Genomic DNA, 144,179 nt, shown 5'->3' on the forward strand with positions numbered 1-144,179 from the left:
TGCCTAGGATAGGAGTAATGTAGATCAAGGAAGGCTTTTCAGATGAGTTGACATTTGGGTGGGATTTGGAGGATAAGTTAGGAGTTTACCAGGTAGAAAAGACAGCTAAAGGCATTCTAGACATATGCAAAGGAATGACAGGCTGCAGTAGTAGTCTCTCAACTTTTTAAAAAATCACAACCCACAAAGTATACACATACACATCCAATACACACACACACACACACACACACACACACACACACACAGTTGGAACCTTATGCATAATGTCCTGTTATTTTCTGATCTATTTCTTTTCATAAATGCTAGTGGCAACCCACCAATTTGTTGTGATATGGGCACAAGTGTTTGGGGAAAGTGGAGGCTGTAAAGGTAATTTTGAGCTAGACCATAAAGATCTCTGGATGCTAGGCTGATAAGATGGAACCCTTTTTAGTTCTGCCTCTCCTTCCTTCCCTGTGAAGCCAGACACTACAAATTCCTTTTCCTTCTCTCACTCTCTGATGAACTCCCTGCCTCTCAGGCTTGTCTTTGTTACCTTTTGTCACTCCATTTCCCCAGCTGGTTCTTTAAATCATGCTGAATTCCTGGGCCTCTGCACTGGGCCTTCCCCACTCATCCTTCTTAGTCTCCCAGGGCGTCCTCTCCTTGCCTTGATTTGAATGTCTGCCCACTTCTAGCTGGGGATATCCAACCTAGAAGTAACAGCCCAAAGCCTCTCCCCAAGCACCAGTCACCCTTCAGTGACCTACAGACACTTCAGACTCAGTATGTCCAAAACCAAGGTTCAGTCCCTGAGACCTCCTGCTCTCTGGGTCACCATTCTGTATTTTTCTCACCAGCCACACTCTCACAGGACAGGACACTGTCCTGGAGGCCTTCCCCATCTTGTCTATCCTGCCTTCAAACTCGCTCTCAAATCCACCCCCTTCTCTCCCCGCCGTCTGCCACCGTTTTGTCCAGGGTAAGCCTTCTCTCCCACAGGTAATATTGAGACCTCCTGACTTGCCCTCCTCTCTTGCCTCTTCCTTTGGCTCCCACAACAGCCACCATGAACCTTGTGGAACATAAACCTGATCATGTAACACCCCTGCCCCTCTTAATATGCCCTGTGTCCCTAAACTCCCTATGGGGCCTCTTCCCTGCATATCTCCTTCCACCCTTATTCCCTCTAACACCCCAATATCCAGGCACCTTGAACCTCTGTGGCCCTGTTTCCTCTGGTTTCAAAAACTCTACTTGCTTAATACCAGTTCATTCTTTTAGGATCCCACTTTAGGAACACTTCCTCCAGGAAGCCTTCCCTGATCCCCTGAGACTGGATGAGGAGCTCCTCTGTGTTCCAACAGCCCTCTGCGCACCACACATCTTGGTGCCTAACACCTTGTTTCCTACTGGAGTGTCCCAAGTCTTTCGCCCTCCTCCATTAGATACGCAGCCGAATGGGGCTGGGGAGTAGATTAAGAGCAGATGCTGAAATCAGTATTCTCTAGGTTTGAAGCCCAGCTCGGCCATGGACTGGCTGTGGGAATTTTGTACTTTATTCAATCCCTCCCTGATTCACTTTCCTCATACTATCAAATAATGATGGCTGTGATAATGATATCAACAAGTGGAGCACCTGCCTCTTGGCATTTTCAGGTGATTCAGTGAGTTGATACGCTGAGGCTGTAAATGACAGTGCCTGGCATGTAATAGTGCTACCTATATGTTTGATCATGAAATCGCTCCTCAGATGGGTTGCTCCAGGAGGGGCAGAGACTGGGTTTATTTGATCTACTGATCTGTCTTGGCCATATTCTTCCCTCCTGTATTCCTCCTCTTCTTCCTCCTCCTCCCTCACCTTCCAATGCACCCAGCACCTGTACTGAGCTGTTGGTATGTGCCTAGCACCTGGCCTGACATTGGGTCACAAGTACATCCCAGCATTCACGACATGAGTGAAACTTTGGTCTAGGAATGATGGTGAATGCAGAAAATAAAGGTCATATTTGAGACATTCTTTGGAGGTAGACTGCTCAGGGCTTGTGCTGACTGCATCTGTGGGTGGAAGAGGAGGAAGAGGAGGAGGAAGAATGCCAGAAGGAAGAACATGGCCAGGACAGACCTTGTGATTTACTTTACCAAACCCTTAGCTTCTCCAACCATCTCCAGATCATTACAAGGCACCTCCATTCACCCAAATGCTCCAGCCAACATCGGGGTCACCTATCATTCCTCTTTCTCTTTCTGTACCCCTCCACCCTCTCCCCTGAATCCTTTTAAGTCCTGTCTGTGCAAGACACAGGCCCCGCCCCGTATCCTGGGTCCTTTTCTCCTCTCTGCACCCCACTTCCACCCTTATTGTCCTAGTTACAACTGCTGTGTAATAAGCACCGCCTCCAAACTTAGTGGTGTAAAACAATCATATTCACAAGTTATAGGGCTCAGGAAGTTGGGCAGGGTACACTGGGTGTACTACACAGCCACCGTCCACCATGCCTTAGCTTGGCAGACACAAAGCCAGCATGACACAATGGTGGGGGTACCTTCACCCACATTTCTGGCACCTGAGCAAGGTGACTCCAGTGCTAAACTCACCTGGGACTATGGGCTGGAGCAAGCACAAGTGTCCTCTGCCTATGCCTGGGCTTCCTCTAGGCCTCTACCATGGTGGCTCAGGGCCCCAGCACTGGTGCTCCAGCCAACAAAACAAAGACTGCATTGTCTTTTATCATGAAGACTTGTAATTTTGAGCATCACTTCTACTACATCTTATCGGTGGAAGACGTCACAAGCCCACCCAGATTCACGCAGGGAGAGCACAGAGAACCCACTTCTTCATGGGAGGAGTGTCAAATAATTTTGTGGTCATGTTCTAAGAGCACCACCCTAACCCAAAACCACCAATGTCTCACCTGAATCCCCACTGTCATCTCCTCTCTGGTCTGCTTGACGGTGCACTTTACTCACCTGTTCCCATTCCCGCAGTGTGTTCCCACAGGACAGCTACAGGGAGCTTTTGAACACACAAATCAGATCAGTCACCCTCTTCTTCATCCTTCCAATGTCCCCAACTGAACACACCACTGAAATCCAAGCTCCTTGACGTGTCCACACAGCCTTGTGGATCTGCGTAGCCCATCTCCCTTCAAGCTCAGGCCTTCTCTCTCTCTCTATCATAGCCCACCATCTCCTCTCTGGAGCTTATGCCCACCCCTGAGCTTTTGCACCTGCTGGTACCCTTCTTGCAGTGCTGGACCCCTGATGCTGTGTCCTTCAGGCCTCAGCTCAAATGCCACCTCCTCAGATCTAAAATTAACCCTCCAACACCCAGTATTCCCTCTCCCATCACCCTGCTTAATGGTCTACTATCTGTAACTCCTGTTCTTGTTCACTTATGATCTGCCTCCTTCCTGGCCCCAAGAGGAAAGACTCTAGCCTTTCTTTTTCCTTATGTCCATGGTGCCCACCATCGTGGTTGGCACAGAATATGGAATGTGAATGAATGCCTGAATGGTGGCGCGTGTGTGTGTGTGTGTATGTGTAATTTAGAAAGGCAATCTTGAAGGATAGGCAAGCCTGGGTGCAGGAGATTACTACAGTTGGGCATACTTTGTTTCCCATATGGTTCTGCTACTCACTAGCTGTTGACTCTGGGCAAACACCTTCACCCTCTTGAGCCTCGGTGTCTTCAGCTGAAACCTGAGTTCAGATTTGCCAGACCCGGGCATAGGGACAGCAGGTCCAGCAGGAACACCAAGCCAGGATCACAGCCGCTCCCAGGGAGCTCAGTGCCTGGAGCCCGAGAGGAACTCTCTCAGGAGGCGCAGGCACAGCCGCTCCTAGAGACTGGACATCCCCCAGGTGGCAGGCGGGACCGGTCCGTGCAAACAGGGAACAGGTACCCGGGGGAAGGACATTCGCTGGCAAAAACATAAACTGCCGCTCGGAGTCTTGGCACCACCCAATTTCCAGGGACACTTAGACTCCCCCTGCTCACTGAATGGGGTGTACACCAAAGTAGGGGGTCAGCCCCCTGGGATAGGCCAGGGCACTTAAAGCTTTCTGTTCCTGGGAGCGAGGCCAAGGTGCACCACCCGCCGCGTACGCCTGGTGTCGCCGCGAGCGTGCTCTGAGCGGCCAGCTGCGCCCCTCACACTCCCGCGGCTCAGGCGCCCCACTGCTGTTCCGCGCGGGGCTCCTGGGCCTCAGCCCGACTCCGTCTGTCGGCTAACAGCAGGATCCCAGAGAGGGCTGCCCAAGTATCTTCTGCCACCCCCTGCCACACCCTCGAATAGGTGGGGGTAGGGAAGAAATACGCTGAGCCAGTCCGCCCGTCGCTCCGCGAAAGGGGGCGCCCTCCCCTGAAGCTGGGGTTGGGGAACTGGGGTGTGCTCTGTCAGCCCCATTTCCTTGTTCCGGGCTTGAGCGAGCGGGGCAGCAGACCAAGGCACTAGGGCTCTCGGCCGAGTCTGGTCCACTCCACTCGAGGGCAGCCTCTCAACGCCCACTCGCCCTGCAACCTGCAAGTTAGTGACGGGTGAGAGACTAGCGGGCTCCTCCTGCCTCCAAACAGGCTGTGCTCGCTAGCCTCCCACCTGCACCCCAGAGCAGGGAGGGGGCCCCCGGGAGCGCGCATGGAAAGGCACGAGCGCGCGCCTGGTGCAGGCGGCCCTGTCCCGCGGGCGCAGGGGCGCGGGGCGGGCGCTCCGGGGAGGCGGGCGGGGGAGGGGGTGGGGGAGGGACGGGGGAAAGGAGGGAGGGGCGGGGGCGGGAGGCAGCAGCGCCCCCGCACTCCCCGCGTCTCGCACACTTGCACCGGTCGCTCGCGCGCAGCCCGGCGTCGCCCCACGCCGCGCTCGCTCCTCCCTCCCTCCTCCCGCTCCGTGGCTCCCGCGCTCCTGGCGAGGCTCAGGCGCCGAGCGCGCAGACGGGCGCACGGACAGACGGCCCCGGGGACGCCTCGGCCCGCGCCTCCCGGGCGGGCTATGTTGATTGCCCCGCCGGGGCCGGCCCGCGGGATCAGCACAGCCCGGCCCGCGGCCCCGGCGGCCAACCGGGACTATGAACCGGAAAGCGCGGCGCTGCCTGGGCCACCTCTTTCTCAGCCTGGGCATGGTCTACCTCCGGATCGGGTAAGGGCTGCCTGCGCCCTTTCCGCGCGTGTCTTGGCAAAGTTGGCACGGCCCGGGGAGGGAGGTGTGCCGCCTGAGAGCCTCTGCCGGCCACCAACTTCCACAGCTTCTCTGAGAGGCCGGGTGGGTGCGGTGTGGGAGCGGTGGACGCACAAAGGCCCCCCGCAGGCGGACGCCCCAGGAGATATAGGCAGGGGGACTGGCCATCCTGAGGACTTCTGAGTCTGGAATCTCCCAGGACCAGAGACAGCCGGTAGGGACGCTCCAGCCTGAGGGACTCTGGGGGAGGGCTAGCTGCTGCAAAGGTTCAGCCCATCCCGGGGACCCTTCGGACACCGGCATAGGGACAGCAGGTCTAGCAGGAACATCAAGCCAGGTCCACAGCCGCTCTCGGTGAGCTCAGTCCCCGGAGCCCGAGAGGAACTCTCTCAGGAGGCGCGGCACAGACGCTCCTACAGACTGGGCAGTCCCCAGGTGGCTGGCGGGGCCGGTCCGTGCAAACAGGGAACAGGTACCCAGGGGGAAGGACTTTCGCTGGCAAAAACATAAACCGCCGCTCGGAACCTTGGCACCACTCGATTTCCAGGGACCCTTAGACTCCCAGAGCCCCTTCCCGGGCCAAGGGGACAGCACGTCCCGCCCCCAACAAACACACACAAAGGTGGGACTAGAGGCGGCCCGAGACACCGAGGGAGACAAGCGCTAGAGAGAGGCGGGACACCCCGCCCCCTTGAACTGGGCAGCAGAGGCTGCCGGGCGCGCGAGCAGCCCTCTGGCTTCACCCAACGTTTCTGTGGAGGTGGTGCTCGGGGTCGCTCTGGCTGGAAGGTGGGAGGGGGCAGCTCGGGACGCTTCCTGGAGCTGCTTGTGCAAAGCCGGTCACCCTTTGTACTTAAGACATAACGCGTGTGAAGCTCGGAGCAGTGGGCGGCGGGGGGGCGGGGGGAGTCTAGGCATGGATAGAGGTTCTGGCGCTGAAGGGCCCGCTTGGTAGGTCTCGAACACCCTGCCCCTCCACCCCCCATCAGTGAACCCCCTACCGCCCCTTTTGAGGAGCGGTGGACCGCAGGGGCTGCGGCTAGGGGGTGTGTGTGAGGATCCTTTGTGTTTTGTCACTGCTACCCCCCTACCCCGTCACTTCCCCAGTCCACGTCTCTGGAGCGGGGATTTCGCAAGTTGTCGGGCCGCTGCCGCGAGCAGGTGCGTGCAGAGCAGACCAGGGGCCGCCAGCCCGACCAGCGGCGGAGAGGCGGCTACGGGGCTCGCGCCAGTACCGCCAGCCTGCCGGTGTGTTTTAAGTGTTATTGATTCGCCCGCGTCTGGGTGGCTTTTCTTTTTTCCCCTGCTTTAATCTTCATCTTGGCCCGCGCCCCGCCGCCCCGCGCACATCCAGCATCCAGGAAGCCGGTCAGGCCGATTGGCTGGGACCGCGTGTGGCTTTATCTCCTTTTTAATTAGAAACGGGGAGGAGGGACCCGGGTGGCGGGGGAGAGAGAAAGGGAAAACAGCAGAAAATAACCTCTCCTGGACGCCCCGCCCGCCCGCGGGCCGCCCTCCCGCCAGCGCCGCGGCCTACCCGGATTGGCCCTGCGGGGGCCCAGCTGCCCGGGAGGGAGGGAGGGAGTCCTGCAGGGCGCTGCCCTTCCGCCCCAAGCTGCCCTCTGGGGTGGGGAGAGGTCCAGGTCGGGGAGGTGGGAGTTGCAGGTGACTTCAGGCCAGGCGCTGCTGCTCCCTGTGCCTCGGGCTACTCATCTATATAGTGGGCATGAGGGGTGAAGTCCCAACGTCCCTAGGTTTTTCCATTTCCCCACATGTGACTGGGCTCTACCCGCTTCTGGTTGATGGTGGGGCATCTGTGGTATTCTTATTTCACTCGGATAGTTCTATTACTCGCACTAGCCTATTGCCACAATCAGATCCAATAAGAATGGTGATAATTACAACACCGCCGCCACATTTATGGGCACTCACTATGTGCCTGGCACCTTCTAAGCACTTTCCATGTTCTAGCAAATGCGGTTTTCATAGCAGCCAATTAGGTGGAGACTAGTTATCAATACCCTAATTTAGCCATGGAGAAACTGAAGTGCAGAAGGAAGGAAACTTGCCTAAGATCGCACAACTAATAAGTGAGGAAAGCTGAGATGGGAACCTAGGCCAGACCCTTAGGGGCTAGTCTATTGTACCTATGAGTTTTTGGCCCCAGTATGCCAATCCATCCACTCTCTGCTGGTGTAGAAATTTCCTGGTGGCCAGCTAGGTGCTCAGAGGGTCCTCCTGACAAATGATGCCAAAGCATCTCCACTTAATCTTCTCACGCTGCTGCTTCCTCAGACATTCCCAGCATTCTAGTGTGTGTTAGACTGTGGTTTAGGGCTGAGATGCAGATGCAAAGCCAGGCTGTCCCACCTCCAACACCTGCTAGCTGAGAACCTTCCTCTGGGTCCCAACCTCTGTGAGCCTCAATTTTCAGATATTTGAAATTTATATGATGATTCTTGCCCCACAGGGCTGTGTGGAAAGGTCACATGAGCTGCTGTTTGTGGCAGCACCCACCATACTGCATTGGCACATAGTAGGGACACTGCCCAAGTTTACTGATGCATTTGATGCATATTTGGGGGCACCTGCCATGTAATAGGTACTCACCCGGAGCCACATCTTTGAAGTGCCACAATCCATTTATTTGGTAGACATTTAGTGAACCAGCAGACAGCCTCCCTGCCCGCAGGGAGCTCATCCTCTCAGGAAGAAGACAAGTGATCAAGTGAGCATGCAAATTAAAAACACATACATGAAAACATGTCAGTAGAACATGAGTAATCAAGAATATCCAGTAAACAAAACAGAGATTGTGATGGAAATTTATTAGGGGAAGGGAAGGGAGGGAGGCTCCCTTAGCTGGGCTGGTCAGGGAGGTGACCCTTGAGGTCATGTGAATAATGACAAGAAGCCAAGCTTGTGAAGATCAGGGGTGAGAGCACTTCCAGGGAGAGAGGCCAGCAAGGACAGAGTGCCTGCTGCAGGGAGAAGGCTGGCACATGGCAGGAGCCTAGGGAAGTGGCAGGAGTGATCAGTTGTGCTCTTGGAGGGCATGGGTCCACGTCACCTCCTCGAGTTATTGGTACAGGAGAACCTCGCTCTAACAAATCGCAACTCCAGAACAACTGCCCATAGCTGAGCCCCAGGACGAGGCACTTGCCCAGTGGCTCTACCTGCAGCCCTACCACTGCCACCAGCCAAGCCACCACCAACCCTAACCTGCCCGGTCCCTCTGCTCCTGCTCTGGCACCCCGCAGGTCTTTCCTCCATGGAGCGGGGACCACCAGGTCATGTCAAGGTCCTGCTTACACCCTTCAGTGCTTCCTGGTGCTGCCTGATGCACCTGAGAAAATGCCAGCCCTCAGCCATCTCCTCTCCCCAGAATCTTCCTGCATCTCAAGCCCTGGTTTTGTAGCAGTTTCCATGGGTTCTTTCTATTCCTTGAAGACCTCGAGCTTGTCTCCTAGAACTTTGCATTTTCTGTTCCCTCTGCACAGAATACCCTTCTCCAGATTTTCCCACAGATGCCTCCTGGCAATTCAGATCTCTGTTCTGTTCTGATGTCACCCCCTCAAGGAAGTCCTCCTTGATCACCTCAACTAAAGTGGCCCTCACTTTCCTCACCACCTGCACACCCTGGTTGCCATCCCAGCATCTTCCTTTACTTTCTTCATAGTACATATCATTGTCAGAGATGGCCTGTTTTATTCATTTGTGACACCTGTGTTGTCACCCTCCCTAGTTCCTTGAGGGCAGGGCCTTGCCTGTCAGGTGCACAGCTGTCTCCTAGCATGGTACCTGGCACATGATGGGTATCTGATACATGTCAGTGAATAGTTGAAGAAGATAGGAATTGCCCTCATAATAGTCACACACATCCTCTAAGCCAGTCATGCCCGGAGTGGGATACGTGTACTCCATTGACAGCAAGAAGAAAATGCCAGGACTTCTACTTAAAACTACTTTTTAAGTTTTTTTTCAATAATAAAACATATACATACATGAGAGTATATGTTACATATACATTAAAAAACAGATTTTTTTAAAGTGAATATCTGCACACCCATCACTCCTTCAGAGGCACCTGCTGCATGAGACTTTGAAGTCATCATTTCCTTGCTTGCCTTTACAATTTTACCAAAGAGATGATTCCCTAGCAACATAGGGTTTCTTTTGCATGCTTTTGAACTTCATCTCAATTGCATCCTACCATAAACTCAAAGGCAACTTGCCTTTTTCACTCAATGTAATATTTGTGACATACATCATCTTTTCTTGTTTCTAAAACAAAAATCAAGTGTGTGTGTTTCACTGATATTGAGTATACGCATTGATACAAGAGCCTATGTAGAAATTATAGGGTTTCTATTCGAATGGACATGAGTTAGGGGTGCAGGATCAAAAAAGTTGAGAGACCACTGCTGGGGGCAGTGGGGTGGCCAGTGCTGGACACCTAGGAAGGGTTCCTAGTCCATGCCCCCTTGCTGGCCTAATGCTCCATCTCTCTGTGTCTCTCCCTCCAGTGGCTTCTCCACAGTGGTAGCTCTGGGCGCAAGCATCATCTGTAACAAGATCCCAGGCCTAGCTCCTAGACAGCGGGCGATCTGCCAGAGCCGGCCCGACGCCATCATCGTCATAGGAGAAGGCTCGCAAATGGGCCTGGACGAGTGTCAGTTTCAGTTCCGCAATGGCCGCTGGAACTGCTCTGCACTGGGAGAGCGCACCGTCTTCGGGAAGGAGCTGAAAGTGGGTATGTGCTCACCCAAACACCCCAGCAGAGTCTTACAGGTTATAGAGACATCAGGCTATAGGGACACCAGAATACCCTCAGGTGCCCTGTGGAACTCCGTTGCCTGCCCCTACTAGAATGTCCCTCAGTGTGGGGTCCTGCATGTGCATTGACTTGCATTCAGGACTCCCATTGAGGGTCAGGTCTCTGGTTGAATCCATACCCCCTCAATCGTTTATTGACAGAGGTGCAGACCAGCAACCAGTGACCCAAATGCTAACCTCTGATACAGTGCTGATGCTGTGTTTTGAATTGAAGCCCAGATTTTAAAACTTGTTTCACCTAAAATATAGGAATTTCCGGTTTCTTTTGAAAAGTTGGCAGATCTACTCATAATTTACATGTGTGCCCACATGGTTGCAAAGACCTGAAACTGAGAACACAGCTCCCTTTAGTTGTAGCAGTGAATGGGCAACCCATTCACTGCCACAGTCCCCACCACTCCCTACTGCTGCCCAGCCTGTGCAATCCTGTGATATGATCCGCTTGATCCCTGTGGGCTTTTGACTTTGAAACTGTTTTATGGGAATGGTGCGTGCAGACACATACATATACGTAGAGTTTTGAGCCACACATTTAACTTCTGAAGCAATTATAACAAAAGTCTGGTGGAAAAGGGTCAAAGAGAGCAATGCTGGTCTCCAGGAGGCCCTGGTCAGTGGTAGGAGGCCATGCTGTGTGTCTTCTGGCTTGTGTGCATGTGCATTAGGGGACCAGAAATTGCCACAGGCTGGCTTCTGCACTGTGAACTTCCCTGAAAGCCAGGTCAGCCTCGGATATCTTTGGGCATCCCTGCCACCTCCTGCTTAGGTCACACTGCTGTCACGTCTGGGTTCCCAGGTTGTCCCATGCTCCCCCATCTCATTTCCCTGTTGCTCCTGGCCATCCTGCAGTCCCTTCTGCACCCAGCAGGCAGGATCATCCTTTTACATGGAAATCAGATCATGTCACTGTGCTGCTTAAACCCCTCTGGAGGCTTTCTTGCATCAGAATGAAATCCCCACTGCTTATCTAGCTGCTGCTGACCTCTGCTTCCATCTTCCCTCTTCACCTGCTCACTCAGCCTTGTTCTTTTTCCCAAACACACCATGCTGGACACCAGCTATTTCTTCTGCCTTAGCTCCTTTCCTCAGCCCCGTGCCCCTGACCCTGTCCAGGTCTTCTAGACCTTTGCAACCTTGTCAAAAGTCCCCTCTCACCTCAAAGTTCCATCCCATCAGCCAAGCACTTCACACTGTCTGAAACCATTCTGAACTGGTTTGCAATGTCAGCTTCATGAGGGCAGGGGCTTCACTCCCACGCTTGCCACTGAACACTTTCTTCCCATTGCCTTTTGGAAGGCCTTACCCGTCCCTGCAGCAGGCCTGGTTTTGTCACTATATTCTGTGAGTGCCTTCTTATTTGCACCTTACAGAACTGCAGACAGGATCTCAGTATGGGGTCCTGCAGGTACATCGACTTGCATTCAGGACTCCCAGTGAGGGCCAGGTCTCTGGTTGAATCCATACCACCCCAATAGTTTATTGACAGAGGTGCAAACCAGCAACCAGTTTTTTGGGCCACTGGTGAAGTTGGCAGAGACCTTTCCGCAGGTAAGCCTTTTCCAGGATCTTTGTTGTGTAGACTTTTGCCTTGCACCATCTGCCCTGCTTCTCCCTCTTCCCAATTCCAGGGCTCACTTTTTAGGTGGAAACAGAGGCCCAGAGAGAGAATGGGACTGTCCCAGGTCACATAGTGAGTGGCATCAACACTGAGACTCCAGTTAAGGTTGCCTAATCTGTCTTGTGAGCCTCGCCTTGCTTGTCACTTGTGGTTTTTGGTTTTTGTGCTTTCTTCTACTCAGATATCTCTCACACACACACACACACACACACACACACACACACACCATTCCTGGGACCCAGGCATGGGTTCCAGCATTGTTTTAAATTTGTGACTTCTGATATGTAAGATGTTATAGATGAGGAGACTGAGGCTCAAAAGGGACTTGCTCAAAGTCAACAAAAGTGAGTGGCAGGGCCTCTCAGGACTGGGTTCATTCCAGCATAACTTTCAGTCTCAGAACAGTCAGTATATCGGCTGGCATTGGAATAGTCCCCACAGAGGTCTGGGGCGCAGCAGGAGGGCTACAGTGCAGGGCAGTGCCTGGACAAGGATCCCCTCCTGTTGAGCAGCCCCCAGCTGGCCATGGTTGTAGAAGTGAGGCTGAGGAGGAATACTGCCAGTGCACACCAGGGAGGAGCAGAGGCCAGAGGCAAGAGGCATTCTAGTGGGCTTGGCAGGCAGAGGTGGCTGGTGGAATTCCAGCAAGGAGAGGTGCCCAAGAAAATCCTTGGGATAGCGATGCAGGGCAGTTGGTCCGGGGAGCCTGGAAGGAAGTAGGAGCTGGAGCCAGGAGGTATGTAGGGTCAATTTAACAAGTTTGAATTTCTGAGCGGGAGCCGTTGGAGGATTTTGAGTGTGGGAGTGACTGCCAGAGGATAGGTTAAACTTATGAAATTGCCACTGTGAAATGATTTTTGGCCCACAAAAGTGGCAACATAATATATGTTGATATGCATATATTATGCATTGACTTGCATTCAGGACTCCCAATGAGGGTCATGTCTCTGGTTGAATCCATACCCCCCAATAGGAATAGGAATCCATTCAACCTTATAGGAATTTTAGAAGATTCATGAAAGAGTGGGTATAAGGTCATTCATTCATTTTAATACTTGTTGATTTATTCATGCATTCACCAAGTTATTGGGTGTCCATTGTGGCTGGAGGCTCCTGTTCCAGTGTGTGTGGCCAGGGAAGGGCGCTGGATTTGTGAGGGAGGTGAGCTATGGGCATGTCTGGGGGAAGAGCATGTCAGGCAAAGGGAACAGTAGGTGCAAAGGCCCTGAGGTGGAACGTGCTTGGGGGTGGCTTGAGGAACAGCGAGGGGCCTGGGGTGGCTGGAGTAGAGTGAGGAAGGCTGAAGGGGAAGGCTCAGGGAGCCAGGAGCTGGATGGTGCAGTATCCCTCAGGCCAGGGCAGGGGATCTGGATTTCCCTTCATGGGAATAGAGACCTTCTGAAGGGGAGACAATAAGGGAGGGACAGCATCTGACTTCGGGTTTAGCATCATCACTCTGGCTGCTGGGAAAAGCATGAACTGCAGGGTAGGATGGCAGTGGGAGTCAGGAGTCTGGTTGAGTCTTCCAGGAAGGAGGTGATGGTGGCTCAGCCTCAGTGATAGCCATGGAGACCTGCTTTGAAAGCCACCAGCCAGGAAGGAGGGAAAGTGACAAACTAAGGGCCATCTAGGAGGGAGGGAGGGTGACAACCTAAAGGCCTGCTAAGGAAGGAGGGAGTCACTCTGGTCTGGACTTCTAGGGTAGTCGCAGTGGGAAGAGGAAGATGAATCAAGATGAGAGCCCCGACAGTCTGAAACCGCCCTGAGCTTAGGTTTCCTCATATGTAGAAAGGTGTCCTGCTCCAGGACATCAGGAAGCAAGCATCACATTTAGGGTCACTGGGCTCCTCCTCAGTGCTCTCACCCCCATGGGGTTGCCACTTTCTGGGAATGACCAGCTAACAAGGGCTGTCTTGCAGGGGTGAGGATCTGGCCTTTGGAGCTGTGGCCATCAAGTCCTGACTTTGAACACCAGGACCCATTGTCTGCCTTTAAAGAGAAACTTCTCAAAGCTCCACCCCATACTTCTGCTTACATATCATTGGCCAGAACTTAGTCACATGGTCACATCTAGCTCCAAGAGAAGCTGGGAAGTGTAATCTTGTATTCAGAGTGGACATGAGACCAGCTGGAGCTCTGTGACTGAAGAGGAAGAGTTATTTATCCCATGCTTGGCTCCCTTCTGAGTGTTCAGGTTTCCTGCATAGAGCTGAGGGGCAGCAATGGGCATGTACCAGGTAAAGTCCCGTTGCATGTTAGAAATTGAACCCCAATTCAAGCCACCTCTGGTAAAAAGGGGACTTATGTATGCTTAAGGAACTGGAGAGCCAGGGCATAGTGCTGACTTTCGAAATGGACAGGAGCAGAGGTAGCATTGGCATCCATCAACCCCAGGACCAGCAGGATGGCCTTTGCACCTGCAGTGACACAACTTCCAGGTTCAAGTACCCCCAGAAAGAGCCTTGGCCTTTCTCTAGCAGCACTTGCAGAAGTTCTAAGATTCACTCAGATTGGACCAACTAATGGGGCTTTACTTTTGGTTGTGTGCCCATCCCAAACTAATCACAGTGGCCAAGGGCAACAGTGCTTTTTCTGGCCCAGCCAGGTAGCCCCACCCAGACCATCTCTCAGGGAAGAGGAACTGCTCACGAGTGTACTAGTCTACTAGGGCTGCCAGAACAAATCTCCGCAGACCAGGTAGCTTAAACAGCAGAAATGTACTGTCCAGTTTCAGAAGCCGGACGTCTGCCATCCAGGTGTCAGCAGGGCTGCTTTCTCAGAGGCCTCTCTATTGGGCTTGTCACCTTCTCCCTGGGTTCTCACACGGCCTTTCCCCTTGTATATGTGCCCCAGGAATCTCCTGTGTCCTGGTCTCCTTTTTTTATAAGGACACGAGTCATATAGGACTAGGGCCCACACTAACAGTCTCATTTTAACTTAATTATAATAAATTTCCTGTCTCCAAATGCAGTCACACTCTGAGGTATTGACTCAGTCCACAGCAATGAGTGACCAGAGTGCAGCATGGTTCAGGCTTTAGGGAGAGGCATAGGGGGTGTGGTGGGCTCTCAGAAGTGAGACTTCGGGATGGAGGGTGGGATCTGTACAGTGGAGATGGCCCTTCATCTGGGACTTGGAGGGTGGGGAGAAATTTACCAGTGAGTGGGATCCTAGGCAGAGGAAACAACAGAGCAAAGACATGGTCATGTGAGAGCTATGGAGGGAGTGAACAGGGGCCTGCAGCCTCAGGAGACAATGGCTCAGGGAGTCCCCTGTGAGATGGCAGGCTAGCTGTCAAGACCCTTGAATGCCAGGGATTATTTGAGTGGGGTGTGTGGCCCCACATCGGTTTGACCAACTGCTACCAAGGCACAGTGTGACCCTTGCGGTGGGATATAAGAAGGCCTTCACTTCCCTCTAGACTCCTTTCTTCCTTCCTTTCCTTCTTTCTTTCTTTCTTTCTTTCTTTCTTTCTTTCTTTCTTTCTTTCTTTCTTTCTTTCTTTCTTTCTTTCTTTCTTTCTTTCTTTCTCTTTCTTTCTTTCTTTTCTTTCTTTCTTTCCTTCCTTCCTTCCTTCCTTCCTTTCTTTCTTTCTCTCCTCTTTTTCTCTCTCTCTTCCTCCCTTCCTCCCTCCCTCCCCCTTCCCTCTCTTTTTCTTTCTCTTTCTTTCTTTCTTCTTTTCTTTCTGTCTCTTTCTTTCCTTTCTTTCTCTTTCTTTCTTTCTTTCTCTCTCTTTCTCCCCTCCTTCCTTCCTTTCTCTCCTTTCCTTCCTTCTTTTCTTTTTTTCTTTCTTTCTCTCCTTCTCTCTCTCCCTCCCTCCCCCTCTCCCTCCCTCCCCCTCTCCCTCCCTCCCCCTCTCCTTCCTTTCTTTCTTTGTTTCTTTTCTTTCTTCCTTTCTTTGTTTCTTTCTTTCCTTTCTTTCTCTTTCTTTCTTTCTCTCTCTTTCTCCCTTCCTTCCTTTCTCTCCCTCTTTTCCTTCTTCCTTCCTTCCTTTCTCTCTCCCTCCCTCCCTCTCTCTGTTTCCCTCTTCCTCTCTCTCTTTCTTTCTCTCTCTTTCTTTCTTTTCTTTGTCCCTCTTTCTTTTCTTCCTCTTTCTTTCTCTCTTCCTTCCTTGCTTTATTCCTTCCATTCTCTCTCTGTCTTCCTTCCTTCCTTCCTTCCTCCCCTTCTCTCTCTTTCCCTCTTTCTTTCTCTCTCTCTCTCTCCCTTTCTCTCTCTCTCACGTTCTCTTTCTCACTTTCTCTCTCCCTCTTTGTCTCTATCTTTCTTTCTTTTTCTTTCTTTCTTCCTTCCTTCCTTCTTTCCTCCCCCTCTCTCTCTTTCCCTCTTTCTCTTTCTCTCTTTCTCTCTCACTTTCTCTCTCTCTCCTTTTCTCTCTCTCTCACGTTCTCTCTCTCACTTTCTCTCTCCCTCTTTGTCCCTCCCTCCCTCCCTTCCTTCCTTCTTTCCTTCCTTTCCTTTTCTGTCAGGGTCTCGCTCTGTCACCCAGGCTGTAGTGCAGTGGTGCAAATATAGCTCACTGCAGCCTCCACCTCCTGGGCTCAAGCAATCCTTCCACTGGGATTACAGGCACACGCCACCTCACCTGGCTAATTCTTTTCTGTTGTTTTGTAGAGACAGGGGCCTCACTGTGTTGCCCAGGTTGGTCTCAAATTCCTAGCTTCAAGCAATCCTGCCTTGGCCTCCCAAAGCAATGGGATTACAGGTGTGAGCCACTGCACCCGGCCATTTGCTTTTCTTAAATAATACTGTGACCTCCCTCGAATTCACCCCCAACACAACTTGTCATCCACCTCTGTGAGCCTCCCTCATGTCTCCCCTGCCTCTCCCTCCCTGGCTACGCTTTCCCTATCTTGAATCTTGAGTTTCCCATTCCCTAGTTTATTTATGTTTAATATATCATATGGAGATCTTCCCCCAAAGTAAATGACTTCATTTTGGTTGGATTGAATTGCTATTGTGCCAAGCTCCTCCCCTAGTGGCGGCGCAGCTCCAACCCTGGGACTGGCCAGCTGCATATCTGCCCAGTGAGTGGATGAGAAAGACAATCTCAACAGCATCCTGATCTGCACTTCCCTGAGAAGTGATGAGGTTGAAATCTCCTCCTGTATTTACTGGCTGTGCATGTTCGCTCTTCCATGAGTTACCTCTTCATGCTTTGTCCCCATTTTTCTGTTGGGTTGTGGGTTCTCCCATTGGATTTGGCCAGTATGGTTGTAGTCACAGTGCAGGGAAACCAGGGTTAGACCAGGCAATGCCTCGGGGTGAGTGGGTTCCTCAGGATGAGTGGGTTCCTCAGGATGAGTGGGCTGTGGTGGGCTTCACTCTATCTTGTGTCTTTTCACTGAGGATCAGTGTGGACCAGGAGCCAAGACTGCCCTTTCTCATCCGTCACTTCATTGGGTCCTTGGCACCCCTGAAAGAAAGTGTGTCCACCTCCATCTTGTTCCTGGGGGACAGGCTATGAGCCAGGCAGAGGGTGTCCAAGATCATGTGGCTGTTTCGTGGCAGAGCTGAAATCGGTCGTGAGTCCCCCCTCGCTGGAGGGATTCTTCTGTTTGTGCGATCCTGCCACAGGTGAGATTCTCAAGTCTGCTATGTATTTGAGAACCCCTTGTCTTGTTGCAGGTGTGGGGCTGCCAAGTGAGTACTGAAATCAGAGTCACATGGCCAGGTTTGCATCCCAGCCCCACCCTTACCTTGCAGATGACTTTAAGTGAGTACTTCACCTTTCTGACAGTCTGCAGAATGGGGGAGCCAAGCACCCACCTTACTGGGTGGTAGTGGCATTACATGATACGGGGTGTAAGAGCCTGGCACATTGTTATCCGTTGGTAACATCCCCTCCCCGCTTCCAGGAGGCCTGTGTGCCGTGTCATATGCACACAAGCTTGAGGAACCCGGGACCCACGCTCTAGATTTTCTTGGTGATTACCAGTCTAAGCTGACCGTTTTGACTCTACCTCCAAACTATATACCCCAATCTGTCCAGTTTTCACCACCTTAACCACCACCTCCCAATTCAAACCGCCATCTTCAGATACTTGCTGCCTGAACAATGACATCAACCTCCAAATGCACCCCACCTCCTCCCTTTCATCCTGCAACCTATGCAACCATCCAGCATGACATCTTCTCCGTGTTGCTCTGAGTGTGGCATCCTGCCGTGTAAAACCCTCCCGCGGTTTCCTGTTGTTCTGAGAATAAAATGCACACCCATTCCCTGCTCCTTTATGGACCTATGCCAAAGTCCCTCCCACCTCAGGGCCTTTCCCTCACTGTTCCCTCTGCTTGGATGCTCTTTGCCAGCTTGACTCACTCCCTCTGTCTTTCTATCCTCTGCTCACCTGTCAGGCCTCGGAGAAGCTTCATTACCCCCTCTCCAGTGTACACTGCCTGTCCTTGTCCACTCTCACTGTGTAGCATTTTTCTTTATGTCACTTTGTTACTCCAGAATGTATTCTCTAACTTGCTCATCTGTGCAGCGATGTGTAGTGGTTCAGCCCTGACGCTTCCTGCTTGGTCATTTACCAACAGTGGGCCTTGACCAAACGGGAGTGATAATGTCACCATTCTCACAGGTGGTGGGAGGATGAGGTTGCTTACTGCACTCAGAACAGTGCCTGGCACACAGGAAGTGCCCATACATCGTAGCTGTGTTGTTATTATTGTCTGTCTCTCTGGCCAGAAGGCAGCTCTGTGAGGGATCAGGGGCCTCTGATCCAGTGCCTGGGACATGGAGGATACAGTCCCCGTTGGGGTGCTCAGTGGATCTAGGGACACCACGAGTACCAGAGCAGCCCCTTGCCCCAACTCTTCTCTGCAGCAGAAGATGGCACAGAGGGTACTTGGGAGAAGCCACTGAGTGATGGTGGGCAACCTGTCCTCTCCTGCATATGCAGGTCTCCACTCAAAGGCCACCTCCTCCAGGAGGTCTTCCTGGACCATCCTGCCCAAGACAGCATCCTCCACCCTTCCCCGACAGGGCACCCTGCACGGTTGTCTTTAAAGCACTCACCACTTTTGGAAGTGACTTTGTTTACTTTTGTAAGAACCCATCTGACATTAGTCTTCTCTGCCATCATGAGGCTCCATGGTGCCCAGATCTGCTGATCCTCTTCTCCCCATACCTCCAGCATCTGTCCTGGGGCCTGGCACACAGTAGGTCCTCATGGAACACGTGAAGAAGTGCATAGCCCCCAGGCAGGCCAGCTCCTTTCTACCTTGTGTGGCCCCAGTTGCTCTGAGTCCTTGAAGACAGGCCTTGCTTTGTTTATCTTCTGAATCCCGGGTCTGGGAGTGCCTCATGCACAGTAGGTGCTCCATTTTCTCTGTCGTGTGAGTGACTGCTGTTCATTTCTCACCCCAAATACAAAACTGCATGTTCATTTCTGCACATTTTCTTTGAGATCCATCCTAGCTGGGCAGTCTCACTCATCAAGATCTTTTTAATGTCAATTTGATCAACCATTCTGTTAGCTCTCCTGCCCATCTCTGCATTGGCTTGAAATGGGATAAAAATGTTGACTAGGTCTAGTGCCTAGGAAAGACCGTTATGGCATGATTCAAGAGGAGCTGTGCCCAGGGTCTGCTCAGCAGATCACCAGTTCCCAGGCTCCACCCACTGCCTACTGCCAGCTGCCCTGGGGAGAAAAGGACATTCCCATGGGTGTCCTTTTAAAATGGGGGAACTCAGCATGTTATACTGCCTGCTCCTGGAGAGTCAGGATGCCTGCCAGCATATTAAAGGTGCTGAAACGTCCTGCGGACAAGACAGCAGCTTGAGCTGACTCAATCTGGAGGGTCCACTCATTTCCATCCTTGGACTCACTGACTGTCTAGTGGAGCTGCTCTTCAGGGGCACACACACTGGGGAATATCACCCTGGAGACCCTCACAGATTGACCATACTCAGAATGTGGTTTATACATCAACTTGGAATCTACCAAAAAGTATATCCACCTATCACCAATTTCTATATCTTTCCCCAAGGGTACAGAAGAGGCACATCCTCACTTCTGACATTGCCATGGGCAGTGAAATCCATTCTAATCCACATTACCATTGAAAATCCCTTCAGTCATGCATAAAATTCAGAATACCTGTGTTTCCATACAAGTACAGGAAAGCATGCATATACATGTAAAATGTATATATGGCAATGTGTGTATATATATGTGTGTGTATATATATATGCAGTGTATAGAATGAAGTGTATATATCCACAATATAAGTATATAATATTTTATTTTTTTCTGGTACATTTTGTTCAATTTATGCAAGTTAAACATTCATGGGATAAGACTCCTCCACTTGTATGTCCACTCATTTATTCACGTCTTCATCCTACAGATATTTACTAGAATCTCTGCAGTAAATGCTGGGGTGCAGGCTCTGTCCAGGGCACTTGCTGTCTCGCGGGGACACACTAGGAAGACGAGGCTGAAAAGTGCTCTGAGGATCTAGTGGAAGAGAAATAGGCACTGGGAGATGAGCACAGAAGCTGCCTGTACGGGTCACCTGAAGTAGGGGCCATCCACAACCCAGGAGGGGAAGGGGAGTGGCAGCAGGAAGGGCTTGGCTGGGTGACCCAAACAGGAGCTCTGGGATCCAGAGTGGCTTGGCACGAGGGTCTGCAGGGCGTAGGGTAGGGAGGGTAAAGAAGCTGGGGGAAGAGGTGGGACCAGGCATCCTGCAGGGTTTTGGGATCAGCCTCAGGGGGTTTGCTTGGGAGGGAAGTTGTCAGAGGTATTTAATCAGAGGAGAGACAGGATGTAGGAAGATAATCAAATTCCTTGCACACACAGAAAGTTGCTATGTCTCCGGCATTATCATCGGCAAAGAAATGGTGATTTCCCGCCGTGTGCTGCTGGGGATGGGTGCATTCTTTTCCACATGCTCACGGCCTCCTGTTTGGTACCCCCCTGCCGGAATTTTTCCAGGGATGGGCACAATGACCTAGGAGTCAACCCCTGGAGTCCACCCTCCTCTGTCTACAATCTGGGAAACTCTGATGCATTTCTGGGCTTCTGCCTCTGTAGAATTTGTCGCCACTTCTCTTGGGCAGTCACTTGAGCAGCTCTCTCCTCTCCCCAAGGTGATGGCCTGGGCTGAGGGTCCCATGTCTGGGGATCCCTACGTCTAGGAGTCCCCACATCTTGCAAAAAGGACTCCATCATTTTACTCATCTAGGGCTGTGAGAGTGCAACACATGTCTGGTGAGCTGGTGAATGCTTAGAAGGATGGATTTGAAGACCTTTCCAGTGAGAGAGACAGAAGCAAGGGGCGGGCCAGCTCCATTTTCTCTCTGCCATTTCTTAACAATGCGCCATCTTGCCCAAGCAAAAGACCTATTCTTTCCTTATTCTTGCTTAGAATGCAGCTAACAAAGGACTTTTTGTCTCGTTTGCATTTTTTTTTTTTGCAAGCCTCAGTTCATCCTGGGTTTTAGCTCTCCTGACACTATTCTCTGAGATGAGTCTTTTGTTATAATGTTCTCTTCCCAGCTTTCATATGGTAGACAGGCAGGCAGGCAGGCGTGCGTGCGCATGCAACATGCAGACACACACACACACACACACACTTGCTTTCACATGCACATTCATTCATTCAACTGTTGAGGCTTCACAGATAAATAATCCAGGCCCCCACAGCCTAGCGGCAAGAGACTGATCATTCAATTCAATACAAAATAAAGATGGACAGGGTGCTGGGCCACAAGTGGAGGGAAGGGACATTTGGGAGGCACCTCAGAGTAGGGAACTTTGGAGCCGTGGCTTGATGGATATGGTGCTAACCAATAATGCATCTAGTAAGAGCTATTGTTTATTGGTGCCTTACCAAATGCAGGCTGAGCTTGTCATGTGCATTTGGTTATTTAATCCTCCCAACAACCCTGGGAGGTAGATATTTTGTTATTCCCACTTTACAAATGAGGAAACTGAGGCCTTGAGAGGTGAGTTAACTCACTCAAGGTCCCACTGCCAGGAAAAGGGAGCCAGGACATAAACCCAGATTTATCCACCTCCAGGGCTCTGCTTTAAAACCTCCTGCGCTACATTCCCTGCCCCTTAGCAGGCAGATGGAACAAGGAAGACAATTGCAGGCTGAGGGAACAGCATGTGCAAAGCCATGAAGCCAGGAAGGAGCAGATGCTGACCGTTGGCAAGTGGTCAGCAGCGTGCTCTGGCCTTGCTCAGTAGGGAGAGAGACCCTTGGATGGAGAAAGACAGAGGCTGGGGCTTGCACACACCCCTCCCCAGTTTCCCTAGCTGAGGGCCTGTTACCTTACCAAGCTCAGCCCAGACACAGCTCCCTGCACCCCCAAATCTTCCAGTTATTCATTGTGAGGCTCCCTGGTTCCTCTTGATGAGACAGCCCAATGTGGCATTCTGAGCCCAGAGGGGCTATGAACTGCCATGCCATGGGGCTGGCAAGTGCAACCTTTTTCCATCTGTATATTTTCCAAATCATATATTTCAGCTTGTGTCACTGCAGATTGCTTGCTCTCTGACCCATTGGCTTTAAATAGCAAAAGAAAAAAAAATACAATGCACTTTGTGGTTTCCAGTAAGATACCGTAAATACACCCAGATAATATTCCGGTGCAAACCATTTACAGTGGCTGCACAGGGCGGTGGAATGGAATCTTTTGGGCAGGCTTGGACATCAGTTTATTTCCTCTGTACCCGCCGGGATCATTATGGAGCTGGAACCACAGAGGGCGTCAGCTGGGCTCCCCATTTTCATCTCAGTGATAATACGTATCGTTCTTTATCAAGCACCTTCTGGGAGCTCCACAGAGGCTTCATTCCACAGAGGTCTCATTTAATTTTCAGGACTTGGCGATGTCCTCCTAAGGGTTCCCACTTCACAGATGGGGAAGCTGAGACTCAGAGAGGCAGAGTCCTTGCTTGGGGCTCCCCCAGTGAATGAGAAGTACACAGGAGGGACTGACAGGTTCCATCTTACCTGAGTTCTGAGCTGAAGTCACCTGGGATATCCCAGGAGGGAAGGTCTCTGGGCTTCTGGATGAAAACTTTACCTGGGAGATGTGGGTGGATTGAAAGGTAAGGAGGGCATGGGGGAGGTGAGGGAGCCCGGGGGATCTTCTGGTCTTGCTGAGTCACTGGTGACCTTGAGCAAGTCTCCCATCCTCCTTGAAGCTATCATTCCAGTAGGAGCCCCCTGGCTTTGTTTCTGTGGCTCTAGGAATCTTTTCTCTGATTCTGGGGAGAGGAAGGGCTGGCAGAATCCGTACCTGCCCTCAGCCTCACCTCCTCCGGTGCCAACCTGGCTCACCGGCTCCTGCCACTAGCTGACCACACCACGTCAGTGCCATCACTCAGGCTACCACTTGGCCTGATGCCTTCTCTGCCCCTAGAGAGCCCCCTGACCTCTCCGCTCAAGTCACCACCCCCGATGTCCCCCACTCTCATCACTGCCCTGTGTCACCTCCTTCAAAGTCCTCAACTGCCATGGAGTGGCATTATCCTGCTGCCTGTCCTTCTACGAAGGCAAAGCCATATCTAAACTCCTCATCTGACTTTCCTCATGTCCTAGAACAGTGCCTGGCACATAGTAGATGCTCAAGAAATATCTGATGAATGAAGGAATAGATGGCTTGGTCAAGGAGGTGGAGGGGAGGGCAGGATTTGAGGGAGGTTCTTCCTCTGCTCCTGGGCAGGACGGAGAGGCAGGCCTTTCACAGCAGGCTGTCCCCACTGCCGGGATGGAGGATCTGATCCTGGAGGGCACACAGGCCATGGTGGCCAAGCCCAGGGTTCACTCACAGGCTCCACATGGATGATCTGGGCAAGAATGTAGGCCTGGAGTCAGTAGGACTGGAATGGTTCTCAAGACCTTGAGGCATGGGAGTGGGTCAAACTCTGCGGCCAGCTGTCCAAGTTTGAATCCTTACAGGTTGTATCACATGGGCCTCAGTTTCTGCATCTGTAAAATGCAGATAATAGCAGCCCCCACCTCATGCGTTGTTGCCATATATTGTGGATCTATATTCAGTGCTTAGAATAGAGCCTGGTGAATAAGAAACATTTTGTATGTCTTTGCTCAGCTTTTTATGGACTATATGCCATTGGGCATATGATCTCATCCCCTTTCCACAGCAGTAGAACAGACCACCCTTGCAGGTATCTCCTAAGAGAAATGAGATGGCATTCGGGAAATTACCCACCTGAATGAAGGGGCTTCCCCAGACAGATGAGAAAAGGGCGGTTCTCGGAGCAGTGAGGGTGACCAGGGTCCAAGGGAGTTCCCTGGAGTGGTTAGGCACAGCAGGTGACCTCCAGGTTTGCATCCTAACTCTTCCTGGGCAAGTCACCTCATCTCCCCAAGCCTCAGTTTCCCCACCTTACCTGGGATGAGTAAAGGAGGCAGACATGGATGGAATCTGAGATTTATTTTAAGATTCCAGAAGCTTTTTCTGCTTTCTTTCTACCATCAAACCCTGTTCTCAGCTCAGCAAGCCATCCAATTTGAATGGTTTTGATAAATTATTTATTGATAAGTTTTAATCGATAACAACTGAATGCCATCTCGTTTTAGAAGTGCATTTTGACAAGAGTTGATTATGGTGGTAGGGCTGGTACGGGGAACACAAAATCAGCAGCTAAGTCTAAAATGGCAGGGAGCAATAAAGGCCATGGATAAAACAGAGGCAGGGCAAGTTCTTCTCTGTACCACCCAGTGGCACCTATAATTTCATCAATTATTATAATTATAATGCTCACTACTGTTTGTTTAAGTACCTGCTAGGTGCCAGGTGATGTCTACCTCTTCCTACAGGGTAGTTGCTAATAACAGATGAGGAAATGGAGGCTCAGAGGTTAAGTGACTTGCCCGAGGTCACACAGCTTTTGGCGGAGTTGAAATTGGGACTCAGGTCTGTCTCACCCCTCACACATTTTGGAGGGTGTTGGAGACAGTGGGAGTGACAGACATGGTCCTTGTCATCTTGTAAACCTGAAATTTGGCTGAGCAGACAGACACTGGATGAGCCTCTGTGTTTTTTTGTTTTTTTTTGTTTTGTTTTTTTTTTGCCTCTCCGTTGTGACCTTCAGGACATTGTTTTTTGCCTCTCTGTTGTGACCTTCAGGACATTGTGAAATGGGACTCAGTTAGCAGGGACGCCATGGGTGGGCTGGCATGGCACGCCACGGCAAAGCCAGCCCTGGCATGGGGAAGCCGTCCAGTTCAGCAGGTGGACAGGCTTTCTGCGGGGTGGGAGGGCAGCGATGGGGCAGCGGACAAGTTGTTTGTGTCTGTCTCCCTCCTGGGGAGGGAGGTTCCAAGGCGAATGGGAAGGTGGGTGGGGAAAGGACCTCCCTGAGCGTGGGACAGAGTGACCTGAGGCTAGAAGCAACTTGGAGCAAATCATCCACCTCCTCACTCACTGCTTAAGCCATCTCCATCCTGGCTTTCTGAAACACCTTCTCTGGCCCCCCTTTGCCTGCTCCGGGCTCCGGGGCCTCTTCTTCCAGGTACCTTTCCTGAAACCCACCCAGGCTACATGAGAGCGAACTTGCCCAGTGCTCCTCAGGACTTATCCCACACACAGGGCTTCCCGTAGGTTGCTTTGGTCAGTCTTCACCCTGTAAAGTAGACATAGCCCTTGAACCCATTTTGCAGGTGAGGAGACTGAGGTCCAGAGAGGCTAAGAGGCTAGGTGGCAGCACCATATTCACACCAGCTCTGAGTGACTGCCCGTCCCACGCTGTCTCCTGCACCCCAGCTGCTCAGGACCCTGCCCCTCCCCTGGAGATACTCACAGTCCAGTGAGGGGGACACAGAAGAAGAGAAGGGATGGACATCTGAAATAGCAGGTGACACACAGAAGGAGTAATAGTGGCCACGAAAACAAGAGGTAGGGTGCAGGCAGGTTCCATAAACGAAACATGGGGCCAAGAGCTTTCCATGGACAAACTCTTGTTCTCCCTCATTGCCATGAGAAAGTTACCAATGATATGTCTCCATTTTACAGCCAGAGAGACTGAGGCGCAGGGAGGGGTAGTCCTTGACCAATAGTCACAGAGCCAGGGATTGATGTTCCTGGGATTTAAACTCAGGCCTTCTGGCCCCAGAACCAGTGCCCTCCGTGGGTGTTGGGGAAACGCTGCTTCACGATGCTGTGAGCTTTACGCACGTGTGCAGGTTACATGGTTAGGTCAAGGGTGCTTGGGAGTGGGGAGTGGGAACTGATGGGCTAGAGGGGTCCCCCCGCATCTGGCTTTCCAGATCCTGGGCTGCCAGCCCACATACATTCCTCCTTTTTTGCCCAGTTGACTCCCCAGGTTCTGGGGTTGAATGGATGTGTGCGTAATGGCAGTTGCTCAGCTCATCACCCTAAGAGGGAGCTTTGTTGCAAGTTAGGAACGGGTACACAGTCGAGCTTTGGAGAGCCATTGCATTGAGCTTAGCCTCACTCCTTAGTCAGGCCCAGGCTCCTCTCAAGTGCCTGGGACCTGACCCCAACTTGTCTCCTCTCCTCCTCGCAGGGAGCCGGGAGGCTGCGTTCACCTACGCCATCATTGCTGCCGGCGTGGCCCATGCCATCACAGCTGCCTGTACCCAGGGCAACCTAAGCGACTGTGGCTGCGACAAAGAGAAGCAAGGCCAGTACCACCGGGACGAGGGCTGGAAGTGGGGTGGCTGCTCCGCCGACATCCGCTACGGCATCGGCTTCGCCAAGGTCTTTGTGGATGCCCGGGAGATCAAGCAGAATGCCCGGACTCTCATGAACTTGCACAATAACGAGGCAGGCCGAAAGGTAGGCAGCCAGGGAGGGCAGCTGGGCGGCGCTCGCGGAGATACTGCGAAATGACTTGTTCGTAACGTCTGGTGCTGGGTGTCTGGTGAGGAGCCACAGGGCTCTGCCCTCAGCCTCACTCTGCTTGGCGTTGGCATCAGCTTATGGCTGGTTAGGATTTGTGTATGGCACAAAGCTTGTCAGCTATTAGAGAGGTTGGATAACTGAGTCTCCCTTAAGACGAATTGGATGTTACTCAGCAAGGTGGAAAGAGGGACAGATGTGGACTCTTATCCTCGGGAGGAGCCAAATTAGCCTTTCTCCCTTGCTCTCTTGCTCCCTTCCTGCCTCCCTCCCTGCTTTTTTCTCTCCCTCCTTCCCTTCCTCCCTCTTCTCAGGCTTCTGGCCACATCCTGTGTGTCAGAGCCTCCCAGGTGGCCTTGGTGAGTCACACAGGGGAATTGCTCACCTGGTCTACCCCAGGACAACGTCCTGGGGGAAATTACGAGGCCCTGCCTGTCTAGTCCCATGGCTGGGAGCTCCTGCCCAGGGTGGCACATCCCTGCAGGAGTCCCAGCTGCTCCCTCCTCCCTGATTTTGTGGTCAGATCACCCTGCAGGTCCCAGGTCCCAGGCTCTCTCCTGCCTTGAAGCCCTCACTTCCTCAAGACAGACAGGAGGAGGACACATGGCTTCCCTCTCCCAGCCTCGGTTTCCTCACCCACAGCTCCCTGACTGGGCCATGGTGAGAATTAAAGGAGAGAATAGCACGTGACCCGCAGCAAGTCAGGGTCAGGGTGGATCCCGCGGGAGTGTGTTCTGTGAGCCACACAGCTCCACTGGGTGTGAGGCTTGTGGCTGTTGCTCTGTCGTGCTGCCATGAGCCCATGGGCGACACAGACACTGGGAACTGTCAGAGGCTGTAAGACCAATCTCAGTGGGCTTCCTGGAGGAGACAGGCCCCAAGAAATGAGTGAGGTTTGGCTAGGCAGGGAAAGGAGGTGGAAGCAGCCAAGATCTGGTGAGCTGGGGAGGAATGGACGCAGGCCCAGAGGTAGGGGCAGGGGGCCAGTTAGGGACCACACTGACCAGTCTGTGAGCCCCTGACAAGGGAACCCCTGCAGGATGGGGCTAAAGCAGCCTTGTGTTCTGCACCTAGATCTGCTTATGGCTGCCATGTCCTCGTCCTTCAGGTTTCAGCCATGATGTCCTCTCTCCAGAGAGGCTTCCCTTCCCATTCCTTCTTAGCCTTTTCTCCAAGGTTGCCTTGTTCTGTGGCTTTCTCCCCTCTCTAGACTGTAAGCATACTGAGGACAGAGGCCTGGGGTGTCTCACAGCAGCACTCCAGAGCGTGGCACACAGTACGCACTCTACAAATATGTATGGAGTGAACGGATGAGTGCCTTGTAGTTGCTGGTGAGCCACTGATGGTTCTGGGGCAGGAGTGGGGCAGAAGTCATAGACCCTTGGGAGGCAGAGGGCTACCTTGAGTGGGGTCAGGAGCTGGGTCTAGGTGGAGTGCAGGCCAGGCCTGACCTGATGTTTCTGAGCAGGAACAGCCCTCCCAGCTCAGGAAAGCCCAGTGGAGGGCCATACATCCCCCTGCCTGCCCAGTGCTCTCTGGTTAGGGAGGACCCTTGGGGATGGCTTTCTAGAAAAGCACTTCTACAGACACTATGTATTTCCTGAGCCAAGAGGTGGGACTGCGGACTCCCCGGTGTGTGCAGAGAAAGGCCTGAGTCACCACCCGTCCCGCCCCTTTGTGCTATATAGGGGTGGAAATGGAGGCTCAGAGAGGGTGCCAGCTGACCCGTGGGACTTAGGTCAGTGACCACACACACCACTCAGCCAGAGCACAGCAAGGTGGTCTTCTGGCCTAGCCCCAAGTGGCCAAACACTCACTTGCTGCCTTGAGACACCCCAAGGGCCCCAACAAGGGCACGAACAAAGACAGCCACCAGCTGCTGTGGGTTCCAGCCCCTCTTGCGACCTCAGTTTCCACATCTGTCAATTGGGACTATGACCCTCTCCTTGTTCTGACCAGTGCCAGTCGGTTCCCCAGGATTTTGCAACACGCCATTTACTCGAAGGCATGGGACCCCACCCAGAAGCCCCCTTCCAGCAGGCTGCCGTGGGCCCCACGCATGGCAGGGCTTGGGAACCGGCGGGAGCAGAGGGGCCAGCCTGCCGCTGCTCCTGGCTGAGCGCCTCGGAAAGGCTCGCAGATGTGTTTATCACCCGCTCCCTCGCTCCTGCCGTGAGGAAACAAGACTCAACCTGACCACAGGCTCTGGGGCTTGTTGGCAGCTGGTGTGAGAGAAGGGGAAGCGGGGAGGCCAGGGTGGGGGCGGCTTCTGCAGACCTGATGAGGGGCTGCCCCAGAGCTGCAGGGGAGCCCTCGACTCCCCTGGCAGATGAGGAAGAATCAATGCCGCAGGGGCGTCCTGCCCTCGCAGGTCTCCAGTTCGAGTCTGAGCCCAGCAGGGTGTGGGCCATGGGGCAGGGGCAGCACCTCAAGGAGGCTGCGGGGCATCCCCCCCTTTCCCTCATTGTCTCGTCAGTTGTGTGGTCTGTAGGCCGAATCAGAATGGTTAGGTGCCAATATCTTTTGGCGAGGTGATTTTAGTATTATAGCTTCCCCTATTGGCAGTTCGGGGTCTTTGCACTTTGGATTGAAATCAGTGGTTGCTCAGGTTGGGGTCCTAGAATACGAAGTTCACATCCTAGCGTGTGATGTGTGGAATCATAGGCTCCCCAACTGGGAGGAAGGGAAGAGTCAGAAGCATTGTGTTGAAATCTTTGGATGGTGGAATCTTTGTGGCTTTGAATAATTTCTTTCCAGCCTTTTGGGCAGCAAGGAAATTACACCCAGTTTTTGCCCTCAAGACTAGATGCTCAGTCTAGTGAGAGAATCAGGTCCAAGAAGCAAAACTTGTGATTCAGAGCTACACACTGTAGGAGAAATGTGATGTAGAAAGTGAAGAAAAGAGGTCAGAGGAAGAGCGGTTTGTTTCCTCTTGAAGTCTGAAGAGTGCTAGGCAGAAGAAGAGAACTTTTAGCAGGGCTTTGAAGGCTTAGGAGTCCTCCAGGTTGACAAGGCATCAGGAAGGAAGAGGGCAGTTCAGGCAGCACAGGCATGTTTAAAAGCATGAAGTCCTAACAAAGCATGCTGTGGGGGCTCCACGTGGCCGAGGGTGGGGAGGACAAGTGATGAGGCTGCAGAGGGGGCTAGATCCTAACACACAGCCTTGAATGCCAGAACAAGGAGTGGGACTTTGTCTTAGGCCAGAGGTGCCCAGAAGAGGCTTTGGTGGGGCAGTGCTTGGGCAGGTTTCTGGCCTGTCTGGGATAGAGTGGAGAACAGACTGAAGGGGCTGTGGCCAAGGTTGGTGCCTAAACCCAGCAGGGGCCTCGGGGCGCATGGCTGGGGAGGCTGTTTAGGAAGCATAATAGGTAGGAGCTGCGTCAGGTGTGTTTGGGGTGGAGGAGCAGGGTGGTAATGGAAGCCCTGGTCTTTGTAAGATTGCCCGGTGGGAGGGTTAAAGGGGGAAAAGGAGGAGAGAGCCTGGGCCACAGCCTGGGCAAATGGGTACTGGGACAGGAGGGCTATGGGAAGGGAAGGACAGTCAGGGAGGTTGGAGGAGAACCAGGAGAACCTGGGCCTTCTGGGTGCATTTGTGAGTGTGTGTAGACATCCCCCTGCAGGAGTGCAGAGAAGCCTGGGCAGCTGGGAAACCCAGCCAAGGGCCAAGGATCTCCAAGCCTCCATGACAATATTGTACTTGGCAGGCCAGGCTTTCGAGGCCTCACTGTACAGAGAGAGAAGTGCACCAGGGAGCTCCGGGGGCCTGGGGGAGGGTGGGAGCCCTCAGCAACCCCTTCATGAGAGTGTGGTGACTGAGCCCAGGAGAGGCAGCCCTGGGGATGGGGGCCCAGCTGGGACGGGGCTGGCCCCTGCTGGAATGCGCCGCTTGCTCCAAGGGAGGTGAGCTCAGGGGGATGGAATTCCACCGAAGTGAAAAGTCACCTCCCAGTCCCTACCCAGCCTCTTGCACACGGAGGGGTGTCGGTCTTGTCCCTTCCTGCCCTGCCCCGTCTGGTCCGGGTGCTCCTGGGAGCTGGATTCCCACCCCTGCCCTGGCCGCAGGCAGGCCTGTGAGTCAGGGGACACCAGGGACCAGCCCCTGGCAGCTGGGGCGGAGCCCAGATAAGGCCTGCTTAGCTATGCTCCTCTCTGCTGTCCCGAGGGCCACTTGCATATTTGACCAGATAGAGTGGCCAGTGGTGGCATGTCAAGGGCCTGAGGAGCCAGGCCCCACCCAGCCCGAAGCTGACTGGCCAGGCCAGGCTGGGAGGAGGCATCCTCAGTCTGCCATGCCCTCCATTCCTGCCCCACCCCTGGGCACAGTTGTGGGTTCTCACCCTTGCAAATGGAAAGGCTTGCAGCCAGGACTCAGGGGACTTGGAGCAGGAATGGTCTTGGGCACATCTCAGCCCTTCAGGGCCTTGGTTTCTTCCATGGCAGGGGCTTCTTTTCTTTGCTCCCAGGAGGGTCTCCAGGTCTGACATGTGGGCTGGGGAATGACATGGGGTTCTTGGGATCATTGTATCCCAACCTTGTCTCCAACTTCTCTCCCACACACACCACCCTCCAACAACACACTCCTGCAGTCAACCAAGCTTGTTTCCACCTAAGGGCCTTTGCACAGGCCGCTTCTGCTGTCTGGAGAGCTCTTTCCTTGAATCTTTGCAGAACTAGCTCCTTGTATTCCTTCAATTCCCCGCTCAGATGTCACCTTACCAGGGAAGTCCTCCCTAACTTCCCTCCTCCACTGTCTCATCTCCTCCATCACCCTGCTTTACTTGCATGTGAAACCACCGCACAGAATGATCTCATTTGCACAGCTCTTTGTGTCTTTATTACTTGTTGCCTCCCACTGCAGTGTCAGCACCATAGGGTAGTGATGGCCTAAGTTCACCTCTAAACTTAGAACAGTGCCTGGCACATAATAAGTGCTCAAGAAATATTTGTTGAGTGAACAAATGATTTGGCAAGTGCTTGCTCTTTCTTGGGGGGATTTCCAGGAGCAGGGTTGCAAGGTATAATACAGGACTCCCACTTAGAGTTGAATTTGATATAAACGAAAGTACGTCCCAACTATTGCACAAGACATATTAAAAAATGATTCACCATTTACCTCAAATTCAGACTTAACTGAATTTGTATTTTTGAATTGAGCTGATATTGACATAATTGTAGATTCACATGCAATTGAAGAATATGAAGAGATCTTGTATACCCTTTGCCCAGTTTCCCCCAATGATGACAGCTTGCAAAACTATAGGACGACGTCACTACTAGGATGCTAATGCTGGAACAGTCAAGATGCAGAGCACACAATGGTCCCCAGGTTGCTCTTGTGTAGCCACTTCTACTTCCCTTCCCCTTCCGAATCCCCAGCAATCACGAATTTCCTCTCCACTTTTATACTTTTTTTATTTTAACAAAGTTACATAGGTGGATCTGACAGTATAACCTTTCCAGACAAGCTTCTTTCCATTCAGCACAATTCCCTCAAGCCTCCTTCAAGTGTTGTGTATCAGTAGCTGGTTCCTTTACCTTGCTGAATAGTATTCCAGGGCACAAAGGCTCCACAGTTTGTTTTGCCATTCACCTGTTGAAGGATATCTGGGTTGTTTGCAGGTTTTGACTATTACAAATAAAGCTGCTGTGAACATGTATGTACAGGTTTTTTTTGTGTGTGTGAATGTAAGGTTCTATTTCTCTAGAATAAATGTCCAAGAGCACAAATGTATGGTGGCTGTATGTTTAACTTTATAAGAAAGTGCCAAACTGTTTTCTATTTTGTGGGAGAGTGGTTGTGCCATTTTATATTCCCACTAGCAATGTGTGAGTGGTACAGTTTCTCCACATCCTCACCAGCATTTGGTGACATCACTGTTTTTAAATTTTTTTTGCCATTCCGATAGATGTATGTTATACCTCATTGTGGTTTTGACTGGCATTTCCTGAATGGCTAATGGTGTTGAATATCTTTTAATGTGCTTATTTGCCATCTGGATAGCCTCTTCAGTGTAGCATCTGTTAATGTTTTTTGCCTATTTTCTAGGTAGGTAGTTTACTTTTTTAACTGGTGAGTTTGGGTATTTCTTTATAGATTCTAGCAGCTAGTATTTGGTCAGACATGCGATTGGCAAATATATTTTCCCAGTCAGTAGCTTGTCTTTTTATCATCTTCATAGGGTCTGTCACAGAGCAAAAGTGTTTAACTTTGATAAGTTTTAATTGGTAAGGTCCAATGTATCTATTTTTCCTTGAATGGACTGTACCTTTGGTATTATCTAAAAACTCTTTGCTCAGCCCTAGATCCTAAAGGTTTTCCCATTTTTTTTTCCTAAAAGTTTTATGTTTCACATTCAACTCTGTGACCTGTTTTTTAAAAAATTCATTAACTTAAAAAAATCAATGAAAATTTATTTTTTTTTTAAGTTGGAGTTACATTTTTATTTATTTTCAATTGTGGCAAAATATACTTAGCGTGAAACTTGCCATGTTAGGCATTCTTAGGTGTGTACCCCAGTGGCATTAAACACACTCACACTGTTGCGCTGCCATCCTCACCTTCCATCTCCAGAACTTTACCATCTTCTCAAACGAAGACTCTGTCCCTGTTAAACAACCACCTCCCATGTCCCCGCGCCCCACCCCAGCCCCTGGCACCCACCTTTCCACTTTCTGTCTCTTTGAATCTGACTGCTCTAGGCGCCCCACATAAGAGGCATCATATAGTTTTTGTCCTTTTCCGTCTGGTTTATTTCAGTTAGTGTAATGTCTGAAAGGTTCTGTGATTGCTTTGAATTAACTTTTCTATGAGGTGTATGTGTAGGTCGGGGTTCATTTTTCAGCCTATTTATGTGCTAAATCCAGGAACCCTCCCTAGCCTCCACTGTCAAGGACAGTGGCCTCGGCACAGTGCCAAGGAAAGCTGTAGGATTGTTTTAGAGCTGGAGATTCTCTCTTCTGTGGGCATTTGATCAATGAGAGACTGAGACCCTGACCTGGAGGGGCCCTGCCAAGGCCACACACCAAGGGAATGGAGAAGCAAGAGCTGCACCTAGGCCCTGGTTCCCAGCTCAGACCTCCCTTCCGCTTCCTGGAGCTGGCCAGGGCCGGGGAGCTGAGCTGGATGAGAGGCTGAGGTAGGGGCCAGGAGGTCCGTGGTGGGCTTGAGAAAAGCTTAGTGGGATGACCAGGCCAGGGTGTGTGGGCCCAGAGGAAGAAGCCCAGACGAGACCAGAGAGGAAGCTACCAAGGACGGGTTGGAGGGGTACCAGCCCAGGCTGGGGCGGAGGGTGCCCACGAGGCCTGAGGTTTGGCCAGTTTTCTCCAATGACACAGCAAGGGCAGGGCCCAGCCAGGTCCTGTCAGTGATGCCACTGTGATAGCAGTGGACAGTACCCAGGCAGGAAGGGGATGAGATAAGAGAGGACGCATGGGTAGGGGCAGGAGCAGCCCTTCCCACAGAGACTGGAAATGTCTGTGGCCCCAGCTTCATGCGGCCTGGTCCCTGGCATCCCACTTTGCTCTGGGCTAGTAAGACCACCCCACCCCCAACCTGGATGGATGTGGGCAGCAGGGGCAGGCCCTGAGGAGGCGCTGAACACCCAGGCCTGGGAGGAGTCAGGTGGCTCAGCTGTGATTGGAGCAGCCTCAGGAAGGTGTCACCATCCTGCAGTCCCTGAGGACTGGGGGTGGTGTGGTTGGGAGGGTGGCAGGCAGGACCAGGACCCACAGAATGGAAGAATATGGGGAAAAGGCAGCTCAAGTGAGAAGGAACTTACTATCAGGAAGCGGGATGAGGTCCCTGTTAGAGCAGGTGGTACAGGTGGAGGGAAGGTTTTCAATTGCCTGGAGAATATGGACATGATTCTAATATCAGCACTTGAAATATGTGTGCTAATTTAATCCCCACAGTGGTCTTACGAGATTAGCATTCTCTGTTCTCTCCATTTTACGAATAAGAAAACGGAAGCACAGAGAGGTTAAGAAAGTTGCTTAATGCCACACAGCTGGCAGGTGCAGCGCTGGGATGTAAACCCAAGCAGCCTAGCTCCAGATCCAGGTCTTAACCTCAAACTACGCTACCACACCCAGGAGTCTTGGACTCAGATGCTTTTATCCCCACAGTATCCTGATCCTGAAATCCTGTGATTCCAAGATGTTACCCTAAGATTCACAGATCCTCTGATTTGAGGAACTTGGAGACTACAGTCCTCAGCCCCCAGAAGGCCCCGCTATGTGGTCATTTGGGTTGTGGGTTATCCAGGCACGCACACGTGCATCCTCTCCTACTCTGGTCACTGTGGCCTTGGGGGCAGTCCCTGAGCCACCACCTTCTTCCTGGGAGAGAACACATCAGGGCCAGGGAGGAACCCGCTTATGAGTGAGAAGAGGGGATTCTGTGTGCCATCTTGGCAGGGGAGGGGCCCCAGTCTGTCATGGGGGTTCAGGATGAGACTGGACAAGGAGATGGGCAGCCAGAGACCCATGCCTGGCGCTGGGACCAGGGCGCCCCCTGTTTTAGCAGAGTTTCTGGACTTGTTCAGCCTGATGAACATCAGTGGGGGAGACTTCTCTTCTCCCCCAATCCTTCCAGGCAGTCGTGAGACTCACCTCAGTGTCTCTCAGAGCCCAGCCTGGGCCGGGCATACTCTTGGTGACATAAAGTGGCACACATCCTAGGCCATGTCACAAACAGCCACCAGAGCACCAGAGGCACTAGACTGGGTGCGTCTGTCCCTGCCTTCTCATTCCCAGGCGTGCACAGGGGGCAGGCGGGAGGCGGGTGCTCCCTGTGCTGTCAGGTGGGCTCTGGAGTCCACTCCTGGCTTTGCTGCTTGCTAGCTGTGTGGCCTTGGCCATGTTACTCTGCCTCTCTGTGCCTCAGTCTCTCCAGGTCACTTAATAGCACCACAGAGTATTATGAAGATTACATGATTAAAAGAATTTAAACTGCTTAGAGCTGCCCCGTCCAATATGATCACAAGCCACATGGGGCTACTTACATTTAAATGAATTACAAATAAATAAGATTAAAAATTCTGTTTCACAGTCCATGTTTCAAGTGCTTGGTAGCCACCTGTGGCTCGTGGCTTCCTACTAGACCATTCCGTGGTGGCAGGAAGGTCTATTGGACATTACTGTCTTAGAGTGGCGGGCACGGAGTAAGGGCTGAGATGTTGGTACCACTACTAAGGGGCCTGAAAAGATCTCAGCTGCGGTGGAAGCTCATCCTGTCACCTCCCTGGCCTCCCGCCAGCCCAAGGGGGTCTCAGATGCTGGCCATCTGATTTATCTTGGAAGGAATTCCCAGTGTGGCTGCTGGCCCTGCAGCTGGGAACTCATTTGAAACCCACCTGAGGTAGGGAGGGGGCAGCATGGCGAGGCCCTGAGAGCCCCCTCAGTGAGGTAGAGTCACGGGCTCAGTTACACCACGGTGAGACCAAGTCAAAAGGCACCCACCGGGGACAATTGCCGCCTTTGTCCTCGGGAAGGGGACTGGGACTCCTGGGTGTTATCAAATCTGCCAGGAAGAGGGAGGGAGGGGAGCCAAGTGATGGGAGGAAGGTGGGTGAGGAGAGGGGCAGGAGTGATCCTAGAGGGAAGGAGAAACGACGTGTTCTGGAGGGTCTGGAACCAGGACCTGGCAGCTGTCACTTTTCCTAATCCTCAACACTTGTGTATTTTGAAGAGAAATCCAGTGCAACTGTGTCCCTAGGAAGGACTCCTTGCCTGACAAAGGCACTTCCTTAAATTACCTCCTTTCAGTGTGCATTGAGACACTGTCATGGCTGCTCACAGTGGCAAGCACTTGCTCTCGCTCTGTCCCGGGTGAGGTTCTAGGTGCTCTCCCGGGATTACTCCATTCAACTGACCGGACATCTTTGGGGACCCTTGGTAACTCCATTTCTCGGATGGGCAGCGAAGGTCCGGGCAGTGAACGTGAGCAGCATCCCAGGCTCCTGGGCAGGAGAGCTAGACGCAGAGTCTCAGGGCCTCCCTAGGCCGTGGCGGGAAGGGGACAGATTCCCTGCCAGCTGGGCATGGGCAGTGAGGCTAGCACTCAGCTGCTCACTGCAAGGCACTGTGTGCCCTTCACAAGGCCTGCCCTTCCGTGTGCTGGTCCCATCCCAAGTGCTCTTTGTAAGTGATCTCACAGGGAAGGGCCTATTGCCATTCCTATTTAGCAGATGAAGAAAACTGAGGTGCAGAGCAGTTCAGTGGTGCGCTTGAGGTTGCTCAGGTAAAAAGCATCTGAGCCAGGGTTCCCTCCAGCCATCCCAACTCTGCAATCCAAGCTCTGTTCATCCTTGGTGCAGCCTCTTATTAGCTCTCAATTGTGTGTGTATGTGGGTGTGTGTGTATTTTTGGACTTGGATGGATTGGTAGTCTTTTGAAATAATAAAGATTCCAACAAGGCCAGGCACGGTGGCTCCCACCTATACTCCCAGCACTTTGGGAGGCCAAGGGCAGTGGGTCACCTGAATTCAGGAGTTTGAGACCAGCCTGGCCAACATGGAGAAACCCATCTCTACTAAAAATACAAAAATCAGCTGGACGAGGTGGTGGGCATCTGTAATCCCATCTACTTGGGAGGCTGAGGTGGAAGAATCACTTGAACCCAGGAGGCAGAGGTTTCAGTGAGCTGAGAATGCACCACTCCAGCCTGGGAGACAGAGTGAGACTCCATCTCAGGAAAAAAAAAAAAAAAAGATTCCCACATGACATTGGTAAAGCACTTTATGATTTGCAAGACCTTTTTTTTTTTTTTTTTTTTAACATCTTTTCTTGGCCAAGTCTCACAGCTGTCCTCTAGGTGAGCAGTGTTATTGTGCCTGTTTTGTAGGTGAGGCAGCCGAGGCTCCGGTTGGGTACTGCTCAGTCCCCTGGAGGGGTTCTCTGCTGGGCTGAGAGTTTTGGACGGGAGGCAGGTCAGGAGCTCCTGGCCAGACCATGAGGGAGATGTGAATGACCTGGATGTGGAAAGAGCTCCGATCAGAGCCCTGACTGTGCCACTTGTTTGCTGTGTGCCCTTGGGCAGTCACCCTTCTCAAGCCTCAGTTTCCTCATTGAGAAAAAGGCAGGGAGGATTTAGTACTTGTCAGAGCTGTTGTGCAGGTTACATGAGATAATGCCCCTGGAGTGCCTCGTCCTACGTTCTCAGTCACGATGAGTGCTTGGAAAGCAGTCATTGCTGTTATGAATATCGTTGTTAGTATCAGCAGTAGTAGTGATTTTAAAGCCACAGTCAAGTTTTAATTCTTACGTTTTATTCCTAAGGACTGTTCTAGCTCTAAAACTCTGTTTCGTCCATGCGCTGGCTGTAGAGTATGCTAGCGGACTCAAGAGAAGGAGCGGTCCAGGTCGCCATTGAGATTTTTTGCTGCACTGAGCAGGGAGGGCCACAGGACACCAAGCCATAGCAAGGTCATGCTGGTTCTCCTTTATCCAAAATAGGTGATATCCACCTAGGTCTTTCAGTCCTGGTGAGCAGCCACCTCCAGGGGGGGCCTCTGCCCTTGTGCTTTCAGCCCCATGCCACACGTACCCAAGTACCACATTCCAGAACATTGAAAGTTGTCCATAAAGTCCGGTCTCCAGCCCAGACCTGCCTCCCAAACACAAGCCCCGTGCATCCAGCTGCCCGCCCTGCCTCCCTGCTCTGGGATGTCAACTGGCCCCTGAGCACACATCTATCCCAACCTAACTCCTGATCTTTCTCCCACAAACTTGCTGGTGCCTTTGCCTCCATCCCCTGGTTCAGTAAATAGCATCTGCATCCTTCCAGTTGTGTAAGCCAAACACCGGCCCTTGCCTTGGCCATGACACTTTATTTTCTTTCACACCCCACATCCAACATGTCAGTTCTACCTACAACATCTGTCCAGAATCTGTCACCTAATAACTTATACCCCTGAGCTCATTGTCCGAGCTACCAGCATCTCTTCCTACAGTGACACAACAGTCCCCTACCCGAGAGTCCTGTTCACCAGCATCTCTTCCCTGACATTGCACAACAGTCCCCTTACCCCAGGGTCCTATCCACCAGCATCTCTTCCCTGCAGCAGCAAAACAATTCCCTCCCCCGGGGTCCTATCCACCAGCATCTCTTCCTTGCAGTGGCACAACAGTCCCCTTACCCCAGGCTCTTATCCACCAGCGTCTCTTCCCTGCAGGAACACACCAGCCTACTAACTTGGGCCCCTGCAGGCTTTTCAAATGTGGGTTAAACCTTGCCTCCCTCACTTACAATCTCACCATGGCTCCCATCTCACCCAGAGTAGAGGCAGAAGCCTTCTCGGTGGCTCACAGGCCCGTCCCTCACCCCCGTCTCCTTCCCCTTCGCTCTCTCTGTCACCCCGCAGCAGTCTCCCTGCTGCTCCTCACACACACTGGGTATGTCCCTGCCCCCGGTCCCTCGCACTTGCTGTTCCCTCTGCCTGGAACGCTCTCCCTGCAGACACCCACCCTCTCACCTCCTCAAGTCTTTGCTCAAATATCACCTCTCAAGGAGGCCTTTCCTGACCACCATATTTGAACTTGCCCTCCCGTCTGTCTCGCTGCTTCCTGTTCCCTTCCACGTTTTGTTTTTCTGCGTAGCACTCATGGCCACCTGACATAATATTGGTACTTGGCCAAGTGATCCCAGTGTGGCTGGGAAAAGTTAGAGTGCCTGCTGTAGAAGGCCTCCTATGGGAACAGCAAGGCCCAGACAGAAGTTTCCCTCCCACCGTTTTCCCTCTGTGCCTTCGATATTTGTTCTAGTGGGCCAGCAGCACATGAATATTTTATACCTGTACTGCTTTTGTCTTACTCCAGGCACTGTTCTAATTACTTCATATGCATGAATTCCTAAAATTCTCATAAGAACTCCGTGAGGTCAGCCTGGCATTGTCTCCCTTTTACAAATGAGGAAACTGAGGCACAGAGAGGTTCAGCAACTCGCCCAAGGTCATACAGTTGATAAGCAAAGAGCCAGGATATGAACTCAGGCAGTCCAGCTCCAGGGGCTGCACTCTTGCTCTACTTCCTCCCTTTTGTGTATTCATCCACTTACTCATTCATTAAGAATTTATAGAGTGTCTTCTTTGCCTTAGGTGCAAGATTTTGGAGACCAACAGATGACTAAAAACTGGTTCCTGCCATCAGGAAGCTCAGTCTAGTTGGAAATGCTGAACAAGTAAATAAGGGAAAAGGAAAAACATATTCATTCAGCAACCATTCACCGATGCCTGAGATTATTTCCCAGCCTTTAAAAAGTTAGAGGGGGCCAGCCCCTGGTGTATTCCCTGATTGTGTTCATTTCTAAGCCAGAGAGCCAAATCCCTATATGCCAGCTCTGTTTTAGGCACTGAGGTCTGAGATAAATAATATACCATTACTGAATTTGAGGGGGATTACATTCTAATGACAGAGGAATAAGAGTGAATTACTGCATGTAAATATGACAACATGAACTGGATTTGGTAGAAGAGTGTGTAGGGGACTATGGGACCACAGGATAGGAGCTCTAACCATTTGGGGATTGGTTTGGATGGGTGCATGGCTGAGTGATAGGATGAATGGATGGATATACGGATGGATGGATGGATGGATGGATGGATGCACACATGAATGGATAGATGGATGGATGGATATTTGCTAGACAGATAGTAATGGGAGGGCTGGTTGAATGAATGGAATATGAATGAATAGATGGATGGATGGTTAAACGGATAGATCTTAGCAGATGGTTGGATGGATGTTTGGGTAGTTGGATAGATGGATGGCTGAATGGGTGGATGGATGGATGGATGAATGGGTGGATGAATAGCTATTTGGAAGGATGGTTGGGTGAATGGATGAGTAAAAAGCTGAGCTCACTGCTGGAAAGTTGGACATTTTCCCAGTGAGATCACTAGACCAGCTGAAAGAAAGGGATGGAAATCCATGCATTCATTCATTCATTCAACAAATATTTATTAAGCACCTATTTATGTGTCTGGTACTGTTTCAGGCTCTGGGATTAGACATGGTACTTGACTTTATGGAGCTGACATTCTAGGGGAAGGGAGACAACAAACAAATAATAGAATATATATATGGAATCTATTGTCAGAATTATAAATGCTATGATGAACAAACAGAGCAGGATGAAAGGGCACAGATGTCAGGATCAGGGGCATTTTATTTTAGGCAATCAGGAGAGGCCTCCTGGAGAAGGTAAGTTCTGTACAGGAAGTGAGGAAATGAGCCATCTGGGGAATTGCATTTGAGTCAGAGGGAATTACAAGGTCAGAGCCCAGAGGCAAAGAGGCCAGTGTGGCTCTCAGGGAGGAGAGGAGGTCACAGAGAGGTGTGTTAGAGAGCGGGGAGTGCAGGGCCCTGCTTCCATGTGAGAGAAGGGTTTGCCTGTGTCTTGGAAACCCACGGACATTGGGCTGATCAGCCTTAGGAAGGGCATCACCCTCCCTAAACCTCTGCTTGCTGGTTCCCAGCACTGCTCCCTCCTGGATGCTTGGCAGTTGGGAGGCTGTCAGCATTTTAATTACAGCTCCACGCTCTCAATGGTTTACAACTCAACCGTAAAACAGGCCCTGGGCAACATGTGGCACCTCTGAGTGATTTACTTGCTCACCATTTCTATATTTAGTGCCATTTAATGCTTGTTGGCCAAGTTTTCAGAGAGAAAAAGAAGGAGGAATTTGGTGATGGAGTGGGGAAGGGGTCGGTTAAGTTTTGTTTGTTTGTTTTTAAAACACACAGATGTATTTTTCAGTTGTTTTCTGAGATCATTTCCCAGGCTTTAAAAAGTCACGGGGGACCAGCTCCTGGTGTATTCCCTGATAGCATTCATTGCTAAGCCACAGAGCTGAATCCTTTGCAAAGTTGCCCTCTTCTCCTTAAAGTCCGTATACACTTCCTGGTGGGGGTTAGGTTTAAAGGACACCATGGGCTGAGGGTATAACTAAGGGAAAGGCATCAGTGACTTAATATTTCACCTGATATGAGCTAGGCTTCGGGCCATGTGCTCCCACCCCCTATCTGGGCTCCCCTCTGAGACCCCCAGCCTCAGGCTCTTCAGAGCTTCTCAAAATTCACCTGGGGAGTATGTGGAAATGCAGCTCCCGATTCCATGTGTGGGTCTGGGGCGGGGCCTGAGATTCTGCATTTCCAACAAGTTTCCACGTGATGTGGATGGTGCTGGTCCAGGAACCGCACTTTGAGCAGCAAGGATTTCAACCAGCACCATCCAGTAGAAATATAATACCAACCACATGGGTCATATGACATTTGCTAGTTGCTACATCAAAAAAGTGAAAGGAGGTGACATTACATTTAATAAGATATTTTATTTCATCTAAGATATCCCAAATATCTGTCTGATATTGATTACATATCATTTCAATATGTAATCAATATACAAATACTTTTTAATTTTTCTATAATAAGCCTTTGAAGTCTGGCATTTGTTTTACACTTACAGCACATCTCAATTCAGACTAGCCACAGTTCAAGCACTCATATGGTTCGTGGCTCCCGTTTTGGAGGGTGCAGATCTAAATCCAGCTTGAATACCCTGGTGATAGGGAGCTTGCTACTTTCTGGAAAGTCCACTGCATATCTATGGAATCCGAGCTGAGAGTTGCCCCTTGAGACTAGCTGGGGAGACCCAACTTTACTCCCTATGCCAGTTGGCTTATCATGCCCCCCACCCACTCTGCTCAGGGCAAGAGGCCCCTCTGCATCCTCAGCTGGGAACTGCAGAAGCGTAGAGATAACCGGGGTGTATTTCCATTTGCCCGACTGGAAAACCTCTACCCCACCAGGGGTGGGAACAGAATATCTCAGAGCTGGTGTCTTTGCACACACATCCCGGGGCTGTTGCAGGGCAGTGTGGAACCTTGGTTCAGGCCAGTCCAGCCTCCTGGACACCAGCTCCTGCATGCTGGACACCAACACAAGTCAGGAGAGGCCAGAGCTGCTCCTCGTGTCTCAGGGAGCTCCTGTCTGGGATGGGAGGTTCATAGGGGTTCTTTGGCAGCTGGCCACCTGGGCAGGGCCTTGCTGGGGCCCAGGAAGCTCAGATGGAGGTGGTCAAGGGCACAGAGGATGTTCAGCCAGGTGTGACCCGGCTCCTGGGTCCTTCCTCCATGTTCTGGAGCATCACCACCTGTGTCCCTGCCCCAGAGACTCTCCGGGATGCTTCAGCCTTGATCTTGTGTGGACTAAGTCAGGGCCTCTTCTACAAGAACCCACCACGAAAGAATGGCTATCTAGACTCCTGAGCAAGTGTGAATTTATTCATTCACTCATTCATTCATTCACTCAGAAAATGCTTGCTGGGTGTCTCCCGAGAGGCAGACCTCCTCTAGATGCTCCTGAATACAGCAGATGGGGGTTCTGTGTTTCCGGAGCTGACATTCAGGAGGGGAGGGGGAGAGCAAGCAAGTCATCCCGAAGTACTCCGAGTGGCCGGTGGGATGTGAGCCAGGGGGATGTGAGAGGGGCTGACGTGGGGCATTGTGGAGAGGGGGCCATTCAGGGTGCCTTTATGTTGTTGAGCCAGAGCTGAGGAACTGGAGGAAGGGTGTCACAGGCAGAAGGATCAGCCGCTGCAGAGTCCTGGGGCAGGAATGGGCTTGGTGTGGTCCTGGAACACCTGACATTAAGTGTTCACAGAAGCGTTTTGACAGGGCTGAGAGGCAGTGGGTGCACTGGGGCCTCGGAGGACAGGGCAGAGTATGGCATTCTCATCAGAGGCTACCACTTGGCCTCTGGTAACTGCCCACACCCTCACAACCAGACACCCCCAGTAATGCCCTGCAGTGTGCTGGGCTCCAGCCAGGAGGAGCAAGGCCCCTGGCTCTCAGCACTCAGTCTCATGGCAGTTCCATCCAGGCCTCCCTTCAGGTCCCAACTTGCCTTCCTTTCCTACCTGGGGCTGTCACTGCTGCACCAAGCTTCTCTTCTGCACCCACACCCTCTCCCTTGGTTTTTCCAGCCCCAGGGCATTGCACTCCTGCTCAGGCGCGGGTGACACCCTGCCCTCGAATTTCCAGTGGTGAACTCCTCTTCATCCTTCAAACCCCACGGGTCACCTCCAACTGCTCATGGGCCCCATGGCAGTACATACAGGCCTTTATTTTGGACCAGTCTTTCTTCTACTGGTCTGGCTGTCTCCCTGACTACCTGTGTTTTTCTTGAAGACAGAGACTTTGTCCAGCCACCCTCACTTTACTGGCACCCAGCACAGGCCCGGCAGTGGGAGGTTCCACTGGAGGGTTCAGGAAGGCCAGAGTGGATGGAGGACATGACCAGGGCTCTCCACCCCTGGCCACATGTGAGAATCCCGAGGAGCTTTTTAAAATAGCAGACACCTAGCCACACCTGAGACCAGTGAAATCCTAACCTCTGGGGGTGGGGTCCAGGCATCAGCAGATTCTGAAAGCCTGGGACTCTGCAGTGGAGCCTGGGGAGAGCATGCGGATTCTGCTGTGCCCATCCGGAGGCCAGGGCTGAGCCCTGCATGCCCACACAAGGGCTGACGCCCCTGTCATTGCACAAGCAGCTATGCTCCATGGCCCAAAATCCTAGGGACACTGGCCCAGTGGGATCTCTGGTCTTTTTTTTTTTTTTTAAACAAAAAAACCCCCAGCTTTACTGAGATACAATTCTCATGCCGTACAATGCATCCTCTTAGAGTGTACAAGTCCATGATTTTCAGGGTATTCACAGTTGTGCAACCATCACCACAATCAATTTTGAAACTTCTCAGCACCCGTCAGAGAAACCCTGTGCCCACTAGTAGTCACTCCTCATTCCCTCTCTCCCAGCCCCTGGCAGCCACTCCTCTGCTTTCTGTCTCTATGGATTTCCTGTTCTGGACATTGCATACATCTGGAAGCATACACGCTGTGGTCTTTTGTGTCCAGCGTCTTTCACTCAGGATAATGTCTTCAAGGTTCATCCATGTTGCAGCATGTGTCAGTACTTCATTCCTTTTTATGGCTGAATAATATTTCATTGTATGGAAAGACAACTGTGTGTTTACCCATTCATCCATTGATGGACATTTGAGTTGTTTCACCTTTTGGTTATTATGAATAATGCTGTTATTGACATTCGTGGACAAGTTTGTGTGTGTGTGTTTCTGGTGTTACTGTTCCCCCAGCCTCGTGGGGAGGTCCCATCCCTCTTTGAAGTCCACCATCTTTGGGGTTGTCCCTGACAGAGCCCAGGTTTCTGGCCAAGAGAGGAGGGTCTGGACTGATGGAGGGACCTGTGCTCTGGGTCCTCTACCTCTGTGTCCCATTGCTCTGCGTCCTCATGGGGCTCGCTCTGGCCAGGCCAATCAGCAGGAGCTGTGGATGCTGGCTCGGCCCTCATCAGTTGCACAGTTTGTAGCTGATTTACCACCAAACGGGTTCACAGGGGTCTTGCCCTGGGAGCTGGCCAGGCGGGCGGTCCTCTGGTTTCTGCGTGCTTCCCCATTCTCTCTCTGGTTCTGCCTGACTGAGCCTCCACCCTGCATCTTCCTGCATCTCAGGACCTTCCTGCTCAGGTCACTAGCCTGTCCTCTGCGTGGACGCCTGGGAGAGCTTCTCCAGTACCATTCCATATGTACTCCTCTGACCCCAGCGAGAACCATCAGGACAAAGACCCCGCCGGCCCTCCAGCCTGGCCCACTGCCCTCCTTCCTGTTTCCTGACTGCTCCCTGCTTCCTTCTGCCCTTGGCCTTTGCCTATGCTCTTCCCTCTGCCTGGCCTGCCCTTTCCTCCCTTTTTGTCTCATCGACTCCTCTTCAATGTCTGGTTCTCAGCTTAAGGTCACTTCCTCACCTCATCACTCCAGTCACTTTCTTTCTTACTGCTCTCATTCATTTGCAAGTATTTACTGAGCACCAGCTTTGTTCCTGGCACTGGTCTAGCTGCTGGGGACACCACAGGAGATGGACAGACCAGGCCCTTGCCCCTGGGCAGTTTACATTCTAGAGGGAGACATGATAAACACAACAACTAAAATGTGTGCTGTGTCACATTTGACGCAAGCTAAGGAGCAAAACAAGCCAGGGCAGGGGTAGGAAAGACCAGGGCAAAAGTCAGGGAGAGCCTCATGGGGAAGGTGAGATTTGAGCAAAGGCTAGAAGCACTGAGGAAGGGAGCCATGTGGAGCCTGGGGAAGAGTACCCCAAGGCAGAGGGGCAGCAGGTACAAAGGCCCTGAGGCAGGAGCATGCCTGGGGTGCTGGAGGAATAGCAAAGAACCCACTGTGATGAGCATGGAGTGAATGAGGGCATAGGAGATGAGGTCAAAGAGGCAGCAGGGGATGCCTGGAGGACAGATGGAGAGAGAACAGTAAAAGGAGCCCCATGCCCCCGACTCCCAGCAAGCACCCAACCCACAGCATGCACCTGACCCACAGCGTGCCCCTGACCTGCAGTATGCACCCAACCCCCAGCATACACCCAACCCCTAGCATGCACCCGACCCCCAGCATCAGCAACCCCAGCTTGTGGTCCAAGTCCTCTACCTAGTTTTCTCTTCTCAGGTCCCCACAACTGGAAGGGTTTAAGGAAAACCCTAGACAACATGTTATTCCACACACACATGACTGTGTATCTCAAATCAATAGGGACTTCTAAAAAAACATAACCACGGTACCATTATCACCCTGAGCAAAATAAACAATTGCTCAATGCTGTCTAATACCCTGCCTGATTCTGATTTCTCAAATTGTTTTAAAAACATTTTCCAGCCAGGCTGTGGGGGAAGTTCTGGGAGCTGCGACCACAGGAGCGGGAGCCACCTTCAGAGCCACCATTGGTGGACGCTGGTATCAGCCTCATGCCCGTGCGACACTTGACAGCATAGCCACCTCCCTCTCCAGAGCCTAAGCTTCAAGGGAGTCGGGGGCTTGCCTCTTTCTGCCCACGTGGCCACCAACCTCAGCTCCTGGCCAGGGAAGGGATTAAGTTAGCATGTAGTGGAAAGATGAATGAGTGAATGAATGAATAAGTGAATGAATGACTGATTGCCAAGGCCATTTCATGGTGCTCCAGCAGTAGAGAGAAGCACATAGGTTCAGCGGCTCCACGTCCCCACTGTCAGCCTTCCTGCCCCTCATGCTGTGGTTGGGGTCACCTGATTGCCTCACCCCAGGTCACAGGCCACAGTTCCCACTAACCTACACTCTGGGCCAGGCTTATCCAAGGCAACCCCTTCCCCGCAGTCAACCTAGCAGCCTGCAGGGAGGTCGCTTATGAGAGAGAGGCATCCAGAATGCATCTAGGAGAGGCTGCACTGTGTGGGGCTCGACTATTCCACCTCTAAATGGGTTTGCTACTTTAAATGCCCCAGTTTACAGGGGAGCAAAGCTGAGGCCTGGCCCCCGGCCCCCTGCGCCACTGTGCAGTGGGTCCATCTGCTAGCCACCACCGTATGGACTCCCTTCATGTTTGAGGGTGTGTGTGTGAGCTTGTGTGCCAGGAAGTATGTGGGCAGGACTGTGTGTGAAGGGCTATCTATACACATGTTGTGTAGGAATGGACAGCATGAGAAGCACCTGTGTGTGAGCATGTGGGTCATGCATACGTGTGAGAGTGTGTGAGTGTGTGCACAGGTGTGAGTGTGTGCTTTGAGTGTGCTGAGGAGTGTGAAGGTGTGAGCCTGTGGGGAGGGGGGGGTCGCATGGGGCCGTGCCTGGGGAGGTTGTGTGTGTGTAAGCACATAGTGAGGGGTGGCTGTGTGCAGGCCGCACAGGTTACTTGGGGTGGGGGGTAGGAGCCTAGAAAGGGATGAGTCTGGGGTGAGGGGCTGTGTGTCCACCATTCTTGGGGTCCTACAATACTGCAAAGTTGGGCAGAGACCAGTTCGTGGAGGGCCTTGAAAGCCAGGCAGAGGAATCTGGGCTTTAACCTCAGGAGCCGTAGGGAGCATTTGAACAGTTGTAACCTGGCAAACACTGAGTTTCAGAAGGCCCCCTATGTAGACCAGGAAACTTCTCTCTGGTTTGAGTGGAAACCTCTCTTCCTGCACCTCCCAGGCTGCATTCCAGGGGGCCTGTCCTATGGGGTGCATCTTTTCCCTGCCATCCACTCCATGTCAAGCAGGAATATTTGCTTGAAATCAGTGCATCCAGAATGACTTAAAGAATGCACCAAAAAGAAAATACCTCAAATGTTTACGGAAAAAAAAAGCTTTTTTTTCTGCTCTTTCATCTGAGTTGCCCAGAGGTATACAGCTGCAGCTGGCTGAAATGCAGCTTTCTGCTAAGATGGATCGACATGGGGAGGGAGAGGAGGAGTAGGAGGAGACTGAGAAGGAGGAGAAGGAGCAGGAGAAAGAGTAGGAGGAGCCTGAGGAGGAGGAGGAGGAGGAAGAGCAGGAGAAGCTTGGGAAGAAGGAGGAGCTTGAGAAGGAGGAGGAGCCTGTGAAGGAGGAAGAGTTGGAGGAGTCCGTGGAGAATGAGGAGCAGAAGGAGGAAGAACAGGAGAATCTTGGGAAGAAGGAGAAGTCTGTGGAGGAGGAGGAGCCTGCAGAGGAAGAGGAGGAGCAGGAGGAGGGGAGCAAGAGAAGGAGGAGGGGGAGAAGGAGGAGCAGGAAGAGCTTGAGAAGGAGAAGGAGGAGCAGCAGGAAGAGCAGGAGGATCCTGAGGAGGAGGGGGAGCAAGAGGAGCCTGAGGAGGAGGAAGAGGAGGAGGAGGAGGAGGAACATCATCAGGAGCAGGAGAAGCAGGAGCAGGAACAGGAGGGGAGCAAGTAGCAGCAGCTCTGGATGGGAGCCTGTAACACCTATTCTGGTGTGGATATCCACACTCATTGTCTCCCGGGGTTGGGGATCCAAGGCTGCCTACCCACTGACCTCCACATTGTCTTCATTTGGTGCCTTGGAAAGGGTCCCTGGTTTGGACATTAGCCAGCAGGATGGGTCCTGGGCAGGACTCTGGGGAGATACACCTATAAGGCAGTGGGGAAGGCCACCCTGGGCATTGAGAGAAGTTGGCCAGTGATGCAGCAGCCACAGGGACTTATGTTGGTCCCATGAGAAACCTGGAGCTGGGTTAGCCCCATGGAGGCAGGGAGATAGGCCTTTGTACCCAACACCAACCAGTCTTTGGCTGGAGGACTGCCCAGGGACGGGGAGTGGCCTTAGGTGAGACAGCTCCCATCAGGGGAGGGCAGTGCCTAGGAAGGAACTCAGCTGCTAGCCATCCACAGCAACACTCCCAGCAGCTGCAGAGGGAGTGTCTGGTCCTGAAGGACAGATCCCGGTGGCATGCGACAGTGTCTCCTATACAATCCAGCCCAGGTGAGCATCGATGAGGGGGCAAGGCCATCCTAGCCCACCCACCTTCCTTCTGTTCTGCAGCATCACAGCTCTAGAGCCAGACTGCTGGATTCCAATACCAGTTCCACGCTTCCTGACTGTGTGATTGTGGCCAGCACTGCCACCCCTTGGCTCCCCAGTCTGCTTATCTGTGAAATGGGCTGATGATGGTCAACCTTCCTCATAAGGTTTCTGTGTGCATTCGTGTCAGGCACTGGACACCGCAGCTACCTCAGAAGCAGCGGCTTTTATTAGAGGTGGGCATGGATCCTGCCCTTGTGCCGCTTCCTATGTGTATGCTGAGAGGTTCAGGCATACACATAGGAAGAAATGACACTGAGAAGCTTGGGCTTGAGGCCAGCATTGAGCCCTAGGCCGAGAAACTGTCCTCACTCTGATCCTCACACCAACACCAACATTGCCTACAGAGCCTTGAACAATAGCACAATCCTACATAATCACAGTGGTGATTATGAGTGTCTCTTTCCCTGGAACTCCACCTTCGGTCATTTAACCCAGATGCTGCACCACCAGGCGTGTTGCATTGAGCCCATGTCATGAGGAGACAAAGCTGGGGCTCAAGGAGGGACTCACCCAGTGTGCCCGCCAGAGTCTGGGAGATGGCGTAGTCAGGGGTAACAGAGGAACATTTAGGTAAAGGATGACTACAGAGATGTGGGCAGGATTTAGGGAATCCTGAAAAGGCCTTAGGGCTGGCAACAGTGGGGAGCTCTGACTGCCCTGGAAGGCAGTGTTAGTGGAGAAAGCATGGCTTGGGGAAAGGGGCCTCCTGGCAGGTGCTGTGGTTCTAAGTAGACAGTCACAGCCGCCATGTGGTCCATGGACAGGGAGTCCGGGGTGTAAAAGTCCAGCCTGTATTTTCTCCTGCCCTCCAGTCCCTATGGGATCCCCCATTGGGAAGGTGGAGGGCAAGGAGGGACACAGCTCAGCCTCCCGGGGCAGAGCAGGGGTGAGCAGCAGCCAGGGACACCTTCTACCACACACAGAGGATAATGGACCCGTGTTTCACTTGGTTGGTGCAGGGTGGGTGCTTGGAGACAAGAAACATGAACAGATGGGGCATGGGGCACAGGAGAGGAAGCCAACGGAACTTGGTGACCATCTCCTGCCTCAAGTCTCTGGATCTGACATGGCTTTCTGTGAAAACTAAGCCATCAGTCCCCCAGCCTGAGAGCGAGGGGCCTCCACACCCAGTGAAGCTCCTACCTGCTTTCTGTGCATCTTTTTGACCAGGGCCCACCTTTACCACGTGATCCAGCTGGCATGGATCTTTTTGGAGAAGGTTCAGGAACGAGCCTTCTGCTGGGGGGAGGGTGGCTGGGCTCTGAGCATGGGAGACAGCAGTACCAGCGGTGTGGATGGGAGAAGGCACTGCGGGGACCAGGAGCACATCATGTGACGGGAGAACAAAGGCAGCCATTGCAGGGGCTGCTTAAAGATGCCCTGGGGTTGCCATGCCAGGTGGCAGCAGCACAGACATGCTTCTGGTGCTGGGAGGGTGTTTGCAATAGGACAGGGGTTCTGGGGTGAGTTGACCTCGGTGTGGAAATAGGCAGGAGAACGGACGAAGGGCTGGGGCTTCAACAGCAGGGCTCCCAGGAGCTCCAAATGACCTTTGGGGGAAATGGTCACTTCCTTGCATCTCTGCAGCTGCTGCACTGCACAGAAATGGATTTTCACGCCAGGGACATCTGGGAGAGTGTGGACAACCTCAGCCAACCTGCTTCTCTCCTCACCCTCCCCTCCTCGTCTCCCTGTGTCCTCATCTTTTCTCTCCGAGATCCCCTGTGGTGCCTTCATTGGTAGGGAAAACTGAGACTCAGAGAAGGAAAGGGACTTGCCTGCAGACACACAGCAGTGTACAGACAGAAGCAGGACCTCCATCTGACGGCTCCTTCTGCCCCACAGCGCCGTTCTCCCTGCCCTGCCCTTCCAGCCCTGTGTGCGCTCATCCCAGCATCCGCTGCTCAAAATGAGAAAAGTTCCCACAGGCTGGGTGCCAGTTCTGTGAGATACATGGTGCCAGGTCTCAAAAAGCCTTCTCCTATTTAATCCCCACTGTTCCCTTTGAGAGGACTTGTTCCTACTTTACAACGAGGGACAAATCTCTTAGGATGCATTAGGGTGCAAGTAACAGACTGCCTTACTGTTACCAAAAGTGGTATTGATGGTAGGAGTTTGTTTTTTTCCTGCAAAATAAAAATCTGGATGTGGTTTCTTTCAGAGGCTCAACAGTCTTCTCTTGGGCCCCAGCTCTTTTCACCCTTCCATTCTGCCATTGTCAGTTTGTCAGCCTCTTAGGTCTTGCCTAATGGCCACAAGATGGCTGCCTAAGCTCCAGGAATCACACTTTTACATCACAGCATCCAAAGATAGAAAGGGAGAAGTTGCTCTTCCGGGTCTCTGTTTTTTTCAGGCGATGTGTCGTGTTTTCGGCCTCCGTGGTCAGAGGTAGGCCAGCAGCAATGAGCAGGCGATGTGCTGTGTTTTTGGCCTCTGTGGTGAGAGGTAGGCCAGCAGCAATGAGGAAATGGAGAGCCAGAGAGTGTGCCATGTTCTCTTGGGCCATTTCTGCCATCACCAGCATGTGGTGGCAGGGGTGGGATTTGAATTGAACTTCTTGGGTGACCTGACTCTGCCACAGTGCCAGCCCTTCTGCTTCAGGCTGCCTTTGGCCACATCATGCTTTCCTGAAGACTGGTTCTGATTGCCTAGGTCATCACTCATAACCTGAGGTATAAGTAGTCCATAACCGACCACTCCCTTCAGAGGAGCCAGGCTGGCCAACCTCAGAGGGGTTCCAGAGGGGAGGAAGCAGCAGATACTCAGCGAACCCAGAGTCTTGAGCTCCAGCCCTCGAGGTTCTGGCCTTCCAAAGACCTTTTTAGGCAAACCAGTCCTTGGCTCCCCAGACCTGCGCCATGCCATGGGTGACTTGAAACCCATCAACTAGGGGCTGGCTATCTGCTTTACAAAAGGCACCTCCACCACCCAGATGAAAGGATTTCTATTCCAGTTAGGGTACTTTAAGCTGTAATGGACAGAAACCCAACTAAAGCTTGCTTAAGAGCAAAGGGTATTCATTACTTCCTGGAACACAGTGGTCTTGGGTTAATGAATTCAGGTCTGGCTTGATCCTGGGTACAAATGATATTTCCCGGACCCAGCCACATGCACCCCTTCCTTGCCGCCTCTCTATTTCTCAGCTCTGCTTTCCTAGTTGATGCTATTCTCTGCCCCATGTGGTTGTACAATGCCTGTCCACAGCTCTGGCCCCTGCATTCCCTCCTGTTCATATCTGGTGGGAGATAACCAGTAGCTCTTGTCTTCTGTGCGTGCAGAATCCCCAGGACTCACTTCAGTTTGGCTCTGACTGGTCTGAGTCACCCATCCTTAGCAATGACCAGTGGGGTTACTTCGGTTTAGGGGCGAGGGAAGGCTTCACTGAAGAGTCACTGTTTGCAAAGCTCCAAGGCCCCACTGGTCTTGCTAGAAAATAAGGCACCAAGATAAAGACGTCAGGTGCTGGGGTCGGGTGGGGCTGGGACAGGCCGCTCTGTGGAGGAGGTGGCACTGTGGAGAGCTGTAGAGGGCTGGGTTGGGCTGGGCCTGCGGAGATGAATGGGGACACATTCCTGGAGTAGGGCAGTGCAGGATCGATCCTGGAGCGCCCAGTGCTTTAGGGTGCCTTCCATGGGTGCTGGGGGCAGGGATGACAGTGAGCAGTGTGTTCAAGGCTGGGAAGCCTTTGATTTTTAAAATTGGATGCCCCTCAGAATGCTATGGAGGGTGGCGGACGCTTCCGGTCATAGGAACACCATGTGGCATGGACCCTATGGGAGCCACAGGTTGCTGTCTGACCTCCCCTCCCAAGAATCCTTCCTTCTTCCAGGAAGTTCACCCCCAGGTCCCCTGGGCAGCCCGAGTGTCTGGGACAGGACCAGAAGCGCCAAATTTGATAGTATCTATTTGGCATTATGAATCAAGGAATTTTCTGGAGCCAAGTTTCTCCCCAGTCCCCTCCCAGGCCTGAGAACCCCACCCTGAGTAATTCCGGGCTCTGGGCAGCACCTGGTACATTGTTGGCACTTCCTGGGGGACCTGTCAAAAAGAGATTGATTTTTCTCCCTCCAGTGGTGCAGAAAATCCTTCCTGCTGCTCCAGACAGGTTTGGGGCATGGCTGGGAGGCAGAGAAGGCTCTGGTTTGCAGCCCCACCCAACCTGGTGCAGGAGTCCCCTTTACAGACCTCAGCTGCTGCTTACACACATTCCAGGACAGGGAGCTCACTATCTTACCGGCAATCCTCTTGAGCCCTGGTGAGCCTTGTTGGGGAGGTTGGCCTCTCACTGAGCAGGAATCTACTGCTCTGTGACTGCCATCATCAACTGGGGTCCCAGCTCTGCCCTCTGGATACACAGTCCTTCCTGCTCACTCTGTCCTGGGTCAGGCCTGCAGACCCTGTGGAGTAGTGACTAGGGATCCCAGAAACTACCTTCTCCAGGCTGAGCAGCTCCAGCTCATTCACTGTGGGTCCTCCAGCCCTCTACTCTAGACATGCTCTGTTTCTTTCCATCTGCTGAGGCATAGTCCAGTTCTGAAAACTGTATACCAAGACCATCCCCTCCTTTATTGTGGGCATTAGGCCTTAGTTAATATGGCCCCAGAGTGTTGGCTTTTCAGTAGCCTCTTAGCTTATATAGAACTTGTGGTCAATTTCAATCTTTCTCAGTCTCTCCCATACTGTGATTTTGCAATCAATTTTTTAGATATCAAAAATTGTAGATGTTCAGCCTTCTGGCTGGTTTCAGCCACTTGTTTTATTCTGTGGAAGGGATTGAAGTCTGCCTGGCACTTCACTCACATTATCCTCTGTAGATGCCTGAGCTAACTGGAGTCAGATTTCAGTAGCACCAAAAGACCCTTCTACTCCCCAGATGCCCCTCTTTCTGGCCACTCACCGTGCCTGAAATGTCCTCATTATGTGCTCAACATGTGCTCTTCCTTAAGCCTGCTCCCTCTTCCAGTTCTCTGTCTCTGTTTCCCGATCTGAAATGCCTTTTCCCCATCTCCCTGAGTTTGGCCAATTCTAATTTATCCCTCCTGTTATCTGACTTCAGCTCAGCCCTGGCCTTCTTGGGGGACTTCCTTGAGATGCACACAGGAGCAGCTCCCATGGGTTCAAGTTTCCTTCTTTGTCACTTTCACTCCTTCATAGCACTTACCAGTGTATGATTAGACTCTGGGGAATTATTAATTCCACAGCTACTTCTGGTTTGGAATCACAAGCTCAGAGGTGGCAAGGATTGCAAACTCAGGGAAGGTGGGGACCAGAAGCTCAGAGAAAACCGGAGCAGCACCTGCTTGTGTCATAGTCTTCCTGGGAACTCCCCAGCAGGGGTGACGCCAAATAGCACAGAGTAGGTCCTCATTGTAAAACAGGTGCATGAGTGAATGCATACCTGGACAGACACGCCCTAGGTCCCGTTCCCCTTGCAAACACGAGGCAGCATCGTTTGCATGCGAGGCTCTTCATCAAAGGCTGGGGATTTCAAGGTGAATGACCTGGCCTGGGGCCTGAGGAGTGTGGCCAGTGGGGTTCTCTGGAAGCGGAGGCTGAGATGGAGTTTCAGGTCCCAGCTATTTATTGGGAATCTGCATAAAGGGGAAGAGGAGAAGCAGGGTTGGGCAGATGGAGGACTCACACTTGGATGCTGGCCCAGCAAAGCCTTGATGGGGAGTGCTGGACTTGGTCCTGCCCATTACGTTGGACTGCCTCTGGCTAAAATGGCCTCTCTTGGCCCCCAGATGCAGGGCCCCACGCCCTGAAGGATCTGACAGCTGGAGGCTATGCGCTAATCACACTCCCAGGCCAGCGGTGTGTTGGAACACTCCTATGGGCTGGAAGACCCACTACTAAATATTCAGGGATTTGTCAGTGGTTAAACTGTTGGTAGCTTAAAGTCAGCCATGGTGGGAACATTTAATTTATTCCTCAGAAATTGGGAAATACCACATAACAGGGCTTTTTGTTGTTGTTGTTGTTGTTTTTTTGAGAGCCAGTTTGAGCAACATACCACTACTTGTAGCTATGAAGCAAGTCCTCCCTTGGAGGGCAATTGGCCTGGGGAATGCTGACATATAGGCAGATCATCACAGTGCTAAGGAGACAAGGACTCTAACAGCACAGGTCAGCCATGGAAACCATGAGGGAGACACTGTCTATCCTGACAATCAGGGAAGGCTTTGTGAGGAGGTGACTTTTTTCCTGACATGGCAGAATAATCAAACACTACAAAAGACAATCCCATGAAAAGTAAGACTCCCGTTTGTCCACCTGGTCCCCTGGCACTGGTGTCCTCCACAGAGACAGCTGCTCTTACCAATTCCCCTCATATAATTCCAGAAATACCCTGTGCTCTTACAAGCATACGTGTATGAGTCTTGTTTCTCATACAAACAAGCTCCCATGCTGCAAGCCTTTCTGTACCTTGCTTTGCCCTCTTAACCATGGACCTTGCAGTGTCCTTGGTTAGTGAGTAAGAGCTATTTCATTCTCTTTAGCAGCTATAGGGCTTTCCAGCTTATAGATGTGCCATAATTTACATAACCAGTCCCCACTGGTGGATCTTCAGATTCTTTTGGCCTTTGGATATTTCAGATAAGGTCTCTGTGAGGCTCTTTGACATTTTGCACAAGCACAAGCCTCCCCGCAGGGTACATATTCAGTAGTGGAATTATTGGGCCATCGTCTGTAATGGTGATAAAGATTGGCCTTCCAGATAAGGAACAGCAGGTGCAGGGCCGAGAGGCATGGAAGGGGTGAGGTTGCTCAAGCGGAGGCGGCTGCTGTGGAGACAGCATGGGCCTGGAGGCCAGGAGGGTGGGGCTCAGCTTGGCCCTGCCACAGAGGAGCCAGGTGTATCCACTGTGGTCATGGCTGGATGCCACAGGCACATTCAGACTGGGAAATTAAGGAGAGTTTAGAAAGAGACCACTGTCCAATGACCGATGGATGCGTGGACAAAATGTGGCATACCTGTACCATGGAATGTTATTCAGCCATGAAAAGGAAAAGAATTCTAACACATGCTACAACATGCACAGAGCCTGAACACTTTATGCTCAGGGAAGGAAGCTGGAGACAGAAAATGCCACATACTCTGTGATTCCATTTATAGAATAGATCTGTCTAGAACAGACAGATCTACAAAGACAGCAGGTAGATTAGTGGCTGCCTGGGACTGGGAAAAGGGGAAATGGGGAATGACTGCAATGGGTATGGGATTTCTTTTGGGGGGTGACTAAAATGTTCCAGAATTAGATTGTAATGGTAATTGTACAACTCTGAATATACTAAAAACTGCTGAATTGTACACTTTTGATAGGTGAATTGTATGGTATGTGAATTGTGCTGCAGTAAAGCTGTTTTAAAAAAGAAAGAGTTTGCTAACAAAAGAGGACAAAAGTAAAGGAACCCAAAGAGTTGGTGCAGCACCCTGGGACTGGCTACACTGGGGAGCGGTTACTCCTTAGGCCCAAAGACAGGGGAGGCTGGACTGCTAGAATCCTGGGGCTGTAGAGAGAGGACTTCCCAGCAAGAGCTGTGACCTGTGATAGGGGTGTGCAGACATCCTGAAGGGCCCAGCAGGGAGCAAGAAGGGGAAATAACTCCCAGAACTTTTCTCCTGCCCTCTGATTTCCTGCCAGTGCCTTCCACTGGTCAAACCACCTGGAAGGGCCTACTGAGGACAGACACCAGATTCACAGATTTACTTCCTTATTTATTTTTCACATGTATTGTGAAATCTCAGCATCACAAGATGGCAAAATGGCAAACTCTAGCAGTTTCATGCAGCTGGTCTTTAACCTTTAACCCAATGGTGCAGCCACCAATATAAAATACTGACATTCTGCCAGCTGCTCCAAGCCCCTCGATTGTCCCCCACCTTTGCCATGGCTTTACCTTGAATCCTCTCGACTTCACCTATATCCAGCAATGGAGGGTTGATACCTGGCTAGCCTAGCAGAGCCTGTGGGACCCTGAACATTCAACTGACAATTGCTCAGGCCTGGGGCATACTGCTTGTGGAGTGATTTGAATGCACCCCCTTGGTGAATTACCTTCAGGCGTTTTCTGCACACCTGCTGTATGCCAGTCACTGGGAAGCTGCATGGAGCTGTGTCATCTTAGAGCCTGAGCCTGAAAGCCCTCAGACCTCCTGACACTGAAGCACAGAGCCTAGGCTCTTCAAGTGGGGAAGGGAGCTCAGAAGTCTCCTCAGGCAGCTCAGAAGCCTGGCCTCAAGCAGCAGGGTGCAAAGAGTGCAGCTTTGTCCCTCACACACTTCCTCTGCTGTTGTCCCTTGCCTCAGAGAGAGGGCTGGGTGCCTGTCTGGTGGCCAGCCCTGTCCAGGCAGCTGTGATTATGCCTGGCTTAATGTGGACATAATGCAGTCACTGCAGCTCTCAAAATGCAGAGTATGCAGGGCTAGCGGGCTGGATGCCACCTGATCAGGGCCCATTCAATGCCACCATGGCATCAGGCCATCAATGGCCTCAGAGGAACAGGGAGGCCACATTCAGGGGTCCAAGAGGGGCAGGAGGAGCAGCGACCCCCATCCAGGACACAGGAGCCGCTTTCTGCACTAGGGCCATTGCTTAGGGCCTACCATGGTAGTAGCCCCCAGTATCACAGATGTGGAAATACAGGAAAGCCTTGGTATTGCTTTCCCATGAAAACCTTCCAGGGTCTTCCCGTCGCCTTTTTAAAGAAAACCACTTTTCTGAGGTATAATTCACATGCCATACAGTATCACCACTTAAAGTAAGCAATTCAATGGTTTTTAATATATATTCGCAGATACGTGCAACCATCAACACAATCAATTTTACATTATTTTCATCACCTCATAAAGAAATCTGTACCCATTAGCTGCCACTCCCCATTTCCCTTCTTCTCTGCAACCACTAATCTCCCATGTGTCATTATGGATCTGCCTGTTCTAGGCATTGCATGTAAATGGAATCACATGATATGTGGCCTTTTGCATCTGGCTACTTTCACTTAGCATATAATGTTTTCAAGGCGCATCCACATTGTAGCATGTGTCAGTACTTCATTCCTTTTTATGGCTGAATAACATTCCATTGTATACCTCATTTTGCTTATCTGTTAATAGTTAAGGGAGTTATTCCTCTCACTTTTTAGCTGTTATGAATACTACTGCTATGAGCAATCATGTACTCATTTTATTGTGGACATGTTTTCATTTCTCTTGGGCATACACCTAGGGGTGGAATTGTTGAGTCACACATTCTGTGTCTAACATTCTGAGGAGCTGCCAGACTGTTTTCCAGAGTGGCTGCCTCATTTCCGATGCCCGCCAGCAGTGCAGGAGGGTTCTGATGGCTCCACACCCTCGCCGACACTTGTTATTGTCTTAGCCTCCTAGTGAGTGTAAAGGAGCATGTCGTTGTGGTTTTGATTTGCCTTTTCTTGGGGACCAGTGCTACTAAACATCTTCTCATGTGCTTGTTGGCCATTGATTGTATCCATTGCATTTTTATAAATTGAGATATTGCTTATGTGAAAAAGGTACACAGAGCATCCCTGTTCACTTTAAAGAATAGTTACAAAACATGATCCATGTAACCATAACCCATATCAAGGAGCAGAATATTGCCAGGACCCCCAGAAGACCGCTGGGTGCCCCTGGCCAACCACAGCCCCTCCCCGCCCTGGGAATAACCTTGTCTTGATATTGGTGGATGGGCTTCTAAACAATACAATCCACTTTTGTCTGCCTTTGACCTTGATCCAAATGAAATCACTCTGTGGAAATCATTTCTGGCTTGCTTCTGTCCCTCCACACTGTGTTTCTGAGTTAGTCCCTGTCAGTGTGGCTTGCTAGAGCTGTTCATTGTCATTGCCTTATTGTGTTCAATTGAAATGCACATGCTGTGGCTTATCCACTCACTGTGGATGGTCATCTGGATGGTGCCCAGGTCAGAGCGATTATGAACATTGCTGTGTGGACATTCTTGAACCTGTTTCCTTTGCACACACAGTGATTCTCTAGGGTATGTGTCTTGGAAATTGAAGGTCTGAGTCATAGGCATGTGTATCCTCAGCCTTACTAGATACTGGAAAACAGGTTTCTAACATACATGTACCACCTTTGCATGCCTCCAGCAGTGCCTGAGTGCTCCAGGTGCTCCATATGCTCGCCAACACTCAGTATTGTCAGAATCCATTTTGAGCATCCCCTAGGTATCTCTATGTCAAAGCCTCCAGCTCAACTGGGCCTGAGTGCATCAGAAACACCTGCCTAACTCTGCCCCCAATTGTGTCATCACACCTCCAAACCTTTGCTCTTTCTCCTACTTCTTAAGCCAAGGCAGAAAGGCAGGCTGGAGACCTAGGAACTATCCCCTCACTGACAATCAAAAGGGATATCTGTGTTATTTTGGGGACACAGATCTGTGGGACGTAGCCTGCATTTGAACAGGCTGCTCATCCAACATGGGCTGTGTGTGTGGGGGGTCCTGGGAGAGTGCTGCCTACAGGAGGTACTCTGTGATGCCAGGTGTTCTAGAACCAGAGCCTTCAACCAGCCAGTCCTGTTCCTGAACACTCTGGATGGAGGGATCACTGGCTTATTTGATTGCAGATATTGAGGTTGAAATGTGATAGCACTCCCTCCCTGGTGGTTCTATTGACCAAACACTGGTCACCTCTCCTGGAAGCAGAGCTCTTAGGGCCAGGAAGACCCTGAACATGAACCCAATCCTCAGAGACAGGAACTTAATCTTGTCACCTGGGTATCCCCAGCATCCTGAACAGGCTCAGGGCCAGAGGCAAGACTAGTGAGTGTTTTTTGCATGTCTGATTCCGTTCCAGCACCCTAATTTTCTCAGAAAAGATGGAATTGTCTTCACTATATGTTAGAGTTAAGGAAACTGAGACCCGGAGAAGAAGCATCACATGGGAACTAAGTGGCCAGCAGACACTCAGTTCACCCCTCAGCTCCAAGCCCCTTGCCTCAGAATGTCTCACAGACCAGCTCTGAGACTTAGTTGAACCTCGAGGTTTTTTTCTGTAAAAAGTAGTCAATCATACTGGCTTCACAGAATTAATAAGATGCCATACATAAAAGCATGGGCCCAGTGTGTGTGCAGGGGGTTAATAAATGTCCACCCACTTACCCCTTCCTCCATTCATTCTTTCATGACATAACAGGCAAAAGCAATTTGACAATCTGAATGAAGGATAATAAAAATGCTCACACACGGTGACCCAGCAACTGTGCCCACCGGGAAATCTCCATCTCCATGCCTGGTACACAGCAGGAGCTCAATTCGTGTCTTAGGATGGAGGAGGAAGGAAGAGAAGCTTTAGTCCCAAGATATTTCTTTATAGGTGAAAAAGGAAGAAAGGGGTGGAGGGAGGAAGGAAGGAAGAAAAGTGAGAGAAAGAAATAAAAACAATTTTTTAAAGTACCCTGAAAATCATCTGAATATGCTGTACTCTGGGTGCTGGGTAAAATGTTGCCTTCTCTTGTTGCTGGGCTATTCTAAAACAAAGGTAAGCAAAATATGGCTCATGGCCCAACTCTAGTCCACTGTCTTTGTAGTTGAATACAGTTTAAATGAAAAGCATCCGCTATTCAATTCTTGAACTTCATATAAATGGAATCATAAAGTATGTCCTCTTTGGTGTCCAACTTCTTCCACTCAACATTACCTTTTTTTTTTTTTTTTTTTTTTAGACGGAGTCTCGCTCTGTCGCCCAGGCTGGAGTGCAGTGGTGTGATCTCGACTCACTGCAAGCTTTGCCTCCCAGGTTCACACCATTCTCCTGCCTCAGCCTCCTGAGTAACTGGGACTACAGGCTCCCGCCACCATGCTTGGCTAATTTTTTGTATTTTTTTTTTTTAATAGAGACCGGGTTTCACTGTGTTAGCCAGGATGGTCTCGATCCCCTGACCTCATGATCCACCTGCCTCGGCCTCCCAAAGTGCTGGGATTACAGGCGTGAGCCACCGCGCCCGGCCAACATTACCTCTTAAAGATCCACTCTTTGTGCATGTGTGAGCAATTCATTCTTTCTCCTTGCTGTGTAGTATTTCATTGTATGGGTATAATTAGGCACTATCGTTATCCCCATTCTACACATGGGGAAACTACTGCACAGAGGGCTGAAGTGGCTTGCACAGCACAAAGGCTGGAGTGAGAGGGTCTGGAATCCAGGTCTGAGTTTCCTACACCAGAAAGAAAAAACTAAAGCCAGACCCAGATAGGTGGGGCAGGGGTAGGGGGATCTGGGGGCTGCATTTGGCCTTGGCGTTCAGTGACCTGTGCTGTGCTCTTCCCCGCCCTCCCCTGCAGATCCTGGAGGAGAACATGAAGCTGGAATGTAAGTGCCACGGCGTGTCAGGCTCGTGCACCACCAAGACGTGCTGGACCACGCTGCCACAGTTTCGGGAGCTGGGCTATGTGCTCAAGGACAAGTACAACGAGGCCGTTCACGTGGAGCCTGTGCGTGCCAGCCGCAACAAGAGGCCCACCTTCCTGAAGATCAAGAAGCCACTGTCATACCGCAAGCCCATGGACACGGACCTGGTGTACATCGAGAAGTCACCCAACTACTGCGAGGAGGACCCGGTGACCGGCAGTGTGGGCACCCAGGGCCGCGCCTGCAACAAGACGGCCCCCCAGGCCAGCGGCTGTGACCTCATGTGCTGTGGGCGTGGCTACAACACCCACCAGTATGCCCGCGTGTGGCAGTGCAACTGTAAGTTCCACTGGTGCTGCTATGTCAAGTGCAACACGTGCAGCGAGCGCACGGAGATGTACACGTGCAAGTGAGCCCTGTGTGCACACCACCCTCCCACTGCAAGTCAGATTGCTGGGAGGACCGGACCGTTTCCAAGCTGCGGGCTCCCTGGCAGGTCACTGCCTGGATCTTCACAGGGAACCGCAGGAATGCTGAGCTTGTCTTTTCTGCTGAGGAGGGTACTTTTCCTGGGTTTCCTGCAGGCATCTGTGGGGAAAAAAAAAAATCTCTCAGAACCCTCGACTATTCTGTTCCACACCCAATGCTGCTCCACCCTCCCCCAGACACAGCCCAGGTCCCTCCGCGGCTAAAGCGAAGCCTTTTGCAGCAGGAACTCTGGACCCCTGGGCCTCATCATAGCAATATTTAACAATTTATTCTGATAAAATAATATTAATTTATTTAATTAAAAAGAATTCTTCCACCTCGTCGGGATCCGTTTTCTGCAATCAAAGTGAACTGCTTGCTTTCCTAGCGGGATGATTTTGTTGCTAGGACAAGGAGCCATGTAGAAGTATACATAACTATTCTTAATGCAGATATTTCTACTAGTTGATTTTGCAAGTACCCCCCTTGCAGCACTAGATGTTTAAGCACAAGAGCAGATATCCTTTATACATATATAGATATATACACACACACATTTTTATATATATATATATATATTTTTTTTTCTTTTTTTTGCTCTTTGCTGCTACTTATCCAGAAATTTAAGCTGGTCCAGATTTGGAGATGTTTTTTCCAGAGTATGTTTCCCATCCTTTTGCCCTCCCTAGTTCAAACTTCACCATTAGAAAAATCCAGTTTGGAATATATAGAGAGAGGAAAAATAATAATAAATTCCCAGCAGTTTCCATCTTTCAGAAAGTGAGCCACCGGATAAGAGAGAATATTTTGTAAGAGACTATTTTTATATGAATATTTTATTTATATCGAGTCTGCTGTATCATTCCACAGCCTATGCTTCTTCTTAATTCTGGTACTCACTTTGGGGTAAGGAGGGGCGATGCCTGGTTGTGGGGTCAGGCCCCACGAGGCCCCTTACACAGCTGGATTCTTGAGTTCTATTTGCCAAGTGGGCACAAGATGCCCTGGATGCCTGGGGTTGAGGCGTCATCTCATCCATGTTAACTGGGAAAGAAAGCAAATCCCCAGCCTCAGCCTGTTAAGTTCAGGCCTTTCAAGCAGGGCCACTGGGTGGTAGCCTCGAAATGAGTTACTGTGGTGGGTAGTCATTGTGCCCCTCACAGGGACTTCACCATCATTATGCAGCAGAGGCCAGTTCAGGGAGCCCTGCACCTCACCAAGACACTAGCCATTGCCTGTGTGTCCTGGAAGGTGAGATGCAGTCCTCAGATGAGGGGACCCAGAGCAGGTGGGGTGAGGGGCCGATGAGCAGCCAGGCCCAGCGGAGCTTCCTGGATATCCTGCTCCCAAGGCCAAGCAGCAGGGAGAGGTTCGGGGGAGGCCACTTTGCTTTGGGTCCAGCTACACCCAGAGCCTCAGCCTAGAAAACTGTCCTCCAGCAGGCTGGGGGTGTTCTAAGATGTGTCCATTTGCATTTCCGGTATGTGTGTTTACTGTAGCTCCTTAGGGACTTGGGGGTAGTCACGTGACTTTGCATCTTGCAGTGCCTCCGCCGTACTCGTGTGTGTATGTGTCTGTGTGTTTCCGTGCTACCCAAGTATCTGTTTCTCTCCATGTGCCTGGGAGATCAGGTCTCAGGTGTGGAGCTGCGTGCCTTTGCATCTGCTGCTCCCCAGGGTCTCTGCTTGCATGTGAGGGCTGGTGGTGTGAGGCAGACAGCAGAGATTGTGTGTGATTGTGTTGAACCACCAAGAGATGGCACCTCTGAACTCTGTACCCACACCCATGGGTGAAAACCAGAAACCTCTGAGACCACAGCATAGCCCCGTGGCCCCACCTACTGGGAGCCCCTCAGTATCGAGGCTGTGTCTGACTCCTCAATGTCCACACTGAGCCTGGATCACAGCATGGGCAAATAAAAGTGACTGGTTGGTTGCATGGTTTCTTCTCTTGGACATTTTTTTTCCCATTTTTCTTTAACTTGGGTGTCTGGAGGAGTGGGCATGTGAAGGGTCCATGGAGTGAATGGATGGAGGGATGGATGAATGTGTGAGTAGGTAGGTGAACGGGTGGATGTGTGGATGGATAAGCATGTGGGGTGGGTGGATGGATAAATGGATGGATGGGTAGATGGATAGATGAAGGGATAAACAGATGGGCGGATGGATAGATAAGTGAGTGGATGAATGGATGAATAGATGGGAAAGTGGGTGGGTGGATGAGGTAGGTACACCTATGGATAGGGAGCTGAGGAGTTTCTTGGGAGTCTGCAGGTCACATTTTATCTTTGCTTTGGAAAACCTACCAGATCTGCCATGAGCAGGATGGCTTCCCAACCCTGCAACCCTTCTGCTTCTGGCCTCCTTGGCACCTGGGAATGGGGAGATTCTGACCAGCTCCCCCATATGAGTGTTCAGTGATAGTCATGTAAACACAATCTCAGAAGAGTCATCCCTGTGTCCTCCCTCACCATGGGTTCCCAATTCGGGCCTGCCCTCTCTCTGGTGCCCTGCTCAGCTGTGCTCTGAGCCCCAGTTTCTCCACCTGTGAAATCAGAATAATAACACCTACCTCACAGGGCTGTTGTGAGGACCCTCCCAGTAATGACTGTATGGCACTTTGAGTTGCAAAGCAATGGATGAATGCTAAATATTATTATTAATTATTATCACTATTCTCTCTGCAACTACGGGATTCTTCAAACATGGCTTATGGTAATAAATATTTGGTTCTGCATTGGGCAGAGGTATCCACCAGCCCCTTTGGTCTATTCCTAAAGTGGCTTTTCAACTAAACTGACATTGCAAAGGCCAAAATCATTAGAGGCTGAACCAAAAACACCAGAAAGCCCGGGACTATAGTGATGAGAACCCAGACACTAGGGGTCTTAGCAGGAACCAAGTCTCAGAAAGTAAGCTGCTCAACACAAGGGCAATTTTGCCACATGGGAATGTGGGCCTCTTCATGGTCAGATCCTCTGATTTTTCAAGAAAGGACAAACATCCAGGTTTTTAAGTAAAATATCCCACTTTTTCAGTACGTTGACAAACACCATGACGAACACCATGACAAAAACATGACTGTGGGCTGAACTTGGCCTTCATGCCACCAGCGTACAGTCTCTGACTTGGACCCATCTCTTGTTTTAGAACTGGAGAAACTGAGGCCCAGAGAGGGCCAGGGCTTTACTCAAGGCCACACAGCAAATTTGGCAGAAAGAAAACCAAGTTCAGGACGTGTGCCTCCCTGGGATGGCCTTGCACCAACATAGTGCACCAATGGAGGCAGCAAAATAATTTGAGGGAAGGGGTTAAGGGGGTAAAGTTCCTACACACACACACACACACACACACACACACACACACGCAGCCTCTGGACTTGAGTTTAAAACTATCTCAGGGCTTCATGAAGCAGGAACTGGGCTTTCCCAAAGGCCCTGAGGAGATGAGCCAGTGCCTGAACCTCTCTGCAGAGAGTGCCCTGCCAACCGGCAAGGGAACCTGTCAGCAAGACCTGAGTCAGAACAGACCTGGGGAGGCTTTTCCCATCCAAGGTCAGAACAGTCCTGGGGAGGCTTTTCCACTCAAGGGCAGGACATTCCTGGGGAGGCTTTTCCCACCCAAGGTCAGGACAGTCCTGGGGAGGCTTTTCCCACCTGAAGTCAGGACAGTCCTGGGGAGTCCTTTCCACCCGAGGTCAGGACAGTCCTGAGGAGGCTTTTCCACTCAAGGGCAGGACATTCCTGAGGAGGCTTTTCCCACCCAAGGTCAGGACAGTACTGGGGAGGCTTTTCCACCTGAGGTCAGGACAGTCCTGGGGAAGCTTTTCCCACCTGAGGTCAGGACAGTCCTGGGGAGGCTTTTCCCACCTGAGGTGGGGCTGTCCCCTGCACACTTCAAGGCAAGTCTAAGACATGTTTCCTAAGACCCTAGGAAGCCTCTTGCTCCTGCTTCACAGATGACAACCAGTCTCAGGGAAGAGAAATTACCTCTTCAAGGCCCCACCACCCAGACTCAAGGGAAGGAAGGCTATAGCTTGGGCTGTCCCACATCATCTGAGCCATCATCACCTGAACCTTCTACCACTTCAAATAGAGGCTTGAGGAAGATAGAGATAAAAGGTTCAGGCTGTGGACCACACAGGCTGTCCATGCCAGATGCAGACTGCTATCGTCAACTTCCTCCCCATCACCAGGCACATTCAACAGGCTACCAAGCTCTGGCAGTCTCTCCCTGGGGCATCTCATGAGTTTTCTCACTGCCCATCACCTTCTTTGGCCACCATTGTCTCTTTCAGGTGAGAATCTGAAAGAATGTCAAGGCCTCCTCCAGGTCTCCCTGCTTCCACTCATACCCCATCAAGCCAGCCTCCAAGCTCTGGCCAGACCAACTCACACCACACCTGTCACCAGCCATGGCTCCCCATTGTCCTGTAGGTAAAGTCCAAGTTCCTTATCCCACAGTGACCTTGCACCTGCCATGCTGGCAGCCTTTTGCACAGCAGTAGCAATGGTGCCACTTAGGAGATAAGCACTCTGCCAGACGAGGTTCTAGCAGTTCTCATGCCCTCTCTTTCATCACCATACCCTATTTATCTCCAGCACAGAATTACTGTGGTCCCATTTCTCTGTACATCTTGTCCTTTGCTGTCTCCTCTGCCCAGAGCACTCACCTTTCTTTCCCCCACCTGACAAACTCCTCTGAAGACTCCTCTGAAGAGTCTGTTCATGCTGCTGCAGGGAGGATGAGACCCAGGGTCACCCACATGCAGCCCTTGCCCACATTCTCTTCCTGGCCTGCTAGAATCTGAACTACACTCCCTGACGGTGCTCCAGAGCCTGCTACACGACCCACCCACGTGAAAATTCACTGATAGGCACAGGACTGGAACCCATGTCCCAGGCTCGATGACCAGGCTCCTTTCCTGCTTGGGGAATTGTGTCAGTGAGCTATGGTTGAATAACAAACTACCCCCAAACTCCCTGCCTCCAAACAATATGGATTGATCTTTGCTCATGAGTCCATGGGTGCACTGGGAACTTCTGGTCTCAACTGGGCTCTCTCACACAGCTATGGTCAGCTGTGGGTCAAGTAGGTGGCGCTGCTGAGCTTAGCAGAATCTTCCACATATTTTAGGGTCAGCTGTCTATAGGCTGCTGTAGGGTGGCTTCTGCTAGGACAACCAGAGCCTCTTCCACATGGTCTCATCCTCCAACAGGCTGGCCCAAGCTGGTTTCCATCAGGGGGAAGCACTCCAAAAGTGGGAGCGGATGCTACAAGGCTTCTTGAGGCCCCAGCTCAGTACCATCACTACATTCATTCTCCATGTCCCGCTGGCAAAAGCAAGTCCAGGCCAGCCCAGATTCAAGGTGTAGGGAAGCAGATGCCACCTCTTACCAGCAGGACCTGCCCAGCTACATAGCAAAGGGTGTGGGGACAGGGAGGGGAATGATTTCCCAGAACTCAACCACGGGACAGAAGGAGAGCTCCTTAGCACTGATGCTGTGGTAGTGACACAGGTACTCTGCTGTGTGGACCCCTTGAGTCTCAGCTGCTCACCCTGCCGGTTGTGCAGTCCTGGAGACAGTCATGGGTCTTGTCTTCTTCTATTCCATCCATCAACAAGCCCCATTGATTCAACCTCAAACTATCCCCAAATCTGAGCGCTCTCTGTCTGCACAGCCAGCAGCCATCTATGGGGCTGAGTCTGGCTGGCTTTTTGCCACTCCCAGCTCCTCTTGTTCTGGGCCATGTGCTGGGTTCTGGTTGATGGAGTAGAGGCAATGCACTCCATTTCCTGGCCCATCAACACCCCCAACACTCCTCACCCATGTGGGCCATGGGGTACCAGCTGTGAAGCCACAGAAGGAAGGGCTCTGGGTCCCTGACTGGCCACCTGGAGGAAAGTCAATCTGCTAGTCAGGAAATCTACAGGCAAGAAATACATGGCCGTGGGATCCGGGAATTCATTTGGTACAGCACAGAGCCCCTTTCTATCCAGGATCCAGCCTATCCCTCCTCCTTCTGTTCCTCTAACAAGCCAGCTTCCACCCTGCCTCTAGGCCTGTGCACATGCTGTTCCCTCTGGTCATCACATGGCTGGCTCTTTCTTGTGAATAGGGCTCTTGTCAAATGCCAACACTTCAGGATATACTCACAACCAACCTGGCTCCCAGCAACCCCTCACCTACTATTTTTGTTTCTTTGTGGCTCTTACCACTATCTGAAATGATACTTCTCCTTTGTTAGAGGCTTTACAGTATAGCGATGAAGAGCCTGGACCCTGGAGCCAGATGCCCTGGATTCATTCCTGGCTCTATTTACTGGCTGTGTGGTTTGGGACAAGTAACTTAACATCTCTGTGCCTGTTCTTCATCATTAGTAAAATGGGAAGAGTAATGGGATTATCACAGTGATTAAATGAGTTAATACATGTAAGTTGCTAAACATAGTGCCTGGCATGCCATGAGGGTGTGGAAGTGTGAGCTTTGCGTATTAATATGGTCATTAAGTTTCATGAGAGCAGGACTTTGTCTGTCTTTGTGGCTGCTGGGTTCCCAGTGCCAGCACACAGTTGGGGTTAATAAATATTTGTTGAATGAGAAAGAATGAGATCGGAGCCTGTTCCCAGACTCGCCAGGCCCCCTGCCTGGGCCCAGGCTCAGTGGCGGTGGGCTTGGGCGGGCGTCTGAGTGGAGAAGCTGGAGGACAAGCGGAGGTTCTGTCCTGAGGGCTGCCTGCTTGCCCAGGGGCCAGCGGGGGAGTGGACACAGATCAAGTCCCCTCAACGTGGTCACAGGCACATCTGCCCCATTGACAGGGCAGCCACCTGTTGCCACAACAACGCTTCTGGCCCCAGAAGAATGTGCTGGAGACAAAGGGAGAGCTCTGCAGCCACTCCCCAGCTTAGCCCCCGAGATGGCAAGCTGCCCTGACCCGAGAGAGTGTCACACCACGCATGTGCAACGCGCGCGCGCACACACACACACACACACACACAGAGTCACCGAGTAAGAGACCCAGAAGGAGCCACACAGCCCCAGGAGTGAGCAGACGCTCACAAAAGGAGGGACAAAGCTCTGACAGACCCCGTAAGAGGCTTCAGAGACACACACGGGCCACCCCCAGGGGTACAAGTCACATGCACATAATGCACACCCGTCCAGACCAGGCCACAGACCAGGGCTCAGGGAGGCCCCGGGCAAACCTGTCTCACCCAGGGGCCCGTAGCTTGACCTTCATCATTCACCTGCAGTCCCCGCACCTCCCTGGCCACAGGCCCCAGTGTGTGGATTGCGGGAGCTGATAGGCAGGCAGGTGAGGGTGTGTTGGGTGCAGGGTGATGGGGTGGACTTGGGGATGTGTAGGCTGGAGAGACACCCAATGCCACCTCCCCTAGGAGGCCATATCAGGTAAGAGGTACTTAAGCATGAAGACAGACAACCTCTGAGGCCCAAGACAGCACCCTCTGAGGCTCCTTCCTGCCTCACGCAGAGCAGCCCCCTGCACAGCCCCCACTCTTGGCCCTTCCACCCTCTGAGCCCGAGCATCCTCACTGTAAAGTGCAGGGAAGTCCCATGCATGCCTCCCCAGTGCTACTGGATCACAGAGCAGCTGTAAATGCACACCATCAACTAACCACGCCGCTACCACTAGAGTCTGCAAGCCTGGACTCAGCCCCGGGCCCAGCAGGTGCCAGGTGGGCATCAGGGGCTGGAGAGGCCCCTGCCTGAAATAGATCTTAGACAGTGATTCTCAAAGTGAGGTCCTAAGATGTCTCTCAGAGGATCAGGAGAGCAAAAGGCCAAAACTATTTTCATAGCAATAGGAAGATATTTGCCTTATCATACTCGTGCTCTCACAGGTGTGCAGTGGAGTTTCCCAGGGCTACACGTGCTGTGATATTGTAGCAGAACGAAGGCAACAGCGGATGTGAGAGTCCAGCTGACTTCTGTTAAGCCAGGTAGTGAAGAGATTTGCAAAAATGTAAAACGAGGTCACTTCTCACTTTCATGTTCTGTTATTGGTTTTAAAACATAGAGCTATTTTTCATTAAAAATGTATTATTTATGTAAACAAAATAGGTTCGTTAACATTTTCAAATGAACTAATACATAATTTTTTCACAACTTTAATTTCTACTATTGTAAATATGGATAGATACGACAGACCCACGCACAGCAGCTCAAGGCCCGCTCCAATTTTTCTAAATGTTAAAGGGTCCTGAGATCCAACAGCTTGAGAACTGCTGCCTTAGACACACTGCCAGCAAGTCATTATAGTTCCCCTGCTCATCCAGATTTAGTAAATGATAAAAATAAGGAGCACATCCTCAGGTCTTCACCGTGCATCAGGCCCTGTTCTGAGGGCGTCAGAAGAGCTACTGCATGGAATCCAGCCCTGCAAAGTAGGTGCTGTTAAGATACCGGCACACACGTGTGTATAGCAGCACAGTTCACAAGTGCAAAAATATGGAACCAGCCCAAATGCCCAGCAATCAATGAATGGATAAAGAAAATGTAATATACATATATATATGAGATATATGTAATATACACACACACACACACACACACACACACACACACCATGGAATACTACTCAGCCACAAAAAGGAATGAAATAATGGCATTTGCAGCAACCTGGATGGGATTGGAGAAACTCAGGAATGGAAAACCAAACATTGTATGTTCTCATTAATAAGTGGGAGTTAAGCTATGAGGACACGAAGGCATAAGAATGATGGAATCTGGGGGCTCAGGGGAAAAGGTGGGAGTGGGGTGAAGGATAAAAGACTGCACATTGGGTACAGTGTACACTGCTCGGGTGATGGGTGCACCAAAATCTCAGAAATCAGCACTAAAGAACGTATTCATGTAATCAAACACCATCTGGTCCCCAAAAACCTATTGAAAATAAATAAATAAATAAATAAATAAATAAATAAATACCATTACATTTATTATTTTAAAACAAGATGGAGGAAGAAACCAAGACTGAGTTTTTGGCAACTTAATGAGGTCATGGACTTGGAAGTGGCAGAGTTAGGACTCAAACCGAGGCAGTCTGAAGTGAGGCAATCCCCGCCCATCCCACCCCAAACCCCACCACCTCTTGTCTCTCCCTGTACCTAGGAGTGCCCAGTTACATTAGAATTTCTGATAAGCAACGACAACAAAATAAAGTACAAATATGTTCCAAATATTACACAGGACATACCTATGCTAAAAATCGTTCACTTGGATTTCATCTGAACTTCCCATTTTCACTGGTGTCCTATATTTTCATTTGCTAAATCTGGCAACCTTAACTGTGCCAGGCTGCTCTGGATGCTGAATAAGATAGGCAGGCCCCTGCCTCCTAGACTTCTGGTCCAGGCAGGACTGCCCAGCTGTTTCTAGCTGTGCACCCTGCAGCCAGTGCCCCTACCTCTCTGAGCTACAGAGGGAAGCATTCTGGTCCCTCTCTCTAGGGCGGAAATGGGGGCAGGGTGGGCAGCTGAGATGCTGTGGTGATTATGGGCACTTTTCTTTCTGGCGACACATTCCCCCAAATTCAGCCCCCCGCCCCCCATAGCCAGTGAGGCCTGCTTTGAGAAGTTGTCCCTAGAGCTGTGGAATCTGTATACCCCACCTCCTTCCCCTCTGCCATCCCCCAGAAGTGACCTCTGTCTTCCTTCTGCCTCCCACCCTGGGCGACCAAGGAGAGCTGTGGGCTCTGCAACCCGGTTCTGACTCTCTCTGGGCACAAGTGCTCTCCAGGAGGACCGGGCTGCAGAGATTCCACTTGACAACAGGATCTGGAACATCTGTAGGTCCCAGGGTTTCCCCATCTGTAAAATAGTGACACCCATTTTACAGCTGAGGAAACTGAGGCTCAGCTGCCAGGCTGTGTCCTTTAGCATTTAATTAGGTGCCAGGTGGGCCTTTCTCTCCATAAGGACATCTTCTGCTGGTCCCCACCTGCAGGCTGGCATACCTGAACAGCGGTAGAGTTCACGTGGCAGACACTCTGACATAGTTATTGCCCTTGGAAGGCAGCCAGGGCCACACATCCATCAGGGATGCGGGTGGAGAATCAGTGAGCACTCGGGTGGACTTTTTCACTTAATATGTAATTACTTCGTTGCGTAACATCCTCTTCCCGCCAGCCTGGGCCTCTCTCTGCTATTTCATTTTTTCCTTTGATCTCTGAAAGGATGTTCAGTTAACATGGTTGAGCACCAACCAAGGGCACAGAGGGCACAGGTGGCAGGGATCCTGGCAGTGTCCTCAGCAGAGAGCGGGACTGGAGTCCAGACAGGGCAGCAGCGTGGCCAGGAGCACAGGGTCAGAGCTCACACACTGCCGCTCAGCCTCCCTGGACCTCAGCCCCTTCATCCTTGATTGCATACTAAGGCGTGCCAGGCCTTACCCCAACCATTTTGCACATATGCACTCCTGTAATCCTCACAGTAACACTGCGGGGTAGGTGCTACTGTCAGCCTTGCTGCATTTGTTTGCTGGGCTGCTGTAATGAAGAACTGCACACTGGGTGGCTTCAACAATGGAAATGTATTTCCTCACCATTTGAGAAGCAGGAGGTCCAAAATCAAAGTTGGACAGGGTTGGTTTTTCTGAGGGTTGTGAGGGAGAACCCTTGGCTTAAAGAAGGCGTCCTTCTCCCTCTGTCTTCATCTCTTCACATTGTTTTCCCTCTGTGTACGTTTCTATATCCACATGTCCTCTTTTTATGAGGATATCAGTCATGTTGAACTATGACTGATATCCTTATAAATGACCTGATTTTAACTTCATTAACTCTAAAATTAATTTTAATTAGATTAACTCTAAATAACTTGATTAACTCTATCTCCAAATAAGGACACTTCCTGAAGTACCAGGAGTTAGGACCTCAACTTGGGAATTTTCTGTAGAGGGCACAACTCATCCGATAACACCTGGGTGTGCTGAGGAATCTGAGACAGAGAAGTCAAAGTGGTGGGTTCAAGGTCATCCACATCAGGGAGCTAGAGGCAGGATTCAAACTCAGGCCACTCTCAATCACTCTGCAGTGTTGCCCGCTCAAAACTGAGCCAGGCAGTCATACTTGGCAGGGCTGTGCTGGGCATTAAATGCCATAAGCCCTATGAAGTTTTTGGAACAGTACCTGTTAGCTGTTAATACGAGGGTCTGCCAGACCTGGGTTCAAATGCAGCCCTGATCTCTCATGGCTCTATGGCTGGGGGTTTGGGACTTCATTCCTCTCTCAGATTGGGTAATAATCCTTCCTCAGACGTCTGCTACCAGGTTCCAATGGGTTCCCAGATGTCCTCCTAAGCACATGCCTCTGCGCATTGGGACAGCATTGCCATATGAGTCATTCCTCTTTCTTTCCAGTTGCTGGGACCCTTGATGTCCAAGGCTCTCCAAACCTTGTGATCCCACCTTCCTGTGGCCTTCCTTGAGGCTCAGTGGAGGGCCTGAACCAGGGCACCTATCAGCCTCAGTTTGCAGAAGGGAAGAGGGAGGAGAGGAGAGTAACTGAATTTAATTCAGGTGAAGAAGGCACAGAATCACTAGGGAAGATGAAGTCACGGCAGCTAAAATTAGGCTCTTACGTGAAACAAACAAGCAAAGCAGACAAAAATCCCTGAGACAGTGATTTTCAAGGAACTGGATTTCAGGCAACAAAGAATGTAATGCTCACCCAGTTATGGCCTTGAGAGCTTCCAGGTGGTGGCCCGGGGAGGTGGGGCTACACAGAGCCCAGAGAACTCCTGGGAGTCCAGGAAGACAGGGACAGTCGTGGTTCAGAGGGCAAAGTGCCAGCGAGGAGAGAGGGAGCTCTGGAGACCTGCAAAGGTTCCCCCTGAGTATTTGGCAGAGCACTGGTCAGGGCATGTGTGTGAGGAAACTAGTTGAGGCCAGGGAAGAATCATCTGAAAGGATTAGAGAGAAGGTTGCCTGTAGTGTCCCAGGGCTGGGGATAGTAAATGTTCCCACCAGCCAGACTGAGATATCTCAGAATTGCCAGGGCAAGTGTAGACTGTTCAGGAAGGTCTTGCCTCAGTAGTGGGGAATGATCAGTCCTAGCCTGGGTACCTGAAGAGGTTTCAGACTTCTCTGAAAGAGAAGACCCCAAAGCTCAAGGAGATTCAGGTCTCCAGACCTCCCTCTCTCCTCGCTGGCACTTTGCCCTCTGAACCACGACTGTCCCATCTTCCTGGACTCCCAGGGGTTCTCTGGGCTCTGTGTAGACCCACCTCCCCAGGCCACCACCTGGAAGCTCTCAAGGCCATAACTGGGTGAACTCAAAAATATCCAGCACCCAACAAGGAAAAATTCACAAGTCTGGCATTCAATCAAAGATTACCAGACATGCCCAGGAAAACAAAATGATAAGAAAAATGAAAACCAACCCAGGGCCGGGTTCAGTGGTTCATGCCTATAATCCCAACATTTAGGGAGGCCAAGGTGGGCAAACTGCTTGAACCCAGGAGCGTGAGACCAACCTGGGCAACATGGCAAAACCCTGTCTTTACAAAATATACAAAAATTAGCCAAAGATGGTGGCTTGCAACTGTAGGCTCAGCTACTGGGAAGGTTGAAGTGGAAGGATCTCTTGAACCCAAGAGGTCAAGGCTGCAGTAAGCGATGATCATACCACTGCCCTCCACCCTGAATGACAGAGAGAGACCTTATCTTCCCTCTCCCCTGACCGAAAAAACCCAAACAAGCCAGAACTGCCACAGACAGTAGACTTAGCAGTGAACGACATTAACAATTGTCATTGTAACTGCATGCCATGTTCACAAAGTTAAGCTGAGACACATATAATATGGAGAAAGCTTTCTAGAGATGAAATTTCTAAAGATGAAAACTACAGGTTCTGAGATGAAGAAATGTACTAGACAGGGCTACCAGCAGATTAGATATTGTAGAAGAAAAGATTAGCAATTTGAAGACAGAGCAATAGAAACTATCCAACATGAAGCATACAGAGAAAATGTAACTTTTTAACAAGAAAGTGCATCAGCGATCTGTGGGACAACTTCAGGCAGCCTAACATGCAAGGAATTGGGGCCTGGGAAGGAGAAGGGGCTAGGGGAACAGAAAAAGTATTTGAAAATTCATGGCCAAAAATGTTTCAAATCTAAGGAAAACTATAAACCCACAGAGCCCAGAGCTCCACAAACCCCAAGCACAGGAACATGAAAGAAACCACACCAAGGCACATCATAATCAAATTGCTCAAAACCCAGTGAAAAAGAGAAAATCTTAAAAGCAGCCGGAGGAAAACAAGATGTTACTTCTGTACACACACAAAAGGTGAAAGAATTCATTATCAGCAGACCCACACTACCTACAAGAAATTCTAAAGAATGTCCTTTAGGCCAAAGGAAAATGACACCAGCTGGAAACCTGGATTTATGCAAAGAAACAAAGAGCACTGGAAATCGTAATTCCAAGGGGAGACGTAAAAGATGATTTTTATATTATTTAAATACCTTTCAAGAATTGACTTTTTTTTCAATGTAGTTTTAGAGGTAGGGTCTCACTATTTTGCCCAGGCTGGTCTTGAACTCCTGAGCTCAAGGGATCCTCCTATCTCAGCCTCCCAAGTAGCTGGGATTACCGGCATGCCCCACCACATCTGACTGTTTAAACAAAAATACCAGCCTATTACAGAAGTTATCATTTAAATGTGGAGAAGGAGGGACAGAAAGGGTAAATCACCTGCTGCACAGTGTGATGGATGTGAATCCAGGCTTTAAGAGTTTCGTTTCATTTTTGGTGGAAATGAAACTATAATAGTTATACCTACAGTTGATCTTGGAACAACGTGGGGGTTGAGAACACTGGCCCCTCTTGCAGTTGAAAATCTATGTATAACTTTTGACTCCCCAAAAACTTAACTACTAATAGCCTACTGTTAACCAGAAGCCTTATTGACAATATCAACAGTTAATGCATATTTTGTATGTTATGTATATTATGTACTGCATTCTTACAGTAAAGCAAGCTTGAAAACATAAAATGTTAATAAGAAAATCACAGGGAAGAGAAAACATATTTACTATTTGTTAAGCGCAAGTGGATCATGATAAAGGTCTCCATCCTCATCAGTTAATGCATATTTTGTATGCTATATGCATTATATACTGTATTCTTACAGTAAAGTAAGCTTGAAAATATAAAATGATAGTAAGAAAATCACGAGGAAAAGAAAACATATTTACTATTCATTAAGTGCAAGTAGATCGTCATAAAGGCCTCCATCCTCATCTTCCCGTTGAGTAGGCTGAGGAGGAGGAAGAGGAGGGGTTAGTCTTGCTGTCTCAGGGGTAGCAAAGGCAGAAGAAACTCTGAGGATAATTGGCCCTAAGGAGTTCAAACCCATGTGCTCAAAGGTCAGCTGTGAGTGGATATACTTACATACACACACACACACACACACGCATACATATATGTGTGTATATCCTATCTATTCCTGCCTCCCCCAACTAGACTGGGGGGCTCCTCAAGGACAGGGACCATATCTGATCTTGCAACAATGCCCCAACACCCCATATACATATGTGTGTGTGGGGTGTGTGTGTGTGTGTGTGTGTGTGTGTGTATGTACACCTAGTCTGGACTCAGCATTTTCTACCAGAATTGTTCTGCATTCCCTATTTGTGATCCCAGAGAATGGTCCTTCTCCAGATTTTCAGAACCTAAGGTGGGACCCCCCTCCCAAAGTCAATCTTGGTTTCCCCTTCTCCTTCCAGCATTTACATCCAATCAGTCACCAAGTCCTATTGATCCCATCTCCCAAATCTCCCCACTCCAACCCCACTGTCATCACCTACTCAGGTCTCCCCAGTCTTTCCCCAAAATGTGGCCAGGTATCCCAGCTCTCCAAGCCACAGTCCCTCTCCGGGCTCCTCTGACCGCTGTGCCCCTCTCTCTCTCCCATTGGCTAGTAGCTGCCTATCTATTCCTGCCTCCCCCAACTAGACTGGGGGATCCTCAAGGACAGGGACCATATCTGATCCTGCAACAAGGCCCCAACACCCCATACAGGGAGGGCACACTGTGAATACCAATAAATGCTTAGTGAATGAGTCAATGAATTCAGCAAAGGAGGGAATTAATAAATGACAAATTCATTTAATGATCAGGTCTTTTTCTTCTTCCCCATTGGGCTCCAAGGATTCAAAGTGAAGGATTCTTTTATTCTGCTCTGTGTGCCAAGCTCTCAGCACTGGCCTTGCCTGAGCAGACCCTAATGAATGTTTGTTGATTGAATAACAGAATGGGCCTTCTGTTTGGAATGCTCTTCCCCCAGACATCCCCATGGCTCTCCCTTTTGCCTCCTGCAAGCCTTTCTTCACATGTCACCTTCTCAAGGAGGTCCGACCACCCTATTTGGAACTGAAAGCACGTGCTTCCTTCCGGGACTCCAACCTCCCCTCCCTGCCGCTCTGTTGTTCCCACCTTCCCACTTATGATCCCTTTCACTTGCTTATTATGTTTATCACTTATCATCTGTGTCCCACCTGCCACCAGAATAACAATTGCTTTAAACACAGATCTTTGTTTTGTGTAATTTCCCCAGTGCCTAAAACAGTGTCTGTCTAGCATGAGTGTCAATATATACTTACTGAATGAGAAAATGGCTCTTGCTCTGGGCTGACTGCTCTGTGGTCTGGGGCCAACTCCTCAATCCCTCTGAGCTCCTGCATACTCATCCTTAGAACAACAATAGCAACAACAACATTGTAATAGAGGAGGTTGGGCAGTGTGGCAGTCATTGGAACTGCTCACAGATATTCTGTCTGTCCAACTTCCAGGCATGGAATTGGCCTGTGCCTCCTGCCCCATTGGGGTTCAGCACGTGACACACCTTGGCCAGTTTGAACAAAAGGGGAAGTGATGAGACACCGTAATAGCTAGCGTGTGACTCACCATTCTCTTCTCCCCTCTGCCCAAAGATTGGCAGTGCTCCCAATGGTGGCTGCTCCATCAGCCTGCTCCCCGAGTGAGGATGGCACAAAGCAAAGCTGCTGCTAGCCCATTTGGACATGTGGCATGCATCAGAAATAAGCTTTTGTTTGTATTAAGCCACTGGGATTTGGGGCCTTTTGTCACTACAGCATAGCCTCGCCTCTCCTGACTGATGCCAACAGAATAAGCTCTTTGGTCCTGATAGATCTGAATCTGCAATTTTTGTCTATGTGTTACCCTGAGAGCTTGCTGCCCCCACCCGCCCACCCTGGCACTGAGGAGGGTGGCCTCGCAGGTGTCACAGTAACAGTGGCTTATCTGTGTTGTGTGCAGACTACCCCACAACTGCCCCTACTTCATCTTCAGCACAATCCAGTGAGCAGTTACTGCTATTGTCCCCTTGGAGCCATATAGGGAGCAAGAGGACTTGCCCAGGTGCATAGCTATGAGATGGCAGAGCCAGGACTTACCCCCGGCAGGCTAGCTCCAGGGCCTGGACTCTTTTAAGTGAGCCCCACATCGGATGACTCTGTGTTTCTGCCTCTCTCAGGATTCAGGTTCTTGCCATCCCCATCCCAGCTTCCAGCTTACTAGCCAAGGAAGGCTTGCAGCTCAGTGCCAGGCTTCCCTGTTGGATATATTTGGGCCCAATAGGGAGGGCAGGGCATGTTAGGCTTCAGCTGGCCTTGCTAAGGGGGTTATGTGGGAGAAGGGCTCCTGGTCGGAGCAGGGCTGGAAATGTAGCAGGCACCACGATGCAGCCTCCGGCTGCTTGGAACCCTTCAACATGTCCCACATGAGTCAATGTGGAGATCATCCCAAGCTTCTTTGAGATTCCCCTCTTCCCCACTCTGGGCAATTTCTTCAAGAGCATCCGGTGCTCCTGGTCCCTAACCATTGGTTGGGTCATAGAGTATCTACTCACCTGGACCAGCTGGTCCAGCCCCTGCATTTAACAAAGGGTGGGCTGGAGGCCCCAAGATGGTTGGGCACTTAGCAGAGGCTGCACGGCAGGCATGAGAGCTCAGTTTGCCCAGATTTCACCTTTGCAAAACTGGTTTCCATGATTAGACACACCCCATCTGAGAAGTCTTCTTCATTTAAATGTGGGGCAGTGATGGCTGATTTCCCCCTGAACTTGGGAAGTGGGGAGAAGGGAAAGAAACATCTTTCTTATGCCAGGAGCTTGGCATAAGAAACCTCACCAAAGCCTCGGAGGCGGGTCTCATGAGGACCCACTTCACAGGTGGCAAGCCTGAGCCTGCCAAGCAGTGGCTGCTGAGTGGCAGAGCCAGGATTCACACTTCGGCTCCCAAAAATAGCCAGGGTGTGTGCTGCAAGACCACATTCCACTCGAACTTACGGCCTCCATCTCTGCAGGAGCAGCCCCCTTAATGGGGAGCAGAGTAAAACCACTGAGGACAGGACTCCTCTGGGACCTTGGCTGCCTTTGGTGAGGTGGAGTCACACACCTTACCCACTGACTGTCTGCATGACTTGCGCCAGGGCTTCCACCTGCCGAGGAGCCTGTCTCCTTAGCAGTCAAATGGGGATTAATAAGGAATTCTTTCTTCAATGAAGGAATGAGGTCAGGTGCCTTGTGATGGTTGGTGAGAACAGGTCCATCTGCATCTGAGTGGTGGGCACCTAGGTGCCTGCAGAGCACATCCTCACACACTGCATGTGGCCTAAGGGACCTGAGAGAATGTCTCAGGATAAATATCAAGGAGCGGAATTGCTACTTCTCGGGTGGGTGTAACTTCATGTGCATAAGAACCGGGAGATTAGGAGATGGCTTTCTTGATTGGTTCCACCGGTGACCACTCCCACTCAGGACACCAGAGATTCTCTATGCCACGCCCATGCCAGCACTTGGCATAACCCAGCTTTCTAATTCCTGCCAGTCTAATCAATGTAAGGTGATAGCTCATTGTTATTTTAATTTGCATTTCTCTGGTTACTAATGAGTTTGCCCATCTCTTCCTGAGTTGTTTGACCTTTTCTGTTTCCACTTCTATAAATTGCTGGTTTAATACATTTGGTGCATTTTTCCACTGGGTCCACTATCTGAAAAACCTCCTCTGAGCTCCCATCTGGCCAGCATCCTTGGCTCCTTTGGAAGCCTGCACTGGCCCCTAGTGTCCTGGGCTGTCTGCACTCCCATAATTCCCTGGGTATCACCTCCCAAGCCAGGGGCAGGGACTGTGTTGCATCCTTACCCCTGCTCACCCATCTGCCTCACTCATTCACCCACTGGGTTCCCTTCACAACTGGGATAAAATTGAAACTCCTAACCATAGCCAGAGGGTCCACTCTGGCCCCAGCTGACCCTGAGCACTTTTGATGTCCCTGCTCACTTGCTTAAGCCACTTGGGCTTCCTGGCTGGGTCTGACCTGCCATGCTCCTCCCCACCCTCCCTTCCTCCAGGCAGGCCCTCGTTTAGAAGTCACCTCCTCCCAGCCACACGTGGTGGCTCATGCCTGTAATCCCAACACTTTAGAAGGGTGAGACGGGCAGATCACAAGGTCAGGAGTTCGAGACCAGCCTGGCCAATGTGGTGAAACCCCATCTCTACTAAAAATATAAAAATTAGCCAGGCATGGTAGTAGGTGCCTGTAGTCCCAGCTACTTGGGAGGCTGAGGCAGGAGAATCACTTGAACCTGGGAGGTGGAGGTTGCAATGAGCAGAGATTGCGTCACTGCACTCCAGCCTGGGCAACAGAGCAAAACTCCATGTCAAAAAAAAAAAAAAAGTCACAAGTCACCTCCTCCCTGAGGCCTTCCCTGACCTCCCTGCCTGAAGTACCAGTGCAAGGATACCTGCCTCCACTCCACTCCCTGAGCTAGCGTTGTCTTTTCCTGGCCCTTACCAATCTATCTGATCATTAAGTCATGCATGTTCTGTGGGTTTTTGGAGGTGAGGCAGCTGATGAATGCCAAGTCCATAACAAAGAGTGTAGCCCCCATACGGGAGCCCAGGCCCCCGGGTGCCTTCCCCACTCTGCCCTGACGTAGTGCCCAGGGCTGTTTAAACTCTGGCATTTATGAGATTCCACCTAATACCTCTCCACTGGCTGCTCTTAAGGCATGGCAGCTTAATCAGCACCAGAGAAGATGTTGGCAGTGGAGGCGGACAGGCCAAGTGCATCTGTGCTTGCACCTCCTCAGAGTACAGCCACTTCCTGCAGGCCCCAGCATGGATCTCCCACCTACCCCCAGCCCCGTGCACCCAGACAATGGTTCTGCAGGACGACTTCTTTTCAGGGAACTGTGAGCAGGAGTGGAGACACACCACAGCCAGACCTGGGTGGAGAGAAGCCGGTGAAGCTAGCCGGCTGGACAATCACTTTAATAGAGGAGCCACAGGTGGCAGGAGGCTGGGACCCACCTTGCCCATGGGGATCGCCTTCCTGCATGCCCTCCTGGACTACTAAAACACAAGAAACCAACCTCCATGGTGTTAGGCCACCAGGATGCCTTGGTTTAGCCACAACTAGAATAACCAACTAAAACATGGATTGAGGCATCGAGGCAGGTCTGTCACATTCACTGTAGGAGGAAACCAGAGTAGGCTAGTGCCCGATCGATCTCAGTGAGTGAACCCATGGATGGGATGAACTGAGCCAGCCCTTGCCTCTCTGTGCTCCCTCCAGTGCAAAGAAGTAATATCCATATATGTGTGTGGATATAGATATAGATATAGATATAGTTGTTGTTAGGGTCTCACTCTGTCACCCAGGCTGGAGTGCAATGACACAATTTCAGCTCACTGCAACCGCTGCCTCCTGGGTTCAAGTGATTCTCCTGCCTCAGTCTCCCGAGTAGCTGGGATTACAGGCAGGCACCACCACACCCAGCTATTTTTCATATTTTTAGTAGAGGCGGGATTTCACCATGTTGGCCAGGCTGGTCTCGAACTCCTGGCCTCAAGTGATCCACCTATCTCGGCCCTGCAAAGCGCTGGGATTACAGGGGTGAGCCACCGCGCCTGGCCATATCCTTTATATTTTTATTAACAAAAGTAATACATGTTTCGTAGTTTAAAAACATGCAGAAATATCTAAAGCAAACGGTTAAAGTATACCCATCTCCTCCAAAATCCTACTCCCCAGAAGTAACCACTATGACCAGTTTTGCCTATGTGAATTATAAACATATACATACATACTCCCATTATATGACTATTGCAAGTTGTTTTCTGAACGTCACAAGCAGCACAAGTAAACACACCTCATTCTCTTTAACAGTCAGAGTATTTCACAGCCTGAAGGTATCCAAATGTATTTCATCAATCTCCTATTTATGGACATTGAATAAGATTCCATGTATTTGCCACCATCACAAACGACGTCATAGCAAAGATCCTTGAACATTTCTCTTTTGCACAAGTGTTGCTGTAAGATTGGCTCCTAGAGTGGGGTTTTGGGGACAGACAATGGTGGTTTTTACATTTTCATTAGATTCCCTGTCAAAAGAGATGCCCCCACTGACTCTACTCCACAGAGGGAGTCAGCACCTGGGGGCTGGAGCATTGTGCACTCTATACCATGGCCCTGGATAAACGCCGGAGAGCCCGGGAGGTAGTGAGCTTTCCTTTGCTGGAGTGATGCAAGGGGCTTCAGACAACCACCATGAGGATGCTGCAGGTGGGGTTTCTCCATCAAACGCCGGGTGTCCGGGATGACCTGTCATTTGTTCCCACTAGCAGATTTTATTTTCATACAAACTTTTGGGGGCCGATCCTGGCTGAGAGCTGCATGAGGTTCCGTCGCAGTTCAAGTTCCCTCTCCCAGAGCCTGCTTGGGGGGACTAGAGCAACCCTGAGCCAAACAAACAGCTTGAAGATGAAATTTCCCCATCCATCCCTCAGAGACAGCCCTGTGAAATACATACAAAAAATACACAGCCTTTTAGAATCAGTGCCACTGTTTGTCACCAGATGTTCAGAGGCTGGGGTGCTAATTTATGCAGGCAAGTAGGAAGAGGAGAGATGAGCAGAGGGGGCTGGAAGATGGAAGGGGGGCTGTGGAGGTGGCAGGAAGACAATTCTAACCACGGCGCTATAGGATGGGTGGGCTGGGGGCGTCCTGTGCTGGGGGTTGCAAGGAAATGCATTGGTGAAGGGGTGGAGAAGGAGGGGTGACCATACAACATATAGGGTATTTTTTGCCAATGAAATGTGATGAGCCAGAGAATCTAAGAATCTGATATCATTACAAGATCCTGTAATACTGTTGAGAATTTCCATAATCAGATTCCTGGATTCTGTGATTCTGTTTTTCAATGCTCTGATCTGGTGATTCTGAGCCTCTCATTCTATGTTAAAGCTCCAGGGAGGCCCCACAGGGCAAGAGCTTTCGGAGCGAGGCTACTGAAGACCAAGTCTAACTCTGAGTACTTTGCAGAACCTGGGCACATTGCCTGCCAGTTCCACGCCTCAGTTTCCTGGGTTGCAAATGGGGAGAGAATATCTGGGCTCGTGGTGTCGTGAGAGCATTCAGGGACCACTGAAGCGGGGTCCAGCACACAGTGGGTGTGAAGCTTATGCTGGCTTTGGCAGCTTTGTCCTGAGCTTCAACTGCGATGAGTCCAAGAGTCAATCCTGGGAGCAGAGGCCCAGGACAGAGCTGTTGTTCTGGGTGCTTCTCCAGGTCTGGAAGCATCCGGGGCTCCAGGGCCCAGGTCCACTGAGCAGCCAGCCTTCCACAGCAGGCAGCCGCAAGAAAGCAAAGCAAACACACAGAGGGAAGGAAGCTCTTAGGGTTGCGGGAAAGCAAACAAGGGCCGCTTCCTCCAACCACACGCTGCAGACAGCCAACCTTTCCCAGGGCCAATCCTTGGGAGTCCTCCTCGGGCGCCTGGCTGGTGTTTGGACAGCTTGAGGGGTGCGGGGGCAGAGAAAGTGAAGATGCCGAGAGCCAGGCCCAGCCAGGCCCAGCACAGCCCCCTCCTGCCCTGCTCCTCTTCAGGGCACTGCTGGGCAGCCCTCCTGGCCACATGCCCAACCCTGAACCTCAGGCCCTTCTGTCAAAGGGACAGGCCTATGCGAGGCTTCAGTATGGGGTACTGGAGCTGGGAATAAAATAACACTAGTGATAACCAGTGATGACAAAATGCCTACCAGAGGCCAGGCACTATTCTTAGTGCCACGTGCAGATTATTTCATTTGGTGATCATTATATCCTCTGTTATTACCCTAATTTAAAGAAACTGAGGCAGGCTTGAGTAATTTTACAGCCAGATGGTCTGACTCTGGGCATTCCACGCTAAATAAACCACAAATTTCCTTCCAAGGGATAGTAATACTGAGGCCAGCAGGGAGCGTTTTCGGAATAATCCACTTGCTTATTTCCTTCAAGTCCCACAATGACCCTATTAGGTGGATATCAGTATGTTCCCCATTTCTTAGATAAGGTAAACTGAGGAGCAGAGAGATGAAGCCACTTGCTCATGATTATCCCGTTAGAAAAGGGAGTAGCTGGGATTCAAACCTGTTTCTATCCCTTGCCAAAACCCATGATTGTCACCTCTATGCTAGTGCATGACTTCCCTCTCGCTGCTGAAGCAAATGACCACACACTCAGTGGCTTTAAACAACACAAATGTATTCTCTTACAGTTCTGGAGGCCAGAAGTCTATCATCAGTTTCACCAGGCTGAAGTCAAGGTGTGGGCAGGGCCGGCTCCTCTGAGGCTCCACGGGGAGAAGCTGTGTCCTTGCCTTGTTCAGCTCCTGGATGCCTTGGCTTGAGGTTCCTTCCCCACCTGCAGAGCACATGGCTCCACTCTGTGCTTGCATCATCACTGCCCGTTCTTTGACTCTGACCTCCCATGTCCCTCTTGTAATGACCCTCATGACTATGCCTGGTTCTATGCATGATCCAGGGTGATCTTTCCATCTGAAGACCTTTCATTCCTTCACATAATCAAAGACCCTTTTGCCATATAAGGTAACATAGTCCCAGGTCCCAGAGACTAGGCCATGGACGTATTTGGGGCCCATTATCCTGCCCACCACAGCTGAGCCAGGCTACGTTTTGCTGAAGGAGAGTTAATGATCTCCTCCTTCCTGGATGTCTATAAGCACATTTTGGGGCCACTGGAAACCCTGGTGGTAAATTAACTCAGAACTTGAAGACCTGGGAACTCATCCTCAGCCCGTCTGGAAACACTGAAGCATCCCTGGCGCCACCTGGGGTGATTTCTCCTCCACGGGGTCCCCAGCACTTGGCCTGCACATGCAGGTTTGTATGACTGGGATGCTTGCCTGCCAGCTTGCTGAGGGCAGAGCTCGGCGCCCCTCCCTCTAGGGCCAGCCCACCCCACCGTCATGTTTAATAAACAGGCATGGACATATATAGAAAGCTGAAACTGGATCCCTTCCTTACACCTTATACAAAAATTAATTCAAGATGGATTAAAGGCTTAAATGTTAGACCTAAAACCATAAAAACCCTAGAAGAAAACCTAGGCAATACCATTCAGGACATAGGCACGGGCAAGGACTTCATGACTAAAACACCAAAGGCAATGGCAACAAAAGCCAAAATTGACAAATGGGATCTAATTAAACTAAAGAACTTCTGCACAGCAAAAGAAACTACCATTAGAGTGAACAGGCAACCTACAGAATGGGAGAAAATTTTTACAATCTACCCATCTGACAAAGGGCTAATATCCAGAATCTACAAAGAACTTAAACAAATTTACAAGAAAAAAATCAACCAACCCCATGAAAAAGTGGGCAAAGGATATAAATAGACACTTCCCAAAGAAGACATTTATGCAGTCAACAGACACATGAAAAAATGCTCATCACCACTGGCCATCATAGAAGTGCAAATCAAAACCACAATGAGATACCATCTCACACCAGTTAGAATGGTGATCATTAAAAAGTCAGGAAACAACAGGTGCTGGAGAGGATGTGGAGAAACAGGAACGCTTTTACACTGTTAGTGGGACTGTAAACTAGTTCAACCATTGTGGAAGACAGTGTGGCGATTCCTCAAGGATCCAGAACTAGAAATATCATTTGACTCAGCCATCCCATTACTGGGTATATACCCAAAGGATTATAAATCATGCTGCTATAAAGACACATGCACACGTATGTTTATTGTGGCACTATTCACAATAGCAAAGACTTGGAACCCATGCAAATGTCCATCAATGATAGACTAGATTAAGAAAATGTGGCACAAATACACCATGGAATACTAAGAAGCCATAAAAAAGATTAGTTCATGTCCTTTGTAGGGATGTGGATGAAGCTAGTCATTCTCAGCAAACTATCACAAGGACAGAAAACCAAACACCGCATGTTCTCAGTCACAGGCGGGAACTGAACAATGAGAACACTTGGACACAGGGTGGGGAACATCACACACCGGGGCCTGTCGTGGGGTGGTGGGAGGGGGGAGGGATAACATTAGGAGATATACCTAATGTAAATGAGGAGTTAACGGGTGCAGCACACCAACATGGCACATGTATACATATGTAACAAACCCACATGTTGTGCACATGTACCCTAGAACTTAAAGTATTAAAAAAAAAAATGGGCATGGAAAGAGCAAGCCATGGAAGCTCAGAGGGCTCCTGTGACTGTCACATTCATGTGACATGTCATATTGGAGGTGCTCAGCAGTGTGTGTTGAATTAATCCCCCACAGCCTGCAGAGTGGTACAGTCCAAGTGAAATTACTATGATGATGAAAATATCGTATTCTGCACCACTAAGTGTGGCAGCCACTGGCCGTGCGTGGCTACTGAGTATTTGAAACATGGCTGATGCAACTGAGGATCTGGAGTTTGCATTTTTCTTTTTGTAAATTTAAATAGCCACCTGTGGCTCCCGGCTACAGCATCTCTAGCATCTAGAGCATGAGTATGAGATAGCTAGAGCAGCTCTAGCATCTTCCCAGGACCTGGGCTCTCTGCAGACTCACACTCGGTTCCAAGGGCAGGTCTTAGCTTCCCTGGGGCCTCTTCAAGTTACCTCCCCACAACACTCCACTGCCCCACCTCAGAGGTGTATTTGTAAAGGTCTCAATCCCAATTTTAGGACCTGGGCCCAGTCCTCCCCATCCTTGCATAGAAATCCTCATTCCTAACAGCCCCACTCTTTTCCTGTCTGTTGGGCCCACCACAGCCATGGCCAGCATTAATTGAGGGCCTGCAAGGATGGAGGTGTGCACAGGGAGAGGAATCATTATTATCCCATTTTGCCGAGCAAGAGGGGAAAGATTCAGCAGGGGCCAGAGGTTTCTCCAGGTCTCCCAGGAAAGCAGAGGCCACACGAAACGACAAACCCAGACCTCCCATGTGCTGCTGCAGAGAAACTTCTAGAGCCAAGGAGCCCAGCATCTTCCCGCAGAGACCAACCAGGGTTATCTGGGACAATAACAGCACCCCTGTCGCCCCGCTTACCACCCCCGACCTGATTCCCTGCCCAGAGCTGGTGTTCCACCAAGAGTGGGTCAGGGCAGATGGCTACATTGGCAGAGCCCCCTGCGGTGCCAGGTTCAGTTTCGTCCAGGGCCAAGGAACAAAGGGCTTTCATGGGGTGTAATCCAGGCCGAGGGGAGAAGAATGGTCAGGTGTATCGAGAGCAGGTTCACATGGAGGGAGAGAGCAAGCCCTGCGGGCCTGGCTGGCACAGGGGCCCGGGTTCCGGCTCACACTCCCAGGGCGGCAGACGGTCGCTGGCAGCGAGTAAAGGCCCTATTTGTGTGCTATGTCAGCAGGGAGGGCAGGCCTTTTAAGGGGCAAGATCATGTGGCCCGATAGCATGCCGGGGCCTCTCCCTGGGGGGGGCCCGGGCCCCCTGTGAGGACTGTCGGCCATTGTTAACTGCGCCGTGTGTGAAGGAAAACGGGACACAGGTGGTCAGCTGATACCTGTGCGATCTGGCCACCGGGGGACTCAGTTCCAGTGCCTGCAGCTCCAGTTACACGGCCGGCCGGGCAAGGGGGGTGCACCAGCTCTGGGAAGGGCCCACAGAGCTGCTGGCCCGGCTGACGTGCCCCCATCCATTGCATGCCCAGGGCAGGCAACAGGGAGCCAGCCAGCAGAGCGAGAAGGTGAGAAGCTGAGACAAACGAGGCCGGGAGGTGATGTAAGGTGTGAAGAGGGCACGGCCCTGTGAGCCTTTCCCCAGGTGTGAGCTCACCTTGGAAGGAGGGGCTGGGAGCACACTTTCGGGACTGCTTGGCTGTGTCCAACTTCCGAAAGGAAGGGGAAGTTGAGGAGAACATGGGGAAATAAAACTGTGAGTAGAGAGTGGAGATGAGCGGGCAGGAGGCTTCCAGCTGCATTGGGAACCAGCTCTCACATTTGCAATCCCTGCGGATCCCCATGGGGTAAATCTCAGCGGCACTGGCTGCAGCACGCTGCTGGGACTCCACTTCTAACCAGCACACATGGGGACTGTGAGTCCGCCAGGTAACGGTGGTGGACTGAGTGCTTATTTAAGGTTTACTCAGTGCGTGCCAGTGCTTGCCGTTAATGTGTTTAGTGATGTTAAAGTGTTTAATCCTCACAACAACCCCGTGTGATGAGTGTTATGGTAACTCCCACGGGGGAGGCACACAGAGGTTGAGCAACTTGCCCACGGTCACACAGCCGGGATGTGGCAGAGCCGGGATTTGAACCCATCTGGCTCTAGAATCCATGGTTTTAACCTCTACCCTACCCTACCCTCCATGACACGGTTAGTAACAGCCATTTACTGAGCACTAGCAATGAGCCAGGTGGGCTGCTGGGTGAATTCTCTCACTTAACTTGCTAAGCCGCCCTATAAAGGTGGTTACTCCTGGTGAATCATGAAGGGCCCTGGCAGGAAACAGCACAAATGGGTGATGAGAAAAGAGACCTGTCACAGAGGCGCATGAAGGGTTAAGGGAAATGGTGAGGTGCCCTGGGGCTGGTGGCAGTAGGCAGCATTCCCTCCCAAGGCCTGAGACACAGGAATAGAGAGCCCTTCCTGGAACTTGCTCAGGGAGCTGAGGCTAGAAAAGCAGGCAGCCGCCCACAGCTGCAGCTTCAGTGGATGCAGCCCAGCCACCTGCAACCCTGCAGTGCGGGGGCTCTGCTCACCCTCCAGCCCCGTTTCGGGCCCACAGAAGCCAGCAGGCTGGGAGCCTGTGGACACAGCCCCAGGGTCAGCCCCCAGGGCATGGAGAAGGGTGAAGGACTAAGAAGGGATCTGGAGGGGTTGACAGGGAATAGGCAGCCAGCTGTCTCCACAAAGCCGGAGCCGGGCTCCTGCAGAGCACATGCACCCACCCGTTTGCAGGCTTCCTTCTGTCCACTAGCTCGCCTGGGACCAGCTCCAGTCCTCAGACTTGGCCTTGGTCACAGAGATGACGCCAAGTCACAAAGATAAAGTGCCTCCATCCAGGAAGCGCTTATCCTTCCCTTCACTAAACACTCTTCATGCTGAATAGGCTGGAGGCTTCGGGCTAGATGCTTTGCGGATACAGGGTGAACCAAACAGCTCTGAAGACTGCTGAAGGCATTCTATCCTCCATCCACTGCAACTGTACATTACCTGACCAGCACCTGCAGGATGTCCAGAGTGTCTAGATACTTACATGGCATTTTTAGATGGTTTTACAAACTACAGATGTCTTAGACAACATTAACTATATTCATATATGTCTAATATGTGTTGTAGCCATGTACATCATAATATATGTACATATATACACGTGCGCGCACACACACACACACATATCCATCTGTGTTTGCAGACTTTGTGGATGTCCTGGATTATTACTTCACTTAGTCATTGAACAAAATGCCCTGAGGTCAGCCGCATCCCAGGCCCCAGGACAGAGGAGGTGGAGAGAAGAACTGGGCACAGAACAATAGTCTCTGAGAAGCCCTTTGCACCAAAGACCCCAGCATCAAGCCATGGTGTTCCCAGAGCTGTACCAGAATCCCCTCCTTAGGCCTTCAAAGCCTGTGAGGAAGCCAAGACTCCTGGGAGCTGGTTGTGCTCAGAGGCAAGACGTGCTGTACACCAGACAGAAAGGTGGTTTCAGGGCCCAGGAGACTGGGAGGGGAAGCCACTGCTGACTCCACCAGGATGGAGAACCGAGTTCCAGGCCACGAAGGGCAGCAGGTGGATTAAGACGGGATCAGGCAGGCAGCACACGGCTCCTTCAGGAGGGGTAGCTGAAGAGCTCTGTGGGGAGTGCTATTTAGAGAGGTGTGGGCCAGGCTCGGGGAGCCCACACAGAAAGGAGCAGGGCCAGCATAGCGGGGAGTGAGGAGCAGTGGGGAGCCACCACCACCCTGGGCCTGAAGGGGCAGAGAAGGAAGGGTTCCAAAACCCAGCAAGAGCTGGGACCCTGGGAGGCTCAACCCAATGGGAAGCAGGAGGGCAGGAGGCCTGGATGGTCCGGGAGGTCTGCCTCCTGGGTGCAGGGCAGACAGTGTGCAGGGTGGGGCTAGAGGTGGGAAGGTAAAAAATAGCCAGCCCAGCTGACTCTGTGGAGCCATCTTGACTAGGTCTGGGTGACAGCTCCACACTAAGGTGGGCTGTAGCCCTGCTGCTTCCTCTTGGGGACTGTGGCCTCAGAGACTTTGAGCCAAGCATGCTTGGCAGGCCAGGGTGCTACCTAAACTGCAATGAAGTTGCATAGGTGCAGGGCCCAGCCACCATCACTCCACCTGTGGGCAGAATGGCAGGTGGGACCTGAATGTTACATCCAAGCACAGGATGAAATTAAGCTGGAGTTTCAGGGTGCTGTGACCAGCTTGGTTCTCGCCCTGCTGGGGCTTACCAACTTCTGACACCCCAGACTCCTGGAGAACACTGGCTGCCGCTACTATCCTGGGTGCCTGCAGCAGGAGCTGCGCCCACTGCCACCCCCAGCTTTGAAATTGCCAGGTCTCTTCCTTACACCACCATGGCTGTCCAGTTTATTTTCTAGACTAGAGCACCTGCCACAATCCAGAGCTGTGTGCCTTCAGGCAAGCCACTCCCCTTCTCTGAGCCTCCTTTTTCTTACCTGTCAAATAAGAATACTCACAGAATGCACTTCTCAGGGTTTGTCAGGATGAAATGAGTCACCACACTCTGTCAACAGTAGCTGCTACTGTCCTTGCAACCCTGCATGCATTCGCAAATGTTAGTTTAATGCCATTGCCAATAGAAATAAAATACGAGCCACACAGGTAACTTAAAATTGTCTGCAAAGCAAAAAGACACAGGTGTCATTAATTTTAATAATATTAATATGTTATTTAATCCAACATGTCCCAAATAGTATTTCAATGCCCAGCAGCAGCCACATTTCAAGTGCTCGGTGGCCACACATGACTGGCAGCTACCATATGAGACAGCACAGGTTCATGAATGCATGCAACCATGAATGAATGATTGAGAGTTTGCTTCAGGCTGGGGAAATAAAGAGGCTTTCTAGAGGAGGAATTACTGGCATTGGATAGCCAAGGGTGAGCTGTATTTGAACATGTGGGGATAGACATGGTCACCCAGGCTCATGCTCTTCTTGTTCTACAGATGGGGAAACTGAGGCCCAGAGAAGTGAGCAAGAAGCCTTGGCATGAGTTACAAGGAGAAAGTACAGGATTCGGAAGGTGAGTAGGAAATAGGTGTGATTCCTAATGCCAAGCACAGAGAGGGTGAGTAATCATGGGTGAATAAGGGAGTGAGTCAACAGTGTTAAGGAGGTAGGGAGGGGAAGGGGAAAGGGAGGATGAAGAAGCCTGAAGGGCTTTAAAAGATCCACTTGCATCCTGCTGCTGCTTAAGATGCTAGACCAGCTGTCACCATGGTAACAGGAGAAAATCACAGAGCAATTTGTAATCAGCCATGGTTCTTGCTGCTCCCTGGGAACATTGCTCCCCATCTGCATCTCTGAGCAGGAGGAGTCCTGCAGATCCCAGAGTCCAGCCCCCTCCGATGCTTGAGACCCTTCGCGTCCCCCTCCATGCAAAGCTGTTCATCTACAGCTCACACAGCTCCCTGAATAGGAAGCTACCTCCTTTTGGGCCAACCTGCCCCAGCCCTGTGGGGCCTGCGGGGAGCAAGCTTTCCCTCCCGACAACCTGGAGCCTACCTCTGTTGCTCTGGCCACTGGAGCCCAGCTTCACCCTCTCTACCCACAGCCCCACTTCCTCCCCTGCCCTAGAGCAGCCTTCAGTGACTGCCAGCAACCCCATTCTCCATCTGGAGTACATTCTCCAAATGGAGAAGCCAAATGGTTGGCTTCTCTCAAACAGCCCCAAGGACAAGATCCAGGAAAAGTGTAAGCAGCATAAAGCACAAAATTCACCTCCCTCATTTTTGGCACAGACCTTGATTAATTGGACCTGAGTTCAAGTTGGCCCAGCCATGGGCTTACCTCTGTGTTGTCTCCATTGTCCTGTCCACTGAGGGTCCCACATGCATGTGCAACATAATGAGGCTATAAGAAGCTCCTGATTATGCTCTGGGATCTTCCTGCATGTCCTGAATGTCCAAGGTAATTCTCACATTGTCCCCGACTACTTTGTGACCCATGGATCCCACAGAGGCCCTACCAGGGTGCCCGTCTCCATTTTATGGATGAGAAAACTGAGACTCAGTGAGAAGTTACCGGGCCAAAGCCACAACACATAAAGGTGGGAAGTAGCAGGACCAGCATCCTAGGGCAGGCAAAGCCAATCCAAGGCAGGGAAAGAACAGATTTGGGAGCCTCTGGCTGGACCCCTTAGCACTGGAATAGGTCGGGGGAGGGCCCGTGGCTTGGGCTGCTAGGATCTCCAGACCAGGGGGAGAAGGGCCTTGGACTCCAGATTCATTTATGATGTGACCTTGGACAAGCTCCTTTCCTCGTCCAGGCCTCAGTCTCCAAGTCTGGACAATGGAGCCATCAAGTTAACCTAGGAGGGCTGGAGAGAGGCTCAGCTGAGGTACAGGATGGGGCGCAGGGGAGGAGCTGGGGGCTGAGGGAGTGAGGACAGGTGGGGCACGACCCCTTAGCTGCACAGGGTCCCTGGGGCTGTGTCCTCTGTAACCCAGTCCCCATCACCTCTGAGGTCGCCTTGCACCGCTCCATAACTCACTCTGTGGTCCATTACCGCCTATCCCAACTCCGGCCCTGGAAGTTGTCCAGTCACAAATAGAAAGGCGCCAGGGGTTGGCAGAGCAGGCGAGTCTGTGGTTCTGAGGATGGGAGCCTCCTCCGATCAATGGGGTCTGGGGAAAATGCTGTAGGGGGAGAAGAAAGAGCCACATCTTGCCCCTGTCTTGGCCCCAACCCCTGACCTGGAACCCGCCCTTGGTGGCCTATAAATACTGACCAACCCCCGCTCCGCCCCCTGCTGCAGGGACCCTGGACCTGCCCACGCAAAACTAGGGTAGAGAGAGGAAACGATCTACTGGAAGCTGCTCAGCAGATAGACCAGCCGGAGCTGAGGTGGGGCAGCCTCAGTTCCCAGTGGAAAACTATTCCCTGGTTTTCATCCAGGGGAGGAGCATTTCTGTTTGTCAGTGGGAGAATTTCATGGAGCCCTGAGGAACCTGAGGACAGGGAGATGCTGTTAGCTCAAGTTTTGACAAGAGGCAGGAGAAAGTTCTGCTTAGCCACTCCCTCCCTATGTGTCTTTGAGTGAAGGGGACTTTGTTTCCACTGCTGCAGAATGGGTTCGTTGTGGGGAGGCTTAACATTGGGAAACAATCTTTTGGGGACCACCCTCCCTGACTCAGGACCTATCTAGGTCACCCCTGGCCCCCATCCCGGGACGAAGTGTACTGAAGATGCCTGGGCTCTGCTGGTGCCTGAATAGAGCAGAGACCACCCCAGCCACAGTCTGGGGGGGAAACCCTTGTGGGTAGAGGGTCTGAAGAATGACCCAGGGGCCTCAGAGAGCCCCTTTCAGGTACCTGTCCCCAAGCAGCCTGGACCCCAGGAATTACTTTGCTCCTCTTCATCAGCCAGAAAGGGATTCTCAGAGAGGCAGAGTGACCTGCCTGGCATCATGGAGAGAGTGAGCAGCCCAGGCTGGAAGTGAGCACATGTCCTGGTCCCCTTTAGAGCTGCTCTGCCGGGCCAGCAGCCACCAGCCGCGTGTGGCTCCTGAGCAATTGAAACGTGGTAAGTGCTGAATTGAGATGTTCTCTAAGTGTCAAATGCACACCAGGCTTCATGAAAAACAATGAAAAATGTCTCATTCATAGCAGTTGAAATATAGCTTACATGTTGAAATAATATTTTGGGTAGATTGAGTTATATAAATTAGATAATTAAATTTGATTTCACCTGTTTCTTTTGATATATTCTTTAACGTAACTTCCAGGAAGTTGGAAATCTCACGTGAAGCTTGCACTGTGTTTCTATGGGACAGCCAGGCCCATCCCCTATGCCATACTCTGCCTCTCACATCTGGTCACTTAACATACAGGGCCTTGATGACCTCCTCAATCAGCAGAAGGCAGTGAGAATGGTAGAGGGAACACATGTCAAGCGCTGTGGCCAACACTCAAATGCCCCTGTTAAGTGGTGGTTGTTGTTGCTGCTGTTGTTATTACGAGCTTAGGCCCAGAGAGGGAAGCAGCTGTCCTGGGGACACACAGCAAGATGGTGGGACCAGCAGTGGGATCTGAAAGCCCCTCCACCCACACCCCAGATGCCCAGGCCTCAGTAGCAGGAGGTGGGAGGGAGGCAGGCAGCTGGAGAACCCTTTGAATTGCTCAGGTCCAAGCGCCTCACACAATGGAATCACTGACCAGGCCAAGGCTGGGGGCCCAAGGCAGGCCTGGCCTCTGTCTGCTTAGCATACTAGGCGGAGGCTCCCACCCCTTCCTGGAGAGGGTTCCAGGAGCAACCATAATGTCCCGATTGTCGTACAATGCCATGATGGAGGGCCCTGTCACATTTTTGTCCCCGTTACTGGGGTCCCCATTCACGGCCACTGTCACTGCACTCAGAACAAGCCAGGCCAGGCCAGGCAGCCTCCTTTGCATTAAAATAGGACGAGAAATAAGCCTTCTCGGCTGTTCAGCTGGGCAGAAAACGGGATTAGGCCAAGGACAGGGCTGAAGGCCCCTTGGAGGGGGGCACCCCAGGGAAGGCTGGTGTCAGCTGCTGCCCACCCAGACCGGGCAGGCCTCAGACCTGCAGCTGAGGTTTCCAGATGACCTGGGGGCACACAGCCCCCTCCTTGGGCCTCAGCTTCCCTAGCCCTGAAATGGAGAGACAGAGGGAGGCTCCCAGCTAAATGAGTGCCTTCAGACTTAGTTCTATAGCTGAGAAACTCCAAGTTGACAGTAAAAAAATGCATGCAATACAGGACAAGGCACAACTGTCCCACTTGGGCGGGGGCAGGACAAGAGGGTGGCAGGGATGTGCCTGGCTGTCCATCCTTCAGGGTGTTTCCCAGCAAAACTCTGGAGACCCTGAACTACGGAGGGACCCACAGGATAAGGCTGTTTTTAAAGCGGTTTAGTAGCAGCACTCAGCAGCTGAAAGGTGTGCGAAATACAAAAGGACTGAAAGCAACTGAGAGGCCCAACAATAGAGGACAGGCCAGCTCACTCGGGGGACCTTACCCCCTCTGAGTGTGTCACCAGCAGCAGATTACACATGGGAAGGTTCGTACCAAAACACTCACACAGTGAGGCTCGGGATAGCAAAACTCAGAAACAGCCCAAATGCCCATAAATAGGAGACCAACTAAATAAATCACAAACCGTCCATACTCTGGGACCCCACACAGTCACTAAAATAAATGGGGGAGGGCTGTGAAATTTGAAATGGAAGGAAGTCCAAGAAATATTAGCAAATGAACAAAGAAAGGTGCAGACAAACAAAGAAAGGTGCAGACGAATGTGTTTAGAGGGGAAATAGACAGTGTGGAGATGCATAGAGAATGTCTGCAATGAAGCCCAAAAAACTGTTGACATTGGTAATCTCTAAAAACTTCAAAAGGCTGAAAAGGAAAATTTCACTTTGTGCCTTATGTACTTCTTTACTGTAATAGATTTTTTTACCCTATGAACATACATTTCCTTTTAAAGCAAATTAGTAGAAAGGCAACCGCCCTGGTACAGAAGTCCTCTAAGGTCCTCCTGACTTGCTATTTCAATAGGATCAGTTCAACCCATATTGAGCAAGTTCTTCAGAGAGCCATATCCAGTGTGGTCATGATCCAGCCACCAAAACACCCCCACTCAGAGACAGAGACAAGCCAATGGCCTCCTCAGCTTGATGCCACAAGGGCAGCCAGTGCTCAACAGATACCGCCCCAGAGGAGGGAGGGTAGCAGCAAAGACTGGGCAAAGGGGGAGAAACCAGCTGGGTCTTGAAGGATGAATATGAGTTTTCAGGACAGATCAACAAGGAAGAGTTTTCAAAGAGAGGGAGAGGAAAAGAGAATGGTGTGTGTATGTGAAGGTCTTTGTCTTGTCCTTCACGCTGTCCTCAATTCCCCAGCACACGGTAGGCACTCAATGAGATGTACTTCAAGTGTCAGACACATCAGATGTCAAAAGTCAGCATTGCATATATCAGTGTTGGCTACCATTTGTGAAGTGCCAGCCCTTCATATTCATGAACTCTACATAACCCTCTGAGGTAGGTAGCACTCTTTATTAGTTTCCCTGTTCTACAAAAAAAGAAGCTGTGACTTTAAGAGCTGAAGCAGTTAATCCAAGTTCCAGAAGCTTGCTGGTGCCTGGGCTGGGATGGGAACCTGGGCGGTCTGCACCAGAACCCACACTGCACTGCATTACCCTTGCAGCTGGAGAACTTTTGACTGAACCCTTCAAGTGGGGCATTATACATGTGTGCACACTCTCTCTGGCACGTGGAAAGGCACAGAGAGATCTCCTCCTTGCCCACAGCCCCTCAGCTGGCAAGGGACAGAGTGTGGGCTTTAATGTTGTGTGTCCAGCTCCAAAGCCTGTGTTCCCCTGAACACAGACACTATCTCTGGAAAGGTGCTGGCAACTCAATGCCAACAGGACCCAGGTGGTAAAGGTGAAAGTGGAAGAGAGTAGGCTACAGGCAAGATGATAGAGAATGGTGGGGAGTGTGGTTAAAAGGCAGCATGTGCCTCACCTGAGGTTTCCAGATGTATTATTTCAGAGCACATGAGGCCAGATGAAACACATCAGGGGCCACCAATTTCTAACCTCTGACTTGGCCCACCCGCTATCAAAGGTGCAGAGGAAGCCAGTTTAGCCATGTCCCTGTCTCTGAGCTCCTTATCCTGCCCCAAGCCAACCCGGCGAGGCAGACTTCCTCTTCCACCTTCCAAACAGTTCCAGGTTCAATCTGGGTTTGACCTCTTGCTGCAATCCTTCCTGGGCCACACTTCATGGGCAGGGGCGAGGGGTGAGTAAAAATGCATGGCAGCTGGTGTTTGCAGTCTGGCCTTATGCCATTCCCGTTGTCTTGGTATTATAAGCCGAAATACAGGCCATCCTCCACACCCTGGCCTTGCCTGAGTCCCAGAGACACGGGCTGAGGTGCTCCATGTCAGATTAAATGGCATTTATAACAGCTGTCAGCACGTTTGAGTTGATTGCCCTATAATTTGTATGCAGTTGCAGGTCATTACCAAAATTACAATTAAACACTGGCACCCCTTAATTAGATGCTTTTATGAATTAGGTCCTGAGGTATTAATGGCAAATTTGTAAGTTCTGCCCCTCCCCCAACTCTGATGCCCTTTCCCAGGCAGAAAGGGCCCAAGGTCCACTTCAGCTCTTCTATGGACCTCAACCAGCTTCAGCAGGGGCTTTGCCACCTCCTGGATGGTGGCCACCAGTGTGGGGTTTGTAGCTTGGGACAGCGACAATCAGAAACAGTCTGAGTATCCAACAGGGCTGGCTTAATTTAGCAGGCTGGCTAAACAAGTCATGAGCCATCCATCCGTGCCTTGGGATGCTGCGTGATCACTAAAACAAAATGGGGAGGGCTGTGAAATTTGAAACAGAGGATGTGCAAGAAATATTCGCAAATGAACAGACAGGCGTCAGCTCCTTGAAGAAGTGTCTGCTTCCCACACGTCTACTCCAGGCACACAGCCTGTGCTCACCCCATCAATGTTCACGGAGAACCTTCTGGGTGCCAGGCACCGGCTAGGGGCTGAGGTTACAGCCGAGAGTATACCACGCAACAATCCCCTCCCAGTTGAGCTGACAGTCAAACAGCAACAACCACAAACGTGAGGAAGGTATTTGGTGTGGGGGAGCACAATAAAGGCTAACGAGAAACTGTGACACTGGGAAGGGAGACGGGATATGCTGCGTGGGCCAGGTGTGGAAATTTTAGACACAGTGATCACAGAAGATCTCCCTGAGAAATGAAAGGTCTTTGGAACTGAGGCAGTGAGCCAACCGGACATCTGGGGGAAGAGATTTCTGGGAGAGGAAACAGCTAGTGCAAATGCCTGGAGCAGGAGATGCCAGGCAAAGCTGAGAGCGTGCGGCCAGAGTGCAGTGACTGCAGGAGGGTGAAGGGGATGGAGTGAGACAGGTCACAGGACCCAGATCACAGGGACCTTGTAGGCCACTGGGGACTTCGGGCAGGTGCTTGAAAAATATTTGTCAAAGGAATGAATTGGGGGAGCTGGAGGGAACCTGAGAGGCAGTCTGACTCCATTCAGGCATCAGAAAAGGCTTCTGAATACTCCTTCCTTTTCCTTTCATTATAAACGCTCATTCCCTGACCACTTGCTCTGTGTGGGGAGGGAGGTCAGCTGATGCACATTCACCCCTAAGCCCACGGGGAAGCCACCGTTCTCCCCAAATCACAGTGAGGAAAGAGCCTGAGAGGGGCCTGGTATGGTTGAGGAAGCCTCACAGCCTCGGGAGGCAGAACAGCTCAGGAATGAAGAGTGTAGACCCAAACCTGCCCATCAGGTTCAAATCTCACACTGGTTGTGCACTCAAAGCAGCAGATGGGTGATTACACCGCACGGCACCTGTTTCCTCACCTACACAAAGGGAGTAGCACGGAGTCTACCTCAGTAGGTTGCTGTAAGACAGACCCCGCCCAATATCTAGCACACAGCAAAGCTAAAAAGTGGTCATTAGCGCTGTCATCAGGTCTGCTCCTCTCCGCTGTGTGACCTTGAGCAAGTCCTTCCATGTTTCCAAGCCTCGGTTTCCTGATGCTTGCAAGGTGTTCGTGAGATACCGGTGAGGGAAAGCAGGTTTGTGTGAAGTGGTGTGTGATGGGTGCTACTGGCATTGGTTATTGCCAGGATGAGGGCACTAGAGTCAGGCACTGCAAGGATGCCCCATGATTCCCTTGAGCATGATGGAGCTAAAAAGAGGCAAAAGTAAAATGCACAGAATGCAGATGTCATAGTAAAGCCAAGTGAAAAGCATTAACACTTTAAGGCCTACCTGAGAGAACTGATTGGCCTCAACAGTAGGATAGCTTCTCTAAAGAAGTGAGTAGTTCAGATCATATTAACCAAGACCTATACCCAGCATAAGGGAGATGATGTTCAGTTATATTCTGTACTATGCAGAGTCCTCTGGAAAGAACTGGGTCCTACCCTTGAGGAGAAGCAGGAATATCCTAGGTATATTCAGAAGAGAGGAGGAGATGGGCTGGAGACTCCAGCCTGGGAGGAGCCAGAACCATAAGGAAACTCACAGGGAGGCAGACCCTGCAAGAAAGAGCATCTTAACTGCCAGAGCTCTGTGGGACTGAATGGGCGGCCATGGTATTGGGGGGTGGGGTGCAAGCAGGACAGCCTGCACAGAGGTGCTGGGGAGCAGATTGCAGCCCAGGGTTGCCGTTTGAGCCCTTGATCCATGACATCCTTACCCAAAGATGTCCCTGCACTCACCTCCCCATGAGATCTGTGTTGTTGTGAGAATTCAGCAAGTAAGAGCAGCTAAGGTATTGAGAATAGCGCCTGCCACCGTTTTTTAGGATGGCGGAGTGTGGGGGCCTAGGCTGCAGGCTCCTGTGTTCTGGAGCCTCGGGAGGAAATAGAGATGTCACGCCACACAGGCATGAAGCTGTCTGCTGGGAACTGGCTTCTCTCCACCCCCAACTGCTGAGGGATTCCCCTGAGAGTCGCCACTGCCCTGGAGATGGTGAATGGGCCTTTGTGTCACCACCCGGCCTGTTGCTGCAGGCCCCCCTGCTCTCTCCCTGGCTCCTTCCCGACCCTGTGGCAGGAAGCTTGCCTGCTTCATCCCCAGATACAGGGCACCTGTGGCAACCCAGTCAGGCTGCCTGCCCCACACATCCAGCCCCACAAGTGGCCTGGCTTCCCAGGCAGCAGATGGGCAAGAATCAGGAGGGGGCAGGAACTCTGAGTCCCCAGAGACCTCATCCCACCTCCCCATCCCCCTGGCCAGGTTTAAGCCTGGGACAGGTGAGGTCTGCTGGGCTGCTGTCCAGCTCCCACCAGAGAATGCCCCATCCTCCGCTCCACACAGACCCCTTCCCAGTCGGGCTGGTCCCTACTACTGGGCTGATCTGGAGGGCAGCTTGGGACCCCTAGAGCAGAGATTTCAGAGGGACCTCTGGGGTGCTTACAACAGCCTCACAGATGGGGCATTCACAATGCAGATTTCCAGGCCCTATTCTAGACCTACCAATTCCAAATCTCTGGAGACAAAGTTCATGAATCTGCATTTTAAACAACGTGACCCTGTGCATCCTCCAGCTGAAGAGCATTGCCTTATTTTAACACTGTAGAATATTTGGCAATTTGAGAACTTTGCAATAATCTGATTCCCCAATCTTTGGAATTGGAGAATGTTCGATTTGGGAGGGAAGGGAGAATGTTGGGAATCCTTAGAACTTCCAAGTGTTTTGACTTTTAAAGAATCATTCCAACTTTCGAATGAGCAGACACTTCTGAGTGAATTTCTCCTGTGTCGGACACGCTTACACACCCTGCAAAACTCCTGCCCACTCCACATAGACCCTATTGTTTTCCTTTCATTCTTCAGTTCAGTCAGATACCATTTATCTTCCTTTTTAATTTACTGTTTTGGAATAATTTTAGACTCATAAAGTTTTCCTATATAGTCTTCACTCAGTTTCCCCCATGTTTGTATCTTGCACAATAAAGTACAATGATTGAAACCAGGAAATTGTCATGAATAAATAAATTAGTTAACCAATCTAAAAACCTTATTTGAATTTTGCCAATTTTCCCTAAATGTCCTTCTTCTGGTACCAAATCAGATCCCATATTGCCTTCAGTTGTCATGTCTCTGCCAACTTGGGACCATTCCTCAGTCGTGATTGGTCACTTATGTTTTACTTTATGTTTTTAAAGAACACAGCTCAGTTATTTTGTGGAGTGTGGATTAGGTTTGGATCTGTCTGATGTTTTCTCATGATCAGAACGAGGTTATGTATTTTTGGCAAGAATGTCACCAAAGTGACGTGGGGTGCTTCCCAAGGCCTTGCACGGGGGTGTACACAGTGGTGTGTCTTATTACTGCCCACCTCTCCTGTCACCTGTGTCTTTGCATAAACCGACCCTCTTCTTTTAAACTTGCTGCCTGATTTAACGTAACCATAAGCAAGAACATCCCTCAAACTGTGATAGGTTTGACATGCTACAGCTACTAAAATAGAAAATAGTTTTTCCCTGTGCCACCTAAAATCATCTCAATGACCTCCAAGGCTACAGATACCACTTTTGACAAACATTGCTTTATATTATTTAGCAAGCTCATCCAGCCCTCGGCCCACAGGTCGCATGCAGCCCAGGACAACTTTGAATGTAGCCCAACACAAATTCGTAAACTTTCTTAAAACATGATGAGATTTTTTTGTCTGTGATTTTTTTAAGTAAATTAGCTACTATCAGTCTTAACGTATTTTATGCGTGGCCCAAAACAATTCTTCTTCCAGTGTGGCCCCGCGAAGCCAAAAGATTGGACACCCTGTTATTCAGGATTTTTTTGAGTGCAAAGTGCTGCTTTGGTTTATTGATGATTATTACTACTGTTGTTTTCAAAGAGTCATCAGAACCATCAGAACTCTTTGCTGGCTGGCTCAATCTTTCTTTAATGCCGTCTGCTGAACACGATTAGGAGATAAGTTCTTAGTCTTCTATCTCAGTTTCCCAGCCTGTCTTCGCAGCCTCCACAATTGCCTGGAGGGATGTAGCCTGCTAAAAATGCAGATTTCTTGGCACCAAGAAATCCTGGCCTATTTAGTAGCTTTGGGGTGAGGACTTGGGCTCTACCGTCTTAGCAATTCTGCAAGGTTGGGGTCCCCACCCATGCGGAGATACTTATATCCCATATGCTTGTAGATGTGTCTTAGCCCACTCAGGTTGCCGTAACAAAATACCATAAGACCAGGCATGGTGGCAGACACCTGTAATCCCTGCACTTTGAGAGGCCAAGACAGGTGGACCACTTGAGCTCAGGGGTTAGGGGCCAGTCTAGGCAACATGGAGAAACACTGTCTCCACCAAAAAAATACAAAACTTAGCCGGACGCAGTGGTGTGCGCCTATAGTCCCAGCTACTCAGGAGGCTGAGCTGGTAGGATCGCTTGTACTCGGGAGATTGAGGCTGCAGTGAGCTGAGAGTGCATCACTGCACTCCAGCCTGGGTGACACAGTGAGACCCTGTGGGAAAAAAAAATACCATAGACTCAGTGGCTTATAAGTAACAGAAATTTATTTCTCATAGTTCTAGAGGCTGGAGGTCCAAGATGAAGGAGCCTGCAGATTGGGTGTCTGGTGAAGGCACACTTTGTGGTTCACAGATGGCTTCCTTCACTGTGTCCTCATATAGCATAAGTGGCCAGGGAGCTCTCTCAGGCCTCTTTCATAAGGCACTAATTCCATTCATAAGAACTCTGCCCCGCGACCTAATCACTTCCCAAAGGTCCCACCTCCTAATGCCATCACCTTGGTGGATGAGGATTTCAACATATGAATTTCAGGGGGGGTCACAAATACTCAGGCCATAGCACTAGGCATTTATCATACGTCAGCCGATCAATACATTTCCATGTAGGAAAAGTCAAGAAATCTGAGAACCTGTGGGGTCTGCCTCCCAAGAGGAGGCCATGAAATGAGAGCTCATGCAGAGGTTCATGGAAGCCACAACGTCTGCCCAGACCACAGCATCTGACCCTGCCACATCCGAGCCACATCTCCTCTACCTCCCAACCTCACATAGATACCACTCATTGGAAAAACTCTTCCCTGGACCAAACGGGAAGGGATCCATGAAAACATTGCTCCCAGCCTTTGCAGTGTGCCAAGCTGAATGACAGATGATCCAACACGACCACACTTTGTCCAGTCGGCATCCTGCACACCTGTTTTAACTACAGTTAACCTCTGAAGGAAGACCATAATACTGCGCTTGTGTCTAAGCCAATGCAACTAACCCCTCAACCAACTGGAAACAACTACCTTCTCCCCCAAGAGGAGACACAAGTTACACATGTCACTTCCCCTCTGCTAGTGGAGGCACATGCCCCCTTTGATGTCTATAACTTTAATGCAAAGATACAGGTTCATTACTATTCACCTACTTTGTATTTCAACAGTATAGAAATAGGAGAGGAAGGAAAGAGAAAGATGGTGGATGAATCTATATAGGTATATGCATAGAAAAGCAAGAAACACACTACACACACAAATTCTGCAGTCTCTTTTTCTGCAACTGGTCACATGGCTGTATTTGTAACTTCCATCTTCCCTTCCCTATTCTATATCTCCTTTGCCCTCATCTCAGCCTAGTTCCTAGCCTGATGGCTGCATTCCTGGAAGGATAATGTTATTCATGCTTCTGTCTATACCATGCTGCTATAGTTTTCTACTAATAACAGGATTCAGGAGTACCAAGAGGTGCCCCAGAGAACATTTATAGCAGCTATACTCCCCTCTGCCTGCCCTCTGTTTCTGATTATCAGTATCAATTGCCCCAGTCATTAAAAAAACACCTTTCTAAGCCCATTGGTTCAGTGGTATGAAGGGCTAGGTAGCGGTTTTGACTTTCAATCAATGGAACGATTTTTTTATGTCTCCTAGTGGGAGCATTTCTTCCTTGAGAATCAAAATCTCTAAACCAGCATAGCATAAAGTCATGGAGATAGGAAACAAACAATTGGCGAATGGGATGTTAGAGGTCATGGTGAGAAGATCCACTCTCAGTTCTAGCCCTTGATATTCAGATCTGTGAATCCTGGTTTTGGGAGAAACCACACAGATATATTGGTTACTGTGTTAGAGCACATGCCACATCCTGTAGGACATTCCCTCAGCCCCACAAATTGTTGTCATGCAGTTGGGAGACTTTAAGCAACCATTCCACAGTTCTATCAGGCCAGCTACTTCAGGGAGATGGGGAGATGTAAAGACCAGTTAATTCCACAAGCACAAGCCTGTTGCTGCACTTAATGTGCTGTAGAATGAGTTTTCCTGGCCATATGCAATGCTGTGTAGAACACTGTGGCCAATGGGTTGAGCATTCTGTAGACCACAGATGATGGCTTTGGAAGAAGCAGTGCAGATGGAAGGCAAATACATATCCAGAAAAAGTGACAATTCCAGTGATGACAAATCATTCCCCTTCCATGATGGAAGTGGTCCAATGTCAACCACCTGCCACTAGATGTCTGGCTGGTGTTATGCCAATAAGGGCATAGAGGAGCTCAGTGCTGGTGTCTGCTGTTGGCGGGATAGAATATCAGCAGTACCTGCAGCTAGATCACCCTTAGTAAGTGGAAATCCATGTTTTGCTGAGCTCAAGCAGAACCTCAATTTCTGCCACCATGGCCACTTTGTTCATAAAGCCATTAATCAATGACAGATGTGACTGGGGAAAGAGGCTGACTGACCTCCTCAAAACAGGTCATCTTGCCACCAGATTGCTGGGAGGTTCCTCTGCTGAGCTTGCCCTTTGGTGAGCACAGTGATGAGATACCAATGTCCTGACAGTGTGTGCTCATTTGCAAAGGTCTAGCCACATACTTCATCCCAGGCTTTCTTGTCACTCATTCTCCAGTAGTGTTCCTTTCATCCTGCTATGTTCCTGATCATCCAGCCAAATCATTAGCCATTGCCCATGAACCTATGTAGATCCATACCCTTATCTCTCCCTGAAGGCAAAATGACCATCCAGATACTGTTCAAGTTCTTTCCACAAAGAGGATTTCTCTTCACCACTGTCCTTCAGGGCCACCCCGAGTGGAGCTATAGTGCTGTCGCTGTTGGTGGAATGGTGTCAACACATCATGCAGTGTCATCTGTAAACTGGGGTGAATGTTTTCTTCCTCCACTAAGTAGTCATACCAATCTCCCCATAGAACATAGGTATGAGGAGAGGAGAAGCAGGTGACACGGGAGTCTGAGCTGCTTGTTTATATGACTCACTTGTGCCTTTAGCACCTGTTCCAGCCCAGTGTTATATATGCCATTTCCACCTGCAGATGGGATGCTTCTGAGTTCACCCAGCCCTATGCCTGGTGAGCCAGACAGCACTCAAGCCATGACAGGCAGCTTGGCGGTATGGTAACTTTATGGCCCATGATCAAGCATTCAGTCTCTCCCAGCTCTACCAATAACAAACCACAAACTCTTTCTCCAAACGAAAATAATTCTCTGCAGACGATCATACGGCTCTGCTCCAATACCCCAAGGGTCCTCCCTGCAACTCACCTATAGGAGCTGCCAAAGGTTCCATGTAGCTTCACTATCTGCCACTGCCACTCCAAACACCATTGGGTCTGCTGGGTCATATGGCCCAAGTGACAAGGCCTTTTGGACCTAGTGCAGAGCCTTTTCTTGTTTGGGGTCACTTTCAAAACTGGCAGCAATCTGGGTGAGAGCCACACACTCAACATTGTCCTCACAATCCAAAGCCCCACTAGGCATGGCTTCTTCTTTAGTGGCAAGAGGAGAGAGGTGCAGCCATCTAGCCATCTTCACCCAGGAGGGGATACCCTGACATGCCCCAACTTATGGGACCCCTAGAAGTTTCACCAAGGTGGCAGGTTCCTAAATTTTTCTAGGGTTTCTTTCCTGTCTCCTCACAGCATGGATCTGACCAAGGTGTCTAAGACATTCATGGTTCTCATTTCCCAGGACCAAATGGCATGTCATCAATGAAGCGGACCAGCATGGTGGCCTGCAGGACGGCTGGGTGCTCTGGATTTCAAGGGAGGGCTGGTGAATTGATAGAACACTGAGGGAAAGAAGGGCAGGGGTGTTGCTGCCCCTCCAGATGGCAGCCAGCTGCTTCCAGGGCCCCTTGAATGAGGAGAGCAAAGAAAGCAGGTGCCACCAGCTGCAAGGGGCTGTACTGATTTGCTCTAGGTTAAAAACAAGCAAACAAGCATGGAGCAGCTGCCACGATTGAGCCACCATCTCATTAAGTTTATAACAATCCGGCCAAGCCCGGTGGCTCACGCCTGTAATCCCAACACTTTGGGAGGCCAAGACGGGTGGATCACTTCAGGCCAGGAGTTCCAGACAGCCTGGGCAACATGGCAAAAGCCCAACTCTACAAAAATACAAAAATTAGCCAGGCATGGTGGTGCATGCCCGTGGTACCAGCTATTTGGGAGGCTGAGGTAGAAGGATCACTTGAGCCTGGGAGGTATAGGTCACCGTGAGCCCAGATCACACCCTTGCTAAACACTTACAGGCACCTCACTGGTTGGGCCATCCCACACCCACTGGTGGTCAGCCCCAGCCAGGCAATCGCACAGACACTCAGCCACAGGTCCCTCAACCCAAGTAGGAACCATAAAACTGCCTAACTGTAAATACACCCACCCACTCATCTCACACACATATTCATCTCTCTCCTTCTCTCTTTCTTTCTCTCTCTCTCTCTCACACACACACACATACACCCTATCTGGGCTCAGACCAAACATACATACTCATCCCCACCCAGTCATACACAAATAGCCCTCACACCTTCACCCCTGCACACTCACAGCTCTCCCCCTCACTGCCACTGACTCAGCACCTCCCTATGGCGCTAAGCACCCACAGTGTACACATCCCACCCCACACACAACTTCCCCACCTCTCCCAGTACCTGCCCAGTTGAGCCACACACTCAGTCCAGCACTGCCACACACCCAAACCAAATGCACTGACAGCTCCACAGCACAGACACACACCATCACCCTGTGGTGCATGCACACCCACAGTCGCCCCCCACTAAAGATCAACCCCAGCCCTCCTCCAAGACACACTCAGATGCGCAGGCACACACTGCCCTGACACACACACTTAGCACACTCAGAGGCACACCCACCTGCTCAGATATGTCCCATCTAAACTCACTCACACTTCCAGTCCCGCTCAGCCACTACAGTGTGCAGCCACTACATTGCACACACACACGCTCTCCCAGCCGCAGCAGCACAGGGCCTCCATTGCCTTCGACGGGCTCTCACCTTTCGCAGATGGTCTGCAGGCCCCAGAACAGCTGGGCATCCTCTCCCAGTTTGCCGATGGAAGGCAAACTCCAGTGCCAGGTGCCTGGACAGGTGGCCATGAGGGGCAGTGACCGCCTGATGCCCCAGCAACCCCTGCTGCTTGTGTCCCAGGCCCTGCTCAACCCTCTCCCAATTTTTGGAACCACATAAAATGTTAAGATCAAAATAATTCCCAGGAGGCAGATCCTTTGGTAATTATGTGCAGGTGTGAAATCACTCCTGGCTCCCTGGCTGCCCCCCACCCTACCTCCCATGTATGGGGGGTGATCATTCCAAAGCCAGACACCCATTAATCCCTGTAACGGGCCAGGCCTGCCCGCCTGCCCGCCCGCCTGGCAGCCCACACTCAGATCCCAGCTCCCCGAGAAAGCAAGGGAGCACGCCCAGCAATCCCATGGGGCCAGGCCTGGCTCCATTTGCAAGGGCCTCATGCTCACCCTGCAAGGGAAGCTCTGTGATTCATACCCACCTCCCGGAGCAGGAAACTGAGGTTGTGAGCAGGGCCATGACATGCCCAAAGTCACAGGTAATCTGGGGGCACCCACCCCCTGGTCCTGCAGAACGGGGCTTCCTCCCCCTCTGCATCTCCCAGCAGGAAGAGCAGAGGCAGGCAGGGAGTCACCAGAGGAGGAACCAGGCTGGAGATGGGCTTCAAGGAGCAGCTGGAGAATTCATACTGGTCCTCAATCTCTGCGGGGCTGTTTTACATCTCTGTCCCCAGGGACAGAGCCCTGGCCTGGGAAGGGGTGGGGTCACAGGAAGGCAAACTCAACTTGCCCTGTGGAGAACAGCTATCCTCATCCTGAGCCGCTGTGAAGAAGCAACTGCCTCGTGCTGGGAAGTGTGCAAGCTGGGGCTGGCCGGTCATCCTCCAGGGGGAGGCTATCTTAGCTGGATTGGTGGCTGGCTGCCTTTCCAGCACCCCTGCAGCAGAGATACCCAGGGTCCCTTGTTCTCCTCATCATCCCAGGTGGCCCCATTCTGAGTACACTGGGAGCAGCAGCCACCATGCCCGCCATGACCACAGAGTCCATGGAAGGCCACATCCACTCGGGAGCAGCCAGGCCCCTGACGAGCCCTCCTGCCAGCTTCTACTACTACCCAGGGCCCCCAGCTCCCAGCCTCATCAGCCTCCTTGCTGCCCCAAACACCCCTACACCTTTGGCCGGCTCTTCTCCCCCTGGGCTGCCCTGCCTTGCAGACGCCCATGCAGCCTTCTCACCATTGGGAACGCCTCTGCCCCGGGAATCAGTCCTTCCTCCATCAACCCCAGCAGCGGCCACCCTTGCCCTGGAAGCCAGCAGCGCCCCTCTGACACCCTCCCATCATCCACCTCACTTCACTGGAGCTATCTGACATTCCTCTCAAGGACCTGGACCATGCCATGTCCACTTGTGTGTCCCCAAGTCCCTCTGGCCCCGCCCCCACCCTGAGGCATGGAGACTTCCTGCCCAAGCCAGTCTCAGCTCCTGCATTCCCACCACCTCCATAGGAATGGTGAAGACAGTGGGCTCACTCCGGGGGCGATTCCTTTCATCCGCTGTCCAGCTCTGGTGCGAGTCAGCAAAAGGGCGGGCCCCAGCTCCCCTGCCTTCTGGAGCTCCCAAGACAGCTTCATGGAGGACCCGCCATTTGATCCTCTAGGCAGAAAGCAAGACCCTCATAGGACAGACAGGGAAACTGAGGCACCTGCCGCCCACAGGCAGAGGCAGCGTCTGGACCCAGAACCAGGTCTCATCTCCCTGCAGTATTCTGGCCACCCACTGTGGGCTCGCCTCTCCCTTCCTCCCCGCCTTCCCTCAAGGTTAAGTGCTTGAGCACAATGCCGGACACAGGGCACCCCTTCATTCATTCATAATCTCTCTGTGTGTGGGGTACAGCAGCCACAAAACGGGCACAAATCCCTGCCCTCACGGAGTTGGCGTTTTCCTGGGGAGGGTGGATAATAAACAGATGAATAAATAAACCCACGATGCGGCAGACAGGTGAGGGGCAGGAAGAAAAACGGGTCAGGTGATGGTGCCCTGATGTGTGAGCCACCTGTGTAATTCTACACTTTCTCGTAGCTGCTTGGACAAAAGCAAAAAGAAACGAATGGAATTAATATTAACAGTATAGGTGATTTAACCTACTAGGTCCAAATATTATGTCCACATGCCATCAATGTAAAAAATGATTAATAAGTTATTTTGCTTTTTTCATGCCATGTCTGTGAAATCAGTGCATACTGGACATTATGCACACCTGGATTGTCAGCGGGCACATTTCAAGACTACACATTGCTGTGGCTGCTGTATTGGACAGTGTGGGTCTAGGGGACTGGGGAGCAGCTAGGGGAGTTTCTCATACAAGGGTGGTCGGAGAAGGCCTCTGGGAGGAGGTGATTTTTGAGCAGGGCCCTGGAGACAAAAGAATAAACCAAGCAGCTGAATAGGGAAGACTTATCCCAGGCAGAAGAAGCAGCAGGGGCAAAGGCCCTGAGGCAGGCTCAGGCAGCAGCTCCAGCAGAGTGAGCAGGAGGGAGACTGGAGGAGACCTGGCTCAGTCAGGGCTGTGGCCTCTGTGAGAATTCCATTTTTCCTCTCAGCAGGTGGGACCTATGCAGGGTGTTAGGCAGACAGCTTGGCCCCAGCCTAGCTCAGGTTTGAGGAAAGCACAGGGCATCACTGCACAAGCTCTAGCCCCAGATGGTCAGGTGTGAAGTACAACGCACAGTGCCAGGCACATGGTGGGCATCCTCTAAAAGCAAAAGTTAACCCATGCTCCATGAGTGTGATTCTTCAGGTAACACACATCCCAGGTGTCAAGGCTCCAGGCTTCTCTACTTCTTGAAAAAAAGGGGTGGGGGGATCCCTTGGCCTCCCACCCTCCAAGCACTTCTGACTTTGGCCTATTTCCACATTCCTGGAATTGCTGCGGGTGATAAATGACTCTGCAGCCAGGCTGTCCTCAGGCATTCTGACATGCAGCCTCCACTTCCTCTGCCCTATGGTGGGCGGGGGCTGGGCAGGGCCTCTGACCCCACCAGGAAGCTGCAGCACCCTATCCCGGCCTCAGGGCTCCCCACCCCCACCCCACCGTGCGAGGACAACCCAGCCTCTGAATCCTGACTCCTGAGCATAGGGCCACGGGCAAGGCCTTCTCCCCTCTGGTATGCTCTGCTCTGTACAGAACCGAGGGCCTCGTTCATTCAATAAACACTTAGTGAGTGCCTGTTACTAGCCCACACTCCTGTAAGCTATGGGGATTAAAGAATGGACGGGACAGACAGAGGCACCTGCCCTGTGGAATGGGACTTCCGGGTTGTAGAGGTCACTTAGCAACCCCCTAGTCCTTATTTCATGGGATACTCAGAACTCCTGGTCTCTGTGACCACATGTCAGGGAAGACTCTCTTCTTGCCCACCCCTGCAACCCAGAATGGTGTCTTCTCAGGGCTTCCCCACTCTGGAGGGGAAACCCCATACGAGGGTTTTAGGCTAGAAGCAAGAAGGACTCACTGATCACCTGAGGAACAAACCGTGAAATAGGAAAGGGAAAGGTAGACTTCCCAGTGCCTGCAGAAATTTAAATAAACACTTTAAAAAATATGCATTTCTAGAAAAACAGAAAAGAAAAGGTGCGCTGGCCAGATCCCATCTTTTAATAGCAGCTACCTCTTGGGGAGGGCTGCAGGATTCTGAGTCTTTGCTGGTCTTTTACTACCCTGTTTTCCAGGTTTTCTGCTATGCATACATATCTACTATATACTCAAGGGTTTAACCAAGAAAGACAACAAAACGTGATGAAACAATCCCAGTTTTAAAAACTAGCACCTCTTGAACCTCCCGGCGTGAGTGTGTCTGGCTGGCAGGACCAGAAACTCACCAGATGGTGCCACTGCTCAGACTGACCCTAACACGGGGAGCTGGGAGATTGGGATCGGACGCCAGAGCTGGGCCTGCAGAAAGGGAGAAAAGGCAGGACAGCCCTGTGAGGGAGGCAAGGGTGCAGCCAGAGGTGAAGGGTGAGGCCAGCGGAGGGCATGGGGGTCAGGAGCCCCGGGCCCTGCACTGGTCCTGTAGGCACTGGGAAGTCACTGAAGGCATGTGAGCAGGAGAGGGTGGTGGTCTAGAAGGAACAGCGAGGCCCCTCCCAGGTTCCTCTTCCATTCTCCTTTATGGCATTGCAGCCACAATTCTTTAGTTTAGAAATCCTCAGCCTTCTCTTTCTTTAGTTTAGAAATCCTCAGCCTTCTCTGAAAGGGGCTGTCAGGCCCAACAGCCCGGGTTCAAATCCTAGGTCTGCCACTTCCTAACTGCGTGTTGTGTCCTCAGCCTGTGAAAATACCAACCTTGTGGTTGGCTGAGAGCCTTAGATGAGTTAAAACATGAAAATTGGAAACAGGGCCTGGTATACAGTAAGTGCTTAATAAATGCTGGTCACTGTTAATCCCTCCCCATAGCATCAGCATGTTTTAATCTCTTGTATCACTTTGAGAGTTTCTCTAAGGCAAAGACCAGCTCAGACTGGGTCTATCACCAGGTAGGTGCTGAGCGTTATTTGTCAGACAAAGGAGTAAGCAGCCGTATTGCCTTCCCTGGGGAGACAGAGCCTAAGGCCCCCTCCCCTCTTTATCTGAGGTGCCTTGCACAAGGCGAGCCCATGGCTGCTAGGAACCAACACCTGGGGGTCCTCTGAAGATAGGGCCACAACTCCACTCAGCTATTTCTCTCTCTCTCTGATCTCCCCAGGAACCCTGTGAGGGAGGCAACTCTTATCTCCACCTTACAGAAGAGAAAACTGAGGCTTGGAGGGGTGCAGGGCCTGCGCTAGATGAAGCCCACCAACCCGGTCCTTCTGTCAAGGGTCCCTTGTAGCGCCCTCTGCAGGCCTGGCACCTATCGGGCACTGGCAATGCATCTTCCAAGGCAAAGGGGACTCAGCTGGAGAGGGTGGGGCCCGGGTGGGGGTAGGGGTAGAGCAAAGAGAAGCCCTCTGGTTTTCCAGGTGATGGAGCCGACCAGGAACCCCAGGTGAGGAGCAGCGGAGATAGCGGGGTGCCTCTGGCCTTTCATCTGGAGCCCACGGCCCGGCATTCCTCCCCCACTCCTCAGTGGGGGGCCCCATGAGCTCTCACCTGGAGCCATAAACGGGCTGGTTCTGAGGCCCACCTGTGCCTGGCAGGTTTGCCAAGACCAGAAAGCAGGAGGGTCCCAAGAAGGAAGCGTCGCTCACCTCCAGCTCCCCATGCCAAACTTTTGAAGCCCTAAATAGCTCCCAGACCTTCCCTCTGCCAAACCTCACCTGCCTGCCTGTCAGCCACTCCCCCCCCCCAGCCCAGCTGGGTTGGGAAGCCCAGAAGCCTGGCTGGGTACCTGTTAACCAGAGGCCAGACTCCTCCGAGCCTCAATTTCCACCTTGGGAAAGGGCAGGGGGAGCATTCCAGGGTATGTCAAGGAGACAACTCCAGTCTGGGGGTGTTAATGCCAAGGGTCCACCCTGCGGCCTGTCCTGGCCCAGCGTGGCCTGGCGAGGACTTCCCAGCTGTGGGGAGGAAGCTGGCATCCTCATGCCCAGGGCTGTCAGCTGCTCTGCGGTTCTGAGCTGGAGTTTGCCTTGCAGCAGGCAGGCTGGCTGGGTGGTCCCTAGGGAGGCAGCCGGGAAACCAGGCCCTGACAGCAGGCTCAGCCTTGACCTGGGGCTGTGTGGATGCTGTCGGCTCCATCCCAAGACAGTGACAGGAGGCTGGGAGCTCCGTTTATTGAGCACCTGTTGTATGCCAGAAGTGCTGAGGTCGTCATTTTGCTGAGACACCGAGGCTTAGAGAGGCCCGGCCCCAAGCAGGGGTCAGGAGGCTGGGAATTCTAACCCAGCTCTGAAGCTCCAGATCCCAGCAGCCACTGGGAATCAGTTTCCACGGGTGGGGCCCGCCCAGAGAGGACACCAATGCAGCTTTCCTTGTGCCTCCTTTCACCATGTACCAGAGAGCTGAGATTCAGAAGACAGATTTTCTAGAAAAACAGGTATGGAGTGGAACAATGGGTGCGTACCCTGCCCTAGCATAGGGGAGCAATGAGCCTCATGGTAATAGTCGGCCTGTGGGAGGAGTATTTCCTTTCCTTTCCTTTCCTTTCTTTTTTTTTTTTTTTTTTTTTTTTTTGGTCTTCAGAGTGACTTGCAGAACCCAGGCTAATTAATTTTCCCCAGAGCAACGAGGGCCATCACCCCAGCCCCCAAACGCATCTGAGGGAAGGAGATGGGGAGAGGATAATTCAGCTGGCAGAAGCCTAGGGCAGGAATGAGGGTGGAACTGGCCCCCAGAAGGCAGCCCGAGGTACAGGGGGAGAAGCAGGATTAGAGGAGGCAGGAGGGCTGGGCGCAGGCAGGCCTCCACCTGCTCACCAGCAGCAGGTGCCTGGCCCACCTTTGCAGAGTCGCCTCCACCACTGGAACATCCATTGTGCCAACACCACCTCTGGACTGTGCCCTGCTCAGGGGAGAGACCATCCTGGCCTCTGCCCTAGGTCTGGCAGCTGAAAACATTCACTCATTCATTCGCTCACTTACCTTGCTCATTTAACTAACCAACAAAAATGGTTAGCCCCTGGTCTGAGCCCTCCAGGCCTTGCATGAGGAACAGGGAGTACAAACACCAATGAAACCCAGTCTCTAGCTCTGGGGAGGTCCCAGTCTATAGCAGGAGAGACCATCAGTCAATGGCAATGAGCAGTGGGGCAGAAGGAAGCACAGATGAGAGATGGAGCAGAGGCTCAGAGGCTTGGAGGCTCAGAGGAATTTCACAGAAGAGGCAACACCTGGGCTTTGAGGGGTAAGTAGGAGTTTGCCAGGAAGATATGAGCAGATAGGGAGGGCATTTAGGCAGAGAAGACAGTAAGTGGGAAATCATGGAGTTAGATAGGGTCTGAAGCGTCTGGGGAGTAGGAGGAGTGGAGGGAGTGAAGATGGGGAGGGGTTGTCCATGGCGGTGCATGTAACTCTTGGGCCCTCAAGCAGTGCTTCCCAGTTTTCGCCTCGTCCTACAGTGGTGTGCAGAGTGATGATGGCATGCATTAGTTCTTCTCATTATTGGTGGGAAACCGAAGGCACTGAGGCCACTCGGCCCCCTCCAGCTACCTGGAGTCAACTCAGTACGGATGCTCCATGGCTTACAATAAACCCAGCACAAATCAAAAATATACCTCACCTACCAAACATGATAGCTTAGCGAGCCTCCCTTACATGCACTCAGAACACTTACGTTAGCTGCAGTTGGCACAAGTGTCTAACACAAAGCCTATTTCATCATAGAGTGTGGAATATCTCACGGGATGTACTGAATACTGTACTGAAAGTAAAAAGCAGAATGGTCGTATGGTTATTCAAAGTTTGGTTTCTACTGACTGCATGTTCAGTAGCACCATTGGAAAGTTGAAAAGTCCTAAGTTCAACCATCATAAGTTGAGGACTGTACACTAGAAGCTGTTTGTCACCCGCTGGTTGGGAAGTTTTGTCTAAAACATTACTGTTGACTGAATAAGAAGTTCCAAGATAAGGCCCCTGGGCTTGTCCAGGGGTTCAGTGTTGTCCCTGAGGACATAAGTCTTTCCAATTCCACACTCTGCTACTCGTATATGCCATGATATCACAAGACCTCATGGTCACAAGATAGCTGCTATAGCTCCAAACATCATTTCATAATAGCAGCTCAAAGCAAAAAGTAAGGAGAGAAAAAAGGGCTTTCTCCACACATGTCCCCTTCTAAGAAAATCATTCCCAGGAGCCCCTGGAGGTCTTTCCCTTAAGCCCTAATGGCCAAAGTGCAGTTTCATGACCATCCCTGGACCCATCCCTGGCAAAGGAGAGTAGGCCTGCCAAAATCAGCCAAATCCAATGAGAATGTATTCTCAGAATTAGCCACCAAACAGTCACAGCAACAAAATCTGGATTCTTTTTTTTTTTTTTTTTTTTTTTTTTGAGATGGAGTTTCATTCTTGTTGCCCATGCTGGAGTGCAATGGTATGATCTTGGTTCACTTCAACTTTCACCTCCCAGGTTCAAGCAATTCTCCTGACTCAGCCTCCCGAGTAGCTGGGATTACAGGCAGCTGCCACTACGCCCAGCTAATTTTGTGTTTTTAGTAGAGATGGGGTTTCACCACCATGTTGGCCAGGCTGGTCTTGAACTCCTGACCTCAGGTGATCTGCCTGTCTCAGCCTCCCAAAGTGCGGGGATTACAGGCATGAGCCACTGCAACTGGCCAATCCGGATTCTTTTTTTTTTTTGAGACGGAGTCTAGCTCTGTTGCCCAGGCTGGAGTGCAGTGGCCGGATCTCAGCTCACTGCAAGTCCCGCCTCCCGGGTTCACGCCATTCTCCTGCCTCAGCCTCCCGAGTAGCTGGGAGTACAGGCGCCCGCCACCTCGCCCGGCTAATTTTTTTTGGATTTTAGTAGAGACGGGGTTTCACCGTGTCAGCCAGGATGGTCTCGATCTCCTGAACTCGTGATCCGCCCGTCTCGGCCTCCCAAAGTGCTGGGATTACAGGCTTGAGCCACCGCGCCCGGCCCAATCCGGATTCTTTAAACCAGCAAAAACAAAATAGTTTCTGATCAACCCTTACATTTTAAAATATACATTTTTAAAACCTCTTTTCTCACATTCTGCTCCCTGATCCTGCTGTATTTTTCTTTTCTGCTCTTAACTCCACATCATCTTCTATTTTTCTGTTTGCTTTATCTTCTGTCTCCCAACTGGAGTATCAATTTCATGAGACGGGGAATCTCTCCGTTCGGACTCACTCTCTACCTGGCCTCTAGAGCAGGGTCTGGCACACAGTAGGTGCTCAGTAAATATTTGTTGAATGAAGAAATGAATAAACTAGCAGGTGAGGGCAGGAAGTAATGGGGTAGAATCTGGAACAATCAGTGGGTCCAAGTCACCAAGGACCTGAGTGTCCAACGAGAGATGGGAGCGACTAAGGGTTTGACTGAGCAGGGGCTAGACAAACAAGGTTAACCGTGAATTTGGGGACTATTTCCTCTTGGCAGAAGGTGTCAGGGCTGGACTGGAGGGGTACAGCTGGGGCCAGCAGGCCTTGTTGCAATAGTGCAGATCAGAGTGGTTATCACCTGAAACAGGCAGGTAGTAAGCAGAGTGATTTTCCATTCCCTTCCATGTTCCAGCCTCTCCAGATGTTGGCTCCAACACTTCTACCTAGAATGTCCTTCTCACAGCTCCACATCTAAGCCCTCTTCACCCTCAGGGCCCTGCTCAGTTCCTCATCCTCCAGGTATTCATAGGGCTTTTGGGATACAGAGCAGGTGTCTGGGCAATGTTGGAAGGAGACAGCTAGAGACTGTTAGAGTTCACTTCAGGCTTCTGGATGATGGCACTGGCCTTCAGGGGATGAGGGAGCTTAGATGCAATGTGAGGCAACCCATGGAGGCTGCTAAAGCAGGCAGGGCTAGGAGGGCCTGATGCCCAGCATCCTGGAGTGCAAGGAAGAGCAGGGAATGGAGGGCCTGACTGAGGACCACAGAAGAGACGACAGAACTGTCTGCTGAGTGCCTGCCTCGTGTGAATGCACCATCTTACCTGACATTAAAATGTCCCACTTTACAGAGTAGAAAACCAAGGCTCAGGGAGCAGTTTGCCCATGGCTACACAGAGTCCACCCTGGTTCCTGCAGCTGTCAGACTCTTTTCTAGACTAGAGCTTTTCAAAGGCAGTTGTATCACCCCAGGGGCATGTGGACAATTATGGGGTGTTTATGTCGACCAGTGGTTGGCAGGTGGAGCCACTCCCGTTTTGCAGAGAGCATCCTGAGATGCTGGACATTGGACCTATAATGACCGGTGTCCAGAGTTTCACTCAATTTTCCATTTAAACAGAGTGGCTTTATTATTTGCAAGGTTTTTTAATGCACATGAACTTACCAGGTATGATACCAGGTATCCAAGGATAGCTATGCTTTCTATTCCTAGGACTTTTCCAAGAATGGTTCACTCTTTCAGAAAATCACCTGCAGCCCCCAGCAACCTATGAACCACCCCTGTGTCTGTCTGTGTTTGCAGTTTTGTATTCATAGTGAATTCTATGCATATGTATAAATGTATATTTTTAGCCCTTTATTTCAGAGTGTCACATTGTTCAGTTAGAGTGTCTTACTTCTCTTAAATCTACATGTATTCATTATTAAATAGGTGCAATCATTCGACAACTTTATCCTCCCTTTTGGGGTAGTCTTACTCAAGCGTTTATGTAATGAAATATATGTTATTTTCTCACAAGTTATTTTTCTTATTATTTCACTTTAATATGACAACTGGGGAATTGTGTTGATTTGTTTAAATTATGGGTGCAAGTAGATAATATTATGCATGAATTTGATTTCTGGAGAGAAAAGGAACCGTTACAATATACTTGTTTGAAAGGGGAGACGGCAGTTTGAGCTCTAAGCCATGGGAGCCTAGCCCAGAAGGTGGCTAAAAGTGACACTGTCTAGAGAACAAGTAGGGGCAAAGGTGGGGATGGGAAAAGATGAAGGGGGCTCCTAAAGCAAACCACAACTTACCAAATTGCCTGAATTGAGCTGAGATGACTATATATGTAAAAAGATCCACAAGGTTACAGATGATGATAGTTTCCTCCTGGGACACGGTGAAGAAAGGTGTGGGAAGGACATTGAGTCAGCCCTTGGCCACAGGGTAGCAGTGTTAGCACAAGACAGCTTGGTTGTGGCTCAGACCCTGTGGAGGATGTGGAGGGAAGCAGGCGACCGGGTTTCCAGGCAGGCACAGAGCGAGGCATTTGTATGTATAAGCCAGTCAAAGGCCAAGTATCTTGTGATCTCCACACTGACTGCACTGTATTTTAAATATGTGCATAAGTTCTTTTAAAAATTCAATTAGAAATGTATGTAAATTTGTCTGTCATACAGACTTGGAATAACTATTGTGTAGGACCCTTTTAGTTGCATATGACAGAAAACCTAACCTAATCTAGAAGGGATTTTTAATAATTTTTAATTATTTTATTTTATTATTCTTTTGCTCACATAATTTAAAAGGTATAGATCTGCCTTCAGGGTCAAATTATGTCACTGGTACTGATGTCTCTTACTCCCTCTATGGGGTCTACACCTTCCGCACTGGCTCCATTCTCAGCTAGGCTCCTCTTTTAGGGTGAAAGGAGGACTATCGAGGTGTCAACACTACATCTTCCCAGCTCAAAGTCCCTGGAGGCAAAGACAGCACAAAGACCTGGAATTGTTGTAATTTCTGAGTGGCTCGCCCTCAGTTATGTGATAATCCTTGAACCAATCGCTGTGTCTGAGGACGTGATGCACACATTGTATGGGGCCAGAGCCACTGAGCTAGGGTGGAACCCACCAGGACCTTGGGGGCTAGCCATTGTATGGAGAGGAGTGAATTCGCAAAAGAAGATGGGGCATGTGCCAGAGAGGGAGTAACGGGTGCTGCAGAGACAAACACCTGCTTCACACTATGAAGAAAGCCTAGATGATGATAGTGATGATGATGATGGCGATGATGACTCAAACCTCACATTTACTGAGAACTCACTTTGTAATGCCTGTACTCTTTGGGGCATTTTCCCATTATTAATCTCATTTAGTCCACTCAACTACAGATGAGGGTATGTACTATTATTATCATCCCCATTTTACAGATGAGAGAAACTGAGGCATGGATATTATGGGTAACTTTCCCAATATTACACAGCTGTATAAGTGGTTCAAAGTCAACCCGACTTCCACCAGATCATGCAGCCACTCGAAGGAGATGGGGTCTTTACTGAAGCTTATTATGTAGTCAAGGAGAGAAATTCAGACATGAATGGCTGGTACACTATGGCAGAGGAACAGACAAACCACCAACCAAGTGGCAAATGGCCTGGGGCACTGAAGGGTGTTTGGAAGAGGAAGGAGAGGCTTCCTAAAGGAGGTGATATTTGAGCCCATTTTCTCATCCATAAAATATTCAAGCTGGGCTAAACATATTTGATAAGACTTCCAAATGCTGGACATCTCATAGTCTCCTTTGTCTACTGCCAAAGGTGGAACTGGGTCTAGTTTCCAAGTTTCCTGCCACTACCTGTAAACCTCAAGTGTCAGGGAGCTGGGTGCTACCCAAGGCAGCCCTGCCTGGCCAGAGGTGGCAAACAGTGGCACCATGGTGGGAGCCAGACCCACTTAGGTTTGAATCTTGGATCCTCCATAAACTATCTGGTGAGGGTTGGACAAGATCTCTTAGGAGCCTCTCAGGTCTGCCTTTATATCGTTACCAACTGTTTTCTGTGCTGGAAAGCTATGACACTTTCAGAGTCTATCTCAGGCAAAGTAAGCATATTGACCCTACACAACCTGGCCCCAGACTTCTGTGATTTGAGTTCTTACATCTGTTTTGCAGTGTTTTCTGGAATCTTTCTACACCATCTCTGCCCTCAGCTACTGTGTGTCTAACTCAATTCATCTATTTGCCCCAAAACATTTCCGTGGGCCAGGCCCTGGGGGTACCAAGAGAAATGGGCTATATATATCACCTGCTCACAGGAGCTCACCATCTTCAGAGGGCTCATCAGGTAAACACATAGCCACAAGACAACAGAATGCCAGCCAGCACAGGCACCTCCTGGCAGCAGGCAGCATCTGACAGTGTATTTTGTTAATTCTGCCATACACCTGGTTTTCTCTAACATCTCTGAGAAGGAACCGCAGCAGCTCACCATCCTCATCACCAGATAGATGTGGAGTGTGGTTGTCGCTGCCTCTGGAAATAGAGTATAAAGGCAACATTAGTGAAGCAAATGTTTACCATAGGAGGAATCATCATATTTTCTTGAAGAGTGACCACCAAGTACTTTACCAGATCCCAACAGGGAAGATCTCCACAAGTAGACAAAAGCTCTGTCACCTTCTGTTACTGACCCATGTGAGTTGGTTGACCACCACATGCCAAGCAAGAAAACGCCAGCATGGGAACTTGCAGAATAGGTGTCAGAAGTTTTTAGAAATGCTGCAGCATCAATGACCTTGATGACACAGAGGACAATACTATATAGAAAACCAGACATCAACGACTGAGTCAAAAATTATTCAAAACACTCAGACTCTGAGTGTAAAAAAGCTTTACGACTAACCTAACCAATGTATTACGCTCTTTCTTTTTATGCACCAGAGGGATGAATGAAAAAATCTCTGTCTAGAAGAACTCTTTAACGAAATAAAAATTCCAAGTGAATTTTTAAGATAAGCATTATGCCAATGCTTTCAAAAGAAATCATTGCATCAAAGTTTAAGTGGCAGAATGTTTTATCCTCAGATGTGTGTATAATAAAGGTGCATCTTACAATCAGTGATGTTTTAGACTCAATGGAATACACCAGACTTTTTTTAACTTTTATTTTAGGTTCAGGGATACATGTGCAGGTTTGTTATACAGGTATCATGTGTTGTGGGGGTTTTAGGTACAAATTATATCATCACTGAGGTAATAAGCATAGTACTCAATAGACAGGTTTTTTTTTATCCTCTCCCTCCTCCCGCCTTCCACCTTCATATAGGCCCCAGTATCTATTGTTCCCTTTTTTGTGTCTATCTGTACTTAACATTTAGCTCCCACTTATAAGTGAGAACAATTGGTATTTGGTTTTCTGTTCTTGTGTTAGTTTGTTTAGGATGATGGCCTCCAGCTCCATCCATATTGCTTCAAAGGACATAATCTCATTCCTTTTTATGACTGTGTACAATTCCGTGGTGTATATGAACCACATTTTCTTTATCTGTTGATGAGCATTTAGGCTGATTCCATGTCTTTACTCTTGTGAATAGTGCTGTGATGAACACACAAGTGCACGTGTCTTTATGGTAGAATGATTTCTATTCTTTTGCGTATATACCCAGTGAATGGTAATTCTGTTTTGAGTTCTTTGAGAAATCATCACACCACTTTCCACAACAGCTGAACTAATTTACATTTCCACCAGCAATATATAAACATTCTCTTTTCTCTGCAACCTCACCAGCATTTGTTATTTTTTGGCCTTTTAATGATAGTCATTCTGACTGGTGTGAGATGGAATCTTATTGTGATTATGATTTGCATTTCTCTGATGATTAGTGATGTTGAGCATTTTTTTCATATGCTTGTTGGCCGCATATAGATCTTCTTTTGAAAAGTGTCTGTTCATGTCCTTTGCCCACTTTTTAATGGGGTTATTCATTATTTTCTTGTTAATTTGTTTAAGTTTCCTATAGGTTCTTGGTATTAGACCTCTGTTGGATGCATAATTTGCAAATATTTCCTCCTATTCTGTAAGTTGTCTATTTACTCTGTTGATAATTACTTTTGCTGTGCAGAAGCTCTTCAGTTTAATTAGGTCCCAATTGTCCACTTTTGTTTTTGTTGCAATTGCTTTTAGCATCTTTGTCATGAAATCTTTGCTATGGCCTATGTCTAGAGTGGTATTTCCTAGGTTATATTCCAGGGTTTTTATGGTTTTCAGTTTCACATTTAGTCTTTAATCCATCTTGAGTTGATTTTTGTATATGGTGTAAGGAAGAGGTCCAGTTTCAATCTTCTGCATGTAGCTACCCAGTTCTCCCAGCACAATTTATTGAATAGGGAGTCCTTTCCTCCATTGCTTGGTTTTGCCACCTTTGTCGAAGATAAAGTGGTTATAGGTGTGCAGCATTATTTCTGAGCCCTGTATTCTGTTCCATGGTACACCAGATTTTGAAATAGGTTTTTCAGCAAGAGAAATGTGGCAAGACTTTTCAGATGGAGGAAACAGCATCATGAAGAGGGATGGACAAGAAAGGACTTGAGAGCAGCCTGGGCAACATAGTGAGATCCCCATCGCTACAAAAATAAATATTAAAAAATTAGCCAGGCATGGTGTTGCATGTCTGTAGTCCTAGCTACTTGAGAGGCTAATGTGGAAGAATTGCTTGAGCAGCCCATGAGTTCGAGACTGAGGTGAGCTGTCATCACCCCACTGCACTCCAGCCTGGGTGACAGAGCAAGACCTTGTCTCAAAAAAGAAAAAGTAATTTAAAGTGATTTATTAGAATGGCTGAGAAGTGAAAGGAGCTAAGACCTGGAAATTCAGTGGAAATCTGGACAGAGCCCCTCTTTTTCTTTCTCCCTGGGGCTTTCTCTGTTTCATATTCTCTGTTCCTGGCTGGCAAGTCATATAGAACAGCCATTGAGAGCCAGGGTTCTAGAATCTGCCCCTGCTCTGCTGCTTACTAGATGATGACTTTAAACCTGCCCTTTTATTCCTCCAAGCTTCAGTGTCCTCATCACACAAACAGGGATAATATAATAGAATAGTAAGGATGTGGGCAGGATGAGATCAGCCCTTGGAGTAAAAGCCTTGGAACAGGGTTGGGCCAGAGTAAGTGCCCAGTAAATAGTAATTCTAGAATGTAATGTGGATTGTGTATCTGGATTGAGTTATGCAAGGCAATAGCCCTACCTACGCCCTCACTTCAGGCCCTAATTCCAAATTCAGGGTGCTCTAGGTCTTGGCTTGGTAATTGGAGGATTATGTCTTCTGTATTCTCACTCAGACTCACCCATGCCTGTGGACTGTGCCTCCCAAAATCTCTGTACCAGAAAATAGGTTTCTTCAGTGGCTTTGAGGAGTAGTCTCTTCCTGCTTGAGTGCAAACACAAAACGAATCCTCCATTGCATGGTGCCATGACACTTCCTATCTAACTCCATTAACTGCCCCCCCCTCAACTTTTACTAGGAGAAATGCAGGGCCAGTACTGCTCTTCCTGTTCTGCCCTCTGTAGACTCTGCTTCCACCCATGATGAAGATAAGCTTCTGCACCTCTTGAATTACATCCAAGCCCATGATCAATAAAAGAACCAATAGAGATGAAGATTTTAATAGCATAGACCATGCTATTGCATGGCTCACTGTGTTTAAGTTCAGTGTGATGCCATCAGGAAACAAATAATATTTTACTTAAATTGGTATCAGTTTGGTTCTTTCCCTTTGTCCTGTCCTCAAATACACAGAATCTGATTAATCCTAATCCTTGATTCTTGGGAACTCAAAGAGTCTGTAGACAAATTACTAAACATAATGCAAAGGCTTAGCAAGGTTGCTAACTATAAGATCAATATGAAAAAGGCAATTGTATTTTATATACCAACAAAGAACATTTCAAAACATTACCTTTTTCAAAAAAATAACAGATGCTGGCAAGGTTGCAGAGAAAAGGGAACACTTGTACACTGCTGGTGGGAATATAAATTAGTTCAGCCATTGTAGAAAACAGTTGGTGATTTCTCAAAGAACTTAAAACAGAACTACCATTCAACCCAGCAATCCTGTTACTGGGTATATACCCAAAGGAATATAAATTATTCTACCATAAAGACACATACACACATATGTTCATCACATCACTATTCACAACAGCAAAGATGTGGAATCAACCTAAATGCCCAACAATGGTAGACTGGATAAAGAAGATGTGATATATATGTGTGTGTGTGTCTTTATGGTAGAATACATAAAGAATACTATGGAATACTATGCAGCCATGACAAGAATGAGATCACGTCCTTTGCAGGGACATGGATGGAGCTGGAGGCCATTATCACAATCGAACTAACATAGTTAGTTCCAAATACCAAATGTTCTCACCTATAAGTAGGAGCTAAACATTGAGCACACAAAGACAGAAAGAACGGAGCAATAACACTGGAGTTTACTTGAGGGTGGAAAGTGGGAGGAGGGACAGGATTGAAAAACTACCCATGGGCTACTATGCCTATTACCTGGTGATGAAATAATATGTACACCAAAACCCTATGACACGTAATTTAGCTATATAACAAACCTGCACATGTACCCCTGAAACTAAAAGGCTTTTAAAAAGTTGCCTGTTAAGACACATTTGTAAATGTGTAGAAACAATACAAACTCCCTAGGAATAAATCTAAGAAAAACTTTCTATGTGCAACACTTGTACACAGAAAATTAAAATGTTGCTAAAAGATATTAAAGATGACCTAAATAAATGGAGAGATATTTTATGGCCATAATAGGGATATATAATATTACAGAGATATCAATTTAACTGCAAACTGTCTATAGATCCAATACAATTCCAATTAAATCCCAACAGATTTATTTGGGGACCTTGGTAAGCTGATTAAAAATATTATTTGGCCCACAAAAAAATAAAGCTAATAAACAAGTTAAACAAAATTGTAAGAAACAAGATCAATATACAAAAAACAGTTATGTTTTTATAACTAGCAATGAATAATCCAAAAATGAAAATATGATAACAAGTCTGTTTTTAATAATATCAAAAAGAATAAAATGCTTAGAAATACACTTACTAAAAGAAGTACAAGACTTGTACACTGAAAACTATAAAACAGTGTTGAAATTGAAGACCTAAATTAACATAAAACATCCCATGTTCATGTATCAGAAGACTTAATACTGTTAAGATGGAAATAATCCTCAAACTGATATACAGATACAACACAATTCCATAAAAATTCTGACTTCCTTTTTTGCATAAATTGACCAGGCGATCCCAAACTTTATATGGAAATGTAAGGAACCCAAACAAATATAAGGGACCCAAAATAATCATGAAAAAGAACAAAGTTGAAGAATTCACACTTCCCAATTTCAAATCTTCCTATAAAGCTACAATAATCAAGACAGTGTGGTACTGGCATAAGAACAGATACATAGATAAATGGAAAAGAAAAGCCCAGAAATAAATCCATGTATCTATGATCAATTGATATTGAACATGGATGTCAAGATAATTCAGTGGAGAAAGAATAGTCTTTTCAACAAATGGTCCTGGGGCAACTGCAAATCCACATGCAAAGGAATAAATTTGGACCCCTACCTCACACTATATACAAAAATTAACTCAGAATGGGTCAAATTCCTAAAAGTAAGAGCTGAAACTATAAAACCCTGAGAAGAAAACATAGGAGTAAATGCTGGCAATCTTGAATTAGGTGACAGTTTCTTTTATGTGACACCTAAAGCAGAAGTAACCAAAGAAAAAATAGATACATTAGATTTCATCAAAATTTAAAACTTTTATGTCTCAAAGGATACTATTTTAAAAGTGCAGCCAGGCACAGCAGCCTACACCTGTAGTTCCAGCTATTTAGGAGGCTGAGGTGGGAAGGTCACATGGACCCAAGAGTTCAAGGCCAGCCTGGGCAACATAGCAAGGCCTCATTTCCCCCTCCAAAAGAGAAGGAAAGAAAAAAAAGTAAAAAAGACAGCCCACAGAATGGGAGAAAATATTTGTAAATCACTTATCTGATAAGGGTCTAGTATTCAGAATAAATAAAGAACTTTAACAATTCAACAATAAAAAGACAAATAGTCTAATTTTAAATGTGCAAACAATTTAAATAGACAGTTCTCCAAAGAAGACAAATGGTCAAAAACACATAACAAGATACTCAACATCATTAGTCATAAGAAAAATGCAAATCAAAACCATAATGAGATACCATTCACACCTACCAGGATATCTGCAATAAAAAAGACAAATAATAGCAAGTGCTGGCAAGAGTGCAGAGAAATTAGAACCTTCATATATTCCTTGTGGCCATGTAAAATGGTGTGATGGCTATGAACAACAATATGACAGCTCTTCAAAAGTTAAACATTAGAGTTGTCATATGACCCAGCAATTCCACTCCTAGGTATATACCCAGGAGAAATGAAAACATAAATTCAAATAAAAATTTGCACATAAATGTTCATAACAGCACTATTCACAATAGCCAAAAGGTGGGAACAAGCCAAATGTCCATCAACTGATTAACAGGTGAACAAAATGTGGTCTATTCACACACTGGAATATTATATATTATATAAACATGAAAAGGAATGAAGTATGGCACATGCTGCAACCAGGATGAACCTTGAAAACATGATGCCGAATGAAAGAATCCTGACAACAGGGGCCATGTATTACATGATTCCATTTATATGAAATATCCAGGATAGGCAAATCTATAGAGGCAGAATGTAGATTTATGGTTGCTTGGAGCAATAGAGAGTGTTGCTAATAGGGACAGGGTTTCTTTTTGGGATGGCAATGTTCTGGTCGTGGTAGTGCTTACACAATACTGTGAATATACTAAAAGCCCCTGAATTGTGTAATATATCTCAATTTTTTAAAAAAAGGATAAATAACCAAAAATACATGTATATGTATTTACATATATAAAAATTTATTTATATATTTATATATATTGTATTTACATATATAAAAATACATATATATGTCTCATATATATATATGAGACAAGAAGAAACAGGACAGGACATCCCTGAAGAAGATTAAAGGCTTGTCTTATCAGATATCAGAATGTATTCTAAAACTCCTGTAATTAAAATAGCGATGCCTGAGTTTTTGTTAAAATTCGGCAAAGGTATTATCACGCTACTGCACGTATTTTCATTTCTGATGGGCCTTCTTGAAAATACCGTTGATGACATTCCACAAATGTTTGTGTGCATCTCTATTCCAGTGACCCACAGAGTAATCAATCATCCTGTCAGTGGTGCAGTATATTAAAGACCCCTCCCCCAGACCTTTAATGAGCTAAACGCACCCAGTACTGAAGGAAATATAGACAGGAGTTGGGAAATAACTGTTTCCCAAAGTGTGGTTCGCAGGCCTCCTGCATAGGAATCACTAGGAGACTTGGGATAAGCTACAGATTTCAGGGCCCCACTCCAAACCTCCTGTATCTGAAATTCTGAAGGTGAAAAATACCAATCCCAACATAGTGGGCTTACTGTGTGATTCTTCTGAAAGGCACAAAGAACAACTGCTATGAAGGTTATACCCATGAGCCACTGGACAGCCAAGCTGACCCTGAATGTCCCAGAGCTAGAACTCCTCTTCAGATCATCCAGGAAGAGTGTAGCTTGCCTTGATTTCTTTGAGGCGCAGAGAGGCTGGATGTATATTTCTCCAGCATGTTGAAGACCTAAAGCATGGAGTAGCCTTCGAAAATATTAGAAAAGACGAACTGCGGCCGGGCGCGGTGGCTCAAGCCTGTAATCCCAGCACTTTGGGAGGCCGAGACGGGCGGATCACGAGGTCAGGAGATCGAGACCATCCTGGCTAACACGGTGAAACCCCGTCTCTACTAAAAAAATACAAAAAAACTAGCCGGGCGAGGTGGTGGGTGCCTGTAGTCCCAGCTACTCAGGAGGCTGAGGCAGGAGAATGGCGTAAACCCGGGAGGCGGGGCTTGCAGTGAGCTGAGATCCGGCCACTGCACTCCAGCCTGGGCGACAGAGCCAGACTCCGTCTCAAAAAAAAAAAAAAAAAGAAAGAAAAGACAAACTGCTTCAGATGTAACAGCCATTGGACAAGACATCTGAATGAAAGGGTGGGCAGGACTTTGTTGGAATCATGGATCAATGCCTAAAGAATAATATTATTGTCTTCCTAAGAGCTACATGAAAAGGATCTTTTAAACCTCATGTTTCCCACATCCCAAATTCCCCTGGCCAAAATCTTGATGGGCTCTGATGATGTCACAGAAAGTTTTTGTATCATCCAAGCCTGCCCATTATTCCGGGGAAAGCCAGGATGCCAAAGTCCTGATTTGGGGCTGATTTTTAAAGGTCCTTTTCACTGAGTGTTTCATATTGTAAGTAGTCTAAGTGTAAATACACTTAGAACAAGATTTCAAGGGCAAAGTATTCTTTTGCAATGTTGTTTCAATCATATTTGCTGTGAAAGCCTAAGAAATTTTTTTAGTCAAACTGTCAGGATCATCACAGATGCAATGACTGCTTTGCATAAAGTCATTTTAAAAATTGCTTGGAGGCTGGGCACAGTGGCTCACGCATGTAATCCCAGCACTTTGGGAGGCCGAGGCAGGCGGATCACCTGAGGTCAGGAATTCAAGACCAGCCTGACCAACATGGAGAAACCCCATCTCTACTAAAAACACAAAAAGTAGCCAGGCATGGTAGTGGGTGCTTGTAATCCCAGCTACTCGGGAGGCTGAGGCAGGAGAATCGCTTGAACCCAGGAGGCAAAGGTTGCAGTGAGCCAAGATCATGCCACTGCACTCTGGCCTGGGCGACAAGAGCAAAACTCTGTCTCAAAAAAATAAAAATAAAAAAATCACATGGAAAAACTTCAAACCACTCTGGGGTATGCTTAGAGTGTTCTCATGATACCAAGCGCCAGGCTCCCATCTTCTTCAGTGTGTTCCTATTTTATTATTGACAGCTCCCATCAAGGGACCTGCAGGATGCCCTTTCGCCCAATTAAAAATCATTTATAATGCACTAATGAGGGAGGAAAGGGCTTACCAAGGCCAGGCTCCTTCGCTGAAGGACTCTAGGCAATTAAAAACCTAAATACTTTAGAGTTGCTATATCTATCCATGATTTTGCTAGTATCAAATTATGCTAAAGGCCATTTTAAGTTTGCTGGAAAATTAAAAATGTGTTTGCATTGAAGAATAGTGTCTGTGTTTTAATATATGGCTGTCTTATTTTCAGCCTTTGATTCTGTGTATGTAGTCATTCTTTTATTGCAAACAAAGAGGAGGCAATTAACGGGTTTTGTCACCTACGCACAACACATGACGCTGTTAGAGTCACGTGAAGGTGGAGGAAGGATTCAGTTTTGCTTTGAGGCCTCTCTGTACCTGTTTAGCAAATGGCTTACATGCTGTTTTGCTCTGAACTGGTGGCAAAGGGCTTTCTCTTCTGTGACATCCAAGCTCTTACCTTTTCTGAATTTACATTCCTGGAATAAATACTTCACATGTAATACAACATAATAAATACTAACGATGATGATGATGATGATGATGATGATGAGCAATAACCGTGCCTCCTTACATATCAAGCCCTTTCCAACACAGACCTCTGCCAGAAAAATCAGACCTCATTTTCTAGAAAAATATGTGTTCTTACTATTCCCATCTTACAGACGAAAAAACTGAAGCTGAGGCCGGGTGCGGTGGCTCATGCCTGTAATCCCAGCACTTTGGGAGGCCAAGGCAGGTAGAATGCTTCAGCTAAGGAGTTCAAGACCAGCCTGGCCAACAATGGTGAAACCCTGTCTCTACTAAAAATACAAAAATTAGCCAGGCATGGTGGCTTGTGCCTGTACTCCCAGCTACTTAGGGGGCTGAGGCAGGAGGATTGCCTGAGCCCAGGAGGTGGAGGTTGCAGTGAGCCAAGATCTAGGCACTGCACTCCAGCCTGGGTGAGAAAGTGACACCCTGCCTCAAAAAAAAAAAAAAAAAAAAAAAAAGAGAGAGAGAGAGAGAAAAAAGAAAAGAAAAGAAAGAAGAAAACTGAAGCTCAGAGCAAGAAATAAAATACCCAAGATGGTACAATTTGAACTTTAGCCTTGTCCAACCCTGACCACTGGTCCATAACCCCTCACAGAGAGAGATTGCTAGTCTCTCAAAAATCATAAGGCAGGTAATATGAATTATGTAAAACAACCATTTCCAAATCAGTCATGCTGTAGAGTTCCTGGGAGAACTTGTTATAAATAAAGATTTCTGAGCCCTAACTCCTGTGATTCTAATGGGCTGGGATAGGACCTGGGATTCCTTTTGTTTTTGTTTAACAGCCCTCTAAGTGATTCTCATGTAGTCTGTCCACAGATTAGTTAGGGGTGAAATGTTTTGAGACAGTCTCACTATGTTGCCCAGGATGGCCTCAAATTCCTAGCCTCAAGGGATCCTCCCGCCTCAGCCTCAGAGGCCTCCTCCTGGGACTACAGGTATGCACCACTGCACCCAGCTCCAGGGCTAGCAATTTGGACAAAGGGTAAATAACTTATGGCCCTCACAAGAAACATACTTGGCCAAAAGTCACTCAGGTTTGCAGCTCTGGCTTCCAGGGCCCCTACCTCCTCCTCAGGCCAGCAAAGCCCTTTCACTCCCATTAGGTCATGCATGTCTCCTAGCCCAGCCACTGTGCACTGCTCTCCCATTGTGCAGATGGGGAAGTTGGTCTGGTCACACACAACCTAATCCACCCAATCTTGTCACACGCTGGCTGAAAAGAGGGCTTTCACTCCAGGTGCACATCAGCATTAACAAGGAGTTCAGGAGACTGATGACAAGCTTTCCTTCCTGAATTCTCAGTCTTTCCCTTCCTGACCTCTGCTATTTTTTTCAGCGTTATTTCCAGGATGAAATATTTTCCCAATAGCAACACCTAACAAGATTCCAGCCCCTGTTTCAAGCATCTATATAAATGATCTCATTTAATCCTCACCACAGCCCTCTGAAGTTGAGGCTGTTACCATGCCCACTGAGAAAGCTGTGGGCTGTTACCATGCCCACAGAGAGGTTAAGCAACATGCCCAAAGACACACAGCTAGTAAGTGAAGAAGGCAACCAAGCAGTCTGGTTCCAAAGCCTCTGCTCCTAAACGCCATGGTTCACGCACATTCACTCCTGCCCTCACTCATTGCTTCACCTTTCCACAGCATATTGAGCTCCATATTGGGAAATGCAGGCCCAGAGGCTGGGCACGATCCACAGTGGAAAGGAAGAATACATAAGGACATCTTTCTCTTTATCCGTCTCCTTAATATTATGTTTTATGCAATTGTTTGTATAGCTATTAGCACCTATTTTTACAAATATAGATAAATATTTATTCAATGTTTTAATATATTATTTGATAAAATAAATATAAATAAATTGTATACATTAAAAACTAGCACACAATTTATAAATGAATAGATGGCAGAACATGGGGATCTATATCAAGTTGGACTCTTTTTTTGCTGATAAGAGTTTGCCATCAAAATATTCTAGACCCCATTGGCTAAAAGAGCTTCTGTTTTTGGCAAAATGGGGATGATGGTAATAATGCCTCTCTCATGGGGTTACTTTGAGATGAACTGAGGGGATTCAGGTGGGCCTGAATCAGTACGGTGCCTGTCCATGGGATGCTCTCCATTGAGAGTATGCTGGTTCCTAGAGATACAGAGGACACTCAGCCTTGGATCTGCCCCAGAGGAGGTCACGGCAACAAGCTCAGGAACAAATAATGGCTGAGGGGAGAGTAGGCAAGTGTTCCCCACGGGAGATTCCAGGCAGGCTTCCTGGAGGAGGGTGCCTCTGCGTGGAACCTCAGTGATGACCAGAACTTTAAGTGAAGAAGGGGAGCGCATGCTGCGAGTGAAATTAGTTGTGTCATTTATTAAGCACCTACTATGTGTGACAGGCACTGTTTTCACCATTGGGGGTACAGCAGTGAACCAACCAGACAAAAACCTCTGACCTCATGCAGCTGACAGCCTTGTGGGGAAGAAAGCTATGAGTAAAATATATGGTGAGTTAGGGGTGAGAAACGACAAAGAAAAATGAAGTAGGGCAGGGAAATCAGAAGTGCTGGAGGCCCGAGTGAATGCCCCTAAGAAAGGAGCATCGATCCAGGACCTGACGGAGGTGAAGGAGCAAGCACCTGGAGGAGAGGCACCACTGGAGGAGGGAGCAGCCCGTGCAAAGGCCCTGAAGTGAGGACGGGGGGCACACGCTCAGGAAACAGTGAGGACAAAGTGGGACAGAGGCAGAGTGAGCCAGGGGAAGTAAACAGAGAGGGTCAGGCCAGATGATGTGGGCCTGCAGCCTGAGTGAGGGTTTTGTCTCTGCCTCCGAGGAAGGTGGGAGCCACAGAGCGTGTGGAGCAGAGAAGGAAGATGCCGTGACTTCCAGTTTAGTTGCATGCATTCTGGCTGCATCAGGAGAAGGGATCATAGGAGGGTGGGGGAGCACAGGAGGGTGAACTGAGAGGCTGTGGCAATGATCCAGGCAGGGGCTGGGGGCTTGGACCAGGAGGTAACCAGGAGTGGGGCAGAGAAGCCCCTCACCCCACCTCTTAGGGAGGCTCCTCCGGACTTGTCCCCAGCCCAGCCCCTCCCTGCACCCCAGCCCAGGCAGTGTTCTCTCAGAAAGCCCTGCCAGCCACCCCCAGGAAAGGCCCAGGCTAGCGGAAAGAGATGTTCAGAGACCGCCAACCCTACAATTACCCGTAAGATGGATTCTTCTCCCTGACAGGGCGCGGGAGCGACCGAGCCTGTTATTACCAAAGCCTAATTACAGCGTCTCGGGCTGCAGTGCTCATTGCAAGAGAAATACCAGCGGCCTGCAAAGCGGGGCTAATTGTTCCCTCCTCCCTCTTTCTTTTTGTCAGAGTATTCAATTGGCAGAAATAATTACACATCTTCTCCCCCAAGGCTTGGAGACAGGCTTTGCTCTTCTCCCAGGGCTGGAAATTCAGCTCCCTGAATCTGGAATTACCAGCAGGCAGCTTGGACGCTCACCTAGAGGGTGGGTGGCCCTAGGCGAGGCTGTTCTTTCTGGGCCTCTATTTCCTGGGTCCCAAGGTCCGGGTCTGAGTCCCAGAGCTGCCTCTGCCTGCCAGAAGCCTCCAGCTTATTTACTATCCAGAGCACTTCTTCATGCCTGAGCACACAACTTCATGTCTGGGAGCCTCAGTTTCCCCATGGGTTAGATGGTTAGACGGCACCCAGCATAAGGCATGGCAGACACATGAGCACAGGCAGGAAAAGCCTTGGCCGCGCACTGCTGCAGAGTGGGCACTAATCCTGGTGCTTCATAGGTCAGAGCCTCCTTTGAGAGGTGAAGGAGGTTCTGTGTGTTGAGCACCTACCACATGCCTCACACCCAATGTCCAGCAAGTATTTACTGAATGACCCAATGACAGCTCGCGACCAACCTAGAAAAGGGAGAGTTATTGTTCCTATTGTACTGATGAGAAAACTGAGTCCCAGAGAGGGCAGGTGCTTCCCTCACAGTCACGGTCATGTGGTGTGTGTGTGTGCCTCTGTGTGTCTGTGTGTATCTGTGTGCATCTGTGTGCATGTGTCTGTGTCTGTGTGCATCTGTGTGTGTGCATCTGGTTGCACCTGTGTGTGTGCGTCTGTGTGCTTCCGTGGATGTGTCTCTGTGCATGCGTGACTGTGTCTGTGTGTGTCTGTGTCTGTGTGTCTCTGTGTGTCGTCACCAGCACCTGGTGGTCTCTGGAAAGCAGAGCCAGCCCCCTAGCCACGAGCCTTTCAGAACCAGCCTCCTGCTCTGGGTCTTTAAGCACTTGCCCCCTCTTCCTTGGGCCTGGGTTCCCCGAGTTTCCCAAAAGATGCCATTAGATGGGACCAGAACACTGAGTAATGTGAGCACGCCTGATGAGAAGGTCCATGATCTCCTCCTCCCACTGACTGCTGTGTAGGGAAGGTCTCAGTTGCTGCCAGCCTGTCTCTAGTGCCCTCCAATGTCCGCCCATCGCCTTTATTAGCCAAGGGAATGGACCTCAGGCTTGGTGTCCTGAGACACATGCTCGCCAGCATTCATCACCACTCCTCAGAAATCACTGGGTTCATTTTTCAGTGTGTTCATCACACACTGCCTTGCACGCATGGTGTGTGATGCTGGGTTTGGGGTTGTTGTTAAGGCATTTTATCAAGTTTCCATTTGTTTAAGTGGAAAAACGTGAGTGTGCTTGAAGTAAGATGAGCCCAAAGACAAGTCTCCCAAGGATATGGCAAAAATGGGAAGGGGCAGGGCAGCTCCAGAACAACTCAGGAGCATCTGAACCAACCAGAAGCCCTCTCATGTGGGTTCCTCAAGACGCTGAGCACTGAAATTCTGTGAACCCCTGAGCTGAAACCTGGTCCATTCCATCTCTGCCATTGAATCGCTGCCGCCCTTTGAAGCACCGTTCCCTCTCTTCGCCTCAGTTTCCTCATCGGTAGAGGGGAAAGGACTATCCACTGTAGCTGCCCCCTTCCTGGCCTTTTCAGACCCCAGGCCAGGGTCCCAGGCTGGACAGCTCTGGGCCTGGGTCCTCTGCCAGGTGCCACAGCTGAGTGAGATGTCAGTGCTCAATGGCTCCATTTAGGCTGATGGGCTAATGAGGGGGCACCTGACAGCCCCGAAGACCTGACATGTCTATTTTCAGGAAATGAAACATCTGGTTCTCAGCCCTGCTCTTCTCCTCTGCACCATCTGCCCAGCTTCAGCAAGGCCCAGTAGTGTCTGTGCCTGACAGATTGCCCTTCTGATATCTTTATTATTGCTTTGAAAAGACACCATGGGGGCTCCTGACCCACCATCCTTTCCTGGAGAAATGCTCCCCCCAGGGTGTTCCGATGTCAGCCAGGTTAAGGATGTGACACCACCGGCAGTTCCTGGCCAGAAGTTCCCCCTGTCACTCTGACGTCTCCATAAATAATGCCCAGCCTCTCTAAGAAGTCCAGCTCAGGACTGGGATTGCAGATGCTTGCACAACACACTGCCAGTTCCACATTTCCTGCCAGAGGTCAGCTCCTTCCATGAGTTTTGGGAAATAAGGATTTCAAAAAAAACAGTCAATAAGTAAATTCAAGTACCATGGGTTGCACACATCCTTGAGGCCTCAGGTTGAATTCAAAACTTGCCCACTTTTAATGCAAAGATGCCCCGAGATAATGAGTGTGAGCTATCATGCATTCACTCACTCGTCCACTCATTCATTTCCAAAGCGTGTCCATAGGACACACTTTGACCCTGCTTGTTCAAGAAATAACCGGCATGGAAATGAAAAGCAGGGGGAGCACGTGTTACAAAGGACATTTAAGAGACTTATCAACCAAAAGCACTATGTGGATCTTACAGGGATCCTGATTTGAATAAATTGGATGTGAAAAAACACCCTTGAGAGGAGCATGGGTGGTTGAACATCGACTAAGCTAGAAGATAGCAAGTAATTATTGTCAATTTTTTTTTAGATGCCATGAGAGTTCCGTGGTTACTTTTTTTTTAAATCCTTATCTGTAAAGTCCAGGATTTCCTCGAAAACATTCCAGCCCCTCCCCCTACACACACACACACACACACCCCTACACACACACACACAGACAACTAAGGACTTTGGGATGAAATGAGAGCAGCAGAATGAGACAACAACGGCTGCTGCTGGGGCAGAGGTGCGGGAGAGTTCGTGTCTGTATAATGATTATGCTGGGCCCTCCAATTCTCAGCTCTTTTTTAATGTCAATAATAATCATAATAAGTTAAAAGGAATGTCAGCCTGCAATGTTGGAAGACTCATTCTGCTGGGTGTGAAAAGTAACTGGCACCCAGTAGGTGCTTATTAAGGATAATTCCCTCATCCCTTTTCATGTAATCATCCCCACAACCCTTGTGGTGAGCAGCTGAGTCTCAGAGACATGCAGTGATGGTCACGGGACCAGAACTGAGGCTACCTAGTATCTTAGTCTTAGAGGGCCCAAGGCACTCCCCATGCTCCCATGGAAGCCAGCCTTGAGCCTGCCTGCAGGAGGTCAGAATTCCACATGAATATAAGTAATATAGCACATAATACAATATATCATTATATATCATCATCACATATAATTTATTATATCATATAATTATGTTACAATTACCTACATGTTATCATATACATATTGTACTATATGTCATATTACTGTATTACACAATATTATACAGTGTTATAACATATAAATATAACAAGGGAAGTATTGTCTGTAATATTACAATGAATATGACATGCAATGTGTTATATTATATTTTATTATATTTTTCTGTAATAACCCTGAGGAGATATGTACATGATTTTAAATTGCAGCTGGTCCTCCCAGCACTTTCTCCCTCTCTCTGTTTTATTTCTAACATAGAGGAGCTGTTTTATCATACAGCATATTAAATGACAGTATATAATGGAGTTTTTTATTGTGTTTTCCAAAGCATCAGGAAATTCAGTCAGTTTTGATTCACTTCCAGCACATCATCGGCCCCCAGTAAAGCTTTCTGGGCAATTAGACACAGACTGGGTTTACACACATGTGAATCCCTGGTTCTCAGCAGGGTGGAGGCCCAAATGCCCCCTCCTCTTGCCCCCACCCAGGAGCTTTACAACCAGGTGCTCTAAGATCACAGGCACTACTCACTGACTCATTCATTCATTCCCTCCCTACCTCTCTCATTCACTTACCCATTCCCGCTGCATTTGCTAGCATGGGTATTAGCTCTACACCAGTCCCAGTACGACGTGAAGGATAGACAGGTCCCCAAGGGATATGGTTTGGCTGTGTCCCCACCCAAATCTCACCTTGAATTGTAGCTCCCACAATTCCCACGTGTTGTAGGAGGAACCCAGTGGGAGGTAATTGAATCATGGGGGTGGGTCGTTCCCATGCTGTTCTCGTGATAGTGAATAAGTCTCACGAGATCTGATAGTTCTATAAAGGGGAGTTTCCCTCACAAGCTCTCTCTTTTCCTGCTGCCATGTATATAAGACATGACTTGCTCCTCCTTGCCTTCTGCCATGATTGTAAGGCCTCCCCAGCTATGTGGAACTGTAAGTCCATTAAACCTCTTTCCTGTATAGATGACCCAGTCTCAGGTATGTTTTTATTAGCAGCATGAAAACAGACTAATACATTGAGCCTGTGGGGTTTCCTTTTATAAAGGGAGAGGCAAACCAGAAACAAATACCTACATAATTTAAATAATTGCAGATAAGGATTTGAGAAATAAAAAAGAGGAACTAGCAGAGGTTCCTGTGATGGAGAATGAAGGAGATCCACCTTAGACTGGGTGGCCAGGAGCAGTTGACATTCGAGGCGAGAGCTGTGAGGAACTGGGGAAAGAGCACCCCAGCCAAGAGAAGAGTGGGTGCAAAGGCCCTGAGGCTGGACCAAGCCCAGCTGTGCAAGGATCAAAGACAAGCTAGAGCCAAGGTCAGGGAGGTGGAGGGGCTGGCAAGATGGGCAATGGGGTGACTGGCCTTGAGGGAAATAGCCAGGATCTTTGTCCTGTGCCTCATTTTTAAAAAAATTACCTTCCTGAATGCTTATGCACTGTTGGTGGGAATGTAAATTAGTTCAGCCCCTATGGAAAGCAGTTCGGAAATTTCTCAAAGAACTGAAAATAGAACCACCATTAGACCCAGCAATCCCATGACTAAGCATATACACAAAGGAAAATAGATTGTTCTACCAAAATGACACCTACACTGGTGTGTTTATCATAGCATTATTCACAATGGTAAAGGCATGGAATCAACCTAGGTGCCTATCAATGGTGGAATGAATAAAGAAATGTTGGCCGGGCGCGGTGGCTTACACCTGTAATCCCAGCACTTTGGGAGGCTGAGGCAGGCAGATCTCGAGGTCAAGAGATGGAGGCTATCCTGGCTAACACGGTGAAACCCCATCTCTACTAAAAATACAAAAAATTAGCCGGATGTAGTGGCAGGTGCCTGTAGTCCCAGCTACTTGGGAGGCTGAGGCAGGAGAATGGCATGAATCCAGGAGGCGGAGCTTGCAGTGAGCCGAGATCGTGCCACTGCACTCCAGCCTGGGCGACACAGCAAGACTCCGTCTCAAAAAAGAAAAAGAAAAAAGAAAGAACAAAAAGAAGTGTGGTACATCTACACCATGGAATACTACACAACCATAAAAATGAATACAATCCCGGCTTTGCAGCAACATGGATGCAGCTGGAGGCCATTATCCTAAGTGAATTAACACAGAAACAGAAAACCAAATATCATACATTCTCACTCATAAGTGGGAGCTAAACACTGGGTACACATGAGCAAAAAGATGACAATAGTAGACAGCCAGGACTCCAAAAGGAGGAGGGAGAGGGCAAGGGCTGAAAAACTTCCTATTGGGTACAGCGTTCACTATCTGTGTGATGGGATCAATAGAAGCCCGAACCTCAGTGTCATGTAACATATCCTTGTAAGAAACCTGCACATGTACCCCCTAAATCTAAAATTATAATTAAAAAAGAATTCCTTTCCCTTTGCTGGGAAAAGAGTTTCCCACAGCAATGGGTTGAGTGCTAAGGCAGCACAAATGGCATTTGTGCCCTCAAGGGGCAGCCTGTGGGAGCTTCTCACCAATCAGATGGAATTCTTTCTGTCAGGAAGACATAGAATCTCATAGGCCTTCGAAGGAATCCAGTTCCTTGCCTCTCATACCCCATTAAATGCCCAAATTCCCCTCTGCACTTCCTCCAGCACCCAGACCCTACTCCCCACCTGCCATGGTAGAGTTCTTCCTCCCACCTGGCAAACCCTCCCTGGATAGTTTCAGGGGAAGGAATCTCTTTTTCACACTAAATTGGAAGCTGCTTCTTGTGGTTCCCTCCCCATTGAGTCTGCTGGTATTGGCTCTGTCCTATGGTCTCCCACCCCTGGTGCTGCCCCCGCCTCACCTTGACTCATACTAACTGGCCCATGGGAGGTACCAGTTCACAAAGCAAACTATATATGTGGATTGCATTAAAAAAGATCTGATGCCCAGAAGAGAAGAGGGAACTTCGCTGGTCTGTGCTATTCAAACTTTCCTCCAAATCCTGTGCTTAGCTCCAGGCCTTCCCCAGGAATAGACCAAGAGTGTCCAGAGAAGGTAGTCAGGGATGTGCGGGGATTGATAATCTCATGGAGGGGCTAACGTAGTGAGGCCTGCTCAGCATAGAGAAGTAAAGTCTCGAGACTCCAGTGCCCATCTCTAATCTCCACCAGGGCAAAGGGAACAGGCAAGAGACCTCAACAAATGTTTGACAGAGATGAAAAGCGAATGGAAGGAAGTTCAATGGAGCAGAGGAACTATAATCCCAAGTACATGTGAAGGAGGGTTCCAAAGAGGACCGGTTCCCCAACAGGCCCCAGGAGCCTCAGGACGTGGAAGCCCCAGATCCAGCAGACAATGGGAGTGGGGAGCGAGGAAAAGTTGAAGGTCTCTGCACTGAAATAATCTACCTGTTCCCCAACACCTGCAAGAGACCCCAGGAGCCAGATCCCCATCTATGCTCACTGCCACCCCCCTGGCCTCATCTCCTTGGAGCAGGTGACAGGGAGGGGCTCAGGACCTGAGGTGACAGCAGACAAGGCATTGAAAAGAGGAGCTTAATTACAGTGCAGCACAAAGATGGTCAGACACTTGTACCCTTTCCGCGCCCCACACTGACATCAGCAGGACAACTTCCACACAGGGAACTGAAAGATCTTTCTTCAGGAAAACTGAAGAGTCTCAGAGAAAAACCAGAGAAAAACCTCCACATACTGATATTTGGAAGATGCCCAACAAAATGATCAGTCCCTTGAGAGGAAACTCACCAGAGGATAAAGCCCAACAGAACCTCAAATATTCATCTTTGGAGTGCCTCATTCTCAGATTCACCAGATGGCCACAACTCCCAATGAGAAACAGAGAGACCAGACTCCAGACAATGAAATTGATAATAATAGCTTTCATTTACTAGGTTCACCCTCTGTGCCAAGCACTGTCCTGAGGGTTTTGCATGGATTATTTCACCTAATTCTCACAATCCTATGAGGTCAGTATTATCATAAGCCCACTTTAGAGATGATGTTCAGAAAGATTAAGTAACTTTTTTTCATTTTTTTATATATATATTTTTTAATAGAAACAGGGTCTCACTACGTTGCCCAGGCTAGTCTCAAACGTCTGAGCTTAAGCAATCCTCCTGCCTTGGCCTCCCAAAGTCCTGGAGTTACAGGCATGAGCCACCGTACCCTACCTTTGTTTATTTACTTTTTTGTTAAGTAACTTTCTGAGATGACACAGCAAGTTCATTAATGACACAGTGAGTTCAAGTTCAAGTTATGTAGAACTTGACTCCAGTCTGTCTGACTCCAAAGTCCATGCTCCTTCTCACTGGGCTCATCTCACAGACTGCAGACCTCAATGCCATGAGTTGCCTGGGAGGCCATTATTACAGGAAGGTTGTCTGGGGAGTGTAGAAACACAGCCTGGGAGGGGGTGGGAGTTCTAGTCTTAGGTTCCCCTGACTGAGACCAAACTACCCCAGAGCGGAGTGCATGGCTGAACCTGCTTTTCTTTTTTTCCATATGATTAGTTTTTTGCAGGGATTGGGGCAGTAAAGAAAAAAATCCAATCCAGAAAAGGCAGCTAAAGGATGAGTGGCACTTTTGTCAGCTTCGCAGGGATCGGGGACAAGAGTTGGGCTTTACCAAAGGGGAGGACACTGAAACAAAGCCCATACTTTGGAATGCAGTCCTGCATTCAGAACCGCAGAAGCAAGTGTGAACAGGAAGTTGGCGAGTCCAGCCTCCAGTCGTCTGGACACCCACAAAATCTCAATCTGTGAAATTGCGTTGAGGTGATGCCAAATTCTAGTGTTCACTAGGATACTGATAGAAGCAAACAAAAATATTCTCTGAAAGAGAATACCTACAGTCCTAGGCCTTGAGTTATTTTGGCAAGCAATTTTGCATATAAAATATCCACCACATAGCTAAACATATCCAAGCAAATGAAGAGACAAGACAGCATGAATAAAACCAGCAAAGTCAACAGACAATAGAAATAGACACACAGAGGCTCTGAATATTGGGATGATCAAGAACAGTCTTTAAAATTTCTATGTTTATAAGTCCCAGGAGACAACAGAAAAGACTGATAATTTCAGCAGAGAATTGAAAACTATATTTTTAAAAAATGAATGGCAGATTTGAGCTAAATAGAACTAAATTTCCCAATTTCAAAATATAATCACTGAAATCAAAAACACAGTGAATGGGTTAACGGTGGATTAGACACAGCTAAAGAGAGAATTAAGTTAGATGATAGAGTAAAAGAAAATGTCCAAAATGCAGCAAAGTGAGATAAAACTATGAGAGGAAAACGAATGAGGGAATTCGAGAACACAGTAAAAGGTCTAAATAAGTTTCACTGGAATCCAGTAGAAGCTATGAGATAGAGGGGCAATATATGATGATAAAATAGCTGCGAACTGTCCAAAGGTGATGAAAAAAATCAATCTATAGATTCAAGAATTCCAACAAATCCAAAGCACAATTTTTTTAAAGCCTACACAAATATTTCAAAGTAAAACTGCAGAAAACCAGAGACTAAGACAAAGTCTTAAAAACAGGCAAGAAGTACCCAAAACTTACTTTCAAAAAGTAACAATTAGAATGAGCACTAGCTTTTCCACAAGAAATCCAAAATACAGAGGACAATAGAATGATAATACCAATGTGCCAAAGAAAATAACCACCAACCTAAGAACTTCATAATCAGAGAAAATATCTTTCAAGAACAAAGATGAATAAAGGCATGTTCAGATACATTTTTAAATTACAGAATTGTCACTAGCAGACATGAACTAAAGGAAATACTAATAGGTTTTCTTCAAGCAGAAAGGAAATAATTTCAGATGTAATTTCATCAGTTCAATTTTTTTAAAGAAGGGTAGTAATAAAAATAACACGCTGTGGTGGGAATGCGTAAGACTTCCAGCTATGGTTGTGTGAGGATGTGAGCAAAGGCTCTCTGCTCGAAGAGCTGGATAAAACCGACAGACCAACCATTTAGGCATGCTGGAAACGGGCTACATACATACAGCCGTCTGAGATCTGTTATGCTTGAAAACCTACTGATATTCAAATAGTAGCAGGGTAAGACTGTGACCATAGTGCCTAGGGCTGTTCTCAGTCCCCCATCCGGTTGACAGAGGCTCCTCTAGGGTATGAGAACCAGAAATGAGGCTGCCATGGTTAAAGGTGGCTCGTTCAATGTGGAGCAGTGTGTGATGGCCACTCAGTGAAAGCGATAATCTCAGAATGGGGAAACAGGCGGGCCAATAGCTCTACTATTCTGAGCTGTCATTGTGACTGGGGCAAAGAGAGTCCCAGCAGCATGTGTGAAATAAAGAATGGAGAAGGCTCAAGCTATGCACACGTATTGGCCAACCCTGAGTCTATGCACAGTTGTCTAAGAGACATGACAGTGCCCAGAAAAAAGTGAAAACCACAGCAGACTTGAAAACATCCTGAACTTTGAATGCACTCTTTCCCCCACACACATACATCAGCAGAAGACAAAAGCCATACTGGCTCAAAGTGTTTGAGTGCAACCTCTGCACGATAATTTTAAGCTACCCAGACACAAGGATGACCTTTTTATTCTTGTTTGTACTCTTAAGCCTGATTTCCTAGGGATCATCCCTGTGTCTGGGTAGCTTATTGCACTCTTGTGCAATAATTGAAATGAAAAAAAAAATCACTAGAAGGGTTCAACAGCAGATTTGAGATAGAAGAAATAATTCTTAAACTTGAAGAAAGATCAGTAGAAATTATTCAATCTGAAAAACTAAGAGTTAAAAAGACTGAAAATCATAAAAAGAGCCTCAGAGACCTGCGACACAATATGAAGCACACAAATATATGTGTAAAGGGAGTCCCAAAAATACACAGAGAGAAAGAGGCAGAAAGAATTTTTTAACATATTGATATATTGGCTGAAACTTCCTAAATTTAATTTAAATATTTTTAATTACACATTCAAGAAGCTCAACAAACCCCAAGATGAAAATATACAAAGACGTATGCACATAAGCATACCACAGTAAAACGGTTTAAAGCTAAGTGAAAATCTTAGTAGCAGCAAAAGAAAACAGACTCATGTATAGGGGAGCAACAGTAAAATTAATTTTCCTGACTTCTCACTAGAAACAATGGACACCATAAGGCAGTGCGATAACACATTCCAAGTGATGACAGGAAAAGACCATCAACCAAAATTACTGTACCCAAAAAAACTATCCTCCAAACATTAATGCAAAATACAAACATTCCCAGAAAAACAAAAACTGAGAGAATCTATTGCTAACTGGCTTACCTTAGAAGTTCTCTAAGAAGTCTACCGAGCTAAAGAGAAATGACTTCAGAGAGTTACTAAAATCCGTAGAAAGAAATGAAAAACACCAGAAAAGGTAAATAAAGGCATACATAAAAGATATTGCAGGTTTCATTCCAGACCACTGCAATAAAGCAAATATCACAATAAAGCAAATTACACAAAATTTTTGGTTTTCCAGTGCATATAAAAGTTATGTTTACATTATACCTTTATACTGTAGTCTATTAAGTGTGCAATACGATTATGTCTACAAATGTACACGCCTTAATTTAAAAATACTTTTATCACTAAAAAATGCTTTAAAAAAAACCATCTGAGTTTTCAGCAAGTCATAATCTTTTTGCTGGTGGAGGATCTTGCCTCAATATGATGGCTACTAACGGATCAGGGTGTTGGTTGCTAAAGGAAGGGTGGTTGCGACAATTTCTGAAAATAAGACAACAGTGAAGCTTGCTGCATTGATTGACTCTCTCACTAAAGATTTCTCTGTACCACGTGGTGCCATTTGATAGCATTTTACCCACAGAAGAAATTCTTTCAAAATTGAAGTTAATCCTTTTAAACCCTGCCACTGCCTTAATCAACCAAGTTTATGTATTAGTCTAAATGCTTTGTTGCCATTTCAACAATGTTCACAGCATCTTCACATGGAGTAGTTTCCATTTTAAGAAACCACTTTATTTGATCGTCATAAGAAGCAACTTCTCATCAGTTAAAATTGTATTATGGGATTGTGGCAGTTCCGTCACATCCTCAGGCTCCACTTCTAATTCTAGTTCTCTTGCTGTTTCCACCACAACTGCAATGACTTCCTCTACTGGAGTCTTGAACTGCTCAAAGCTATCCATCAAGGTTGGAATCAACTTCTTTCAAATTCCTGTTAATGTTGATATTTTGACCTGCACCCATGATTTATGAATGTTCTTAATGGCATCTAGAATGGTGAATTCTTTCCAGAAAGTTTTCAACTTACTTTGCCCAGATCCATCAGAGGAATCACTATCTATACCAGCTATAGCTTTATGAAATGTATTTCTTAACTAGGAAGACTTGAAAATCAAAATTACTTCTTGATCCATGGGCTGCAAAATGAATGTATTAGCAGGCATAAAAATAATATTAATCTACTTATACATCTCTATCAGATCTCTTGGGTGACCAAGTGCATTGTCAATAAACAGTAATATTTTGAAAAGAATATTTTCTGCTGAGCAGTAGGTCTCAACAGTGGGCTTAAAATATTCAGTAAGTCATGCTGTAACAAATGTGCTGTCATCCAGGCTTTGTGGTTCCATTTCTAGAGCACAGGCAGAG

General features: G+C 49.6%; 1 protein-coding gene across 2 annotated transcripts; it reads left to right on the forward strand.

The window, feature by feature from the left end:
* Positions 1-4,375: 4,375 nt before the first annotated feature.
* On the forward strand, positions 4,376-64,444 carry WNT7A (Wnt family member 7A). Of its 2 annotated transcripts, none has more exons than XM_031663110.1 (4): positions 4,376-4,522; positions 9,683-9,909; positions 26,124-26,395; positions 61,174-64,444. In XM_031663110.1, the coding sequence occupies exons 2-4, from the start codon at positions 9,813-9,815 to the stop codon at positions 61,651-61,653; spliced, it is 849 nt and encodes a 282-aa protein (XP_031518970.1). In that variant the 5' UTR covers positions 4,376-4,522; positions 9,683-9,812; the 3' UTR covers positions 61,654-64,444. The 2 variants fall into 2 exon arrangements, with proteins under 2 accessions (XP_031518970.1, XP_009198434.2); XM_009200170.4 differs by lacking the exon at positions 4,376-4,522 and adding an exon at positions 4,744-5,117.
* Positions 64,445-144,179: the final 79,735 nt, after the last annotated feature.

The sequence above is a fragment of the Papio anubis genome, chromosome 2 (genome assembly GCF_008728515.1).
Source record: "Papio anubis isolate 15944 chromosome 2, Panubis1.0, whole genome shotgun sequence".
In the NCBI taxonomy this organism is placed as follows: domain Eukaryota; kingdom Metazoa; phylum Chordata; class Mammalia; order Primates; family Cercopithecidae; genus Papio; species Papio anubis.

Coding starts and splice junctions, on each gene's coding strand:
- WNT7A (XM_009200170.4), top strand. CDS start 5,047: ATGAACCGGAAAGCGCGGCGCTGCCTGGGCCACCTCTTTCTCAGCCTG. Junction 5,118..9,682: donor ATGGTCTACCTCCGGATCGG/GTAAGGGCTGCC, acceptor CTCTCCCTCCAG/TGGCTTCTCCACAGTGGTAG. Junction 9,910..26,123: donor CGGGAAGGAGCTGAAAGTGG/GTATGTGCTCAC, acceptor TCCTCCTCGCAG/GGAGCCGGGAGGCTGCGTTC.